The 116,223-nt window shown below is 36.4% G+C and overlaps 6 protein-coding genes across 7 annotated transcripts; 2 read left to right on the top strand and 4 right to left on the bottom strand.

Moving 5' to 3' along the window:
- Positions 1-3,951: 3,951 nt before the first annotated feature.
- Positions 3,952-34,646, bottom strand: LOC137410503 (uroporphyrinogen-III synthase-like). Of its 2 annotated transcripts, XR_010981219.1 has the most exons (8): positions 34,520-34,646; positions 31,836-32,073; positions 23,579-23,656; positions 21,808-21,894; positions 19,395-19,480; positions 13,374-13,466; positions 5,335-5,569; positions 3,952-5,085 (listed from the first exon to the last, which is right to left on the bottom strand). XR_010981219.1 is itself a non-coding variant. In XM_068095930.1 (7 exons), the coding sequence occupies exons 1-7, from the start codon at positions 34,571-34,573 to the stop codon at positions 5,435-5,437; spliced, it is 771 nt and encodes a 256-aa protein (XP_067952031.1). In that variant the 5' UTR covers positions 34,574-34,646; the 3' UTR covers positions 5,182-5,434. The 2 variants fall into 2 exon arrangements, 1 of the variants encoding a protein (XP_067952031.1); XM_068095930.1 differs by lacking the exon at positions 3,952-5,085 and having other exon boundaries at positions 5,182-5,569.
- A 5,166-nt stretch (positions 34,647-39,812) lies between these two features.
- LOC137410502 (protein disulfide-isomerase A6-like) lies at positions 39,813-46,318 on the top strand. The gene is made up of 9 exons (XM_068095929.1): positions 39,813-39,959; positions 40,570-40,763; positions 40,854-40,980; positions 41,286-41,371; positions 41,465-41,656; positions 42,773-42,976; positions 43,223-43,380; positions 44,910-45,068; positions 46,023-46,318. The coding sequence occupies exons 1-9, from the start codon at positions 39,929-39,931 to the stop codon at positions 46,186-46,188; spliced, it is 1,317 nt and encodes a 438-aa protein (XP_067952030.1). The 5' UTR covers positions 39,813-39,928; the 3' UTR covers positions 46,189-46,318.
- A 6,452-nt stretch (positions 46,319-52,770) lies between these two features.
- On the bottom strand, positions 52,771-83,278 carry LOC137389932 (nucleosome-remodeling factor subunit NURF301-like). The gene is made up of 29 exons (XM_068076126.1): positions 83,218-83,278; positions 81,531-81,598; positions 81,299-81,407; positions 81,071-81,179; positions 80,863-80,980; positions 80,360-80,648; positions 79,923-80,009; positions 79,474-79,635; positions 78,420-78,473; positions 77,836-78,006; positions 76,136-76,435; positions 74,289-74,350; positions 72,607-72,807; positions 71,689-71,874; positions 71,264-71,496; positions 70,149-70,360; positions 67,630-67,786; positions 67,148-67,246; positions 66,645-66,890; positions 65,220-65,675; positions 64,308-64,409; positions 63,949-64,174; positions 63,216-63,387; positions 62,726-63,001; positions 59,373-59,455; positions 58,030-58,200; positions 57,753-57,945; positions 57,485-57,569; positions 52,771-53,840 (listed from the first exon to the last, which is right to left on the bottom strand). Exons 3-29 carry the CDS (start codon positions 81,341-81,343, stop codon positions 53,638-53,640), a joined length of 4,698 nt encoding a protein of 1,565 aa, XP_067932227.1. The 5' UTR covers positions 81,344-81,407; positions 81,531-81,598; positions 83,218-83,278; the 3' UTR covers positions 52,771-53,637.
- Positions 81,527-95,747, bottom strand: LOC137387832 (uncharacterized). The gene is made up of 12 exons (XM_068074348.1): positions 94,575-95,747; positions 94,131-94,251; positions 93,719-93,837; positions 92,900-93,105; positions 90,254-90,493; positions 87,173-87,775; positions 86,548-87,011; positions 85,819-85,953; positions 84,767-85,718; positions 83,748-83,858; positions 83,218-83,579; positions 81,527-81,598 (listed from the first exon to the last, which is right to left on the bottom strand). Exons 1-12 carry the CDS (start codon positions 95,693-95,695, stop codon positions 81,527-81,529), a joined length of 4,506 nt encoding a protein of 1,501 aa, XP_067930449.1. The 5' UTR covers positions 95,696-95,747.
- Positions 95,748-96,061: 314 nt separating this feature from the next.
- On the top strand, positions 96,062-101,703 carry LOC137400873 (aminoacyl tRNA synthase complex-interacting multifunctional protein 2-like). Its single transcript, XM_068087218.1, has 5 exons — positions 96,062-96,119; positions 96,741-96,886; positions 99,859-99,999; positions 100,077-100,296; positions 101,324-101,703. Exons 2-5 carry the CDS (start codon positions 96,743-96,745, stop codon positions 101,674-101,676), a joined length of 858 nt encoding a protein of 285 aa, XP_067943319.1. The 5' UTR covers positions 96,062-96,119; positions 96,741-96,742; the 3' UTR covers positions 101,677-101,703.
- LOC137400880 (mitotic spindle assembly checkpoint protein MAD2A-like) lies at positions 101,697-104,728 on the bottom strand. The gene is made up of 5 exons (XM_068087224.1): positions 104,583-104,728; positions 103,001-103,128; positions 102,761-102,912; positions 102,443-102,552; positions 101,697-102,104 (listed from the first exon to the last, which is right to left on the bottom strand). Exons 1-5 carry the CDS (start codon positions 104,656-104,658, stop codon positions 101,941-101,943), a joined length of 630 nt encoding a protein of 209 aa, XP_067943325.1. The 5' UTR covers positions 104,659-104,728; the 3' UTR covers positions 101,697-101,940.
- Positions 104,729-116,223: the final 11,495 nt, after the last annotated feature.

Here is a 116,223-nt window from a genome sequence, read left to right as displayed (position 1 = left end):
TAGTCAGATATTGCCTTGTCTTGACTCGTTAGCCCACCATGGCACAATGATATTGTTTTAGCTCATTCCACAGCTACACTCCAACAGATTTTGAAACATTTTTCGAAGAATTTTAAAAGGAAAATAATTCTTAGATTATTATAACTTGCGATGCAAAAACATGAATGGCACAAATGTGAACACGTCTTTAGAGATGTGAAAGTCTGAAACAGGAGTAGCAAACATGTTGGTAGGGGTCTCCACATTTGAAACGGGGGACCATTGTGATGAGTTTGTATGCCTTAGCACTATTACAATCTAAAAAGCTAGGAAACCAAAACTTGTTATTTGGAGCTGCTATAATCTATAGTACAAAACCTTTTTATGTTAACATAAAAATAATAGATTTGCCACTACATACTGCTGCTACATGTCCAATGTAGATGAAGCTTGTACAAACAAACCTTTCCTTCGGCCCACATTCCCTTTGATATGCTGCTTGCTATTTTCAAAGCCATAAAAAATTCACCATGTCAGATATAAGCCTCAAGCGGATCACGAAATAATCTAATGCATACCCAATGTTGTGACGGCGAACACCAGAAATTACATGCGCAGAAAGTGGCGAAATCTACTGAAAACTAACTTGTGTCAACAGGTTTTGACCCACTCATTCGGGTGAGCCAATACTAATAAACATCGTCATTCATCAAAGGCAGTGCATGGCGTTATGAGCTCTCTTAGATTAGGTGGCTGTAAGCTGTCTGGAACAAAACGATTTTACGTTATTTCTCACAGCAACCGAGTTTAGACTGGTTGCTGTGAGATGAGACCTTTGGGTACAATTAAACAACCTGGCTAATGGCTGTTCGATATTCAATTATAATGATAAACCGTCAATGAGAGGCTGTAATAATTGCTAGAGGGTTGAAAGTTTCTTTTTAATGCGATGTTTAAAATGGAAGCTTCCCACACTTCCGTAGGTAATTAGCTCGACGCACCTCGGCAACAAGGCACCGGCAGCACATCTGCGAGCCGAATGTGCAAAGGTTTTGCTCAATGAAACAGAGAATGTAAGCTTTGAATGAGCTAATAATTCATATAATAAGAAAGGCTTGTTGCAAGCATTTATGCTCATAGATTCAATAAAATCATCAATCGGTGGCTGCCATAGATGCGCTGTCGAACAAGCTGCGGCAGCCCAAGCTGGCATTCAGCCCCATGTGCAGCTGATAAGAGTGCTGAGCTATTAGACAATGCGAGACTATGAACGGAATAATGAAAGACTATGAGGGGATCACTCAATTATCAAACTATACAATAGCTCTCTTTCTCCTTGCCCCTTATTCCGTCTTCAACTCGTTCTTGACATACGTGCACAGGCATAGCCACTTCTAACCCACCAGCTACTACCTTTCACACAAACTTTTATCTCCAGAGCTAAGCAATGGAGAACTGGCATCACTGCATGCCAGACACTTATCAATAGCCAAATGCCAACCAATCATCTCTCTCACCCAGTATGCGATAGCTCTTGCATAAGTATATGTGACATACTTTTGGTTGCGAATTCGAAAGCGAAAAAATTGTGAAAGACCTGCCAATTGTGGAGGTATTAGTTTTTGAAAAGAAATCCAAGTGTTGACAAGGGAAAGATTGTAGCTAATGTAGAAAGGAATGTAATGTATCCGTGTTATGCTCAAGCACACATAGACAGTTTTGTGTCGAAATGCCTATGGCGATGAGCTGTAGTGTCAAACACATCTGACTTTATCGCGTGATATACTCATTTTTTCTGCAATTCCCATCGATTTAGCTGGCACCATAAGAATCTTGCACACACTTTCATGTAACATTTTTCTTCACGTGTTTCAAATCTTGCTGAATACAAAGAACCTGATTGTTCCAAGAAAATCATTTTTGCTGCAAATTATTCATGAGATCGACATGCCAACAGTTTTCAGTAGCACGGGAGAACATGGATGCCTGAAGAGACAATCGCTGAAACTATGTATTGCTCCTCCAATATAATTTTAAGATTATATAAACTTAATTTTCTTTCATCAGTTAAAAGCAAACACCTATTCAATGTTTGCAGAGTGTCACAGAAGTCTGATACCTAATATAAACATCATTCAGCATTCCATGCCATAAAATACCATTTTGTTTTCAGTCAGGACTTTTATAAGAGACAGCCCTGCGTAGATCAAATGTAAGGAAATTTTAGCTAACAAAAGCCAGACTCAGTAGATATCATATTGCATCATAACATATTTTTTACTAGAAATATCGGTTAATTATTCTTTTGGTCCCTCCCTCAATATTATGACAACTGACGTGCTCCAAACCAAACAGTTTACTAGCAGCATACAACCTATATCTACTAAAAATAAAGCTCCATCAAGTAACAAACAAGTTTACTCACATTTTGTTACAAAAAACTTCCCGTGATAGAAAGATAAATGAAAGATGAATAGCTGTAAGTAATGATGGACATCCCGCTGGCAGATATTTATACAATAGAAGACGTTGATAAGAAAAGAGGTGGAGGAGGCGTCTGTTGATATCGAGGATTACTTGGTGATAGGCATAAACTGCGTAATTATGGCAGCCCACATCAAAATCTTGGCCTTATTTTCTCTGCAGATTTAGGAATTTAAACAATAGACATCCTTATCAACATAAGTATAGTATAAGTATTGTATTCTGTGCGATACGACCAGTATTGGGAGCCTAGATACGTGGGAGTACCAACAGATGGCCTTTTTCAAATTACGATTTAAAATTAGCAAATGCCAAAAAATGATTCTTTTACATGAGGTTTTGGTGCTACTATAACGACGCCATGAGCTCGTTATAGTCTTCAGTTTAGTCTTCTTTTTTTTTGGTAATTTTTTTAAATCCAGAATGGTTATGCAAGAGTAACATATTAGAACCATTTTTTTTACAAATTACCCAAACAGCTACACACATATTACCCACATAGCTACACACATATTACCCACATATCTACACACATATTACCCACATATCTACACACATATTACCCACATATCTACACATATATTACCCACATAGCTATACACATATTCCCCACATAGCTACACACAAATAGCAATATTTGTTAGTTGCGTAGATGCGTTGGTAACTTATGACGACTCAATGCTTCAACCTTACGTGTAATGTTTTCAAGTCTTTCTCACTAAATTTACGCAAATGGCCCAACGCTCACTCTAATTTGAATTTACCTCAGCTGCTGAATACGATAGTTGCAGATTATCACCCTTGGGCCTCATAGCCGTTCTTGCTTTTCAAAGGGCAGCATCAAGTTTTACACATGTCAAATGGAAGAGCAGCCACAAAGACTAAACAGGACTAAAGAGATTGCACTTGTGGTCACTCTTCTACGCTCACCGTTAAGGTTGTTATATGAAACACTCATGCAATCAACCAGCAGATTTTTGGTCGAACTAATCTTAAATTTGTAGTACGACATAAGAATAAGAAAGAATTGTTACACCAAATGATGAGCATTGTATGTAGCAAGATGTCTTTACTCACTTTTTATCACAACTAGGTCTAGATATTTTTCCTGTAGGAAACAAGTGTGGTTTATGACTTAATAATTTACAATATTTATGACCTAAGGTTTATTAATTATTTTCCATGATCTCTATTTGAAAGTTAATATGCTGTCAGAAATAGTGATGAAAGCATGTCTTTCTCTCAGTTATTAGTGTCAACTGAAATACTTGAAACAAAAAGAAGATACACACATATTAGAAAGTTGAGAAACTATTTTATGAATAAAAATCTTTAGATGAGATTTTTTTTCGCGCACTGGTGATTATGACAGGTCAAAGGGCATATTTGAGGATGACTCCAATGAACAGCTAGGCGGATACAATCAGATTATAGAGACTCTAAAATCACGAGCAAGCGTCATGATTTTAAAATCCTTGAATTATTTCTTGTGAAAATAGACAATACAAGCTGACATAAAGATATACAACTACAGTTTACAAACATATTGTTTATGATTATAAACGCTTTGCAAACGGTATCCAAACAGTAATTATATATGCATTAGATAATCTCTATAAGGCATCGGAAGAATAAGCTACCTTAGGATTGTTGGAAGCGAGTCACACCTAGTTATTAATCAGCCTATTTCACGATGTGTACGATAGGCGCTGATTCGGAATGAGTAAATAGATATGATGAAGCAGATTTTAGGGTCTTCAATAGCTCCACCGGCGGTCGCACGCTTGAGAGGCTGACAGCAGCTCTAGAGTTCTAATCACAGGTTGCTGACAAGAGAGTAGCCAATAAAATCTGCCAATCAATTTTACTGAAACAACTCAAGCATATATACATGTAGTAAGATATTGTTTTTATGTAATACAGCAAATGTTTTGTTATCATGTAGACATTTGACTACCACATTCAAAAATTCGTATTCTCTGAAAAATAAGTCAAGCATATGATGCAAGCCAGATGTTCATCCAAAAATAAGTCGATACATATCAAACAAAAATGATAGACTATAGATCATGAGATTGTCATTTATATTTTAATAACAAACATTCATAGATAACTATTGTTCTTATTGTGATTTGCGGTTGCTGACATTGTGAAATAGCAACATTGAGCATTTCTCTTCCATTTCCTGGATGCTTTTTTTAGCATGACGACAACGTGACACAGAAGAGGAACTGTTCACTCATCATCATGCCTTGTTTCACCCCTGACTCATACATTTATGAAAGCGCGACCAGTCCTTGCAGCATGAGTAATTAAAGCCCGAGTTTGGAGAATGCAAAATAGTTGATAATATTAGAGCCCATTCAAACATAACTGAAGTCAAATCTGTTAAAATCAAAGTCCTATCTGAAGCTGGTGTAAGATAGTTCAGATCCATCAGAGAGGCTTGTCAAACAACTAGACCCTCTCAGCAACCTCACTTAGGATATTGCTAGCACGAATACCAGTTTATTTCTCAGGTATTCATAGCTTCCATCAGCATGGCCTCAGTTGTCCTTCAGGCTCATCTGAGCTTCAGAGTTATCAGTCAGTTTTACGCCCCATAATGCTTTGCGCTTCTGCCTACAAGTTATATTGTTCTAGAACTTACAGAAATGTTGGCTTGTTTATTCAGTTTGTCTATAGAGTATTTCACATGAAACAACAACATTTGTTCAACTATGTTAGCATTTATTCGAGTGAAACAACTGCCAAGTAGAAATTTTCATGTATAGTCCTACATGTCACTATTTGATCAAATTATATTTGCTGATAATGCTTTCCCTTCCTGTATTAATAAAGTAGAGTCCATCGAGTATAACACAATCTTACACATCGGGTCGGGTCGCTTGTAAGTGTACTAAACTCAACACAGCATAGACTAAGAGACATCCAGCTCTGTTCAGACCAGGAGAATATAGCTCAGCATTGATTAGGAAGGGTGTATAGCGAAGCTTCCTTGAAGACATCGGAGTAGCGACTCTACGTTTGGCTTGTCCATAACGATTTGGTCATCTTTGCCTTTGCTGCTGAGTCGTTGACTGGTGCTGGGACCAACTGCTACAAGCTACATACATACACTAATGAGATATTGCTACAAGTTGTAAAAAGAGCTCGCTACTACATCCTTAGCAAATTATTGTACGGCGAGTAAGTACGACACCTAAAAACATAAGCAAGGTCGAATGGCTATCATTGCATGAAACCAAATCATCTGATTGGACCTCCCCAGACAGCCTACAAAAATGAAGTCAGCTAAATCGATAATCAAAGAATGTATTATTAACAAGATGGAATAAGAATTTGCATTTGAAGATAACATTATACTGAATTACGTGAGATTAAAATATGCTTCACGGGTTGCGAGGAGAAGCTTCCGTTAGATTTCTGATAAGCAATAAGAAATATACAATCAAAGCGCCTTCTTTCATTTCCGGAGGCAGCACCACTGACATAATAGGAAATCTCCAGCATCTTTAATCTATTACCGCTTACCTAGTCTTAGCGAGACAAAAGGAAAGAGATGATAATTGCTGGAAGTTATATAATTACGCCTATAACTAATCCAGTCAGACAGGTGATCGTTTCTAACATTAATATGACCTTTGACCCAGCTGCTCCGAAAGCTCACAATTTAGGAAATGACTTAGAATTGTTTGTGGTCTACTGCCAGAACCGAGGCAACTGACACATGCTCCGTCCAATTACGCTGACTGGAGACAACATTCATCGAGAATAATTGCCTCTGATTACAAGCTCAGCTGTTACCACAGGTTCGCTGACTTACTAACCAAAGAGATTCAAGGTAGCTCCAGACACTTATTGACAGCACGAACAAAAGAGCCCAATTATATAAAATTGCACAGGAATAGTTGAACAAGATACAAAATACATAAACATCTCGAAACACGCTTATACAGCTATATTAACTTGAAGGGATCCCGTCTATAGACCTCCAAAACTTCTTGACAATGTCTGTCCCAACAGGCAGCTGTAATTTAGAGCAGCAGAATCATAATACTTTAGCTTACCGGTTTAATTTAAATTTTCAGACTCCAAAATGGATCAGAAACTACAAACATGCTACAACTTGCAGAGAAAGATCATAACTCCCAGCAAGGCCTCAGAAACCCCAAGTCAACGCATCTTCCATGTATAAAACGGCTCCTTCAGCTAAGTATAATCTGAGATGGGATAAGTCAGTCACATGTTCAGCTGTCCCTTTCTAGTGGTATTGGCATGGCCCTTTAGATTTTGTGAAGTGAATTTGAATTCATAAATGGAAATGTCTTATGACAGCGGCTGACAGGCATTTGGCATGGGAACAAATGCAAAAGGAATAATATTTACTCGAGAGAAGCTTCTAGAGTGAACAAGAAAAGCCACAAATTATCGCCACTTACTATACCGAACCGAAGCAATGAAACCTATATGTTATGATATTCATTTGATTTCAGTCAAATATTAGACAAAATTTTTCTACCCATCTCACACTTAATTTTTTTATTCATAATAGTGATTGGATGAAATGCAATTAAAAACTACAATTTTGAAAAGTACAGTAAATGCATAATAAAATTGCATATCACACATGAGATAGCAGCGAGAGGTCTATTTTGGCTGTAAGCACGCTGTTCTCCCTTCCATTAAATCTAAATGCATTTATTGGTATTTACATGATTAGCAAGTACAGAGTTTAGTTCCTATATACTATAAGTATGACATTGCCAAAATACTAATAATAGTTCTACAATAAAGTATTTATATACACTAAAAATAAAGAATAAAACTATTCACAACTATATAGCAGTCAGAACCATTCCAATTTTTAATCGGAACGGTTGTGACTGCTTCAGAGTTATGACTGCTATATAGTTATGACTGCTATAGAGTTATGGCTGCTATATAGTTATGACTGCTATAGAGTTATGACTGCTATAGAGTTATGACTGCTATTATAGAGTTATGACTGCTACATAGTTATGGCTACTATAGAGTTATGACTACTATAGAGTTATGACTGCTATAGAGTTATGACTGCTATAGAGTTATGACTGCTAAAGAGTTATGACTGCTATTATAGAGTTATGACTGCTATAGAGTTATGACTGCTATAGAGTTATGACTGCTATAGAGTTATGACTGCTATAGAGTTATGACTGCTATAGAGTTATGACTGCTATAGAGTTATGACTGCTATAGAGTTATGACTGCTATAGAGTTATGACTGCTATAGAGTTATGACTGCTATAAAGTTATGACTGCTATAGAGTTATGACTGCTATAGAGTTATGACTGCTATTATAGAGTTATGACTGCTATATAGTTATGACTGCTATAGAGTTATGACTATTATAGAGTTATGACTGCTATAGAGTTATGACTGCTACATAGTTATGACTGCTATAAAGTTATGACCGCTATAGAGTTATGACCGCTATATAGTTATGACCACTATAGAGTTATGCCCCCTATAGAGTTATGACCGCTATAGAGTTATGACCGCTATAGAGTTATGACCGCTATAGAGTTATGACCGCTATAGAGTTATGACCGCTATAGAGTTATGACCGCTATAGAGTTATGACCACTATAGAGTTATGACCGCTATAGGGTTATGACTGCTACATAGTTATGACTGTTATGACTGTTATGACGGTTAAACTTACTTAGGCAGGCAGCAGAATAAAAAATTAACTCTTATCATATCATGTATTGAAATTGTAACGATGCAAACAAACTTTACTGTCATAAATAATATATACTTTTTAATTACGTTTATTTGTTTTGAAACTGTTTCAATTACTATTTTTAAACTGAGTTTTTATAATACGCTATAATACTGCTATGTACAGCATACTTTCATACTGAAAATACGGAGCCCGTCACTGTCCTCAGAATTTTAACCAGCTGTCTACAAGAAGATCACCCAAGGTGACTAACAGCATTGAATGAGTGCGGATGAAGGTATGAAGCTTTCATTACTCATCTGAGCGATGAGAGAAACATGAATTCACCAGACACGCCTGTATGGTCTATTCACCTGTGAGTTTCTAAGGGTGCTACGGAAGGGTCATCGGTATAGAGATGAGTGTCACCGCCCACATTTTGCAATGAAAATGATTTTTGTCTGAGAGATTTGTCAGTTAAAAATCTTTCACACGCAATCCAGCGGAGGAGATTTCTGAAAATCCGTTACAGCTCATGTGATCGCTACGATTACATGATTTCATCAAAGACGAAGCACTTTTATTTCAATTATGATACTCCAGATAAATGAAACTCGAAACAGAATATGACATGTCAGATATCACCCATTTCCTCCTACGGACACAAATACACAAAATTCTTTAAAGGAAAGCAAGCTCCAGCCTTTGAAATAGAGAAGACAACTTCCTATTTCACAATAGCGTGAAAAAAGCTTCTGAACTACGAGTTGCTTCTAGATATAAACTAGAACTAGATTTGTGTAATTTATAGATATTCATACATTGGCTACGGCTGTTTAGACATCAGGTAAGAAAAACTTTTAAGACTTAATACCTAATATGCACGGGGAAAAATCATAGAGCAATATTCAATTAATGAGTTCTAATGATAAATTTTAGAGTGACTATTGCTTTCTATGGATTTGGCAACTTTCAACTATTTTATGAGCAAACATTCAAATTAGCAAATGTAATCAATTTAAAACTAACAAAATCTTAACATTGGAAGATTATGGGTGTCAACAACCGTTAGTTTTTCAACAGCGATTTAATATCTTCGGTCCTTGGTGAAAAGATGACTTTTTCATCTATTCCTGCTTTATACAAATAACTTTTTTAAACAAAAATAATTATACTATGTTGACTTATAACAAAACAGCAATATTATATTTTTACTTTCAACACTAAGCTAGCCGATAAAATGCTATGTTTGAGGCTCAAGTAACAAAACAGTGCGAAAGCTAGTTTCCTGTATGAGAGGGCAGAGAGCTGACCCCTAGCTCTCTGCCCTCTCCTATTACAGCTGATTCGGGCAAAATAAAAAGAAACATTGTAACTGACAAGAAGCACCTTCCCGTAGAGCCTATGACAAAAATATATGGACCTTGCATGAACAGCAGGTTGAACCAAAGTGAAAAAACAGTCACTTTTACTGTGAAAATTACGGTGCAGGACAATAAGCCAGCACCAAAAAAGAGAAACGATATATTCGCTGATGATTGCTATATGGTATAACTGCTACTCTCCGACTACCGTGAAGCTACTACAAGCACTACAATGAATACCTCCATACGCATTGAAACTGTAGATTTCATTCCTCAACACTGAGCTAGGCCTCATTTTCAATGTAAAGTGTAATAATTTATTTACTATATACAGTATATGTATATATATATACAGTGAAACATGGATAACTCACCCTCGGATATATCGAACACACAGTTAACTCGAATGGATTTGCTTGGTCCGTTCCCACGCAATGATAAATGGCTTTATATAACTCGACCTCGGCAGCGTTAACTCGAACAGTTTTTTGCCGAATTCACAAACCTGGTTTCCATTCAATTTATTTCGAAGGAGTTTCCACTAGTCGTGGAGCTGAGACTACTCTGCTTTCTTAACGAAAGCGATTTTTATACGCGTATAGTGTACATATCATTTCCCCCGTACCGTATAATGGAACCGAAAAAGAAATCGTATAAAAATGATTAATAGGGTCGCTAAGACGTTCGCTTAGTTACGGCCAAGCTATAAACGTTAGAAGGTATTAGCGATAAAAATTTAATAAAGATAGACACAGCATGCAAAATACATATTGTAACAGTGATTATATGCCGATACATAAAGATAAAAGGTCACAAATAGGCTCGTGGCTTGGCGTCCGCTACAACAGACATCCGCTTTACGATGGCATCACGAAAGCAAAGAAAAGCGTGGAAACCTTCTGACAAACTTAAAGTACTCGAGGAAATCAAAGCAGGACAAAAGCTATCAGCATTATCAAAAAGAGAAAATCTTCCAAAAAGTACAGTGTCAACATGGATTAAACAAAAAGAAAGAATAAGATCGTTATGTGACCAAAATTCATCAAGGCTAAGAGATCGTTCAACGTCGCACGATGATTTGGATGGTGTATTATTGACTTGGTTTAGACAAGTGCGTAGTGAAGGCGTACTTATCGATGGGCCAATTTTGTTAGAAAAGGCTAACAAGTTTTTAAGGACTATAATAACTGTTTAAAATCTATTTCTACAATAAGTCACACTGTTGATCTTTGTCAAAAAAATACCTTGTCACAGACTACACTCGATAAGTTTTTTAAATGAAACAACTGATCAGATGTAAAGCATGCTTTTTTGCATTGGTCATAAATGTTTACATATGTCCAGTTTTAAAAATTATCAGAAAGAATAGATATTTTTCTATTGGGCTGAGATTTGTTTGCAATTTTAGGTGATGTGACTGACAAGACGTTTTAAGATTAAAATTGGCAAAATTGATCTCGAGTAAAACACTCAGAAGAAAAAATGTCTTCTGAGCGTTTTAACCGCGATTAGGTTTTGCCCATTTTAATCTGAAAAAGTTCTGGCAGTCACATCACCTAAAACAACACACAAATCTCAAGTGTATAAAGATATCTATACTTTCTGATAAATACTTTAAAATTCTACATCAGATGCCCTTTAACTTACAACAAACAACCTATACTTTAGTTTTATATATACATGTAGTTTGTATATGTATCTACTGATAAATACATTCACTTGTGACTGTGCTCTGATAACTTGAACGCTCTGATAACTCAAACACTTTCGCTCGGTCCCGTGAAGTTTGAGTTATAAATGTTTCACTGTAGATATATCTACTACAATACTCACATTTTCTACAAAAATAGTAACTAGTGTATTTAATTTTGTTTTATTAAATTTACTTATAGTTTTGCGGACATATTAAATAACTTCATTAGACCAAATAAAATTCTACAGTTCAATCATCCAAGCCTGGCCAGGAACATTACTTGACAGCACTTGCTGACACTTGCCATACGCTCTTTACCACCACTGGAGCTGACCAGTGTCAAAGGATGGTTAGTCATCACTTACTATTACAAACTAATGAATAATTAGCTTACACCAGAGACTTGACTTGAACCTGACAAAAACACAGTAACTATAAATTTGAAAATGATTTCAAGCAGTTGCAGAATTTAGCTAAAGAAATAGTGACTGCCGAATTAGCCTAATTTTAAAAAGTGTACCAAATGTCCTAACTTTATCATTAAAACTGTCAGAGATCACAGCCCTAACTAGTTCTACTATAAAATAGACTTGGTCTCTAATAGTACAAATCAACAAAGCTTCAAATTGCTGCTCAATTCTTCCCATTTTCATTTTCAGTCGTAATTCAGATAATAGAGTAGAGGCCAAAGTTTCCTTTTGAACGGAGTCGATCTACTGAAAGTTTCTATTTTTACTCAACGAGAGTGTCAGCAACTTTAACAATTTTGCAGTATTTTATGACATAAGTCAAGAGATTTACGCTAGTAAAACTTTCATTTTTATTGTTCACGGTGCTTGTAACAGCTATGCATCTGCTTCTAATCTATTCCGAAATGGATATATCGGTTTTTACAAAGCTTTGTTGTAGTTGTTTTAAATCTAAGAAACAGTTTTTTGTTTAAACAATTTAGAAACTTGATATGTTAAAATAATATTATTTTAAACGTATAGGTACTATATTATTTGCTTTCTGAAGGGTCGAAACATAAGTTGTGATATTGCCTGAGACCTTAGTTTAATTTTTATGAAAAAATTTGCGCCATTTCATTTAATTAATAACTTACTAAAGACAGTACAAACTATGTAATTATCACTTTCTCAACAATAGGTAATGTTTGTTATTTGGTAGGCAGAGTCATCAAATCTATAAATTACAGCTGGTTATGAAGAAAACAGCATTTACCTCTACCAACTGACACTAAGCTGTTAAAATTGTATAAATTCAAGTGCTACTCACCTGAATATGCCAATAAATATTTGTAGAATTCATTCAAACAACACTTTGGCAGTTCAGACACCACATTGACATATTTTTGTAAATAAAAAATGGCAAATATTCTGTTGGTTGGCTTTCAAAAAAGCAGGAAACATAAGAATGAGAGATATTTTTTGATAAAAACATTTTCTCATAGTAAAAGTTCCGTAGGAATCCAAATACGAATTTTAAGAAAATATACAAACATCAAACTTTAAACTGATGCTGTTACTTATCTGATACTATTCAATTGTTTATCATATAAAATGAACTTGTAAAAATGTTTTCATTTTCATAAATTAATAAAAATAGCAATAGCTTGAGTTAGAGTTTTAAGGAAATCCGCTAATTATCAAGATAAACTGTAAGTATTTGAATACTTGAAGATGCTTCTCTTTGATAACAGATTTTTTTTTAACAAAATTCTTACAAAAAGTCTTCAACTGGTTCAAGATGTTCCAGAATAGACTGTTGGTAAATATATTATTACAGTTATAACAGGTTTTATATAAAAATTTTGTTCATCAACCAAGTTTATTCATTTAAAATTTCAATTAAAAACTCCTTAGTTTTTAGTAAGTAAATTTATGAATCAGAGTGAGTTATGGTAAAAGCTGAAATAGTAATTCACTGAAGCTTTGAGACGCTTTTTAGACTACTGGATTTGCTGGTACAACGCGATATAAAAATTGTATATACTCTGCGGCAGCAAGCTACAAAATACTTAGCATCTCTAATGTGCATGCCTGCTCAGCTCACTTTAATATCATTTTTGACCAAACATGACATCGTTGATAAAGATGGTTCTACAGAAATTGATGCCAAGTTGATTTTTACCGTGAGACTTACCTTAGTACGCCCTTCCCAAACCCTGTCGACCTCTTCCAAACAATAATCAACTCCAGACGGAGAGAAAAAAACAACTGCGTCAGGTGGTCCATCCTACAACGACAATTAATGACTGATAAAGTTGGCCCGCAGCCAAAAAGGATGATAAATATACCATAAGTTGGCGGTTGGTTCATTTTTAGATATATTTGAAAAACCTCCCTTCAACACATGTAAAAGGAAAAATGGTGAGTTGTACGTAAGACAAGCAAATAACTAACATGGGTGAGTTTGCTGCTTTCTCACACAATTCAGCTCAAAATGATTAGCCCCTCAGCTTTGTTTACAGATATTCACAGTTTTAGCTGCAATGTGTCTGATAGATATAGATATTTAAGAACTGCAAAACTTATTTGTTAATTGAAAATATTAATTCAGGTATGTATAGGTTTTTATTGGCATATCTAGTAATAAAAAATGATGTTTTTTATTACATGTCAAAACAAAAATGAGAAGACAAACATCAGAAACTATCAGTGAGTTGAACAAAAGTATTTTAAAAGTTGCTAATCTAATAGTATTGATGAGTCGGAATAGTCACTTGTAGGTTATAGTGACAGAAAGTTTATAAACTGAAACATATGATGGTAGATGTTGAATGTCGATGTCACAGGATAGAAAACAAAGTTTGTCATATGCGTGGAAAGATAAATACAAATATTCTGGACACAGATTACTCAGTATTTATGATTGAAGTGAGTGGTTTGAGGATAAAACGAGCAATTAGAGGAATGTTCGTTACTTGCTTCACTATTGTGAATATAAGTTCGTATTTATCATCAGAGATACGAACTCTTGGCTTTGGTTACATTTAGTTCGGTAAAACTTAGTATAGTAAGTATTGCTAGTACATAGTTGAAGAGACTTTCAAAAACATTTGAACAGACTTACGTGTATGGATAATATAAATGTTACATATCTATAGAAATGTTTATTGACGTAAAACCATAGTTAGAAAGACCAAATTCTAGAGCTCAAATGCTAGAGCTAACCTCTGGTATTTCATGTACATGTATGTTTATGTATGAGTATCTATATACAGCCAAACATCAACTTAGCAACGTTAGCAAATACCTGTCTTGACATACAAAGTAATTTTCACTGTACAACTAGAGTTTTTCAAAACATTACAGACTTGTACAATAAACAATGCACAATGTAAACAAATTTAAACATTAACTTTGTACGTCGAGATTTGACTGTATTCACCATTGACTACCAAGGATGTTTCAGCAGCGCTAATTCAGAAACTTCCTTCATCTACTGATTTGATGGTGTACACGTTTGCTACGTATATATATATAATCAGAAACATCAGAATATATATATAATATATATATAAATCTCAGTGTTTGTCTTTTTACTAGACTTTGTGTCTAGTTACAGCAAATAAAATCTAGCGATGAAAAATCTGCAAGGATCCGGATTTGATCTTGGGACCTCTAGATCTAAAGGCGGCAAACTTAACCATTAATCTACACGGAATAAAGTAGTTGCATTGGACAAATAGTCATTACATTGGTTAAGATACTCACGCTTTAAGGACTTGCTTAAGGTTAACAACTAGCAATGTTAACCATTACGCATAACGATTATTAAGTGGCCCAAAACGGGGGTATTACTTTAGTAAAATTTTTTAGTCAAGATCTAGTTTTCCATGTAAGTTACTCAAGTTCATTGGGTAATTATTCTATTGCCCGTGCAATGCCAGGCATGCGGCTAGTATACAATATTTTTGACATTAACAAAGCTCTTTAAAAATCTAAAAATCCAAGTGAAGAGATGTTGAAATTTCCATAAGCAACAGATTTTTATTTTTTCCAGTGTCTTTTTCTTTATTAGTGTCCTTTTGGTCAGAATGTGAGCTACAATAGTAGCTTTGTAGAGTATTGTGTGACAGCCATCACTTTGAATATAAAAATAGGTTTTTTCCATTCAGGTAACTGAAGTGCACAGTAAACATTGTAACAGATTTAGAATCGTTAATAAGCTTGTCTGTTGTATGATATTCAGTCTGATAAAAGTTTGCTCTCTACAGACTCCAAAATAAAACAGTCTTCAGAACTTTATATTTCTCTGATTGATACTGCAAGTTTGCAATGCAGAGATGGTCTTGGCTCAAACTAACTGCATGAAACAATTAACTCTGACAGGTATCGTTTTAAAACTAATAGAAATTCCATATCGTTTACCCGAGTCTTTCATAGAGTATCACACGCATAATCATCAAAAAAATTTTTCAAGTGTCCAACTGAAACAAAAAATATAAACTCGCAACTTTTTTATATATACATGTAGCTTTTTTACCGTAGCCAAGTTTTATTTTGCAATTTACGCTATTTCTTCCTTATGTTAGTGAAGTATAGCTCTAAACCAGTGGTTCCCAACTGGTGGTCCATGGACCCCTAGGGGTCCACAGGAGGTTTTGAAAGGGTCCACAGGAGGTTTTGAAGGGGTCCACAGGCTGGTGCCAGTATTGGTTTTTTAGCTAGTTATTTACAGCTATTTCTGTCTTGTAGTGATTGCATCAATGATATAAAACCCTAAAAGGATAGGTGACGGCTATTATATGGGCAAGGTTTAATGATCGAGCTCTGTTGGGATTGTGCTAGCCTGGGTTTTGGGGCTAATGCGATTCCCGCCGGGTGGTCGCGTTGTCTTGTTAGGTTTTTGGGTCTAAACTTTCATCACTGTGCATCAATCGCTGGATAGTACCTGATTTCCGGTTAGTAGTACAAAAGACAAAACCTCTAACCAGCAAACACATAAGTCCCTCTCCCTCTTCAGTTTCAGCGATATACTAAGATCCATGGAAATTAAAACAATTCAATTTACAATGCACTGTTATAAACACCATATATTATGATGTTTATAAAGGGGTCCGTGGCTTTTAGATAAGGCGCTCAGTGGGTCCATGGCTTCAAGGTAGTTGGAAACCACTGCTCTAAACCCTTCAACATACTTTAAAATGGATTTACAATTTATACCAAAATAATTGGGAAGTTAAGAAGCGATGCAGACTTTCCTCACTCCGTATAAAAAGCTTCAATTAAAATTTTTAACATTGCTTTAGAGAAAAGATCAAAAAGCTAGCAATGGGTGGACCTGCTGACAACTGACATGTTTTGTGTTCATCTGCGCTCAACAGCTCAGTGAGTGGCCCAGTTTCAGTGGTTTTCATAAAGTTTTGCTGTGATCTTTTCAGCACTAATTGGTGATGTCTTGTAGATTTGTGTTTTGTGTACTGAAAGTATTTTCTGTGATTGAAATATATTTTAAGCATATCATTAATTTATTAGTCAGAACTTAGGATGGAGAATTGTGTTTGCTTGCTGTTTATAGATATGTTAGGGTCTATTAAGATGGCTTTTAAAATATACAGCGGCAGTTGTGTGGCAATCTCTAGAAAAGTTGGTTTTTGAGAAAATCTTCCAGTAAATATTGCAACTGAAGCGTGTCACTCTCAAAAAGGCAATGCCACATCTCTCATGCATTTTCTATCAAAAAGTGTATTTTTTGCTTCTAGGCTGTATCTGTTAAAACTATTTAGATTGTTCTTCAAATAGAGACACTTGAGAGCAGGTGCTTCATGTCTAACGTTCAGCAGTGATCTAGTCAACAAGTACTAACTGTGTAGCCAATGTATATTATAACAGTGGGCAGACTAACTTGAGGCAACCAATCTAATAGCCTGAACTACAGCTCTATACAGCTTGTACCAGTCGTCACTAGCTGCACAACATAAGGAGCGGTGAAAGAAAATGTTTTAGTATTTGGCGAATGAGGTTTACTAATGTGGAAACAGTATGGCGGCCTAAATGCAAAACTCTGTCGTAAAGCAAAGAATCAGAAGATGAATGAGCAGTGAGATATATAATGGTACGCGAGAGTATAGTGAGAGTATATAATGCTACGCCATTGGTATAATAGATATAACAGTACCTAGTGATTACAACATAGCCAGTAAAGAAAACGAAAAAGTGGAAAAATATCTCCCACTCGAAGCGGAGATTGAAAAGTGCTGGCATGTAAGAGCAACTGTAGCTTTGGAGGTCCTGGGAGGATCGGATGTAATAACACCGTATATCAAATGGGGCTCAACTAAATACCAGCAACAACCAACACAAGTCCGCTGTAGAAAAGCGTTTTATTAGAAATGCCCAAGATCTTGAGGCGAGTGCTCAAACTCTCAGGTCTCTGGTAGGAGACCCGACCTTGAGTAGACATTTCTACCTGTTTGGGTTAACTGAGATGAGAAAATCATTTTATATATTTTACTAAAATTGCCACTAAAATGCTAACTAAAAAAGAATTTTGGTCGAGTAAAACAATAATACGGGTAAGGAATATAAATAACTAGCTGTGCTACCCGGCGTTGTCCGAGTAATAGAAAAGTCTTTGGACAGAAAATTGATTTGTATTTAACATATAACAACATTTGCCATTCTAATTTTCAAACTACATATCATGAGAAAAATGTTTTGTCTTATAAACAATGAGAAGTAATGAGAGTTGCTTGCTATTAGCCTGGCACTTTGCCAATGAAAAATTTGAGTACGCTTAATAATGTGAGCCAACAGCTTCTCGTGATGTTATGCTATGACCCTGCTTAGTACGCAAAGCCGTTGGGTATTTGCTCTCATATAATGACTTATATCGGCAACCTAGCAACTCAATCTCGTTGGCCTAATGGGTATGGTGTCGGACTGCACACACGTGTGTCTGCGATCAAATCTTCTTCGGTATGGATCTTTTACTCCAAGATTTTAAGATCTATAGCTGGAACGCGTTCAATTATACATACGAAAACAAAAGACAGAAAACATACTTTGAAAAATATATATATATATATATATATAGATTAGCTAGATTTCACTACAAAATTGTTTCGCTCTTGAGGTGACCCCTGTAAAACGAAAAATTTTCTAGCGAAACAATTATTTATATTTCTTACCCATATTACCATATATTTTCTTGTTCAATATATATAAATCTACACGTTTGTCTGTCGTCAATATGTCCAGTTATAGCGATAGTTTTAAAAATGAAAAAACCGCCTCATATTGGAATTGAGCTCTAAAACCCCAGTTCTGCAGACAGGCATGCTATCTACTCTACCACATGGCTTACTTACCATACTATGGAATGATTGGGCACATACTTATTACACCGCCAATCTTTAATGTCGATTAGTTAAAATACACACGCTTCACCTAGCATGCTTGAACTACTAGAAGGAAAATATGCGCCCAGACTTTTTCGAAATGCTATAATTCTATACATATATATCTCAGAGCCTGTCAGGGGGTGTGTCGTGCTATAGCTAGTAAGATTCAGGAAATAAATACCCACTTCGTGCTGGATTTGATCTTGAAACCTCCTGATCGCAAGGTGATAATCTTATCAAGCTATGTGAGATGCAATGATTTCATTAGGTGATATGAGTTGCTATGTCGGTTAAAATACACATAGCACTCTGCGTTATGCAACGTCACGAACGCTTGCTCTCACAGCTCTTAATAGTAAGTTTAGCAATAAGGATAGTAGCTTACTCAAATTAGTCATTGGCCATGTACCAGGCTGATGGCAAGTGGCAGGGAACTGCATTACCTGCCATTGTTTATAAGCTGTTTTTTAACACCTATGCAACGCCAGACATTCGGCTAGTATATGTATATATATAGCACAAACTTGATTAACCTTATAGCTAATACAGAAATAAACATCTTCATTTGAAAATTAGAATGGTAAATGTTGTATATGTTGATTAAAAATGAATTTTCTGTGCAAAAACTTCTTTAATACCCGTGCAATGCCAAGCATTCATCTAGTATATACACATGTAAAAATAACTTATCGTCATCAAAAGGATTCCAGCATGGTACAACTGCTCCTAAAAATGCTGACAACCAGCTGTAGAAACAGAAAACTAGATTTTGGCATGATAAATGAGAAGAGGTAAAGAGGGAAATTTGGACTCACAATAGATTGTGAATATTCGGTGAGGTTATGGGCAAAGTCTGGGTGAGGCAGCGTCTTGTACACCACTAGTTCGTCCAGTTGAATCCCTAGATAAGACGGTAGAGCCTTAATACAAATCAGCAAACAACTATTCCCAAATCTTATCACGGACAATTTAGTACAGTTTCATAAACAGAATAACATGAAAAGAAATCTCAACAGTTCATAGTGCAAGTTGCCAGCAAATGGTTTGACAGGCCAGTAAAACTTAAAATAACTTTCAGGCGATGTGATATGCGAGAAAACTCTGATATTAGACGAAACAGCGAAAAAGGAGCAGGACCACACGCTAGCTTCATGCTCAGAAGCGTCACAGCCGATATTACCAGTATGAAGGTGTCAAAGGTAGTATTACCAGTATGAAGGTGTCAAAGGTAGTATTACCAGTATGAAGGTGTCAAAGGTAATATTACCAGTATGAAGGTGTCAAAGGTAATATTACCCGTATGAAGGTGTCAAAGGTAATATTACCCGTATGAAGGTGTCAAAGGTAATATTACCAGTATGAAGGTGTCAAAGGTAATATTGCCAGTATGAAGGTGTCAAAGGTAATATTACCAGTATGAAGGTGTCAAAGGTAATATTACCAGTATGAAGGTGTCAAAGGTAATATTACCAGTATGAAGGTGTCAAAGGTAATATTACCCGTATGAAGGTGTCAAAGGTAATATTACCAGTATGAAGGTGTCAAAGGTAATATTACCAGTATGAAGGTGTCAAAGGTAATATTACCAGTATGAAGGTGTCAAAGGTAATATTACCAGTATGAAGGTGTCAAAGGTAATATTACCAGTATGAAGGTGTCAAAGGTAATATTACCAGTATGAAGGTGTAAACCGGTCAATAAATATATTTCCTGACGTATTCGAGTAATTTCTTAAACCTGTTGGCTTGACAATTGTCATCTACACGATTGTCAAAGTGCCTCCTACACTTCTAGTACTTTTTATCTTGAGCTTAAAGTTCTAAATAAACGAATCAGAGATGTTTATGTTTAAGCAGTAAACATAAACATCTCTTTGTGCCATACTTTATGGCTTTTATTCTTTTATCAGTTAATTTATGAAAGCTTGTCATTAAATCAATTATTTAGCATAGTCTATAACATGATTATTTATCAACAATAAACAAATAACATAAGCATTACAGAATAATAGGCATAGAGCATAATAATTTGTTACCATGCAATATTTTATTTAAATACTGATTCGCGGGAGTACTTGGTACCACAGACCAATCAACGGGAGCAACTTCTAGAGTTGCACGTAAATATTACATATACTAAAACTTTTGGAATAGATATTCTTACTCTGTTCCAATAGATTTGTCTATAAAGGATACGGAGGCTTTTTAAACAACGAATATGGAATGAAACAACAATGAGCAAGAATGAAAGCAGAAAGGGTACAATAAATGATAAGAAAAGTCATAATGAAAAGGTGATGTCAAGTGATTACCGTTGCTAAGGTTGGTCATGTGATTACTGTTGCTAAGGTTGGTCATCTGACCTACTGTTGCTAAGGCTGGTCATGGGACTACTGTTGCTAAGACTGGTCAAGTGATTACTGTTACTAAGGTTGGTCATGTGACCTACTGTTGCTAAGACTGGTCATGTGATCACTTTTGCTCAAGCTGGTCATGTGATCGCTGAGGTTAAAGAAGGTTATATGACAACTGGTACTATACATTTGCTAGGGCTATGTATTATATTGCATATTATATTATATTGCTATCTATTATATTGCAGTAATTTTTCACATGTAAGCTAAAAACTAAAGATATGAAAAAGCTTTCAACAATGGTGTACTTTCTCATGCCAGTAACTACAAAACTCCTCAATCACCCCTTGATAGAACATGACAACTTTTAAAGGATGTAATATCCACCAAACACCACCATGTGGCTTTTGACTTGAAATAGAAAACTAAAAATTGAAAAATACAATTGAAAACTTTTGACTAAGAAACAAATATTGAAAACTTTTTTATTTAAAAAATGTGTTATAAAAATTTCACGTAAGTGTTAGTCGTTCATTCCTTTGTCTACCCATTTTAGGTTGTTTCCTACAGCAAAATAATACCGCTGAAGCTGATGCATTGCAAGGTACAACACAATTGGAATGTTTGCTTCCTTACAGAGAATAATCCTGAAAATCACACATGGGATCACTACTGCCTGGTGACATCACTGCCTAGTGACATCATTTATAGTCATTATTTTATTTTTTGATAACTCCTAGTAGCGTATCTAAAACTTTCATTTTATGAAACTATTACACTGAATCTAAATATAGTAAAACCCTATCTTTATTGTAAACTAGAGCAACATCTATCAACGAGGAGGGGAAGCTCTGAGAAAAAATGAACGAACTTACCCAGTGTAGCGAGCTGTCCCTTTAGGTCAATTGTCTTGAGGGATGTTTTCGGATAGAGAAAGCTTTGCGTCGCCTCAGGTTTCACATCTATTTAGGGAATAGATAGTCAGATAACAAACAAACAGAGTATAAACTACTACTATACCTGACCTCTCTCTAATATATCTACTAGGCATATAATATGCTGCTCGCATGACTTCAAGCATGCATGTATAGTGTGTGACTCCAATGAGTTTAAGTACGCACACGGTATGTTACTCGCATGAACCAATGCATGTACCCAGTATAGTACGACAAAATAAAGCTAGACATATCCATTTCCCAAAACAAAAATATTAGTGCGCACAAATACAAGCAAAGTAGTTACATGATAAAACTGCTAAATGTGTAATCATTAAAAAGTGATATGTATCAGCCAATAGGTTGCGACATATCGTTTCATGCCAGCGCTGATGGATTGTTGATGTAATACATCTGTGATTTTTGTCAACTTTATAATCACTGTAAAATCTGCCTAAGGAAACTGTAACCTCGGGGATGGGCATAATCTCACCATTTGGAAGTTTTATCATCTTTTCAAAAACCGTTTAGTGAAAAACACGAAATCCAGCTTTACACAACAAGTACGCTTTAGTTTGAGTTCGCTAGTCGCCCATTTCAAACTGAATATCTGTATTTATTCTTCCACACATATAACCAATGTTGTTTTCTATTTTGTGACACCAACATACTACATCCACCTTGGTATGTTTCAGTTTATGAACCTTTTGTTACTACAACCTACAATTAACTATGCCAACTCCTCCACAATATTATAAACTACCAAATTATTAAAAACTTTTGTTCAACTCACTGAATAGTTTCTGATTGTTATCTTTTCATTGTTCAGTTCTTTTTTCTTCCTTTTGGCATGTAACGAAAAACATAATTTTGTTGATGCTACTAAAAACTATTACTAATGCCAATAAAAAGAAAGTTATCCATACATACAAAATTCAAATCACACCAGAAACATTTCCCAAGCTGATTATCTTTGTCATCATTACACTTGTTCTTTGTTACATCAATATAGCAGCAAAAACGGCTTCAGTCACTTTTGGTTGCATCTATAATCTAGACAATGCTGACCTATGAGAAATTAAATAATTCAGCAACAGAAACTCTGGGCTCATCAGCTGAGGGCCCAAAGTTGTACAAATGGAGCAATATTGGCATCCGAAACATTCTATTATCAAAAATTATTTTTCACCGCACGATCTTAAAACTGAAAATTATTTAACATCATAGTAAATTCACTATGACTTGACTGAAAGGGAGCTCAAAAAGGACTGATTTTAGACTCAAAGGAAATCAAAAGAGAAATATTTACAGGCCAATAAATAGAAACCACCTAGAGGAAAACCTTGGTGAAATGTTTGACAGACACTGTCAGAAGCAGGAGTGCAATTGGATGTATGTTTACACGAGTGTGGTTGACAAAACCAGCCTTTCATTGATGAAATTGGACAGCTAACATGTTGTTGAACATAAAAGACATTTTTTTGAAGGTTGTTTACAATAACAAGATAGCTGGCAGTTTGTCAAAAAAATACACGCTAAACGGTTGGATCAAATAATGTGATAGCCGTGTGAGAGGCATTTGAAAGAGCTGATACTATTACAATTAAATAGGATAAAAGATGGTTTATAGACACCCAACAACTAGTGACACGGACTCGGTTGCCTGAAAGAACTGACAACATGAATTCTACTCGAGGAGTCATACATGTACCTAGATGCATTTGTTTTGCCAAGGCAGTTGCCGAGCCGGAGTCCGCCCCTCTGCAGTCCAGGCCAAGCAGCTGATGAGCTAAAAATAAGAACGGAAAAGATTTAAGGCAACTATTTAGTTCGCAAATGACAGTCAATTTTATACTGAGTCGACATTCCGTAGAGTTTCAAATTAGTTATTGGGAATGATGATAGACACTTTATCCTGGACTCCACATATAGTACATACAGCTTTCATAAATGTTTGGACAAATAGCACCCGTTATATAAAAATAAAAAGGTTGTTTATGCATTTAATCACATCATTTTGTTTACAAACATTGGAAAAAGTATCTTGCCTGAGATAGCATTGCTTGAAACTTGTACAAGGAGTGCCAGAATATGATTTTCAATGTTTGACACCATCTGGTATTGATTTTCCAGAAATGAATTTTATCTTCTTTTGTTTTGCGGTTTTACTAGTCTGTGATCATCAAAGAGAGCAATACGGCTAAATACAGAAACATTAGCAGCACATTTTGCTATAGTTTGTAAGTTTCCAAAAATAGCTGTGCCGTCATGCAGTTTCCGGTATCAGTAAACAAGCCTGACATCAGACTATTCTTTTAGCATATTTTGTAATAAAATCAATTAACAAAATGATTTGTAAAAAGAATATAAGCAAGCGAGATCTAATTTAATAAAAAATAAAACATATTTGTTCGTTGCCGTACAATATCAAAGTTAGATGCTAGTTTACACAAATATGTGTCACAACAAACAAATAAGAAATTAATTGTTTTGAAAAGAAATGCATGAGAATTTTGCTAGCTAATTATCAAAAGAAAAATGATTGGCTGATGGAGCACCACAGCCTCGACACAAGTGGCCTTGACAATTTAAAAAAGCTGAAGCCCGATAAAACACTTAAACTGCAACAAGATAAGTTTCAATATCATCAGTAGGACATATTTTAAGAAGGCCTTACATATTGAAAGGAAACATTAGACTAACGTAACACGCAACTGCATCAGCCTGAGTTTGTTAGTGATTTTTGGTGATTTCAGTGATTTCTTGTAACGTATAATTGGTGATTAGTGAACTAATGAACAGCCTCCTATTGACTGTGAATTGATTATCAGCGCATTGAATAGTATCAATGTCATGCATCTAGCACATGACTGTAATTTCAATTAACTAAAATATGCATTCTGCTCAAATAATCTACCCTATATGCGTAATGTAAAATAAATAAAAACAAGTACACCGGATGATTCATTTATTGACTGGCTGTTCAAAGAGAAAGCATTGCATTATTAGCAGCGTGTAGTTTTATATTCTAAGATTGTTTCTAAGAAACAATCTTTTGAGTACTTTTCAAAATGGAATTTCTGAGTATAAAAATCACCCATCATTGCCATGACCCAGGAAAATGGCTTAAAGTTGATTCCTTCACAAAACCAAAATCTTCTACATGGGTTGTTGATTTTACATATATAATTAATCATATATTGAACTAAAACGTTTGAGACAGTTTTACTGATGCATTAGCTCTGTATACGTCCACTTCTGCCAGTTGCATGACTTGCCACTGTCAATTTTCAAGTGGCTACTGACTGAGAGGCTATGAAACTGCCAGTAGAGAAAAAATACAAGACTAAAATACAAGTATTACTGTCTTTGTAACCAGCTTGTATTCCTGCAAAACTATAGACTATTTTATTTTCAGAGTTGCCGTTAACTTGTATTCCCATCACTAGTTAGGAAATATTATTTTATATTTCTATATATAAATATATTTATTAGAAATCGGATTTCTCCAGTAAGTTGTGGATAATTGCTGCAACTTGAGTTTATTTGTCTCCTTTTTAAATAATAGAACGCATTTACGCAATCGTTCTCATTAGTTGTCTCAAATAATTGTCATTTCAACCAGTCAGTACTTAATTATTGGTAATTTTTGTTAAGTTTTGGAGAATGCACTAGGATAGAAAAAACATAACCAGTTCTCTTGACCGCTGTATCAAAGAAACCCTTAAGTATAACATCGAGGAGAGACATATTCAAGAAAGTAGAGGAAATCTTTTTGAGACCTTCAGAATTCAAGCTGCCTATTTTCCCACACTCTTTTGACTCTATTTTATCACGAGTATCTTTTGTTGCGATAATTTGTGAATATCGAATATGCATAGGAAATGCGAACATACACTCAATTCCATAAACAAACATCGGTCAACATATGCCCAGAGTAAAACTGATTATCCCACGACCAAAGCGATTGTTTGGGAGAGTTATGATAAATGCATATGTGCACACAACTCCCGAAAAATTATCCGTTAATGGCCGTGACCAAACCCTTGTACCGCAATCTTTTAAACAAATTTAACCATTTTTGTGTCGTCATTCAAGTATGATAATGATACGAAACACATATAAACTTATTTAAATATGTTACCAAGTATTTTGAAGGTTACCGCAATATCTTAAAACTAACCCATCTGATCGGATTATGCACAAATAGACAGATTAATTTGGCCAAAAATTGCGATAAAAACTTGACAAGCTTTTTCTAATTAAAATTAAGACCGGCCAACGAAACGCCAATAAGGCCGTGCGACAAATAGTACAACTATTAAGTCGTGCGCATTTCACGAGAAAAACGTGCACATTTCACCAGACTATGGCATTGCCTAATTGCCAGAGGTTTCTTTAATTAACGTAAAAGTACAGAAAAGTAATCGTTTCTTTTTTGCCAATTCTACGGGATTCTGACATTTTGGACACTTATACATCTATTTCTATGACAACCAGCTAAAATCTGTTTAGATTTTTAAATTCAGCATAATTCTTTAGATATAAATACAGAAATCTAGATAAATATCACAACTTCTTGATATTGGTTGCTATGACCAATTATATACAGCCCCCATATGTATATTACACAGCAGCTTGCCATTTTACTTCTAATATTGCATTTATCCTATTGCAGGGAGAGATATAAACATATAATCTTTTCCTTTCATTATTGCTGTTTGTTGTATATAATAACACCCAGTATATTACAGCTATCATTGCAGCTACCATTGCAGTTCTCCTATTGCACTGCAGTGCCATTTGACTGCTAATATTGCATTTTTCAACCAGCAGTACCTTTTCTTTTTCCATTATCACTTTGGTCGTGGGCTGTATGACAGGGGAATTTTTAGTCGATAGCATGTTCATTGTGTAAAGAATGCCTCATGGAACTTAGTTATTCTATACAAGAAAAAAAGAATAATATATATTGTTTGACGATTTTTGCAATGACATTTTTCCTCCTCTTCATGATAAGAGCTCACCAGAAAACAACCAGAGTAATTTGATGATACATCGCTCAACCAAATCCTTTGAAGAACCACAGCAAGCCGAAGGAACCATTCTTAGATCCGCTGACTCAGTTCCCAATGACAAAGACATACCATAACTCATGGGAAATTATTGTAGGTGCTTGTAAACTGCATTTCTGTTGGTTTGGCTAGGCATTTGCCAACACTTAGAGTAAGACAAAATATTTGAAATTTGTTGGAAAGTGATCTAAAAAAAGGTTTTATTACAATGATGAACTTTTGACATCGCCAATCAGTGTAGACCGAGATCTAAGTTTGCCTAGGGCTCCGTAGCACAGATATGAACCATAACTTAAAACGAGCTCATTAAGAAACCATTATAAATTGATGAAGAAGAAACAACTAGAATGTTTGGTGCTGCTAGTGAAATGAAGTTCTCGCGCCTCAAGTGTTGGCAATTGCGAAAAGCATAAACATTCCAGATTTGATGTTACTTGACCCAAATGCCAATGACAGCTGAAATCTAAAGCGCACTAAAAATGTCCCTTTCTACACAACTTCACTTGACAGCAAAAAATATGAAGGCTTTCTACATTGATATAAAAGTTTGGACAAAATATGCTGTAAGTTCAACATAAACAAATAGTACATTGAGATCGCTGTTTACAGTCGGAGGAGAAAGCTAATGTGTGTTTCGCTTAAAATAGGTCGCGCTATTAGTTCAAGAGACATCATTCCAATGCTTTATCGCCTACACAGGTCAACCATGAAAGCCGATGACTTCCTCATTATGGTTTAGACACGCTCGCCATTTCTAATAATACTTGAACCAGCAAATATACTGTCCAGTGACTACATTTTTAAGATTAATACGAATGATTTATTTTAATTTTTAGCCACAAAATAAGTGTCACTAGCAAGACCAATGAAAATTTCAGCGTTGTAAATTTTTGTTTCGTTACCACTCTTCAACACAAGCACTAGACAGCTCATGGTAGCCTTTGGTTGACCATAAATAAAGCCGAGAGAAACCCATGTTGACTTTTCCCTCTCATGTTTGCTTCACCGACATGTTTACTTTTACACAAAGTTATTTCACCACCATGTTAACTTTTTTACAGGTTTACCTTTCTGTCATGTATGTTTTCCCATGTTTACCTTTCTGTCATGTATGCTTTTCTCTATGTTTACCTTTCTGCCATGTATGCTTTTACCATGTTTACCTTTCTGCCATGTATGCTTTTTTCCATATTTACCTTTCTGTCATGCTTACTACCTTTCATGCTTTTACACTTGATATCAAGATACAGTTGAAATCAAGATAAAGCAATTCCTTCAGAATAACCGGATATTCTTGGAAGAAATAATTATCACAATAGCAAGCTCATCGTTGCCAGAAACCTTTGCAAATGAAATTAATGTACTCATCAATTTTAGGATTAGCCAACATAAACATGTAGATAAAACTGTGCATAAGCTATGTTGAAATAAGACAATAAGACGATGTGAGCAGACGAAGTGATCGGATGAAGTGGAAGAGGGGCTGTTAGAGATATTAGCTCAGACCACTAATATGGCTACGGAGCCTACATATAGGCAGGAAGATTTGTGAGAGTAATCAGTTCTCTTATGCAAAGCAATCTGGTAAGAAAGACCTTCGCAGGCTTTGTTTCCGATTCGATCAGTCTATTCAAAAAGCTGCTGACATCACATACTTGGTTGGAGACAAGAAAAGCACCTGAAGAGCATAAGCAAACTTAGCAGACATCCACAATTGGCTCATAGATACAATGATAGCCTTATTGAAGGAGAGATGATACAGAGAAAGATATGCAGAGGCCGGAAGAGAGAGAGAGAGAGACAAATGCAGAAACGATCTACTAGTTAGGTGATGAGGGTGTTCATTAGCCTTCTTCTCAGTCCATACATATACTCTATCACAGTCAGAAGCTTGTCACTCTAGATTATCATTTTAGCGTGAGATGTGGACAGTTGTTGTGGGCTATCATGTAAGGCCGACAACACAAACTTGTCATACAGTAGATTTGTTAAGTGCAACATCAGATCCGTGATTCATGGTTTGCAGATGCAGTTCCTTGAACTGTGATAAATGGCATACATACTCTAGTATTGAGGGATGATTCTATAGAGCATGTTAAAATTAATATCAAAGGAATAACTCCAAAAGAAATATCCATGAACCATCACTAAGGAAGCCAAGTAGACCTCAATTCTTCCACCTAGAACATGCAGACACTCGTCATAACTATCTTAATTATAGTGTTAAAAGCGATGACCTCATACAAATTTTATGTTACAAGTGATGACCTCCTGTGTTAACCCTCTTGTGTTAAAAGTGATGGCATCAAAAATCTCTTGTGTTAGAAGCATAGAGTTATCTCCCCCTAGAGTGATAACTGTGCCATCAACAACACGAGAGTTTCCGGTGCCAACAAGGAGCGTTTAGGCCACGCCCCTTTTTTGTGCTAGTCAATCGCAGTGATTGACAGAACGATAACATCAGCCATGAGAATGATCATGAATTTCCACAGTTAAGATAGTAATTATTGCTCATATTAAAAAAATGATGATTATAGTTTATTACTCTAATATATGCTTATTATTTAAAGCAATTCAATACCTACATGACTTGCAAAGGCACTGAATAGATAGTGTTAAGTAAGTGAGTTAATGCAATCAGTTACTCCAATGATATACAGCCCCCACACATGGGGGGCTGTATATCATTGGTTACTCATAGATAAGATGGATAGTCATACTGGGGTTGTATTACATTGGTGTGATGGGAAGCTAATCGACTGCCATCTACTGAAAGTATTGACATTGTATGGTGATAGAGTGATTCATTGACACCACAGTTCACAAACAGCCCTTGCATGTAATATTAGATTTCAACACATATCAATCAAATACATAGAATAGCTTAAAGCAAAGATGTCCACTAGTTAGTAGACATCTTTGCTTGATGTAAGCAAGCAAAAAGTTTGAAAGTTAGAGTGGCAAATGTTGCTATATGTTAGATAAAAATAAATTATACTTAATTATACTAAATTATAATTATTTAAAAATAAAAAAGACTTTTTTATTACTTTATTTATTAAATAATTTTTTATTGTAATCATAGCTAAACAGATTATATTTAGCCATCACTTGCTAATTATTTCACATTTACATTTAAACACATTTGCAGTTTCATTTTTCTTCCTAATTCATTTCAACAAAAAACTTCTTTTATGATATGAAATTTAAAAGTTGTAGTTGTTTGAAAAAGCTTGAAAACCTTTACAGTTGTTTTCTTTTTCCTCTTAATTCATTTGAACTGCTTAAAAATATTTTCTCATGATATGAAACTTAAAAGTTAGAATGGTAAATGTTATATAAAAATAAATTTTCTGTCCAAAGACTTTTTTATTACTCGGGCAACTCGGGTAGTACAGCTCATAGTTGATGGCAGTCGATTAGCTTCCCATCACACCAATGCCATACAACCCCAGTATGACTATCTATCTTATCTATGAGTAACTGATTGCATTAACTCACTTACTTAACACTATCTATTCAGTGCCTTTGCAAGTCAAGTAGGTATCAGGGATTACGTGTATGCCACAATTTCCATTTCCATAATTCATTTCCATAATTTATTTTCATATTAATTCCATTTCCATAACATTTCCATAATTCATTTCTATATTATATCCATTTCCATAAAATTTCCATAATTCATTTACATATTATTTCCATTTCCATAACATTTCCCTACTTCATTTCCATTTTCATAACATTTCCATAATTCATTTCCATATTATTTTCATTTCCATAATTTATTTCCATATTATTTCCATTTCCATAAAATTTCCATAATTCATTTTCATATTATTTCCATTTCCATAAAATTTCCATAATTCATTTCCATATTAATTCCATTTGCATAACATTTCCATAATTCATTTCCATATTATTTCCATTTCCACAACATTTCCCTACTTCATTTCCATATTATTTCCATTTCCATAACATTTCCCTACTTCATTTCCATATTATTTCCATTTCCATATTATTTCCATTTCAATAACATTTCCACATTATTTCCATTTCAATAACATTTCCATATTTCTAATATAAAATTTCCATATCCATCTCCCTAAAATTATGGAAATATTTATGTTTGTGGAAACAATGATATACAGGGGGCTGTATATCATTGGCTGTATATCATTGCTGTATGGGGCTGTGGGGGGCCGCATATCATTGATGGAAATGGATATGAAAAAGTAAACATTTCCATAATATGTTTAGCGATCCTGGTAGGTATTGAATTGCTTTAAATAATAAGCATATGTTAGAGTAATAAACTATAATCATCATTTCTTTAATATGAGCATTAATTACTATCTTAACTGGAAATTCATGATCCTTGTTTAACCCTTCTCATGGCTGATGTTATTGATCTACTAGTCAATCACTACGACTGACTAGCACAAAAAAGGGGCGTGGCCTGAACGCTCCTTGTTGGCACCGGAAACGCTCGTGTAGTTATCACTCTAGGGAGAGATAACTCTATGGTTAGAAGTGATGACATCAAACATCTCTTGAGTTAGAAGTGATGACATCAAACATCTCTTGCGTCGGAAGTGATGACATCAAACATCGCTTACTTTAGCAGTGATGACATCAAACATATCTTGCGTTAGAAGTGATGACATCACTAGAGTTGAAAGTAATCATATCACGTAATCCATTAACTAACGTTGATGATGTCACAGACTCTCGATGATATAAATTATGACATCACACATTAATAGTAAACAAAATGATGACATATATCTGGCAATGCTATCCAAAATAAAACTTGAGCTTGTGCAGCCTTATTATGAACTTTATGACAAGATGATCGCATTTTCATTCTGAATAAATCATGACTATAAAATATACCTGCGAGATGAGTTGCCTCCCCAACAACATAGTTTGTTTTTTCTAGCCAATGAGACAGCACATCCTTTTCACAGGCTTTCTGTGCATTCTGACAGGCTTGCACTGAGTTCTGGCTTGTTAGAACAAGACCTGCATAATTGTGAGGTGATCCCAGTCTCTCTGCCAGATCAGAGATGTTGATATATTCAAAGGAAAGAGCAGGGATACACTCACCATGATGGCCGCTCGCAGCTAAACCCTTCAACAAATTAATCAGCAAGCATGAAAAGACTAGACAGATCGATAAAAACCAGAAGCTATGTGCCTACTAGTTCAATTTGGAATCTTTTAATTTGTATAAAATAACCTGGCTTTAGTTAATAAATTATAGGTTTCTCCCTAAATATGTATATGTACGGTGGTATGCAAAACAAAATACTGAATTAATTTCCAAAAGTTATTTATAACTTGTTGTTCTCATCTCTGTGACTAGTAAACAAACAAATCGCATGTATATATCACTAGATTGAAAATCTCGTTAGAATCTTGGGATGTTAAGATGGGATATTAAAATATTCCATCAAATAATGTATAAGATGCACCCAAATTGGATTACATGCAGTTTTTCGAACCAATTTAGCAAAAACTATTGGATTACAGATCACAAGGTTTTATAAGATGATTTTTTCTTTTCAATATTTATTCATATAATTTCTTTGTTTCCAGAATCTAATCTTGGTCAAACTATACGGCTTGAGATAAGCAAATAATACTGCATGTGTTGTAGTCATGTCTGCACAGTTGTTATTTTCAACCATTAAAATAATGAAATGTTCAGAATTTAGCCTGCATAATATTTCAAAAACATAATTTGACAGATGTTTGGTTTTCATATTTGAAATCAGGACAAAATGAGGATTAATTTAATATATAATTTACGGTTATTGACTAAATTCACAATAAATAACAATGTTGTAGATGAGAGTTTTAGTTTTCCATCAAAGGGATCCGGTTTATTGTGCACACCGCTGTAAATGTACAAGTGAGTACACACCAAATGACCAAAGCATTTACCAAAATAGTTATAAACAATTATATAAATAGTCTTATTAGTTGCTAGCAGTCTTTAGAAGCTATCAATAAAAAAATTTCAAACTAAAACGCCGATGAGAGATTCGTGACTTCATTCCCACCTTCAAATCAATTAATTTTTGGAATTATAGGTTTGGTCAAACATCAGTGCAAGTTTGATGAACAAATATAAACATGACTGTTCAATGCTAGAGTTATCTGCTTATTTCTATGTAAAATAGCTAAACTGGCATTATCAATATATATCGCTCAATCGATTAAAACAAATGCATTATTAACTCTATTACAGTAGACACATTGGCCAATTAACAACTACAGTAGATGCTCACATAATATATACCTCATTTTATGTAAATTCCACATAATGTAAAGAATTTATGTAAAATCTTTGCTTTGTATTACCTAAGAAATCCCATATAAGGTAAAGTGTTAAGTAGATGCAAGCGCTCAAATTCGATTTGAATAACAAGAATTCCATAGTTAAAAATAAAAATATCGTGTTTTCTTTTGCCGCACATGGGAGAAAAATGACATATAGGGGTATCTCTATTATATATTCTAGCACACCTGCAGTCTAGTGTGTAGTGAGAGATCATCAGGTGCCACGATAAAGCGGCGAAAATAAGTGGCTGTACAATAATTCAGAAATACCTAAAGGCAGTCGATAGGTGCATATGTTATAGTGTTGGTCTACTAAGCTAAATGTCACGAGTTGGAGTCTCATTAAAGCAATCTTTTATCCTATCCTCTAATCCTGGCTGTGGATGGAAAGACGGACAGACAGACACCGCTCCTACGATAGTAAAAAAGAAAAAATTTTTTCCTGCATTGACTTTGCTGTGAAGAGAAAAGTTGAAAAAATCGATATGAATTGACATTGAAAGCAGGCGCTTCTACCACTAACTTTATGTAAAATTACTGTATTCTTGAATTCTAACAATGACAAAATAGAGAAAAATTGTTGATACAAAACAATAATACCACTGTTAATAATAATAATTTTAAAGTCAAGTTTAATTTTTCCTATTTGAAGGACCAAATGGCTGAGTTCGGGAAGATCTTGGAATGGATAAGCCCATTAACATGTATAGCATAAATATTCTCGGAACGGGCTATTTATATTGTTGGAGCGTCTACTGTACTAGACATCTCGGTCAAGCAGTGACTTCCAAGTTTATGATCAAGAACTCAGGCTAGCATTTGGGTGACCTTGCTACTATGTGTTGCAATTTGACACTAATATCACATCATTAGCCGTAAGAGAGACTGCTATTATGGTATTCATCTACATATGCATAATACTGCCTCTTTATCATCAAGGCGCTCAGTTCACCATAAATATGCAAGAGAAAAAATGTTTATATAAACACAGCAGATCACGAGATAGCCATGATTATCTAGGCATGTTTTACTCAATGCGCGTCAATTCTTTTATCTGTTTAACATATTACAAAAAAAAGAATTTCCTGAAAACACATAAAACATGTTGCCAAGACTGCTTCAGACTAAATCATTCCAATTACAAGAATCGTGTCACCCTTTCAAAAGCGCCATGGAGACGTGAGAACAAATTCATCTGAAATAAACTGGCAGAATTGCAAATTTGACCGTACCTGCAAAAATGGATCATCAGATTTTGGATTCTTGATGAGCAAGACATTAACCATGGCCGGACCTCAGGAATAAGATTACAGCCTCAACTGCAACTGACTGTTTCTAGACTGAGGGCGAACAACATCCTAGAGAGAGCAAGAAAGTTACGAGAGTTCTCATACTGCTCCTACACTCCGATACAGCCACCCAATGACCTAAGGCTCAGATTGGCAATGTTCCAAATAAGAAAGTGGCCGTTAGATTGAACACAATTCAGCATTAGTTTTGCAACATATTTAAGATATTTTGATGAGGTATTTATGGGCCAGAGCATATAATGAAGATACTACGTGCAGACCACAAATAGCTCGGCATCCCATGTGAAAGACATTAAGGATTCTGTTAGATGACTGCCACGTGTTTATAGCAAAAATCTTATAACCAACATATGCTATGAGTTGGTAATACGTTCCATCGCATAAATATTCTCAAGTGTTGTAATTGCGATAGCTAAAATAGTGTAAATATTGGAATTACACCAAAACAAGCATGACAAATGTTGAAAACACGCACACAACATCGGATTCCCAGACACACACCGATGTAATGGAAAGCTTATGTATGTATACTAATCACCTCATTAGGTTATTCCAAATAACCTGAATACTAAAGTATGATAATGCCCTTTTGACTGAAGCAATGAAGTACAAAGTCGTAAACAAGTCAAACAACATGTAGTGAGAGCTACTTAGCCAAAAGTAACTTCAATCTTACTAAGTTTGTCTGCTGCTAAATGTTTATTAGCTTTAAAAAACTGATAGATGTCTATGTAAGCGTAAGGAGTGGCTTATTGTCCAGCTGTCCACTAAACTTTGAGAATAAAAAATGTTGAATGATATTTTTATTACAGCAAAATATGTATTAACTATATATTTTGTTACACAACCTGCATAACACTTGCTTCAGTTAGGGTCTGGTCTTAATCAGACTACTCAGCCATGGGAAAGTCTCTCTCTTTCTACTCGATGTATTCAAAGGTGAATTAATAGCATAGATTAGGAGTTGCTCACCTTCTAGTTGCAAGTGCTAACAGTAACAGGAACCGAGTGTATTAAACTACAGTTACATACTTATGCGCAGAAACAGAATGACTACTTTGATAGACATACTAACATTTAAAAGTCAAATATACTATAAAACACATCAGGATAATGTTTAAAAAAAGTATGGAGTATTATTAACAGCTGTTGCAGATGTTGCAGGAAAATATTAAAAAGCAAAATTTAAAAATTGCAACATACTTCTCTTCTATTTGGTACTAAAATGTTAAACCACAAAAAAAGAAAAAAAAGGCAAAATTCACGACATAGCCAAACAGTGCTAGCATCAAATTCTGCAAAACAAATTTGACTCTTTTACAGCTGTCAATTGGAGTCACAGCTTAGCTGTAAAACAATCATGCAACTAAAGGATACCGAAAAAAATCTGTTGTTAATCTACTGCAAAGGAATCTGTTCACATCTTCTGTAGAAATATTCTGAATTCTATGGTATATTCTAATCAATGACTTAAAGCAACCCTATGTCCTTCTAAAGAAATATTGCTCATTTAGAGATAGGACAAGTTAATTCTAAAGACAAGTTCCGTGTAATAATTCAATATCATAACAAGACAAGATGAACTAGTAGATCAACTAGTGTGTCTGTGATTAACCAATAGTGAACTCATAGTAGATTGATAGTTATATAACTCGACAATACATTTCACTATTTAAAGTAAATTGTACAAAATGAAAGTGATAAAAAAGTTCGTGCCATTAGAATCACTCCTCGCATATTATTCTAGTCAAATGAATATACCAGTAACAAGACTTGAAATTATTTTATTTGCACTTCTATGTCACACTTTTTTGTAATTACAAATTACTTTTTTTGGTGAAATAGTTGGATAAGAAAAAGTTAAAATTATGGCACAGTGGTCGTTCTGTTCTCATGTCACAATAGTTACCCAGACATGTACAAAGCACCTAGTGTATGTGAATATAAGACAGCATGTGATTAAATTTTCGGAAAAATATTTGTCTAATATAAAATTGAACAGTTTCACTAATAGTAGTGTTCAAAAAATCAATGGACCAAGCAAAAATTCTTACATCATTTTTTGTGATTATGAGCATCGGTGTATTGAAACAAGAATGATGAAATTTATGTGAGTCGTTGTCTCATTAAATTTAAAAAAAAGGCAACTCCAAATTTAGATACATATATAAAAAACGTTATACATATACAGTATAATATATAAAAATATATACAAAAATAAAACTGCACACCAACAATGTAGCAGTACATGTAGATGTGACATACAAAAGAAGTGAACTCTATAGTTTCCCATTACCACAAATAGTATGGAACTACATGGAGTGTGAATTGTAATCTTATTATGTAATACGTTGCTTTACGTAAGTTTTCATTAGCGCAAGTTGCACAAGATAACTCATGTTGGATACCAATTGTTTAAGTTTTAGCAAAGGTTCCAAGTCAAAGGCTTCGCATTCATAAATATTGCAACACCTGCAGTATTCTTTTGTGATAAACTGTATTGAGATCAGCATGGTAGAGAATCTTAACACTACCGACCAAACACAGCCAAATGATTGTTCACACAATCCCTATTCATGGATTATCAATAACTATATTTCCAGAAACTAAGAATTGTATTTGTTTAAAACAATAACAATGTTGTACTTGACGTTAACATACTAGTATGTATACTAACAAATCTGCATAACTGAATTGTGATATACACGTATATGTATAGTCTTGAAGCATTACTTTTGAGTAACAAACAATTTTTTCCAAAATCACAGAGTGTTTTTGGTGTTCTCTACATTAATACTGGGAAAGCAATGATCAAGATTTTACCTGGTAGGCCTACTATTAAAATATCTTATTTGTGTGTTTTCCTTTTTATGGTGCAGTCTTTAACACACCCATTTGTAACCAGAGCACCAAAACTGAATTTTTTTCAGTTCTACTCCAAAAGCATAATAAATTTTTACAACTCTCTACTGTTTATATACATTTATAAATCTGTAGTAGGACAACTCTAGTATGTATAAAACCAGTAGGACAAGCTTGGTAGAGAGAGAGCTGTTACATCTATATATATATTCCTCAAAGTTTGTTGACATTATATATGTCCAGCTATAGATATTAAATCTTGGAATAAAGAATGCGTATCGCAAAAGATTTGGTCTCAGAACCTCCCATTTGCCAGGCGGATAACTCGGCACCACCCTACCAATTTAGCCACACAAGCTTGATAGTTTCGCTAGGCGATATATGTCGTTATATGGGAGCAAATATTCCACGCTTTCAGTCACGACACAAAGTCATGGCGTAACAACATGAGAAACCATAGCTCTTACTAGTAAGATCACTCAACTTATCCATTGGCAATATGCCAGGCTAATAACAAGTGGCAAGCAACTCTCATTACCTCTCAATGATTATAAGCTGAATTTTAATACTCGGGCAGCGCCGGTAGCACAGCTAGTACATGTACAAAAATAGTATTTTTCTATCAGTTGCGGCCAGTTGCGATTGTTTTTAATGTTTGAAGTGATCTGACTGCCAGGATAATTCAATATTAAAATCAACAAAACTTGATTATACTTAAAAAGACAATTACTTACAAAGACTTTATTAGCAGAAGAATGGCTGTCTATTTCTTCTTAGAACTATGGCAAGTCAGAATTTAAATCTACAAAATGAGCGGCCATATTGAAATAAATCAATTAAGATAGCCAGAGTGACTTCTGCCAGAAACACTGTAAAGTGTCGACCATTTAAGCTTTTCATTCAGTAACTTCAACAAGTTGATTTTTCTATCACTTTTAAAATAATGGGTAGAATCTCCATAGACATCTAGCTTGTGTATTTAATTAAACAGCAAATTAAATTTCCCAACAGAAACTATAACTAGTATATGTTATATCCTTAAGAGTTAAAAAAAGCCCAAAAAGCTGCCCTAATCTTCACATAACACCAAAAACGATAGCTGAGAAAAGTCCCAGAAGGTGGAATTAAAGCTGGACTTGACGCTGGTAAAAGAATGCCTGTAGTAGTTTAACAACTCATTCCAAGATAGGCTTGGGCTCAGTTTTAAACGACTAACATCAATTATGAACCCAATGAGACCTGGTGCCTCCTCCATACATGCACTCACAGTCTTGTGAGCATTGCATATGCTTTAGTGTAGACTGGTTATTTGAAGTCTAGTTTTTTTTATAATGGAAGCAAATCTGCTTTTAACTACAGAACATTAAAACTGTGAAATTATCTCACAATGTGGTAGACAGTGGAAATTTGCCAGTATACAAAAACAAAGGATAGCGTGCAGATCATCTCAGCATCTACATGGTATACGTTATGCTATGATAGTTTTAGACCAAAGCAAGTCTTTTACTGAATCTAATTAAGAATTATTCATAAAGGCCTGCTATCTATTACAATGCTAACATGTACTACTCTGAAAATTTTGTATGGCCACGTTGAAAGTACCGTCCAGACTCGTTAATTAATGATATGAAATAAATTTTCGATAGCGTCAATATTGTCTAAATAAACGTCAACTATAAACCATTTTCTTGCGCGGCCGTACCAAGAAGTAGATTAAGCGTAGTCGTTGTTCGCTTTTTAGCCAATAAATGTTTTTGAACCTTTACGATATTTACGATCATGCATGACATGAATAATGCCATCACATGTGGGGCGTAATGTATACCCCCGATATAACTGATCGACGTTGACACTACTGTACATGAAATGTATTAAATGCGTTCGGAATACTAGTTTGTCGCTCTCAACAAATGAAAAGATAACTCTCAGTGTTTGGTTGAATAGTACTGTACATGTAGTACCTATTGTCTAAAATGATGTAGGTACATGTATGATGAAAATGTATATAAATACTATGTAGCGATTCATGGTACTATATATACAGTACTATATACTATTAGAAATATCATACTACTGCAACTTGACCTGCAGAAGCCAAGTATTTCATTCGCTCAAAAAGAAACATAATATATACGCAATAACCAATCGGGCGTTTGCCATGCTTACGCGTAGCAATATTTTGGTAATTGAGCTGCACAATGAATCGCTGTAGAGTATTTAAATGGACACTCGGCTTATGTTAGAGACTAGCAGTAGTCATAAAGTTTTTCGCGACACCTTGCGGCGAAATCAAACACGAAACTTCGCTTTGTAAATTTGCCTGGCCAATAGACGGCAGCCACGAGGGAAACAATATTTTGCACACGTTTTCACTTCCAATCTTGACTTCGGTTTAATCGGAGACTGCTGGGTCACACCAGCATTTCAGACAAGAAATAATTTCACCTCTGTTGAAGCAATTTAGTTGAAATGTTATCATCACGACTGATATTTTTCATCGGTAAGCCTGAAATGTCTTCGGCTGTTATATATTTCCTGAAAGTATCAGTAGGAGCCGGTTTCGTACACCTATAGCTTTACTTGACCGGAGTAGCTATTGGAATGTTTTACTGTTTTTGAAACATTTATTTACGGTGTGGTTCTATTTTGTTTGCTACTACCTCATGTAAAATTTTCTGATGACCAGACCTGTCAACCCAAGAGTGGAGCAATGCGTGAGATTTGGTTTTGGGGCAATTGGTGTATCAATAATAGTATATATAAAATTGTGGAAATTGGGGCAAAAATCTCACGCATTTTCATTTTTTTCTTTGGGGTGATTGCGTGAGTCTCACGCCCAATGCGTGAGAGTTGGCAGGTATGCTGATGACTAAAAGTAAACCGGGAATTCGCGTTACAGCAACATAAAGTGTTAAAATGTTAATAAGGTGCCACTGTTTTTATTTTACAAGTATTCCTTCTGTGCAGTAACTAGAACTGGATAGTTTGTATGGTACGTTTAACAGGTTATTTGTGTGAGCTGTTAACAAAGTAATACTGAAGATTTACCTTCAAGTGTACACTTAGGTTAACTTTACGTGCTTGTTCAACTGATATTCAATCTTTCACAGGTCTCATAGCTTGCGTTCAATTAGCCTCTGGACTGTATAGCTCGTCTGATGACGTGATTCAGCTCACCGAAAATGATTTTAATCGGAAGGTCATCCAGAGTGATGAATTGTGGTTTGTTGAATTTTATGCTCCTTGGTGTGGGCATTGTAAAAACCTAGCCCCAGAGTGGAAAAAGGCTGCTAAGGCGTTAAAGGTCAGTAGTGTTGTTTACTAAATTTTCATGTGAAATATTTTGCGTTGGCCATTTCCGTAATAATCATTTGATGTTTTAAACATGTTTTAGGGAATCGTTAATGTGGCAGCTGTTGATGCCGATGCACATCGCTCAGTTGGTGGTCAGTACGGAGTACAGGGATTTCCAACCATTAAAATCTTTGGAGTGAACAAAAACTCACCTTCAGATTACAATGGTATGCCATTACAATCAGATATCAAGCGGTAGAACTGTTTAGCTACATATAATAACAGTGCATTGTTAGTACAGCTCAGTATAAGTAGACCTTTTCTTGACACTTGGTATTGATAATCATAGATGGACATTTTAATTTTTAATATGTTCAAAGCTGTCGTATATGTGTACAAATTATATTATTAATAAAGGCAATGTATTTAAAAATTGAAGGTCGCTTTTAGTGAATTTTCACATATAATGGCTATCTTGGAATATGGAAAATTGGTTAGAATAGCATATTATTGTTATTAAAAAATTTTTCAGGCGGAAGAACTGCACAAGCAATTGTTGATCAGGCTATGAGTGAGCTTAAGAAGGTTGTTAATGGACGAATGGGAGGAAAGTCTTCAGTATGTTATTCAGCAGTCTGTCTGACTTATATTTAGTTGTTATCACTGATATGTGCGATCGTACAAGTTTATACTGATTACTGGTGCATGTAGGGCGGTGGTTCCAGTGGATCTGGTGGAGCTGGTAATGATAAGGATGTTATTGAACTGACCGACAGCAACTTCAATGATTTGGTTCTGAACAGTGAGGACATGTGGTTGGTTGAGTTCTTCGCTCCCTGGTGTGGTCATTGTAAGAACCTCGCTCCCCACTGGGCTAAGGCAGCAACTGAGCTCAAGGGCAAGGTAGGCCTACCTGAAACTTGCTGCTAACACTTCACACATATAGTTAATTTAGATAGATCTTTCTATTTCAAATGTCATAACCATAAACAAAATGCGATTAGTATTTTATTAAGATTTGAATATAGAACAATTGTCTTCCTTTGTCCAATAAAAAGTATAATTGAAGAGTAGATTGTCATATTTTGGGATGTTAAGGAAATATTCAGTAGTTATTTAGAATATTTGCGTAATGGTTTCTGTTTTACAATACATATAGTTACAGTGGTACGCCCAGAGAGCTCTTGTTGAGCTCCTTTTTTCTTTTCAAGTCAAACATGTTACATTGATAAGTTCAAGGATGCTTGGTCGGATGGGGTTTTCAAGAGAATGGAGTCTAAAAATTTGGTTATTCGCATTCATTGTATTAGTGCTCACTTTTACAGTAGGTATAACACACCATTCACCATTTATTAGATCAAATCATACTAATTTGTAAGGAAAGTCCTAAAATTTTAGTGGTTCGGTTCCGAGGTTTGGTTTGCTGAAGTGTTTCAAGGTTTTGTGTACAATTTATTAAAAAACACATTAGCTTTTGCAAGTGCATTTGACTATATTTGAATATAGCATTGTCGTACAAACTTTAATATCTACAGCAGTCTACTGCATGTTGTAGAAGTTACTGGAATAATTAACAATGGTAAAAGCAGTAAATAAAAACAAACAATTCAGATAATTGTATTATGGCTGCAGTCAGTTATAACTGAATCTCAGTACCGACTTGTTTGAATCACCTACTATTCGTTCACTTTCACAGTTCTAGCAACACGACAGTTTGTAGAACTAGTAAAACCACACCAGTAATCACCAATTGTTTCTTAGTGTTCTTGAAGTTGTTAATATATTTATATACCTTAGAAAAAGATTTAGGCATTCAACAGCAGATTCTCCAAAGACCGAATATTATCTTATTTAATCTACCTAGTTTTATGTTACTGTAATTAAACCAGTGTTATGTTACGCAAACTACAAGAAAAAAATACTGAGGTCATCATTATTTTCACACTTTAGATGTCAGTCGTGCTTGAAATTCACTTCATTACAGTTTCCTACTAAAAACAATTCTGTACTAATTGAAAGGTAAAACTAGGAGCCGTGGATGCTACTGTTCACTCTAGTCTTGCAAGCCGATATGGTGTGCGGGGATATCCCACGATCAAGTATTTTGCTCAAGGTCAGGGAAAACAGGACGAAGAGTACGATGGAGGCAGGACTGCTGACGATATCGTCAATTGGGCTCTCAGCAGGTTCGAGGAGAACCTCCCTGCTCCAGAGGTTTTCCAGGTACAACATTACGCTATGCTTTAAGGCTCTATTTTTGGCATGTTGGCAACTATTGTGCATACATAATGTTTAAATTGTTCCAATGAAACTGGCCTTGCTAAACAAGAAAGTTATAGCGTTATTCTATTATTAGTTTATCCAGTTATACTCAGTAGTAGCGAATCAACACCAGTAGTGTTAACCGGTAGTGTTAAAACGATAGCTGAGTGTTAACCTGGATTTGAGCACGACACTGCCTATTTACAGTTACTCAATGACGAACAACTGAAGACCACATGTGAGGACTCACAGCTTTGTGTCATTGCCTTCCTGCCCCACATTCTTGACTGCCAGTCTGATTGCAGAAATGCCTACGTTTCCATTCTCAAGGCTGAATCGGAAAAATTTAAGAAAGAGAAATGGAGGTATGGTTCAACAGGATTGTCTTCTCTAATGAACTGTTCATAGGAGGACAATATTTAAATCAACCCTTTAAACCCTTTACACCAAAATGGTTATCTTTTTATCAATTTGATGACTATCTTCAACGTAAAACTGATGATATTGTACATATAAAATTGACTAAAAGTCAGCTATAGTGTAATGCGTTTTCTTTTACCTGACCTATTTCTATCAATTTGACTGTTAGACCCGCTTCTACCAACGGTTAAAACTACTTGATAAATTTTTTGACAGGTTCAGGTGTATTTGTGTAAGTTATATATAAAGTGTAATATTACATTATGTATAAGTTTATATAAATTTACTATTACGTTATGTGTAAGTTAATCTATTTTATTTCGCTAAACAGTAGACTTCCTTACTTGAAGCCAATGTATTTATGACCTCATATTAATTTGCGGTTCAAAATATTTAGTGGTTTTATGGGAACTGGTGGCTTTAGAATAAATGGCTGTTTTAAGTAGCTAGGTTGTGTTAAAAATTTGGCTGTTCCTGGCTACTTTTGTTGTCATAAATAATTGATAAATTTTACAGGTTACACAGTAAAATATTGCCTTTATTATTGAATATTGTTCTCTACATTAAGTAGAGTACAACTAAAATTTGGTGATGTGCAGCTATACGTACAAGAAAGTTATTTTTGCTATTTAAAGTTATATGTTGCTTATATGCAATCTTCTCTACAATAGAGCAGTGTCCACTGATATAGACAGGAAATTTATAGAACGAATAGAGAAGCCCATCGCCAAAGCCTTTAATTACACACAGTAGTCAATAGTAGCATCATGAAACTCGGCTACAGCTGCATGCGAAATATCGGCATTGATAAAATATCACAATGAAAAGGTCACAACAAACACAGAGAAGACAATACAAAATACCCCCTACACAAACAAATCCTAAAGCTGTGGTCTATGCTTATCTGAAAAGCTCTATATAGCCGCATTCAAAAAGATTATATGGAACTTTAGATGTGAGCTAGTATCTAAATGCAGGAATGAAAACAAAGTTCACCTTATAAATTTCAATTGTGTTACATGATATCAAGGCCTACAATGTCCTAATACAATGTATCTGTTTAAAATTTGAGCTTATAATCTCATACGCAGTAATAATATGTAGTTTGTACACATTTAGTGTCGTTTATTATTCATTGCCCAAGGATTGCTTTAGCAGCCTGAAACATGAGTAACAAAGCATTTAAGTTGTACATGCATCAAATTTTAAATTTTACTTGTCAAAATATTTCTAGGTAACATGTTGTCAACTTTCTAATGGGTCAAAATTCCTTGCTACTCTTTAGGTTTATAATTATTGTTTATCTCTTACAGGTTCTGAACCCTTTGTGCTAATCATGGTATTTAAAAAGCCCCAAAGCAGTTTTGTTAAAAAAATGGATATTTAAACTGAACCAGAAAATCTTTTTGCTATTGTACATGTACTAGCTACTAGAGCTGTCTACATTTATTCAACAAAGTGACATTTATTGTAGCTGGATGTGGGTTGAAGGTGCTGTGCAGCTAAAGCTTGAAGAAGCCCTCGGTATTGGTGGCTTTGGTTACCCTGCCATGGCTGCAGTCAATTCTAGAAAGATGAAATATGCATTACTCAGGGGAGCCTTCAGTGAGAGTGGAATTCACGAGTTTTTGAGGTATTCAACTGTACAGAAGATACTGTAAAACCTCTTTTTAACCACCACTATTTTTATCTTTACGAACCCATAATAGAAAGTAATCAGTTGAAAAATGTCTCCAAAATAGTGCTAATAATAACTCAGTTACATCAATAACAGTTAATTGTTTTCGTAGTTGCTGTAGTGGCTGCCATGATTTTAGTGATGTGTACCCGAGAAGATCATCAGAACAAAACTCGGATTCAAAGTTATTAAGGTCTAAATCATATCCATTGTTTTCCGATTCATCCACAATGTGGTTTACAATCTCACCTGGAAACTTTAAAACATTTTTGATGAACGATGGGAATATTTATCAGGGACACTGTACAACATAATAGCAGCCATTGTTATGGCGTATTTTTACTTTAAAATATTAAAAATGGCATTAAAAATAAAAAATGTCAATTTTTTAACTCCAAAGCTTTACATTTTTTTAAACCTTGAAATCAACACCATCGGAATGTTTACTAGCAGCACCACGCTATTGTTCTATAATCAAAGTAGTTCTTTGTTTAACTCAGTTGGATACTTCGACGTATATGAATTACGTCGAAGTATCCAACTTACAGTTTAGCAAAAATGCTGAAGCAGTAGGCATTAATGTCGCTCCGCCCGAAGGAGTGTGCAAAATATAGGCAACATTAGCATCGCTTCACCCATTTTGCGTTAGGAATTCATCTTCCCAAAATTCTCATGAGCTAGTCCAAAAATACAGCACCACTCTCTATTTGAATGCCACCTCTAATAAAACGTCACTATCGGAGAAGAGTTAAAAATACAGCGTCATGTCATTCAAATAGAGGCTTAACGATATGCATATTTATATGGTTTTGTTGGTCCCAATTGTCTGCTGCAACATTGGACGTACTTCACATATGCACGCTTGGAATTACCCAATGGCAGATTTAGAGTCATTAGTATCTATTGCAGGGATCTTAAATATGGCAAGGGTAGTACGGCGCCAGTCGGTGGAGCCAAGCTCCCTGATATAACAACAACAGAGCCCTGGGATGGACAGGATGGAGTGCTTCCTGAGGAAGACTATAGTGACCTTGATGATATAGAGTTGGAGCCTTTGGACAAAACAGAGCTGTAGTCAATAAACATATTGAAGCTAGTGTTAATAATCTTAGTTAGCTGTGCAGTTGTACTTATTGTTGAATGAAGATTATATTATAATCAATTTCATTACTGTATAAAATGTCCCTCCAATAAAATAGTGATACATTCATAAAAGTATGCGTATTTTATTCCGTTTTGTTGATTACTGCATGAATAGATAGCTGAAACCTTATTATCGCGTTCATCTTAAAACGATACACATACCGTTGTCGTTTATGTAAACATGTGGGTGTTGGAAGAATCATATTGGAGGATTATTTAAACTACCAACAGACTTGGAGATGCAAATAACATTGGCAATGGCAATAGAAGTTTGAAGTAAAATACCAGTTTCTGTCAAGTCATTTATAGACTCTTCTTAGCTGTGCACCAAGCCATGATGCACGTACTGGTTTGATAGCATGTGCCAAGTCTGTCTAATGATTAGTATAAAAATCTTGTCTTGATTTCTGTCTGTAAAATTTCTTTCAATTCTTAGGAGGGAATTCATCAAGTAAACTTATAATTTTCTCAGAAATACTATTAACCGTTGGAGCTGCTGAAATCATCTCTGCTATTGGTGGTTTTGCTTATTCTCCACAAAACGGGTTTTTGCCCGACACTTTTTCATACCAAATTTTAAATGCACAAATATATAGTAAGGTGTTACATTCTATTTTGAACATATAGTACTTTTGTATACAAAACTTATATTACATTCAATAACCCTTTGAATAAGAGCAACAAAATTGCTCCTCTGTTGTTACTTTCTCACTATTTACACGCCGCTGCTGTTCTCTCAATTTGTGACATTGCTCCCAAATCGTTATTAAAACTTAAATAAAAACCAAGTGATCAACGCCTTTAGGTTTACTGGTATCTTACGCAGGGTAATATCTAGCTGTTACATTAGCACAGTGGTTCCTAACCTTTTTATACTCCTGCACTCCTGAAAATATTTTGCTTTACCTTGCACCCCCTACATTTTATTTTTTTTCAAGGATAAAAGCTGTGGAATTATATAAAGTTTTATCAAAAGAAGATATTTGTTTTACTGAAATATATGTAAAAAAGAAGAGTTTTAGATAAGAAACGTCACAGATTGATATTTGAACAAACTATAAAAATAATTACATATGTTTGAAATGTAAAACAATAAAATTAGGAACTAGCTTTGAAATACTTGGAAAGGAATTTTTTTTAATATAGAAAAAAAATCAAACATGGACTAGAAAGGATATCTCAGATCTACATTTGAATATACCTGACAAAAAATAATTGCTTACTTAAAATATGTAAAATATAATAGAATCAAAAGGCTGACATCCAAAACATTTGCTAATGTATTTCAACTCAATGATTCTTTTGTTTCTGTTTTATGCTTATTAGTCTTTCAAATCATGGAACTATGTTGCTGATTGCAACACATAGGTCTGCCTGTGTATTCAAACAATTTCTGGATTTGTTCTTAATTGACAAAAGGGTGTTAAATCCTGACTCTCATAACCATGTTGTCGTAAATAGAATGAGCACTTCAAGTGCAGCTTCACAAAGCCCTGAAAATGTAACTATAGCCGAGCACCAATACTCTTCCAAAGTTTTACCTTCAAATTGCATTTCAAGAGCACGGTTTGAAACCAGATTTATAAGATCTTCTTTTAGCTGACATTTTATTCAAATCGAAGGCATATGGATTCATAATCCATTCTTCAGAAGATTCCAGCTTCCCAATTCCAAAATATCTATCAAATGACGTCGATAGCACTTCCAAATAAGCCACAATTTCTCCACAAACAGTAGCAATCAAACTTGAAGATTTATTGCCGCCAACTAATTCTTCAAGTGATGAAAAATTTAAAATATTTTCCTTTTTTCCTCTCTGACACCACAGATTTAACTTACCTTTGAATGCATTTAGCTTTTCAATGCAATTCAACATGTTTAAAATTTTTCCTTAAAGTCATAAACTCAGATCATTCATACGGGTGAAAATGTAATTTAAATACGCTAAGATTTGGTTGAATTCTTGCGGTTCTAACTCTTCAAGCAGATCACAGTGGCGCTCCTCTAGAAAGACTTGGATTTCTTCTTGCAGATCGAAGAAGCGGGTTAAAACTCTCCCACAGGTGAGCCAGCAGAGTTCTGTGTGGAAAAATAAAACTGTACATTCACTTCCAAGATCTTCACAAAGGGACTTAAAGAGGCGGTGATTCAGAGCACGCCCTCTAATCCAGTTCATGATCTTTACTGAAGTATCAAGGACTTTCTTCAACTTCGGAGGCAAGGTTTTTGATGCCAAAGCGTGCCAATGAAGGAAACCGTGAGTTCCCTGCAAATGTGGAATCACCTGTTTCATCAGTGCAAAAAAACGGATTTATTTCCCAGCATAGCAGAAGCATCATCGGTACACACAGAGCCAATAATTTGGATATTCAATTCATATGTTTTCAGTACTTCACAGAAAGGAAGTTTTCCTTTATGGCACTATCATGAAAATATCTCGCCAGTGCATTAGGTTGACCGCAATTCGAAATATCAGTAGTTTCGTTCAGATAGAGGCAGATTTTCAAGGGACTAGCTTTCATATGTGAGATACTCCAAAATATCTAAACTTAAATTATCAATTCGGCTTTTAATAACATTATTCGACAGCGGCACTAATTCAAGCTTCTTCTTGCTTCATTTCTGAGAACAGTTGTAGCCATTCCTGATACACATGGTTTGATAAGCTCTTCTGCAATAGTATGAGGTTTCTTTGTCTTTGTTACTTAAATACCTCTTGGTGTGAAGCATCAGCAGTGGTTTGTCAACAGATAAAAACCCTAATTTTGGAAGGGTTGCTCGAGAATCAAAGCGGTCTCTTTTACCTTGCAACCACTTAACATCATGGCCAGCAACACTGGCCCCACCATGCCTGTTGTTGAAACGTACTTGCAGCTTAGATGGCTTCAAGTTTGCTTTGGAGAAAACAGTTGCACAGATAATGCACTGGGGCTTTTGCAAATCCTCAATCTTTCCGTTGCAGGTGAAGCCAAAACGAACGTAGTCATCGTTCCATTTATTTTTCTTTGACATGATGAAGGGTTATGATGGTATTCTGAAATAAAGATATGGGAATATAGATAATTACAAAAAATAATCTTTACTTCAATACAGTAATCATAAAATTATTACAGTAAAATAGCAAACACGTTCTTTATCACAGCAATATTTGTTGGTTTCGACAGACACATTTCACAACTTAATCTAGAGTTGACTAAAATGCTGAAAGCAAGTCAGTATATGAACATTTATGAAAAAATATTAGGCTGACAACTTACCTAGCCTAACTTAATTTCATTTGTATTATCTGGCCTAACCTAAAGTGGCTAGCTAATATTTTTCCTAAATAACATGGCTACCCATGCATTCTTTTTTTATCCCAAAAGTTTTTTTGCTATTGGATAATAATTTGTGGGATAAGCATTTACACATTAGGAACTAGTGATGGCTATATTCAAGTCCTATCTTGGGATTGATGTCTTTATTTTATTGCTCAAGCTGTGAAACCTTTTGCTTTTAATAATGCAAAGCCATACTCTTATTTCAACAAAAGTAACTTAATTCCTACTTACACAAATTGAATAAATGTATTCATTTCTCTGATTCGACTATGCAGGTTTGCAAATGAAAAGTAGGGTTACCAAAATGTTTGATAACCAAACCGTGGATACACTATAAATCCACAATGAGACAGAAAACAATACTGCTGCCTCTCATCCAATTTTGGGCTATTTATACAGACTAGCTGTGCTACCTGGTGTTGCCTGGGTAATGAAAAGCCTTTGGACAGAAAATTGATTCGTAGTTAACATATATAACTACATTTGCCATTCTAACTTTCAAACTACATATCATGAGAGAAGTGTTTTGTGTAGTTGAAATAAATCAGGAGAGAGAATAAAACAACTATAAAGGTTTTCAAACTTTGTCAAACAACTGTAACTTTCAAACTTCATATCATGAGGAAATGATTTTGTGCCGGAGAGGATCTTTTCTCTGGAGGCATTATATATTGTGTAACATCTGAGAATACACGTATCTAACAGATTAATAATAAAAAATATGACAGAATATGGTGGTAATTTCTAGTTGAATTTTTATTAGAACTGCCTGCCAAAAATAGGGTTGAATGAAAAATTAATATGAATAATAAAGAATGCAAACTAACTAAGTAATAATGCAGTGATAGGGAAATGAATAATGTTTAAACATCAAGCAAGATACTCAAATTATAGTTAAAAAATGCAAGTTTTATGTTGCAACGATAATGTTGCAACGATAATGCAACAAACTTTAAAAACTTACATGTATATTATAAACTTCAAAAGTTAAACGAAGTGTATAAATGTAATAAAAGAATGTAAATTTATACGTATATTTCTCAAAGCATGTAAGTGTATGTAAATTTAAAAGAGTGAGGAATAACTGATACTTGTAATCTTACACGATAAGTCTTACAAATAATCTTACAGATAATCTTACAGTAATCTTACAAATGTTTGTTGTAAAATGTGAAATTAATTACGAATTACTAAAAGCTGATACAGAAAGCGAGCATTGATAAGAACATACAAACAAAGATGTTTTAATTTGAACTAAAAGAAATAACATAAAAAGATTTTTTAAATGAACAAAATCTTTGTTCGTATTTAATGATTGTGGAGCAAAAGGTACCAACTAACAATCCAAAAATCATAATGTAGCTGCAAAAAAGCAGCTGAAATAAATTAGTAGCACACTAAATGTAGATGTAAAGTAAATAGCGAGTATATCAAGTACGAAATGTTGATGCAATGTATATATTTTGATAACGTATATAATCAGTACAAAAATCACCAAATTTTAAGTTCGAGATAAACTCTTAGTTTTAACGAACAAAAAAAGAAGCATCGTGTTGCATATACTTGAGTTCCAAAATATTTCAATGTAATTGTTCACGCGAGAAGAAATAGCCTTGACCCTAGATATATTATTTGAACCTTACAAAAAATGATTCTTAATAGGTGGCCGCATCAGTAAAATAATAAGCGTGCGCTATAATAGCTATACCTTTAGCTGGACGCACGCAACAACACTTAAAAAAATATATATATAGATCATAGGATGAAATTTTGTATGTTTGGCAGTATCGCACTTACACGCAGAAAAGTCGTTCAGCAAGAACTCAAAGAAGTAACATCTCGGGAATCCTTTTTTCTGTTTAGTGCCACGACGTTCTTAACCGATTATAATCCATTCATCATCAATGTACATATGAAAGAATCAAGAATAAAAAAACTATGAACTTGAGATTTCTAGGGCGTTATTGACCTAGGTTTTTGAAAACTTTCTTAGAATTTCTTCAAAAGATATCATATCCTTTGAAGCGCAAAACAATTAATTAGGCTAAACTATGGAATTTCTTAGAAGTTGCAGCCCTGCTTCTCGAACCCCCCTGGAATGATGTCTCGCACTCTTGGTTGGGAACCACTGCATTAGCATAAGGCAGACTTACTTTTGTAGTAAGTAGGTCAGTCTGAGGCTGTTATGCATACTGAATTCACTTTCAATTGTTTATTGCTGTTCTACTAGTTTGAGTGAGGTAAGTTCTGCACTTCTTTGTGAAATGAGAAAGGCACCTCCAATGTTCCGTAGTTTTTAGTGTCCAACACAATTTTTGAAGTTCAGTAATTTGTCATTCAGTTTTTATTTGTTTGTTCAAAGCCTCCACATAGAAGAGAATATTTGCAAAAAATATCGCCTCCTCGTTTACGTATTAATTCACAAGGCAGTCATTAAGATTACTGCTGCATATAAAAGTGTGTCATCTTTGCTGTTGAGGTGCATAACAATAGTATATACCAATAAAAACTGAATGCCAAAATTTTCATAAATTCAGCTTTTACCTGAATAGCTTTACATACTGCCAAGTTTGAACAGGCAAAAATGTTTATACTGGCTGTACAAAGAAAACCTTTAGTTAGAATAATTCTCGTTATCAGCATTATTAACGACGATAATTCTTATATTATTTTCACATCTACACCAACTGAAAATGATCCCTCAAATTGCTTAGTGGCTTCACGTTTGGGTGTATCTCACAATAGATCAAAGACAAGGTAAACATTAAAACTACAACATGCAGCTACTAACAAGAGGTGTTGATAATGCTAGATGAGGACTAGCCTGACAACCAAGTCACGGTAAAGACAAACGGCAATAAATACATATTTTCTGCTAACCTAAAACTGAATTTTGAAAGACTCTTCTATTCATATATGTACATGTTAATTCCTAAAATAGAACTTACAAATAAAAGTCTAAATGGGATAAGTTGCAGATGCAGTTCAAGTTATGGATAAACTGCGTTTCAAAATCAGATAATGAAGCTATACATTGCTGATACATTCAGGAGCTGCTTTTGGTTCCGACATTTTGTGTGGGAGGGTTAAAGCAAGAGCAGTCAGTCCCAACCTGGTGCAAGCATTTTTAAAAGTATTGGCTTTTAAACTAGTTCAGTCAGCTAGTAAACATCTTTATTACTGATAATGGTGCATCAGTATTAACAAGTAACATCGAAGTCATAGCTGGTATAAGTTAGCTATTAATAGGTGTGCCCTTGCGATAGCGCTGGATGGCACTACTAGCTTGCCATAGCTGTTTTATAGTCTGACCGACATAAAATAAAAACTCTTAGGGACTACAGCTACTTCTTGAGCCCATTGAACAAGCTAAATGAAGCATTAGGATGGATTGCTTACAGGTCATACATTTCTACGCATGCGAAGATAGTAGAGTGTTGCTGTAGTAACTATAAAACACAGCCAAACCTGGACTCGGCAGTTTCTGTCATCAATATTTCTTAAAATCAAAAGGGAGCTAACATTCTGGAACACAACAGTGTTAGATAGAAATCGGAATCATCAAGAAATGATGATGCAATAAGCTGACCAACAAGCCACTGTTAATGGAAACAAACTTAATTGAAAAAAGACACGACATGTGAAAATCTGCTATAATAATTTTAAGAGCAAACTTGCATTTACTGATCATTGAAGTGTTTGTTTAAAAATATTAATTATAATAAACCCAATAACAAACATATGATATACATGTAGGATAAAGGGATGGAACAAAAACAACACGGAGTCAAATCTTTAACACACTGTTCAATAATTATATTGATGATTAGCATAGCTAGAAGACACTATGTACATTGCAACAGCCATGCTACAGCTAGCAACACACAGTAGCCATAAGGATAGCAAAATATACAAATATATGTACAAAAACCTATACAGATTTATAAGAAGCATAGCTGAAAATGCAATGTACAATATACAAATCTGAGTACTTGGCTTCAATGATTTCATCAAAATTGAACTTAATTCCAAAATCAGGTTATCTGGCTGACAGTAATGTATCAGGATTTTTTTGTGTTAGAGAGCTTCAAGTCCTTCAGCTGTTGAACAAAAAACTTCTCCAACTTCTCAGCACATAAAAAGATGGGAGAGTCTGCAGAGTTGTAGTACCTAGCATTGTTGAATATCTTGGTGGCATCTTTAACAAAATCACCAACAGTTTTATAGTTATCGGTGCGCAGTTTGTTGAAAAGAGTAGCCAAGTCTACAATATATACCACAGGAGTTGACACCAGCCAACATGCTCTTTATACATAAAAAGTCTACTTACACATCAAAATTTGAATAACAGACCTCGTCACTCTTATTTATTGATACTAAAGAACAAGACAAATCAGCTGATTTACACATAGTTGACAAATCAAGCAATCTGTCAGTCATGCAAATATATCTCATCAACCAGCTGTAGCATCCTGACAGAATTTAGAAAAAAAACAGCAATTAACTATTTAAATGTGACAGAACAGTTGGTGGTATACATACAACAGATCACAATATTGTACAAATGTAACAGGGTAGTTCGAACAAACTTTGCAAATTATGAATTTATAAAATATTGTGATAACTAGAGTTACGTTGTATTCGTTCTTCCATGCTATCGTAACCATTTCCAATCCTGCTGTGACAGCTAAATCAAAATACTTTATAATAAGCGGTGATGTTATTTTCAGTGACTGGTTATTCTTAGATGAAAACTTGCAACAGAATATGCTCTGTATTAGTTCCAGAAATGCACAATGTGGATAATGTTAATCACAGATAATAATGCAAACAATAATTAACTTCTAAATAATCAATTACAGTAGCTAAGACAAAGTCCTAAAAAGAAATGTGTGAATGTTTTGGATAAACCTTTATGGCAACAACCATTTGTACTGAAAGAAAGGTAAGAGGGCAAAAGTAGTTCGGACTTGAAGTGGGCATACATGACCTATTAAAAATTATGCGACCATATAGGTGAAAACACATTAGGCGATACTTAGAGCGATATCGCACTGCGTGGCGCTAATCTGCGCTAGAATTCACTCAGCGAGCTTATGCAGAGCGATAACGCTAGACTTTCTCTACACAACTTTATCGCTAGTGAGATGCATTTCGATTGGTTGGTTTTTACCAGAATGCAATTTTATGGCGGGTAATTATTTCTTATCGATGTTCACCAACGTACAGCAGAGACAATTGGCTATTTTGTTACCACGATTGAAACATCTTCAGAACGAACACTGAACTGTTCATAAATTTAATAATAGCACTCTTAGTCCTGTGCACCATAACAAATAAAAATTACAAAAAATCCGAGTTGAAAACCAACATTTGGAGTCAATTGTTGCGCAGGTTGACCATCTTGAGAACGGTAAATATTTAATTAAGTGTATATTAAGTATAAAAACCACTACAAAATAAAATATGTATAAAAATAGTAAAAAATATTACAGTTAAAATACAATAACCGTTTTTTCTTACGTCTTCTTGTAGTGTAAGCAGTGTACAATCCGTGAAAGTGAAATAGGCTTAATAACAAATGCGTAAGTTGTTTACGTTGTCGCCTAGACGGCGCCATATTAACTAACCTAAATTTATTAACAACTCCGAAGAAACTAATGATACGGACTTTTATTGGCAGTTTGTGGGCGTGCCCATTATATCGTTTGCTAGTGAATCGCTCAAGTGTGTTTAGGCACATGCAAGCGATATCTCCGCCTTCCTCATGACGCACACGATAAAACCGCCTAGTGTGTTTGGACTAGTGCTGGGCACGAGTACTTCTTGGTCAACGGGTTTAGACCTGCCCCCTTCTGTTCGGGTTTTTCGAGTATCGGGTAGCTAGTAGTGCTAGGCTCGGGTATTTCTTTGCCTACGGGTTTTTCGGGTATCGGGTTTGTTGATATGGATTTTATGTTTAAATTTTCTAAACAGATATATTTTCAAATTTACAAAGCAATTATATTTCTTTTCAATTTATTTATCATTTTTCAGTTTTTATCGACTGACATTCGTACTCGCAGCGTTAACAGGCGGATTGTTAAACAGTCAAGATAGTCTGGGGCCACAGGGAATTTTCGTGTCAACAGGTGGCAGAAGATAGGGTCTATGGTAGCTTAATGTTCTATGGACCTCTGATTTTTTGTAGATGGTGCTCCATATCTCATAAACAACTTTACATTATCGGCTTTTTCCGTTAGTAAAGCTTGTTGGCTTAGTAAAACTTGGTTATATGTAATGAATTATGTAATCCATAATAGCTAGCTGTGGTAATCAATTTAAACAGAGTTATTAAATTTTCACAGCTACTACCGCGAAGCTGATGGCAGTTTCTAACAAGGCGATAGCGGAAACAGACTAAGGACCTATGTGTTATCGGTGGAAGCAAACACGCGCCGTATTAAAAAAAGGCATAGATTTGTTTACGAAGCCGATTTGGCTAATTGCGCAAATAAAATTTGATTTAAGTATTTCTACTCACCTTTTAATGACAAGTAATCACTGCTTGACTACAATATCTCCGGTAGGTATGGTAAATAAGGTATGAGATGCTTTATTCTATCTATTAAATTAAAGACTCGTTATACCCCATTGTCGTGCCTCCTTAGCAAAAATGACACAGAAATGCCCTGTGGGCCCAGACTAAGAGCGCAGGGTGCAATAGACCAAGTTTTTGTTCACACTACCCGACGGATCCGTGTACCAAAACTCGAAAGTCAAAACCCGAAACAGAAAGACCGGAATACCCGAAATCTCTATTACCCGATACTCGAGAGAAGATAAACCGGCGAGTTCAACGAGTATTACTACCCACGCCCAGCACTAGTTTGGACCTTAAAGGTTTACTTGCAACAAAATTCACATTACAGTTATTTGATATGAAAAGATTCACCAAGTCTTACTCTGCTGTGTTGTAGGTGCTAAATATGTGGAAAGGTGAGTACAAGCTCTTAAAAGCTAAAAAACGAACAGAAAATCGCAGCCACACGAGATCGCCGTAGTTTGGATTCCCTTTCCAAAACGGCTCAAATGTGATGTAGTTGTGAGAGATGGTTTCTGTTTACACTTTCTTGCAATCTTATTCGTCAAAATATTTTCACAAATATACTTCACGCATTCAATAAAACTATGTCTATTGTTCTTACGCATCAGTTTTATCGTCATCGTAATGTTGTCACTTTTAGCAGTGATATCTTATAACTTACCGTAAAAATTCATTAAACATTTTAACCTTACCTCGAAGGAGTACATATCATTGTCTGATAATCATGATGAGCCTGTTGGTCACCTGTGATAATCGAAAAGTGCTGCAAAAATTATTTTCGAAGTATTGGGTCACATGATCAGATTGCGACTTGCCAATTAGACCAGGCCGAAACAAAACTGTAAAGTAGCGACTATCTATATTTGATACGGGGTCTTCGGTAAAACCCGAAGTGTTTGTCATAAACTAGTACTACGATAAGTTTTATATTGAGCTTTGTATTGGCCTTTCAATTCACGTGAGAACATACGTGACAAGGCGATAACCAAATTTCGTGGTTACGTCATCGAGATAAAGAGATTCGAATCTACGACGGCTTTTCGTTTTTGAGCTTTTAAGAGCTTGCAATCACATTTCCACATATTTGGCACTTACAACACAACAGAGTAAGACATGGTGAATCTTTTGATACCAAATAACTGTAATGTGAATTTTGTTGCAAGTCAACCTTTAAGAAAACATTACACCTTGTTAGGAGGATATAAAGGTTAATATTCACCATGCTAAAATTTAATATGCAAACCCTTAACTGCTGTCAATATATCATGAATGAAGGTTACAAGAAATAAGTGAAATGAGACTCAAATAAATATGGAACATACCCATGGGCTCCCTCACCACTTGATAATAATCTGGAACCTTGGCCGGGTCAACTGCCTTGAGAAAAGGCCATGCCATTTCATGTGTCTAACAAGAACGAGATCTAATTCAGCAGGTGACCAAACAGTACAAAAAAGCGGTAAGGTACACTAACAACATAACTTGCAAATTTATTTAAAATGTTAATGTACATTATAATTTGCAAGTATATAATATACAGCGGTGCATATTGTATAGTCAATGGCTAGACAAAACCTTAAAATACTCTACCTGAAGGGATTTGATGACGCGTTTGAGAGAAGAAACATGACCTCTCATGGAAATTTCATACATGGAAGTCGCTGAGCCCTTAGACTTGCACGTAGGGCAGACATACGTGTCAGTCGATTCGGCCTCATCCTTTGTTATACCGACGCAACTAGGATGGAACCAGCCTTCACATTGGTCACACCCCACATAAAACCTGTCATAAGAATAATAATGAACCATTACCACTCTTTCTAAGAGTATACCAATAGAATAAGAAGTATTGAAAGGCAGAACTTACTGCGCATCATTATAGGGCTTGTTACAAAGGCAGTAGAGCTCTTCTGAGCTCTTCTGTTGATGCTGTTTGCACTGATCACAAGTGAAAGAATTGATGGTTCTGTCATACTCTGATATGCCCACGCAGGAACCATGAAACCATTGGGCGCAGATATCACAGCCAACATAGAACCTAGAAACACCAGAACCAACATGAATAGCCTAGACAAACCAGTTTTGTGTAAATGAACAACCAACTAAAATAAAGTATAACCTTTAGGGATGTTACACGACATGCCTCGTAATGATGGCCCCGTAATGATGGCCCCGTAATGATGGCCCCCCTAATGATGGCCCTCAAACGAGTTCTCTGTGTAAAGCTCGATTCTAAGCAGTAACACAACATCTGATCTGCACCATACATGTACACCCCTTCCTTTTCTTCACAGTATGCGCACCAGTAACTACAGTGCAATGAGCTCCACGCAGCCATGACACTCAAGTATTATTACACATACATCATAGATCAGCAGTAAAAACCTTTTTTGTAGAACTTTGTGTGCATTAGCTAATATTTTGCCATTATATTTCGGCACCAATCAATTTTTCCCTGAATGGCTACTTCAGATGATCGTACAACATACACTTTTAGGCACGATGTCCTTTCAGTCATTCTTAGCGGTTATAAGAAGTGCACACAACATACGATCTCGTTAGAGAAATTAGGAGGACATCGCTTCTAAACTTCTGATGATAGCAGTATCACAGACAACTTTGTACTTCTGCAGTGGTCTGTTGTTGATATGCCAAGTTTTGCATGAAGGTTTATAAGTAGACGTGTTCAACATAACTTAACTTGGCGTTCTACACTTGACAAACAGTATTACGCCTGTCAGATCAGTAAAAAGTGGAGCCAAACGATGCGCTGTTTTAACAAAGGAAAAAACTACTCTTGATGCTGTAGCTTTTTCTGATTGATTGCTCCAACATATCATTGATGCAACCAAATTGTTCAACAAGTTTCTTATCAGCAAATATTGAAAACTTTTCTCGGTTGATCAGACGATTGAATATTTATCAACATCTTGTCAATCCGTCAGATAGCTCAGCTTTGTAAATTTACTTTAGTAGCCTGAAGCAATTGGCTCTCATGCTAACATACCCCATAGTGACGACATGAACAAACAGTACCAATTGTTTAATTGGTATTGCAGCAGATGGATATGCTGTGCATGTCATATGAAAACTACAGACAAGAATTACAAAAAGGAACGAGGGACAACAAGAAAGGTAGTTAATATTACAAGAGAAACGGTCTATCAACTATGACAGCGACTGACATACTGATAGCTTTGCATTGCTCACCTTGACTTGTCCAACGGTGTCTGACAGACACAGTAAAGTTTATTCTGGAGGCTCTTTGGTTTAGTTATTGTTGCTTTAGCGACCTAGAAGGAAAACCAGCGTGAATCAAAGGTTGTACTAGTCAACAACGTGAGAGATATCTTTAAACATTGTAATATTTACCAAATAAAACTTATATTTTATTAGGGCTGGGTTACCTGTATGTATAGAGACCTGTTAATGTTTCTTAAATACAAGAACATGGCAGGCTAGGTCTTCGATACTCAATTTTTAATCAGGATGTGCATCGCAAACCAATGATGACATACCGAAGTATTGTTTGCTGAATGTGAATAAATGTTTAGAATTGCTTTTCTATGGCACTATTTTTAAATGAAAGTGTCTGTATTTATATCATACGATGATTATGAGTCAGTCTATATTACATGCAACATCGTAAGTTACTTTTTATCTTTAGCCATTTGGCTGAGGTTTATTCGTTGGGCCAGGTGCTACGGAGCCACATTTTTTTCACTGAAAAACACAGCATTTTGTTTAGGCTCTTGCTGTATTATTACTTTGTCTATTTAGTCCAAATTAACAGTACATCATGAAAACCTTTTAAACAACAGAATATGAGCAATAGTACATGCCTTGAGTGACCTTAGAGCAAACCAGATGATGCTGAATACAAAAATACTCGTTTTTGAAATAAAAAACCGTCAGGGCTCTAGTTCATATTTCATAAATGCTAACCGTTTTATTTGGCTGCTAGAAGTGTTAAGATGACATGAAAATAATTTGGACAAACTATAATAAATTAATGCAGAGCTATATAATGTAATAATAATAATGTAATACGAATAAAAAACAAACAAGGTATGGATCTCGAAAAAACTGACTAAATAAATTTGTCTCATTCAGAATACGATTATAGATACCAGAAACTTTCTAAAATTAAATACAATGAGTGCTGCAACAAAGGTTTGGAGTTTACTGTAAAACCTTTAATAGAGCGCCAGCCTTTAATTGAACGAAACCTCCATTTGACTGCCGCTTTGACATTCTTTGATCTTTATGAACCAATAATAGAAAATGATCAGTAGAAAAGCATCCACAAAATCGTATCAATAATGACTCGGTTACATCAATAACAATTAATTTCTTCGTTTGTTTCTGTTCGTATTAAAGTCTGTTTTCAACTCCAAAGCTTTTTTTTCGTTAAAACTTTGTAAGCAAGACCACAGCAATCATTAATAAGTGTATCAGGCTAATAGTAGTTCCTTGTTTAACGTGCCCTGGATACTTTGACGCATGGTGTACATTTATGACGGTATATGAACGATTAGTTTTAAGCTAAAAAAAGTGCTTAGCACCCATGTGGCTACAAGTTTATTATTATTTGAGCGAAATGCAAAGCGTAAAAGTTTTGCTCTGCTAAAAAAAGTGTTTGGAGGCTAGTATCGACTAGTTCAGCAGTGCAGAAGAAGACTTGAGGTCAGAAGACATTGTGGAAGGCATTAAACAGTCAGAAGACGAAATAATTTTAAACAAAAGCCATAATTAAAACGCAACTGGCCGAGCAAACGATGCAAATATTTTTATTACAAAAATATTAATTTTTGTTTTTGCATGTATGGTTTATTTATGTCACTTGTTCTTGAATATATATTTGTAGCCTTTAATAGATTATTATATAACATATAAATTTGCAGATTTATAGCATATTGTTTGATAAGCATCCTAAGCATTATTTTAACTCGGCTTACAATGAATCTACGCTCATAATTCCTCTTCTATTGCACATAGAAAGCTAGTTTTGGCTACAAACTGTAGCAAACATATCAATAAGTTAAATGGGCTATTATGCAACATTATTAACTATAGACATGAAATAAAAATAAGCCTTAAAATTTAGAATGAAAGAAAAAATTGAAAGCTCCAACAAATTGCAAAGCAGGGCACAGGGTATAATATCGCCATAGGCTAATTGCAAACAATAGATATATCTGGTAGAGATATTTCTCGGCTTCCCAATGCATATATATTTCGAGATTTACAAGTTGGAACTAAGTTAGCAAATTTCTTGTATCTTAAATAATTAATGTTACCTGCCAAAAAAAAAGCAAAATATAGGCAACATTCGCTTCGCCCGTAAAAGGGTTAAATATATCTTCCCAAAACTCTGACAAGCTATTTTAAAAATACCACGCTGGCCTCTATTTGAATAACACCTCCATTTGACCACACCTATAGGGAGAAGGGTTGAAAAATAGAGCCCAATGATATTCAATTAGAGGTTTTCCGGTAACCTAAAAGACATTCTAACAACGCTCTACAAAACAGACAAACGTACGTCTTTGTTATAGAAACGAAAGTTCTCTGATCATTGATTTTGCAAAACACCATTTTTTCTATTGGTGAGGAAAGCAATTATTAAGCAAAATAGTATTTCCTTTAATATTTCGTAGATGTATAGAGGTTCATATTGTGTTAAAACTTGGGCTAAGAAAGCTGTCAAAACATTTTAAGTGTTAATAAATTTTTAAAAAGCGTTTTCAACATCGCAATTAAATGGGTACCATTTCGCTATTATCCATTTCTTTTAGCACTATAAATTAAATACTCGTCCTAACTCTAAAACTGCTTCAAAGATAATTTAAATATATTTTTACTGCGAATATATCAAATTTGTAAATATTTTGTAAACATATTATGCTCATTTACCCGTCGTTAACTCTCATCGAATCTGAGCCACTGCAGATTCACAAAAATGCGAAATTGGCACTCGGGTCATTTAAGCGTTTGTGCCGAATTGCAAAAATGGCACTGAATAGGTTAAAAACTCTAATCCGCATCTATACTATGAATGTGAAAGTAGGATCAGTTACCCTTCAAAGTTGTGCCACTTGACAATGGAATACACTTAGACGATAGAGACAGAATGTGGATCAATTAGGCTGCGTAATCTATATAAACTCTGCTTGTCTCAGAAAAAACAGCAATAGTTCTACACGACCGGTTTCCAAACAGATTCAGTTATTGAAATATTCTCAATGTTTTTAAGATTGTCGCTGAATGAACAATTAAAAAAAAACACAATGCAGGAAGTTAAGCAAGATAATTTGTTGATGAATGTGAAAATCTTATCTAACCCTTGAGAACACAAAATTTTGGGCTATTGATCACAGGCATACATGGCCTAGACATCTATGCTTACTACCTGCCTGTGCATGCCAGAAACTCACTGGTGCCAAAAAGGACTACTGGCATTCAAAAACACAGAAAGCTGCAATGACTAAAAACAAACCCATTTCAAACTGACACTTTCCAAACAACAATGCAAATATGCACTTTGTATGATCTTTCCTTACCTTACTAGGCATTGTGGGAGATATTGGCTCGGAGGACACACATAGTTTGCGTTTTTTGGCGTACTGGCTGGTACTGGGTCGAGCTGAACGAATTGGTATAGGTGTGGTTGAAGGCGTGCTTGACTTTGAGCTGCTTTCATTGGAATTAGATATTTTGGACTCAATGATTGTTCGTTTCATTTGCACAATGGGTATTCGAGGAGTGCCCATTCTAAAAATTGCTGGATCATGAGGATCCATGTCTATAACAGCTCCTGTAGCGGTGAATATTTCATCCTGAAAGCAAACTTTCCTGATATAATTTCAAGCTCGATAATCAGATGAACAAACTATTTATCTACTCCCATTAATAACAGGAAACAAGTTTCCGTGTTCTAAGAGACACATTTAGTCGAGAACCAAATAAAAGTAATGAATAGTTCTAACATAGAAGGAATAAAATAACTTCACAAAGGCATAAGCCAATCATGTCTACAGTAAGGCAACTTACTCGGATTTCCTTACGCACTTTATGTTTTAACACTTCCTGCCTTGCTTTTATGTCCTTTTTTAACAGAGCTTTCTGCTTCTCCAACAAACCCACCAGCTTCTTAAGTCGATCTTTTGCCTTTCTCTTTTTGTACTCTTCCTTGTTCTTTAGTTTCCTCTGTCTCGCCATCTCCCTTCACAATAATAATACCATTTGCCTGTAGTTTAAGCTAATAATAAAGGTATCTATAGCTGGCTTGGCAATCACTGCGTTGCCATGTTTTGAAAGGGTTCGGAGTTGCTTCCACTCTCAATCATAGAAAGAGTAAAATCTAAATGCGTTTGACACTATTTCCCTAAGCTAAATTTGCGTGAAGGCATTCACTGTCAGAGTACTTCGACATCCTAGAACTATCATTGCTGATGGATCTGAATCGATAATACTCGGCTAAGCTCTCCCCAGTGGAGCTGAAAAATTTTCAGCATTGCCATCAGACATTCTGGCTTAGTTAGCGCAACTAGTTGACTACTAAATGGATTAAAAAGTGACCTTGACCCGAAAGCGAGTCTACTTTAACAAGTTTTGTTTTGAGAGAGACATCTCGAATCTTGAAAAGATTTATATAGTGCATCTTCAAATCTTTGAAATGCTAGTATGCGAATTAGTTGGTAGTGGACAACTCCGAGCCCATTCGAGGCATGAAAACGCAATAACAGGAGATGGCATCTAAGAAAGTCAACATTACACAACTCACAGTTCCTCCTGAGTTGGCACTTTGGGCTCAAACATGGTCTTGCTAACTGGCTTCGCGAGTTTGCTCTTCATCTCCTCGTGGTACTCGGAGACAAGCCGCTCCGGAGATTTGGGTTTCTGCTTACTCACTGTTATTATTCCTTGGACAGTAGCCAGCTTCCTTTGCATTTCCTGAAGTCGGCTCTGTATCTCGGGAGCTTGTGTACTTGAAAGGGCCCTGGCAACCACTGTAAGCAAATCCACTTCTCATCACTACTAGTGTAGCCTAGCACAACACAGAGGCGACAACATAGAAAAATAGACATTTTATGAGAGAGAAGTGCTGTAGAAGAGTCAGCGAATGAGAGAAGCAATAGGCACCTTGTTGCACAACATCCGTGCTCAGAGTTGTGTCCTCATCATCAGCACTGCCGACATCCTCAGCCTGACTATTAGTCCCTTGTGTAGTCCCACTCTCTTGGACTGTAACACGTGTGCCAGGGAGAACATAAGCTAGAACAAAAGCTGGTAGACAAGTGCATCAAGAGACCCCTTTAACGAAGGGCAGTCGCAAGAAGTTCAACCAACATTCACGTTAAATAGATTTGTACAATCGCTGTTCAACTTGTCAGCGATAGTATATCACTGCCGTTATAGCTCAAAAATCAGCATCATGGGTTATTATTTACTTTTTTATTTTGCATCTATCCAACTTATTTCAACAGCGCACTTAACTCTCCCATTCCGGCTGCATGAAAGAAGCTCAATTTTTCAAATTTGTTGCAATATATGCATCAACGAAGTATTGCTTATGCTTACTCAGTAGGTTGCAATATATGCATCTACGAAGTATTGCTTATGCTTACTCAGTAGGTTGCAATATATGCATCTACGAAGTATTTCTTATGCTTACTCAGTAGGTTGCAATATATGCATCTACGAAGTATTGCTTATGCTTACTCAGTAGGTTGCAATATATGCATCTACGAAGTATTGCTTATGCTTACTCAGTAGTCACAACGCGAAGTAGTCATCATTTCAACAACCTATTGAAGGGCAGACCAAGGGAAACAAATCGATAATTAGCTTTGCCACAAATCCATCAAGAAAAAGTTATTACGATAACAAGGTTGTAAAAATTATTGTGACACGCCTTCTTTGATAAATTAAGTGAGTAAACACAATAGATGTGACATTCTGCAATACGGTAATCATTTTTCCTGTAAGAAGTCTGATCTAACCACAGCTTCAGGTTAGTACACAAACTAAACAACAACTTGGCTCCTGACTTACCATCCACATGATCTTGTTTCAGATCTACGTTCTGCTTGGCAGATGAGAGAGCGGCAGCAGGGGTAATGACAGGGGGTGAAGCCGGACTCTGAGCTGACAAGCTGAGTACCTGAGCCTGCACAAGACTGGCTCTAATGTTGGATGGAGTCAGAGGTTTCATGTCACTATCAGAGCTTGCGACTTTAGCAGCAGGTGCTGCCAAAGTGACCACACAAGGTGCTGATGATGCGACTATAGAAGGCGCTGCCAAGGTGACTACAGAGGGTGCTGGTGTAGACACCGCAGAAGGTGATGTTGAAACAATTGTGGGAGTTGCCAGGGTAACAACAGAGGGAGCTGCCAAAGTGACTACAGAGGGAGCTGTCAGGGTGACCACAGAGGGTGCTGACGAAACGACTAGAGAGGGAGCTGAAGGCGTGACTAGAGAAGGTGTTGACAAAGCACCCGCCGCTCCAGCTACAAAGTATTCCAATTATTAGAGCTTTTCATATCGTTACGTATTAATGATGAAACAAGCAATGTCAATAATGGAAAACAAATTTGAGCTAGAATTATTGCAGCAATGATCTAAGGGTCGCAAAAATATTTCTTGACCAAGCGAAAATATACTGATTTTTACCTCTGAAGCAAAGAAAAATAGTCATTTGTATGAATTATACCAGTTTTTAAAACAAATTTCTAAAAAGGGACACAACTGTAACACTTGATACAAAAAAAACCAAAAAATGCATTAGCCAGCATATCAATTATTGCATCAACATTATTGCATAGCAACAATTGATTGCATTAGTTATTATGGCTAATGCAACAGTTATGATGGCTAATGCATTAGTCAGCAAACCAAACAAATGAAAAAGCCTGCACCGTCCTGAAAACCACCATTGGCATTAAAGTCTGCGCGCTAAGGTCATCTTTGACATAACATAGTTCAACATACGGCATATGTTTAGTACAATTTTAGAATTTGACAGGGACTACGCACTGTGTAAGAAACATACGAAATCCCAATATAAAATACGATCTTGTATTTAAATAATGCTACCACTATGAGCACTATGTACTAATACTCTTGAAGGCAAGACAACTCCAGTAGGAATCACTGATGCAGCCGAACACAAGAACAGTAACTTCACTCAACTTACGCTCATAGGAGAAAACCAACACAACAACATAGTTTCAATTCCCTTTAGGCACACATAAAAAGATGTTTATAAAATAATTTATTCGCAAAATGGCCTTGGTTAAATTTTAATTAACATCCAAATGAGTACATATATGAAGAACAGAGCAATTGCAGCAAACTATGTACCAATGGCAGCAAACAACCGTGTCAAGCACGGCCTGTGTAAGCAGCAAGAAGTACACCATGTAAAATTGGCTTACTGAAGTTTATGGTTGACAAACTCTTAAGACTAAATGCATTACCTGTAGATGCTTGAGCAACAGTTACAACAGAACTGGTGAGAGCAGACGTTGTAACTGAGGATAACACTCCTGTTGTACCTGGTGCTGATAGGCTGACCACAGCCGGCGCAGGAGTGATGCTAATAGGCGCAGAAGAACGAGGTGTCGACAACTCCCCGGCAATGGTTCCAGACTTTTTTAAAGTTGAAAGAGTCTCTTTTGTCATGATGGTGTACTTTCCATTAGGCAATCGCAGTAACTGCTGACCTGAACGTGATATAAAACCACAGCAGTTAGCCATATGAATACTCTAGATAGCCGTACTTAAAGAACATGTTAAAATTGCCTCCACAACTAAAGGACATACACTGTTATTAACCTATTAACCGTTATCAACACCTTACAGGGGTAAACAAAATAAACAGTAAACAGAAACTCATGATTCTCTCCAAGACAAACATTATTAATTGCAATGTCTAGATGATTTATTCAGCTATCTGACAGCTTTCACAGGAAGCAAGTACCTGGCGCCATGCCTTTCAATTGCATCTCCTTTCCATCCGACCCCTTTATGGTGATAATAGAGCCAGGCGGGGTAGGCACAGGCTCCAATTTGACATTATCTACAGAATAGAGAGGTGGATGAGATGGGATGAGATAGGACAAGCCATTAAAACACCTCATGAGTTTAAAATGTGTGTCCATATAGGATAAGATGGAAAAGAGTGCTCACAATACTATACCTATCTTCAAACTTTGGCTATATCGCTGTCAACCATGAAGTAAATGTACACGATGCTGAATTATTAATTCAACCCGCTTCACAACATCGCTTCACCCTGTTGCGTAACTATTAGGCACAACACTTCCGATCACAACCTTCCATACGCGATTCATATGACAAGCAATATGTGCCATCGCGACAGTAGAAGGCTATGGCAATATTTGCAAGGTTAGCAACACTGGCCAGATATAAGATTACAACCTTCGTTTAATAGAAATATACCTGCGGGTTTTAAACCGAGTCTTTGAGCCTGCGCGGCAGCTCGCTGCAGTTTTAATTGCTCCTCTAATTGAGCCTTGACCTTACTTAATTCTTCAGGGTCCTTAGGCTTTTGCAGAGTAGTGAGGGCACCTGTGCTGCCAACCCCAAACTGAGGAACCTGCGACAAAGTTCAAATACTGCTATTTATCATTGACTAATAAGCGCAGACCTACTAGAACAGTCCATCTTGAACACAGTTCAGTAATAAAATATACAGTTCTGCATAATATGTTATAATTATATATTTAGCATAAGGGTTGCAAGAAGGGAAGGCCAAGGTATACATAATGATGGTGTGAAAAAAGAAAATGCAAAAAAAAAGTGCACGCTGCGAGCGAGTGAACCAATCTCAAGCTAAAACACTGCCGACTCAATAAGAGCAGTGTTGACAATATTGACAGCACACTTTACACAAATATTTAACAATTAAATGGGAGCATCACGGACAGGTTCAGAGATTAGAAGAAAGTAGTGAAAGCGAGAGACACTGTTGTTGCATCGCATATTTAAAAGTGAGCCTGACAGCCACAAACTCCAGAGTGTACCGTGTGGCCTTCTGGCTAGCGCCTGAACGAGCACAAGACTAGAAGGCCACTCCATGAGAAAAATGACGAGTAGCATACGTGCTCTTCAGTTTAGAAGGCAGTTATATTCCTGAACGCATGCCATTTTCGCCCATAACCGCAATCGACAAACCAAATTTCAGCTGCCAAAAATCGTAAAAACAATGACGGTATACCAGAAAAAACTAAAAAGACATCCATCGGCAACGCTTAAAGCCTACAGTAAGAATAGCTTAACTTCATTCAAACAGCTCATTTAAAATATTAATAGTGGTATGCACCACAAGTGCACCACAAGTAATAATGATAAAAATGGGTGAGAGAGAGACAAAAGAGTTTCAAACCCCAGTCTTCCAAGTCTAAACATAGTAAATATACGGTCTTCCAAGTCTAAACATAGTAAATATACGGTCATCTGGATCATCTAGCAACAGGCTAAGCGCTAGCAAAGCAATTATTTTGAAGATAACCAACTTTTTAGGCCGATCTATTTTCATACATGCATATATATTTCACATATTTCCTGTGGCAGTTTCAGCTTCGATGCTTTAGAACCTAAATGCAAGAAGAACAAGACTAAAATCTATCGGCAAAGAATTAAAGTGGAAAGGCATTTAAGTTATGTTGACATTGCCTTTCCACTTTTAGTGGAAAGGCAATGTCAACATAACAAATTTAAGAGAGCACATCTACAAACACACATTAAACAAGTGTCCAGTAGGTGATAGTATTTTTGTTCCAACCTTTTCTAACATTAAAATAGCCGATACAGTGATAGCGATAGGTGATAAAGTGATTTGATCAAATGACCTCACCTCAGCATGCTTACAGACGGAAAGCAAATGACCTTGCCTCAGCATGCTTACAGACCGAAAGCAAATGACCCGCCTCAGCATGCTTACAGACGGAAAGCAAATGACCCTGCCTCAGCATGCTTACAGACGGAAAGCAAATGACCCTGCCTCAGCATGCTTACAGAAGGAAAGCAAATGACCCTGTTTCAGCATGCTTACAGACGGAAAGCAAATGACCCTGCCTCAGCATGCTTACAGACGGAAAACAAATGACCCCGCCTTAGCATGCTTACAGATGGAAAGCAAATGACCTTGCCTTAGCATGCTTACAGACGGAAAGCAAATGACCCTGCCTCAGCATGCTTACAGACGAAAAGCAAATGACCCCGCCTTAGCATGCTTACAGACGGAAAGCAAATGACCCTGCCTTAGCATGCTTACAGACGGAAAGCAAATGACCCTGCCTCAGCATGTTTACAGAAGAAAAGCAAATGACCCTGCCTCAGCATGCTTACAGACGGAAAGCAAATGACCCTGCCTCAGCATGCTTACAGACGGAAAACAAATGACCCCGCCTTAGCATGCTTACAGATGGAAAGCAAATGACCTTGCCTTAGCATGCTTACAGATGGAAAGCAAATGACCCTGCCTCAGCATGCTTACAGAAGGAAAGTAAATGACCCTGCCTCAGCATGCTTACAGACGGAAAGCAAATGACCCTGCCTCAGCATGCTTACAGATGGAAAACAAATGACCCCGCCTTAGCATGCTTACAGATGGAAAGCAAATGACCTTGCCTTAGCATGCTTACAGACGGAAAGCAAATGACCCTGGCTCAGCATGCTTACAGACGGAAAGCAAATGACCCCGCCTTAGCATGCTTACAGACGGAAAGCAAATGACCCTGCCTTAGCATGCTTACAGACGGAAAGCAAATGACCCTGCCTTAGCATGCTTACAGACCGAAAGCAAATGACCTCGCCTTGGCATGCTTACAGATGGAAAACAAATGACCTCGCCTTGGCATGCTTACAGATGTAAAGCAAATGACCTCGCCTTGGCATGCTTACAGATGGAAAGCAAATGACCTGCTACAACAGCTGCAATAAAGATCAAGGATTACCTTGGTGAATGACTTGTCAAACTTCTTAGATTTCTTGGGTTTGTCGTGCCTCTCTATCTTACTCAGAGCTGCCTTTTCTGAGAAGGAAGTTATCTCCCACAACTCAAGTTGCTCTTCAGGCAGCCAGGCGACTGAAGTAGATGGCTGAGCAGGCTGCTTCATCTGGTGCTTCTTCCTCTTCCGTAGGCCCTCTCTGATTGGCTCATTTGAGTCTACATCATGATCATGTAACGCTTGAAATTGCACACATGACATACTTCATTTCGCATAGTGTCCAACAACTGACCTTGAACACAGTACAGTTATACCTCGACATACGAGTGCCTGAACACAAAAAAATTTGCGATATGAGCAAATCTTTGCCTTGAGATACGAGACAAATTTGAGATAGCATACGAGATGGTTCTCGATGCGGCCGCTAGGTGGTGGAGAATGCGAGAGGTCGCTAACGAGAACGGCATCGCTAGGTCTTTTCAGCGAATCCGATTGAAAAAAGTTTAAAAAAGGACAGCTAATGGTGAATGTGAGTCAAAAAACGAGGCAAAAAAGCATAGCCAGAAGAAAATAGAGAATTTAAATTAATTTTAGTGTAAGATAAAAACTAACTTTCAAGTGTTCGTTTAGTAAGCTAAATTCTGTGAAGTTGAATTTAGAGTTCCCTTAGAGTCACAAAATTGAAGCATACCGAACGTGTTACCATCAAGTATTCCTCATACCGCCGTTAACCACTTCTGTCTGTCTGCAAGGTAAGAACTACCTACTGTACCGTATATAATGTCACATTTTATTCCAGATGATAACCACTAGATGTTAGTGGTTATCATCTGTTACTTTGTGAGTGTAGGTGATGAACTAGAACAATTAAAAGCACATTTTCACATAATGATATCTTATTTTAGGTAGTTTTTCAGAGAGTGGGGAGCGGATTAGTTTGTATATAGTTATTTTATATAGGAAAATTACTTAGAGAGACGAAAGAAGTGACATACGAGCTCAGTCCTGGAACGCATTCAGCTTGATGCCACGGTGTGACTGAATTTCAAATAAGGAAATGCATTATCAGCATATTTATGCCATCGTATAAGACATGGAAACACAGACCGGCAATAACCTACCTATTCGTGTTGGTTGCTCCATAAAGTTGAAAGGAATTACGATAGTCCTCACTCTGTACAAGGATTGAAGTTTCGTTGGTCCCACGTCTTTCTTCTCTAGAATCTCTCGAGTTGTAATATCAGAGTCATTAGTTGAAACATTTGAACCACCGGCAGGAGGTTTTGTGTTCATGTCGTCCCACCTCACGCATGCCCACAGCACTCGCAGCTGATTAGCTACTCCATGAATAGACCTGGCAAAGTGTAACACACAACAGTTGACGTCTCTGGTTACTCATGACCCCAGAGCATGAACATTCTGATTATCAAAGCCTCCACGCTCAATATACATGTAGAAGTTTGTTGGGAGTTAGAATAAATAAACCTATGCAGAGATCATGCCACAATTCACAAACTCGTTCTTAACTTGAAACCTTACGACTTACGAGATACAGTTGTTGAGCCTGTACTCCCAGCCCATCTTAAACCTTGGTCGAGGGCATGGATACGGCCAGAAGCCTGGAGCATTTTTACAAGAGTAATTAAAGTTTGCCACATCCATCTTGCCGCCTTTACGAGCGAGTGCTTTAAGTTCCTCCCTCACCAGAACAAATGGACAGGATTTTCCACTCCTACAATACGGCACTCTGATATTAAACTTCCAACAGGACGAGTGCAGAAACCTCCCGATGCTCATTTTCTTCAGTGATTCAGCAGAACTACACTCCATATAGCAAGCTGGCTAAGGCCTACGAAAGCATCCTAGCTATACTGTACTGCCCCAACACCCCTCTTAGCTGTTTGTATTATGTGTGCTAAACGCACAAGCATAAAAGGTTGGCGCGTAATTAATTCGCAGAAGCTGACCTAATGGAGAAACAATATCTATGATGTCAAGATTTTTCTCAGAATTGTCTGCTTAATTTTTTGTTTAAACTGACACAATGTATGAACATGCACAGATAACTGATTTTCTCAGTTTTTGGGGTATTTTTTAATTCGTTATGTGCAAGGGTACGTATACGACATTCAAATTTCAATCGTGCAATGCTCACACTTAAAGAGGATGTATAGCAGTTTTGTGATGATGGGATATGCGAAAACCAGTTAGGATAGGCCACGTTAACATTGGTAAGTGTATGGCTCTAAATACATTATTTTAAATGTTGGCAAAAGCGCAAGAAACTATAGCTCTATACATCCTGATCATATGGTGACGTTCACAAAACCAACATTTTATGACTCTACCAAATGTACATAATGAAAATCAAAGATTCACCTCTTTGCTTTAAAAAATCACAGGTTTAAGTAATCTGAGAGTGGAGAGAGTGAAACAGGAGACCACAGTAAATACTACCACATACCTTGTGCGATACTTGTGTGGTCGACATACAACTGGCCTTTCTGATTTTGATTTTTTACCAGCAACCTTTCTTGCAGCCTCGAAGACAGGAAAGAGGTCTATCCTTTCCTTAGTGCGAGTGACCACAGGGTCGCTGATTTCTTTATCGAAGGAATCAGGCGATGTCCCAGTCTGTCTATTGAGAGAGACTGCGTTAGCCTCACTGTAATGGATCACCAGAGACTCAACTATAGTTTGGTATGTAGAAGAAATAAGACAGTACAATGAGTACTATTACCACCAACTAACTGTCAAGGAGCACAACATTCAAAGTACTGTAAAACCTCCAATTGAACGCCACTTCTATTTAAACGCCACTCTATTTGACCGCCACATCGACTATCTTTGATCTTTATCAACCCATATTATCAAGTGATCAGTAGAAAAGTGTCCACAAAATCGTATGAATAATGAATCGTTTAATTTGATAACAATTAACTATCTCGTTGTCCAACTCTAAAACTTTTTAATTTTTTTCTTAATAACTTCGAAAGCAATGCCATAGAAATAATTACCCACTGTCGCAGGCTAATAGTAGTTTTTTGTTTAACACAGTCTTAATACTTCGAAGAACATGCATAAGAAAACGGTTTGCAAGTTTTGGGCCAAAGGTTGCGTTTAGTGAGCAAGCTTTGACTCGTTGCGTTTGTGCTAAATGGAGTACATAAAAGTTTTGCTCGGCCAAAAACTGTTTTGACGCTCATATCGACTAGTTCAGCAGTGCAGAAGAAGAGTTGAGGCCAGAAGATATTGTGGAAGATATTGGAAGACTAGAAGATGTTCATTCCATAGAAAGCAACAATCAGAACAAAGCTATCCGAGCGAACGATGAAAATATTTTTGTTTTAAAAATGTAAATTTTTTTTCTGCATGTAATATAAGTATGGTTCGTTTATGTCACTTGTTTATGAATATATATTTGTATTATTTGATAGATTATCATTATATAATTTTTAAATATGCAGATTTATAGCATGTTATTTAATAGCATCCTTGTGGCTATCTTAACACGCCTAAATGGATCGACGCTCATAACTCCACTTCTATTGCACATAAAAAGCTAGTTTTGGCTGCAAACTGTAGCAAACACATCAGTGAGTGCAATGAGCTTTCATGCAACATTGTTAAATATAGACATAATATAAAAATATGTTTTCAAATTCAAAACGAAATAAAATTGAAAATGACAAAAAAATTGCAATGAAGGAAACAGGCTATAATATTATTGCAGGTAAATTTCCAGCAATAGACATCAACTGGTAGAAATAATTCTCAGCTTCCGATGCACTTTTATGAAGAGATCTTTGACAACTCGGAGGTAAGTTAGCAGTTTTATTGCATCCAAATAATTAAATATCGCTGCACCGGAAGTTTAGAGCAAAATAGGCAACATTCGCTTCGCCCGTAATAGGGCTAAATTTATCGTCCGAAAGTTCTTGAGGAGCAACGTGAAAAATACACAGCCAACCTCTATTTAAACACTGCCTCCAATTGATCGCCACCAGAGAAGGTTGAAAAATAGAGCGACATGGCATTCAATTACAGGTTTTACGGTATATAAAGACTGGATGTTGATTGCAGTAATTATGGTTTTCAATGACATTATAGGACAAATTGCAACCTGCAACAAAAACTGACACTCACCCGTGTGGAACAGGTTGGATGGGTGTAGAGATCTTTACTTGAGAGGTATGTTGAAATTTGAGCTGTAAAATGCGAGAGTGATAAGACAAGAACACCCAAGCACCATGATTCTAATGTAATGCAACAGAAAGAAAATAGTATTACAGGATTATGGTATTCCCATAAGCTATTCCGTTATGTTACCAGTGTTATGTAAACCAATTGATAACAACATAGTGAGAAAACTATCACCAACACAATCTGGAACTCATTGGATGGCGGTCAGTTTCCTAGTGCTCAGCAGTAAACACATTATAGCAGTCGCCACCTTCGGCTCCAGCAATAGAATTTTCATAAAACATTGCGTATGATTGTCCCTTTCTCTGTCACTAAAGCAAACGCACTCACTTTCCTGTTTGACCATGTTCAGGAGAAAAAATATGTTAACACCACATTGTTAAACAAAATCTTTTATTTACAGTCACTAAATTTCAAGTCATTTGAAGCAACAGTTCTCTTGCAATTGACTAAAATATACATGCATATTTGGTCATGGTTAAAATATACATGTATATTTGGCAATGGCTAAAAATAACCAGTTTCACCCAGTCATTTGAGAAAGAACATTATACAAAAGAATTGCGCATTGTTTATAGTAGTCCAAGTTACTAAATACATGATCCAATCACAATCTATTTTGAGAGTAAAGATTTTTACTTGGGGTAAGTGCAAAACATTCCAATGGTACGTACATTCACAATATACCCATATAACGTTCAGCGGAACCAGCAATAGATTTGACCTTGAATAATAAACTCCGTCTACACCTCGCTAAACTATTTCACTTTTTCTAACTCTACAAACTCTTCGAAAGACTATTATCAAAGATGATCAAAGGAGGATCAAAGTCCATCATCTGCCTCCGTAATGATTTAGCTTTATTCAATAGAGTGATTCAGACGTATGCCTCTGTATGATTGTTCTGCATATACGTAAGGTCTAAACATAGTTCATAGGCTATCTCCTCCGAGAATTAACATTCTAATCTTTAGATATGTCATCAACTGACTGGTCAACACCCTAGTTGTTTTTTGAGCTGTGGCCGAATATACATTTTCATTTTAGACAATTACAAGAAAACTGATGCTTCCTTGCAATGGCCTGAAATTTGGTGATTCTACATAAAAAACTACTCAACAACATAGTGTTGACAGTGTTTCACGATCACTGAAGTGTGGGCTTGTGAGCAGATACTATGAAAAAAGCATTAAATTAAAAAACAACATGTTATTCGAGAAGAGAATCCTAGCGATGACAATTTGAATGATGAAGAATGAAACTTTGTGTTTGCTCCATCTCATGTTGAGTAAGATTACTAGTATTTCACTATTATATAAATAAATACCTACATATATACCATTATATATCATATCATGTCATTTTGATTTGTGATGGTTTTATGAAGTTGAACTTTACTAGAATTTGGTGTCATGAAAAAACATGACTGCTGTATAAGTCGAGAATAGATTTTTAAGCTTGAAAATCTGTGTGAATTTTCGACTTGTATGCCGTAATTTTCTGTATGATATATGTATATTAATGTTAGCTAAATTTAGCTATTTTCTTATTACTGTTCATCTTAATATTTTGCTAAGAAGATTCTCTCATCTCCTTATATGACATGCATTTTTACTCTCTAGAATGCATATATCTATGCATATATAAATAATATCTATATATTCAAAAGAAAAAAAGGCATGTCATACAATGATATGAGAGAGAAGCTCTATAGCTAACGTTTAAGATACGCAGTACACAAAATAATAGAAGACAATAGAAGAATGTTGAAGTAAACATCCTTTCCTCACCTTAGATGGACAGAGAGTAGAATAGCATTTGCTGCTGGACTTGGAAGCCATGCATGTTGGCGAGTAACACTGCTGGTAAAAACATTTTGCGCCTTTGTCAGCGACATCATGAGTAGAATTATTTTGGGCATGACCGGTCTTAGAGCTGTTAGGTTTTGTGCTGGAATCTGTGGAAGGGGCAGTTCCTGTGTCCATAGGCTCCACCTTGACTTGAACAGTTCCTGTGTCCATAGGATCCACCTTAACTTGCTTTATTTCTTGCTGGTCTTCAACTTTGGCCGCAGTCTTCTGGGCTGCCGCCTTGAAAATGATAGAGATGATCAGAAAATTATGAAAGACTCACTGCACCTATGTATCTAATTTATACAGACTAAACTGACTGCACCTACGTATCTACTTTATACAGACTAGACTGAATACACCTACGTATCTACTTTATACAGACGAGACTGACTACACCTACGTATCTTCTTTATACAGACTAGACTGACTACACTTACATATTTACTTTATACAGACTAAACTGACTACACCTACGTATCTACTTTATACAGATTAGACTGAATAGTGACTACACCTACGTATCTACTTTATGCAGACTAGACTGACTACACCTACGTATCTACTTTATACAGACTAAACTGAATACGCCTACGTATTTACTTTATACAGATTAGACTGAATAGTGACTACAACTACGTATCTACTTTATACAGACTAGACTGACTACACCTACGTATCTACTTTATACAGACTAAACTGAATACACCTACGTATCTACTTTATACAGACTAGACTGAATACACCTACGTATCTACTTTATACAGACTAGACTGAATAGTGACTACAACTACGTATCTACTTTATACAGACTAGACTGACTACACCTACGTATCTACTTTATACAGACTAAACTGAATACACCTACGTATCTACTTTATACAGACTAGACTGAATAGTGACTACACCTACGTATCTACTTTATACAGACTAGACTGACTACACCTACGTATCTACTTTATACAGACTAAACTGAATACACCTACGTATCTACTTTATACAGATTAGACTGAATAGTGACTACACCTACGTATCTACTTTATACAGACTAGACTGACTACACCTACGTATCTACTTTATACAGACTAAACTGAATACACCTACGTATTTACTTTATACAGATTAGACTGAATAGTGACTACAACTACGTATCTACTTTATACAGACTAGACTGACTACACCTACGTATCTACTTTATACAGACTAAACTGAATACACCTACGTATCTACTTTATACAGACTAGACTGAATACACCTACGTATCTACTTTATACAGACTAGACTGAATAGTGACTACAACTACGTATCTACTTTATACAGACTAGACTGACTACACCTACGTATCTACTTTATACAGACTAAACTGACTACACCTACGTATCTACTTTATACAGACTAGACTGAATACACCTACGTATCTACTTTATACAGACTAGACTCAAGAAACTTAAAACCTGCAGTCCTCTTCAGGTAGACATATTACATGTAGTTAATGCACAAACAGCAAAACAACACGTCAACACATGTCAACACATGTCAACACATGTCAACACATGTCTCAAAGTTTATGCAGGCTGAGCAGGCAGTGAGTGAGTGTATTGCTATGAGACTTGCTATGAGACGGATAATAGCCAATGAACCTTTTTTAGCTTCTGATGAATGATCTTCTCGAGCAGAAGCCGATGCCGCAGTAGAGAATTCACTTTGGCTGGTGTGATAGCAAGGTTGGGGTACATAGAGTTGCGAGACAACAATTCTGCGCTCACATCTACCAGTTCACACGTTTTTCCTCTGTACAAATCAAAATCGATCTGAAACAAAAAAGTAACATGTTATCTTCATTCAAAGACAACTATTCTCAATTAAAAATGCATAAATTATATCGCAACAGCTGTTCGCTAATGATACATCGATCATCCAAAATTGAGTACATCCGCTATACATATTTTCCAGGAATAAAACAGCGTTTTGTTATGTCAAACAGAAGCTCAGGCTTACAAACAGCATGGGCATAAATCATCAAATAACCTATGAGTGACCCACACAGTTGCTTGCAATCACAATTAAACTTGTTTATAACAAACATGAGATAGAATTTGGAAAACTTGAAATATGGACATGCAGTAAGATGTTAAGGCTGTCACCTTAAAAAAGATGCCAAGTAATATTGTAACGATGTGCTAAAGGAGAATTGCAATTAGTCAAATGAATTTTCTCCACTTACCATATTTGATGGCGGAGAAACATCCATAGCAGTATTTTCTTTACTGTCCACCTTCTAAAAGTTCAACAGTCAGAACATTAGCCAAATGCTGCAGACATACATCAGAGCAGTGATAACACCCAAAGACAAGGAGGGGTAAGAGAGCATAACTACAGACATACATCAGAGCAGTGATATCACCCACAAACAAAGAGTAAGAGAGAATAACTACAGACGTACATCAGAGCACTGATAGCCCCTAAAGACAAGGAGTAAGAGAGCATAACTACCGACAAATATGAGAACACCGATAAGCATCCAAAGACAAGGAGTAAGAGAGGACAACTACAGACATACATCAGAGTGTTGACAGCACCCAAAGACAAGGAGTAAGAGAGGATAACTACAGACATAAATCAGAGCAGTGATAACACCCAAAGACAAGGAGTAAAATAGCATAGCATTCCGACCAATCAGACATGTAAAATCATGCTAAAGCGGGATACTACCCTCCACTCATTTGAAAAAGGAACAACTCAAAGCTAATCAGTGGGCATAAAAAACAACGAAACGATAAAATGTCAAGTAATGAACGCATCTGTAGCAAGACCTACATTGACAACCCCCGCGCATATTATGAGTCCTATGCTGGAAAGAAGTTGCAGCGTCGACAAACACTCTAGGATAGGAACATGTTATATGGACATATACTTCTCCGGCAAACTAGACTAAGTTCACTGGCACGCATTTAGTCTAGCAACAGCCAAATTATCTGACTAGAAAAGAGCAGAAACTGATATAAGAAGATGAAGTTTACTCTAATAACATACAATATACTGAAGAATTTAATCTACCATAAAATATGTTGTCTATTCCATAAATAAGGATTATCAGCAAAGAACTACAGATGCTAAACCAATAGGAATACGAAATTAATTGATAGTGTGATGAATGACCATGGCGACCTGTGAAGTCGTCACCCAGTACCTAGCAACAAAATAACGTCATGGTACAAACTAGGTTAAATCCCGCCTACATTAACAAATATCCTCCCCATAAACTTGTGCTTGCCAACCTTCTTCCATTCAGAAAACTGGTTCCTTTTCTCCCTCAAGTGCTTTCCGTGTCCAAAGTGATCTGCTGGCATTGACTTGAGCCTCCGTGACGCTTTCAGCCAAATCCAACCTGTACCATTTACATCTGAGATCCTGTACTCCTCTCCTTTGAGTTTGTAGAGCTATAAGAACAGCCATATTGATCGTCAGACACGAGCAATAATATACTCGCTAAAATCCTCCATGAGCTCTACCGGTAGACTAGTAAAGAGAAGCTCTAATGCACGAACTAACGAATTACCTTTTTAGTTTTTGATTATAACTTTATGAGTAAACTTTGTTAGTGACAACTTCATACCTAGCTGACTCAAAATGGTTGTCCTCCAGTCTCTGAATTTGAAAGTGAGTGAAAATTGATTTTTCTGAAAAGTATGCAGACCGAGTTAATTCTGACTGGCGTTCGAATTACCTGGTGCTTCACCCTTTTGCTATACTTGACAGCGCTAATACGAAGCTGCTGAAGCGGATTCTGTTCCAGCAAATCTTGCTGCCGTTTCTCCAACTTCTCTTTCCTTCTGATGTCCTCCTTGTCCTTGGCTGTCTGGCGAAACACAGACAGGTGACCTACAACCAGCAGCGTACGTAGACAGACAATAACACACTTTAAATACAACCAGGGTCCCAACGACTAGTAGCATACATAGAAAAAAATTAGTACATTCTGGGCATAGCATGAGAAAAACATTCTACAAGTGATGTCAGGTGCTATTTGACATCTGCCAACAATATCAACAGGCACTTGACAGCGACAAGTAACTGATCACAAATACCTTGCAAATGATGCTTAGGTAGCTGCTTCAAGACGGGATAAATTTTCTACCACGAGTCTTACAAGAATTTAGCTACACGTAAACTAGAGCCATGATTACCTAGTGAGTCGCTCCAAACGGCATTAAAGAGAACAGGCTTTATGTTACATTGAAAGAGGCCAAGAACTGTGACAAATCTGTCAGTTGTATGACAGCAGTTGAGAGCCTTGATCCAAAAGGAACGGAGGGTCGACCAATGAGGATGCATGAAACACAGCGGTATTGCCTCCTCGAATTGGATCATGGTTTCTTTAAGTGTATCCATGATGTTAGTGGGAGTTCCATATACACGGCCCTGCCATTTAAACTCACTCGCAGATGTTAAGCTACAATATAAAAGGCATTCAAAGACAACGCAATCTTTCATTGTTTGATAAAATTGCTTGATATTGGAACTCACATATCCAACACTGGCTCATTAAAGAACATGAACATTTACAGTGATTTATGAAAAAAATTCTTTGCTCACCATATGGTGGGTCAATGGATAACATACAGAGAAAAGAGAGAGTAATGAGTGCTGTTGACAGCGAATCACACCTGAACTTGTAAGAAAGATGCCGTTTCTTGTCTCTCTCTTCCTGCTGCTGGTTCTTAGAGAGCGCGTGAGGATTCTCAGTATACTGATTGATATAGTTCTTGTAGCCCGAGTCCATTCCTGACAAGAGGAGTGGACGTGATAACCGATGCAAACAACGAGTGCGCCGTGGGAAACAAAGCTAGTCTGATATTAAATCCAGCGGCTTACCAAGTTTGAAAGGGCCAGCAGGAACTACAGGTTCTGATTTGATGATATCTACTTCCTCATCATCATCCTTGGAAGCAGCCAGCACCTTGGCTATCTTCATCTCTAGCTTCTGTAACAAAACAAATCCTGTTTATGTAAAACTAACAGATTTGGGTACGAAATAGCATGATCAAAGTGATCTGGAAAGGGGCACCAGCAAACATCTTCAGACGAATGGCATGATCTTACCTGACGGTTTTGAGCTAGCTCCTGTCGAGCTTTGAGAGAAGCCATAGTTCTGAGAGCTGGTGATTTGTCTGACGAGTCTATAGTATGAGGAATGAGCGGTTTTTGAACTCTGCAAATATACCAAGTGATCGAATGTACGAACAAATATTCAGAGAAGAAATGGTGTCAGGAACAAATTTGGATGAAACAGGTGACCGGAATTATGAAAATTGTCAAGTCATATAAAACTTACGAAGGGATGACCTTGGCCTTGTCATTGACGATGCGCAGTGAGACGAGTTCATCAGCAGAACCTTTTTTCTGTAAAGCAAGATTTTGCTAGGTAAACGAAAATTACAAGGAAAATAAGGCAAAACGTTTTTGCCAAGTTTACAAAAAGATGGGTAATGATTATACATGTGAACCAGATGGTATGCTAGCTCCAGTTATGAAGTACACCGCTGCTACTGAACTAAATATATATGTATTGCCATATCCACAGCTGGCATTCCATTTGCTAGAATTTGTAAAATTCTATAAACTGCAAGGAATCTTTAAATAAAACACAGAAAGGCCACAGCTGACCATTCGCACCATGTCCACTGCAGTGTATTAGTTTCCTTTTAAGCATATTCACATTCAATTTAAATTATTAGTAGTTTTTAGATGAATGGCAAATTATTCAAATGTACATTTAGATTAGTTTTTGCTGGCCATTACATAATCTAAAATACCACTGCTAAGAATTATGGGAATGTTCAAAGGCATTATCAATGAAAAAAGAAGCATCTAGATGCTCGAGACTCCACATTTAACTATGTTGTTTTTAAGAACTCGATATAATGCAGTGCACCTTCAGAGTCCTAGAAGCTAGTCATCTAGCAGTTGTCTAGCCTTCAAGCCTATATCACAGTTATAGAAAACGAGATAGATTCTTTCGAAATTTAACAAAAACAATTTTTTTCGGATTTGCTTTGAAACTAAATTTAGAATTGTTTTTCTTTGTCTGCCTTCTAAGGGGTGATACACTTGAACCTTGCCAACTACTCATTTTTACTACCAACTAAACATTTTTACTGTTACTTACATACAACTGACGTAAAAGCGCGCTATACAGCCTACAGGGCAGTGATTCATTCCCAAAGCAAAGCTAAAATTGTTGCCTTGGATGGCCTTGAAAGATACGCGATAACGATATTCTACCAACAAATAATTAAATCGAATTAGTTTATCAGTAAAACTGGTTGTATACTAGCAAATGAAGTACATATTCAAAAGATTCGTTTCAATAATTTTCTGTATTTTTATTAAACAAAACAAATATGCTTATGGCAGACCTTTTGATAAGTTTGCAATCAGATAAAACTATGCGCGACGCTAACAGAATTAGAAAGTGGCAGAAATGATGACAATGCTATGCGCTCAAAATCCAACATGTCAAGCCTTGTACTGCTACCATTAAACAACGTAAGCCAAACGCATCAATGCCTGCAATTGTCACCAAGTTTTAAACTATTTAATAAAAATTTTAAAAATCTAATTAGTATTTACAGAACAGCTAAAATTGGAAAGTCAACATTTTTGTCTAAGTAAAAATTTAAAAAGTTTAACAAATGATAAAAACATGATGAATTGTTGGTTAAGTTGATATCCAAAATCCTTAAAATGCTGCAATAAAGCTAAAATTTGCAATTATTGTTACAAAGCATTATAAATTTTAATCATTCGATTTATGCAACGAAAGAAAGTTAGTCGAGTTCGTGATATTTAGCAACCATAGAGAAAACACAGGATACGAAAAATAGCATGACTCTTTGTGTGCTTGTATGTCAGATCATAAAATATATAAAATATATTATTCGCCAAATGCATAATTTTGAATTAAAACGAGGTTATGTAAAAAAGTTGGTCAATATTGAGCTTTGCGATGCTCAGCGTACCTGTATTGTGGTGAGTGTAGTATGTGCATCATTTCTCAAGGTCCGGGCATCAACTGTAACAGTCGATCGTTTACCGTCCTTATCAACAAGAACAACGGTCTGCGGAACAATTCCGCCGGTTAAATTCTCATCTTTACGAGGCCGAATCATCCTTGGCTGACCACCTTGCGTGAAAATTTGTGGTTTCACTTGTTTGCTGATCAGTGGCGTTGGCTGCACAAGCCGCTTAGGTAAAGTCGGCTGCACAAGACGTTGAATTGGCGCACTTATGATGGGTCTGATAATGCTGGCTGAAGTCACAGATGCGCCGGTCTTGTTCACCAATTTCATAGCGAATTGACTTTGAGAGCCAGGAAATGAACCTAGCAATAAATAGCAAGTACAAGCATGACTTGAGGGTAAATAGAAATAGAGCTGTCAAGCAAGAAAAATTTTTGCAAATGTCTACCCAGTTGGTAACATCAACCATGGTTAAGGTAAAAGAGCCAGAGAAAAACTGACCAACGAATCCCAAACATTCGTGACAGTACCTGGTGTCTGACCAGAGAGATTGATGACCTTAGCTTCCCCAGTTTGGGTCTTGAGTACAGTTGCACCGTCACTTGCAGTACCAATAAGAATCTTCTGCGGCGTAGACTTAACTGTGGTAACGGGAGAAAGAAGGCAATACTTAGACGTGGCAGGGACACCAACGCTAGTCACTGTGCTAGTGGTGGTGGAAGTGTTTGAGCTAACCACTCTGTTCACAATAGATGACACTTCTGCCAACAGAATATATACTGTATTTATGACCAGTGTAAAGGAGTACATCAGATTCCTCAACATTACAATATTGGCTTGCACTACAAGTTACATTTTAACATTTTCAAAAACATCGCACGATACGTTAGCTTTATCTTTGCCACATGATCCGAACATCTGTCCTGCATTTTAATGCACTCTATACCCACTATCCAAATATTCACTTGCTGTAACACACTGGCCAATAAGTGAGCCTGTGCTCACTTCATATGCGTACAGCCAAACGGCATGATTGTAGAAAACACATTGAAATCCACACCCCATCGTGTAGTATGACATTGCAAAACATTTTACAAACCCAATAAAAATTTGGATCTAAAATTGGTAACGATGAAGATGAGATGCAAGATGATGCAAATGAAGGACCAATAAGAATGCAGAATCTATGAGGATGCATATGGAGGACCAGTAAGGATGTAGACGCAGATATAATTAGAATTCAGATGAAACCAAAAAGATGAAGAGAGACTCTTTATGAGATGAATAAACCATGACAACTATATGTAACATTTGAATATAAATAAACTGGTCAATCCCTAACAGAAATGGTTGTAGAGGTGATATTTTCAGATTTGGAAATGAGGTCAATAAAGGTAGGGGATAAAGTGCAGACAAGTTTTGGTAAAATCTATGTGGCAGACAGACGTGCTGATCTACTAAGAGGTATAAGGCTAAGAAGGGCTTATCCAATCTAGCTATCCATTGAGTTATCCATCCACTCAGCTAGCAAAAGAAAAATAAAAATCACCTGAAGTAGACAGTTTGCCAGACTTGTCTGATATGATCCTCATAATCCCACCATGGCTGCTGACAGACGGAGAACCTTGTTGAATCTTTTGGACTACCTTGGTAAATGGAGGCTTCGTGCCGTCATTGCTTGACACAACGACTGTGCCTACAGCACCTGTTGAGTTGGTTCCTCTCAACAGTTTAATGGGCATTCCAGCTGAGTTTCTTATTACCTCAATGTTAGTAGCCAGTTTACCCTGGTTTGGCAGGGTCACTATTTGATTAGTTCCAAGCACTTTCTGGTTTGAAACGACAACCTTATGATTCGATGCAGACAATTTCTGGTTTCCCACGGAAACCATTTGGCTGGGTATAGTAACTATCTGGTTGGCTGACGAAGGCGTAACAAGAGTAACAGACTTATTACCAGTCTGAGGTGACACATTCAGTACCTGTAACGTAGGTTTAGCATTAGCAGACGTCTGAGCATTGGTAGAAAGTGTGATTGACTTTGGAGAAGCGATTGTGGTGAGTAGAGTCTGAGGCGTAACGACTGTCGTAGTGACTGTATTCAGAAGACCAGCCGCCTCACTCGACGGCTGTGTTGATGGATGCTCCGACTTATATTGGTCTACTGTCGCTGTCACAGGAACAGTGATAACAGCAGGCTTTTTGCCGTAAGTCTTTAAAACGTGGGCAGGACCAGCCTGACTCCCTGTCACTTTACTTACAATTGTCTGTTTGATAGCTGCAGTTGCATTCTTACCCCAACCAACTATGTTACCAAACTTGTCAAGGTTTACAATTCCTTGGGTCGGCGTTTTAACAAGCTTAGTCTGAGGGACAGCGAGAACTTTCACCGCATGAGTGCCACTGGAAGCTGTAGATACATCGTCAGCCTGGCCGAGCTTTTGTACAGGACCAGAAACTTCTGCTTTATAATTACCATTCGCTCCGCTGGAAACATTCACCTGAAAAAAAGGAAACAAATATAAGGGAGACCAGAATGAGACACCAAACAAGCCTCACCGCAGGTTGAAGAATAACAGTTTTAGATTGCTAGCAACCTACCAACTTGATGCTTTGGCACCCAGAAGCAGTTTTGATGATGATGGGCGTGTCTTTAGGTTGACCTATATTACTCGCTGATGTGCTTATGATAATCTGTTGCTGAGTTGATGCTGCTACGGTATTTTTGTCACTCACCTGTAAAGAAAATGATCATACTCTTGTACTCAAATGTTGCACACGTCCTTTATTGACAATGGACGGGTGTGAAGCAAAGATGTTATGGCACAAGGGTGTTTTCTTCGTTTGTAACAGTCTAAGACAAGACTGGTGACAAAATGAATGAATTTTTTAGCCTATTTAACTAATCTGAAAATACTGTTAGATCCTCATACTATGCCTCCTTGACAGTTTAGGTAAACAAACCTCTGTTGTGGTCGGCAATGTTAAAATACAATTAATAACTCAACCAAGATTAAAAAATATGCTAAGCCTGACGTTGTATTGAGCAATGCGCTTCTCTCTTGTTGTTGTCAAAAAAGGCAGTATTAACACATCCGAGAGAGTACAACAGTGCAACGGCAGCCACGAGAAAAATCAGTGACCAACTCCATTTTGCTGTCAAAAGGGAGCAATTCGAGTCCATATGCAGTTACTGCCCCAACACACAACACAAATTGTAACCTCAACCCGTTGTGAATTGTAACCTCGACCGGTGGTGAGCAGGTTAGGCGCTCAGACCCCTACACGATGATGCACAAACTTGAAAACAAGCTCATGTAGATGTCTTACTTCAGAATCAACAGTTCCATCCAGCTGGTCCTCATATCCAAGAGCGCTGTTTTCATCGTCAACACGAGAAAGCTCGTCCATATCGTCTAGGCTATCCGATGTCTCACCAGCCTCCTCATCTGTGTCCATCACCTGTCCATCATCGCTAGCCCCCAGATCACCATCGCTTCCTTCCATTTCACTATCACTCCACACTCTCCCCTCTTCATCCTCTTCACCAATTTCACCAGATTCAAGACTGCCAAGCTCGTCGTCTCCACTCATTTCTGCACTACTGTTCATCTCATCGATCACATTCACCAAACCATTATCGAAATAGTCAACATCGGATGGAATGTCTTCTTCGCTGTCACTTGATTCACCAGAGAACTCGTCTAACCCCTCATCCATGAAATCCTCACAGCCATCTGCATCATTTCCACCAATGATTACCTGAGTCTTCTCGTCAGAGACACCGTCAGCTGCTGTTTAACAAAATGATGCCATCTTGTACCTCAAGATAATGGCAATTCAATAAATGATACACTGCCAAGCAAGAGACATAGCAACCATATATAGGAGATTTTAAATATAAAATACTTTCAAGTAGACTAAGTAATATGAAGTAATATTGATATAGGCTTACCTATGCCACTAGCGGTGACTTCCCCCAACACAACAGTCTGGCCGAGGTTTGCTTCAACATCCTCTACTTCATCTAAAGCAAGCCCTTCCTGTAAATCTAGAGCTTCGTTGTCCAAATCTTGACCTTCATATAATTGTGTCTCTTCCATCAGATCTCTAGCGTTTGATTCGTTGCTAGCTGCCTGATCAATGAGTTCTTTGACAACATCAGTCTCGGCAGCGATATCAGTAGTGACAACGGACTCCTCAGCGACTACAAACTCTTCAGTGATCACTGCCTCCTCTGTAGCCACTTCCTCTACCAGTAGATGCTCAGGAACCGGCTCAGATGTTGATATGTCGCTTTGCAGCATTTCTATGTCTAGATACTCAGGGTCAGTGCCTTGAGACTTGTCAATTTCAATATCAGCCAAAGTTTTTGCTATGGGCTCATTGTCAGCCACGCTTTGTAGCTGCCCTTGCGTGGACAAAGTGGGCTCCGAGTCTTGATTTTCGATTGTCGTTGTTGATTTGTCATCTGGGTTTGGTAAAAGACGTGAAAGTTTTGCTGTCTGATTGCCAACAAAGTCAGAGAGCTCCAAGGTTATAGGAGTAACAGCTGTTTCTACAAAAAGTAATATACATGTATAATCCATTATATAGTCAGACTACAGCAAATATTTAACATGAAAGCTGCCGTACATCACGCAAGAGCTTGGCTATACGTTCAATTCAGATCAAATAGCGCATGAATTTTCTTAAAAAATTAACATAGTTTATATATTTTGATATACAATCAAACACGGATAACTCGCCCACAGATAGCTCGAACGGATTTGTTCGGTCCGTTTCCATGCAATGATAAATAATATTGCTTTAGATAATTCGAACTTAACATCAAGTTGAACAGTTTTTTGCCAAACAGCTACCAAAACGGTTGTTATCACTTTAGAATATCACTTCATTCCAAGCCATAGAGATAAACACAAACTTTTAGTAGTTCTTAGGCGTCATTATTACCACCATCGACAAAATATTTTCTTTAAAGGTTGACTTGCAACAAAATTCACATTACAGTTATTTGGTATCAAAAGATTCACCTGTCTTACTCTGTTGCGTTGTAGGTGCAAAATATGTGGGAATGTGATTACAAGCTCTTAAAAGCTAAAAAACGAACAGTTAATCGCAGCCACACGAGACTGCCGTAGTTTGGATTCTCTTTCCAAAACGGCTCAAATGGGACGTAGATGTACAAGATGGTTTCTGTTTACACTTTCATGCAACCTCATTCGTCGAAATATTTTCACAAATATACTTCCCGCATTTAGTAAAACCACGTCTATTATTCTTACGAGTCTGTTTTATCGTCATTGTAATGCTGTCACTTTTAGCACTGATATCTTATAACTTACCGTAAAAATTTGTTTAATTTTTTAACCTAAGCTCGAAGGAGTACATATCATTATCAGATAATCATGACGAGCCTGTTGACCACCTGTGATAATCGAAAAGTGTTGCAGAAATTATTTGCGAAGTATTGGGTCACATGATCAGATTAGAGCAAGCCGAAACAAAACTGTAAAGTAGCGAGCATCTATACTTGATACGGGGTCTTCGCTAGAAAACCCGAAGTATTTGTCATAGTGCTACGATATGTTTTATATTGAGCTTTTTATCGGCCTTTCAATTCACGTGAGAACATCAGGTGACAAAACAATAACAAAATGTAATGACAACATCAGAGAAATAAACTGATTCCAATCTACGACGGCTTTTCATTTTTGAGCTTTTAAGAGCTTGTAATCACATTTCCAGATATTTTGCACCTACAACACAGCAGAGTAAGACATGGTGAATCTTTTGATATCAAATAACTGTAAAGTGAATTTTGTTGCAAGTCAACCTTTAATGACCTTTCTACATGTTGGCAGAAGGTAAAACTTTACCAAACATACGCTTTGCGGTGGCCCATGGAAAGCAAGGGAAAGCGTGAAAACCTTGGAATAAACTTAAAGTAAAATCGGCAAAATTGATCTTGGTTAAAACGCTCAGAAGAAAAAGATGTCTTTTTTCTGAGCGTTTTAACCGCGATCAAGTTTTGCCAATTTTAATCTGAAAACGTCCTGGCAGACATATCACCTAAATCAATAAACAAATCTTAAGTAATAGAAAAATAATTATACTTTCTGATAAAAAATATGAAAACTTTACATGAAAGGCCTTCTAACTTGCAACAAGCAATTTATGCTTTTGATTTATATAACTTGTATATGTACATGTATCTACTGATAAGTACATGCACTTGTGACAGTGCTCTGATAACTTGAACACTTCGCTCGGTCCCGTGAAGTTTGAGTTATCCATGTTTGACTGTATATATAAACTTATATTGATTATATATTGATATATTTACATATAGTCTTTCAATTGAATATTAACAATTTGAAATTTCATAATGGTGAAATGCTCAACTGACAGTCTTCCTGCTATGTGTACAGCAGATAGGCACACCTAATGTTGTAATGTTAAGTCATTGACACTTGGTATATAATGTCAAGTTGTCTACACCTGAAAGATCAAGTTGTCTACACTTGCCAGATCAAGTTGTCTACACCCGAGTTCAAATTGTCTACACCTGCCAGATCAAGTTTTCTACACCTGAGAGAACAAGTTGTGTACCACTGAGAGCTCAAATTGTCTACACCTGCCAGATCAAACAAGTCACGTAGTTGTTAAAGTTAAAAAACCTTTAGTGACAAATTTTTTCAACTACGGACCTTAGTGTGAAACAAAAATTCTGGTTCTAACTCCATAAGCTGAATTACATAGCTGTACTGTGCTGCCCTGACAGTAGGTTTTTACATGGGCATAACGTTATGTTATTTTCACATTACAAGACAACATACACACCTATATACTATAATATGTTTATGCAAAGTGTCGGTGTAGTAAGAAGAATGCAAGATGCTCTATATATCCAACTCTAGTAGTAACAAGACCACTATAAAATGTTATTTACACACTTCAAGGTACATCATTCTAAGTATGAATTCAACAGCGCAACAATTTAAGAAAACAATGTCAGACTACGGAATGCACTCACTGATTGTAACACTCGCTCCACCATCACCCACTGGCTGAGAGCCAGGTACGGTAGTGGCAACTTTCATGCTTGCTTTCTGATCGTCATCTGCTGAGACACCAGCCTTTTCCACTGAATTGTGTTTGCCTACAACATCTGATGTGTCTGGCTTGTTATTTATCTCACTATTCCTGGCATTCACAGCATCCTTGGTATCTCTGGTTTCTTTCAAGTCCTCTTCCTGCAGTTTTTCTAGCTCGACTGCAACATATATCCACAAAGTATCGGAATTGATGGCACCAGCGGTTGTCAAGGCTAGATGCAGTTACAGCAGCAACATTGTTGAACTACGCTTTGGTGGGCCTTTGCATGAAATGAGTTGCCCAAGTAAATAATAGATTAAACAGCGCAAAGAGGGAGAAGATTAGTAGAAGATTTGAGAAGCCTGCGTTTTGTTCAACCTTATGTGCACGCATTACATACAGAGGACATGTACTAACATGACTTGGCAGTCCATGCACAATGATGAGAATAAAACTAATAACCTCAATACTCACTTTCATCAAGTTTGTCTGCTTTCTTTTGTATTTACCAAGTGCTACCGGACTTCAATATAATGAATTTTGTTAAAACAAATTACACAAAGCAGTTTAGTAAAACAAAAACCCTACCAAAAACAAACCATTTACATTTAATATGCTCGGCCAAACAACAGCCATATTTTATTAAAAGTCAAAGATTACATGGGGGACGATTGAATGAGGCTGAATAAATACTACTTTCGAAAATTTACACTAAAGATATGTCAATAAGTAGTGAAGGAATAACTGAATTAGTTCAATAACTAGCCTAGCTATTCTATTAGACATATTCATAATAGAAGTGTGAGCAAAACTAAGCAATTCTACAGACTCTTAATGTCTATGTAAAGACTAGCTTAACAACCATAACATGAAAAATGTTAACATCACGTGTAGCAAGTGATAGAGTATACACATGATGTGCCTACAACAAAAGCAGTTAGTGAAAAACTTATTTTGATCAAATAATATTATCCAAATAATATTTCATTATCAAAATAATAAATACTATTTTGATGCTATTATAAGGCTAAATTTCTAAATAAGGCTAAAATAAAACTTTCAGATACAACAATGAGTGACGTAGCACTCGTAACTGAAATATAAGACCGTTCCATAGCAAATGCTGTTAGAGGTGTTAGCCTAGATGTTAAGTCCGAGATGCGTTAAGTGTGGTTATTTTATATGTGGTACAACCTTCCCTTTTTGACAAATCTGTTACTTTTCATTAGTTGGTATTTGGTGAAATGAGTAAGACCATAGCTTCCAGCAGATTTTATAGACATAAGAAATAAGTCTACGATAAGATAGTTTTTTCTACAGTTTAAAGGATCACACTGAAAATGATGTTGGTAAAGAATCAAAATTTTCTGCATCATGTCCTAATACAATGAAGACTGAAAGTTTGTACTGGTTTTTTCTCACTAAAATGCATGGTTGAAAAATCGAGGAGCGATTGTCAAATAGGCAACCAAATACTGGGCTACATATTAGGTCACATTTAATACCACGAGTAGAGCCGACAACTTGGAAGTTAAGAATAAATATCTCCTCTAACTTTCTTTGTATTAAACAATCACGTTTCGCTGAGTCTTGCTGGTTAAAAACTAGCCCAAACCAGTCCAGCTCAAAATTTAGCTTTGTGACACCACAATGAACAAGCTCGTTCTTGACACAGTTGCGTTTAATCTGCTTTTATTGGCTTTTAAACCGATTTTGTAAAGCTTTAGTTTACCTCATTCAAGTGAGTAACCCATTCTTTGTGATTGGCAGTACACACCCAAGACATATAGCCACTATTTCCTGCATTTCCACGCTTCAAATGGTTTCGAAGATTCTTCGACTCCAAATCATAGACACAGTAAAATCCGAATGGATTCGACACCATTTCGCTTCGCAAATTTTGTGTGAAAGCATTCACAGTGAGACTACTATTCGATGAAACAGAAACTTTCACCGCCAATTTATTCGAATCGATAATACACAGTTAAGCTCTTCCCAGTAGAAGTAAAAAAACTCAGCACTTTCATCACACAACCACACGGGTATATTCTAGCTACTATTGTCAATGATAGGTTGGTCGTACGACAATTATGTGATATATACCTTTTTATTTACTTTATTACCTTATTCATTAAATAACTGAACTTACCAATTGTACAGATTCCCACTGCACTGGTGCCGACCTCTGCCTAAGCGTAACTCTTCTAATATAAAAAATGGTTTTTCACTAAAAGGGTTTGTCTTCTTGCGAGCTTTAAAGTAATTATGTAGCAAGTAGTAAATTCTGTTAGTACAACAAACGTACGAGGCGTTAATTGAAAAGTGACCATGACCTGAATGCGAGTCTACTTTAGCAAGTTGTTTTGAGGAGTGCATCGCTAATCTTGGAAAAAACAATAAAGTGCAACTCTGAATTGTTGAAATGGTAGAGTTTGAATTCGTAGGCAGGGGTCAACTCCGAACCCATTCAAAGCAGTGATTTTTAAAATTGAACATGGAAGGGAACTAAATGTTTCATTATCCATCTCGCTGCCAAGTTGTTCTACCTTGTGAAAGTCAAGGACGAATTTATGAAGAAACCTACTGTCTTCCTTGGTCAGATAAGACTGGCGCTGTCCACGTCTCTCCTCTGTTAGATGCACAGTGATGGCCATGTGCTCAAGGATCTCTTCGCGTCGCTGCCGAAGAACAGACACTAGCTGCCGCTCCCACTTCTCATCAAGGCATTCGAGGAGCCTGTCAAACTGCTTGGCAGTGCTGACATATGTCACGTCGCCATTAGAGTCCTCTCTGTAAAACAACAAAATTAAGCAAAAGCCTATCCTATGGGATGCATATTTAGGAGATGAATGGTAACATACACATAAGAGGTACAAAGTTATAATAGAATGACTGAACTTTTATAGGACAGTGTAGGAGCCTGTTATTATCTTTGTTAATACATTCAGGCAACTGAACGTAAGATTGTGTCATTAGCAATGCTAAAAGTATTCTACTATCTTGATTGTAACAGAAAACAGCTTTGCAAAGAGCTTGTACCCAATTTAGTGAAATTAATCAAACGAATTTTCAGGTAGATGCAAGGTGAAGATTCAGTAACAGCAGAACAAACGTACTACTTATTAAATAATTTTTAAACAAACCATGCAGTAACAATTCGATAAAATTGACGATCAGCTCTGTTTCCCACTCTGATAGTTATACGATCACTTGACAATGCTTGCTTTTGACAAATGTAAAGTTCTAAGAAAATCTTTATCAACCTATATTTTAGAATGACCATGAGCCTAATGAAGACAAATAAAACTTGTTTTGGGATACATTACTATAATAGCACAGAAAGAACTCAGTGCTGATTTATAACAGTGCTCTATTCCTCTGCATAAAAAATGACTCTACTAACATGATGATTCTTCTGACAAGAAACCAGTATTTTCGCCAGTGCCTGTCAAAGCCGAGTGGATCATTCCGGTTCATTGAACGCTTCTCCGTCGAGTTTATGCAGTCGGTAACACCTGGAACCTAAAATGAAAGGAAATTAATATGAAGAATCAATGTGTCAAGGTATCTGTAGTTCAAAGCATTAATAATCTCCATTCATAAGTTCATAGTTATGCATAGATGGATAGTATATTATGGATAGTATATTACTCAAAACTACAGTTCCCATATAATGTACTTTTGTTTTATTTTTAGATGCACATACAGAAAGAATGATAAATCAGTTCAGTATGTATCTAGAAACAATTCATCCATACCTGTCCAAACTTCAGTTTTAAAAAGTTACCATCTAGTCCAAAAAAGCAATAGCCTACCTCACTGTCCGAGCATACATTACATGCCCAGTCACCTTCTGGCAGCTGGTCCAAGGGTGGATCCAGACAGTACAGATGGTATACACCAGAACACTTGTCACAGCATAACACATCTCCAGTCCTAGAATATTAATTTGAATTTATTTAATGAACAAGTTTGTACTTTACCAGATTTGCACAATGAATAACCTGTCTCTTTCAAAAACTTGCAGCAATAACAAACTAATAGTTCAATAAAAAGCATAACACATTATCAAAAACATTTGGAGACATGTCAAGATAAGATGGAATACAACGACATAACAAAAGTGCAGTTAATAATTATAATATATAGTAATAGATGCAAAAATAACAAATCTCCAAGCAATAAAAAATCAAAGGAAATAGTAAATATGAAATGATTAAAACCATCCTATTTTTTCAAATTGTGACTAAGCTACTTACTTTTGACAAACTCGGCAATGATCTTCATATTTTATGAAACCATCAGCGCTAAGTTCTTCTCGTATGCTGTTTGATGAAAGGATAAGATTGCACAATACTTCTAGAACATTTAGCTTTTTCTCAACAGCACCATTCAAATAGTCAGGCTCCGAAATGTAACCCAAAGCTAGTTGGAATTCTTTGTCACTATCGCTGCGAAGGTATTCTCTAATAACATGAGGATATGTCATGGCATCATTGAAAAAGAACAAACTATTCATACTATCTTTCAAATCAACAGGACCAAATGAGGTTTGATTGTTGTCTTCTTCTCGTAAAAGCGTCTTTATCAAACAGCTGTGCACTTCATGGATTAATGGATTGTATTCAAATTCTAACACATCTGTCATCGAAGCAATGAATTCTTCAAAGATGAAGGGTGAAAGGCGAAGGATTTGTCCATAAACACGCAATATTTCGTAGACTCCGGCAGCTCTCAATACATACTCTTTAGCTATGAGAAGATCGTCAGAACTCGGGGGAAGTTTAAGAGTAGGCATATCATCTGGTAAAAACTCCGGCATTGGAGCATAAACCGAACTCGATGACAACGGCTCACTAGTTGCAGCATCTTGAGAAAAATTTGCACTAGAGTCATGAGTTGAATCTAAGTCTCCATCTACACCAACATCATTGCTTACAGTTTTCTCCCCATTAGTCAAAACAGAATCATCATTCAATATTGAATCATCGTTGTCACTGTCAGAGTATTGGTCTACATTGACACCAATAGTATTTTCTTCATTTGACAGAGAATCTTTAATTGCCATTTTGAGTTCTATGTCTGATGATTGATCATCGTCTTCGCATTCTTCTGATTCCAGGTCGGACTCTGAGGCCTTGTCATATTCTAAAACTTGTCTAATGAAATCTCGACTAGTCATAGAACTGTTACGCGACTTGCCATTGTTATCGTAACATGATGGCGTGTTAGAGCGAGAACCATCAGGGGTTTCCCTCGATTCAAATTTCAATGAGGATTTCCACGGTTTGTCCTCCGCCTTTTTCTTCTTAGTTGAGCTACCGCGCGGTTTTTTGACAACTTTCTTCGGTTGTGTGCGTTTCTTCTTTTTAGGAGGCATCGTTTAACACCAGAATCAGCACATTAAACGCACGCATTAACGAATAAAATAATTTTTCGAGCTTAAGAGGGGTTACACATTTCAGATCGCATATAAAGGCTTAAATTAAAGCGGTGAAAATACGACGGCGGCCATCTGTAGAACAATACCACGTGACCTTTCATAACAACGTCATCTTAGCTTTTTAGCGATTCGGTTATAGCTTCAGTTCTACAAAAAGAACGTTGGAGCTCCTGGCCGAAACTCATCAGACATCCTTTAGCGGGATCCGTAAACTTGCCAACATAAAATTACCTATTCCAAGTTTTTATCAATATTTTTACGCTATAAAAATTAATTGTTGTATTGAGATTCGGTTTCATATTGTAGCAGCTTTATGGCTTTCAGTGACATGTAAACATTGGCTGCCAAAGTCATACAGAGTGTAAATTGCAGTTATTTGTTCGTTTCTTATAAAAATCATTCTGCCATACTGTGAATGTTATTATCTCCTGCTATTCTCACAATTCTTGAAATATTGCAGTAGTTCTCATATTTATCTAGCTGTCTCCAATGAAACCTTGTGATTTGTCAGTAGGTTGTTATTTCTAGTAATCATCACATGATGTAGAAACACACGACTAAAACATGTCTCTTGTAACACGTACATGTATGTATTATGAGAAACAGTTTTTGTTATTTATTCGCGAAATCGCATTGTGTTTTCATTTCAACAGAACAAAGAAATTTACGTAAAATTATTTTACCATTCACGTTCGTGGTATCACTTCTGTATTCAATGAAACTGTTTTCATGGCATACAGTATCACTTACAGTCGTAATTTTGCAAATATTGTCTGTGCTTAAATTCTTCGTGTGCGAGTTGATTTTTATTATTTTTATGTAGGTAGATTGAAGCATCACATTCTTGAATAGTGTATCACTGCAAATAGAAGAGGAATAAACTTAAATTTCAGGGATTTTTTGATTAAAATGTTGGCAGTATTTTGACAAAATGTTTGACAAGCTGTGAATCTAGTGTACATATATTCATGATATTTTACAGCTATGAGTACGGCTATGTATCATGTGAAACCTCTTCATGGAACTACACATGTTCAAGACTTGCCAACATGCATGTATCACATGAAGAATCAATCTGGACCTGATGTTGTAAATAAAGGCACTAGCCATTTTGCTTCACCAGTATCGGTGGGTTTTGCTTGTGTTAGATACTACTCATACTAGTTATTTGAAAAGATCTTTATCGTATTTGGCTTTAGGGCTTATGGTTGATGGCGTTTGAACAACACAGACCTTGATACATTTCAAAATAACACTCCTAAATTGTGGTTTCACGCTGGAAGTTTCTCTACAATCTATGGCGCCTTACAGTGACTCGAGTTTGCAACTCATTGATAAGCCGAGTTATATTTACAAACTCGAGTTTGTAAAAATAAGGTGCAATATATTGGTATTACAGTAGCATAACTGTAGATCTGGTTATATTAACAATGGTACATCAATAGGCACCCGTTAACTAATAGAAATTAAACTATGTATGTACTGTAAAACTAGAACTAATGGTGAATTAGAGTGTCCCGAGTTTGCAACTCGAGTTGATAAACCGAGTTATATTTACAAACTGGACTTTGTAAATATAACTCGCGTTACACAACTCAAGTTCATCAAAAACACAGGCCGAGTTTTTTCAACAGCAACTCGAGTTCAACAACTCGGCTTGAGAACATGGAGCGCGAGGCGAGGCACTGTAAGGCGCCATACTAAACAACTCATCATTTCATTTTCTCTAGCTATATTTTTTATATGGAATTTTTTTGTGCATCATTAAACGTCGTTGACATAATTTCTATGTTTGTTCATTTCCGGTGTGCATTCAGTTTCTTGTCAGGTTCTAGAAAGAGAACTCTTTTTTTCATTTCAAAAAGAAGTGGCTCAGCCCCCACATAGATTGTTTTTTAGTTTGCTTTTTACATTCTGCAATTGTTTGTGTCTCTTTATATCTATATAAATAAATATGCGCAAATATCGCCAATATATATAATTTAAACATGTATATATATATATATTTAAATTATTATTAATCAATTATTAAATTTTATATAATATGAACAAATGCGGTTCTGTAAATGAGACACCCCAATTATTCACTTTGCTTTTTTTTTACAAATCCGGATTAGTTTTGCGTAACACAAATCAAGTTCATCAAAAACCCAGGCCGAGTTCTTTGAACAGCAACTCGAGTTCAGCAACTCGAGTTGAGAACACAGAACGCGAGGCACTGTAAGGCGCCATAACAATCACTGTTCATTTTATTTTTACCTTTTAAGGCAAAAGTGAACAGTTTTAACAAGATCCACGAGCCTACCAAGCATTCACTAGTTTCTATCCTTCAACCTTGTTTTTTTTGTAGATTAGTTTAGGAAACCCTTGAATGTATAATGTTTTAGTTTGATCCTAACGGTACATGTAGTTTGTTTATCTGAAAACCATGTAGAAGACCTGTATACATATTAACCAATTTTTATCTCTAGACATTTCATGCGTCTATATTTGCGTCTTTAGAATGTTTGTAATGCACTGTGCTTACTAGATTTTTAAATTAAATAATGTAATGTAAGTAATGTTTTAAATTAAATTTTTATGATTTTTAAATTAAATTGTAATGTTTGGAATTCTCATGTATGAAGGGGGTTGCTTTGATATATATCGCTTGATATATATCATCGATATATATCGCTAATAGATATGATATTTTTGGGTCCAAAAAAATCGATATTTTTGAAAATATCCATTTTATAATACCGTTTTGACCTTACAACTATTGTTAACAGTCTAAAAATGCTAAATAACACCTAAAATCCTCAAATACTTGCGTAGGGGCCTATTAGGCTTACCCAACACAGAAAAACAAAGACAGCCAGACTAAGTAGGTAACATTGGCTAGACCAATTAATTAGTGTATGAGTTGAGAAGAGTTTTTCAGATCTAAATTGTATTCCTTCATCCCTATACTATCTCACTGATCTGATTATCTCATGTTAAACTGTTATATTTTATTGCCTTATTGAAAGACCAGCCTGTTAAAAACCCTTTGAACTTCATAATTCATGATTTTGAATTGAACAGTCTGACACCCAGAGACAGAATTGTAAGCACATTACACTGACTCACTGAGATGACAGAGTAACTCATCTCATCATTTTCTGTCAAAATCTTTCAATGAATAGCTTCGAAGAATTCTGGCTCAGTATAAAATCTATAAATGGGATGACATAACTCTGAATGCTAGTGTTGAGTGTGTGTTTTCATCATGTGGACTGGTTCACAGCAAGTTGGGAAATCGTCTCGAGGAGGTGAAGGCTGGCAAGCGGGTGTTTGTTTACAAATACCTAAACTAGGCAAGATTCGGACATTAGAACATGCTTGGACTATCATATTGTGTATTTACTAGTTCCACTATTTTGTTAGCACTCTGCATTCTTGTCATGATTTCCAATCCAGTGTTTGACGAATATTTTTATATTTTTAAATATTATTATTATACTAGACCTACAATAAATCAAGTGTTTGGTATTAAACATTGCTGAGTGGCCCCATACAACTTAATTGAACCTATAAAATACATCAATCATAATGTAAACACCATACAAGTTCAACCTAGCTTCAAATTTGTTTCAAAATATTCATTTGTTTAAAAAATACCATAAATATAAAAATCAAAAATATCAATAAATATCATGATATATATCAGCGATACGATATTTTTAAAAATATCGATATTTTTGCCAACCCTGGTATGAAGCTGTCTTTATGCTGCTCTTCAATTGCTAATCGCAGTCAACAAAACATAAAAGTATGAAATCTACTGGTCTGATTGGCTGACATTAGGTAGTTTTGTTTATAACGCGCTCTTAGCTAGCCTTGTATTGTTACAATTTGTATATTTGTCTCTGCTGTATGTATCACAATTGACCAGATTTTTTCTTGATTCAACATTGTAAATATTATGTAATGTTAACTCGTCTAGTGTTATGGGTAACATTGCATAACTCCTGTTAGGTAGAGCAAATCAACAAGCTTTGCTTCATCGTAAATGTGAACACAGGAGTTAACATCATCCTTTGATTCTTTGAGTTTCTTTTACTCTTCACCTGTTTCAGGAACTGGTCAAGCGACAGGAGTGTATCATTGAAAAATTAGAAGCCCTCCAGTCAAGAATTTCCTCTTTGACCTCTGCAGCTTCCCAACATCATGAATCAAAAGCAGATCTGAAAGATTCTAGAGATATCAATTGTTTTAAGGTATACATTCTATACATTACACAATTGTAATGATTTTCTTACATAGCACCTTGTTTCGATCACTTTTTAAATTGTAGGATGTGGTGATAGCCTGTAGTCCTACATTGCACCCGAGGGCAATTTTGAATTTGTTAACTAAGCTAGCTACACGTCACAGCATTCTCTTAACCTACTACGTGCACAGCTCAGCCACATCTAAACCGTGCCATGACTTGTCCCGGAATGGCTTTGAGATGAATCTGGTCGGATCCTGTCGTACTGACAAGTGGATGGTTATCACCTGGATCTGGAAGGAATGTATGTCACTGAACTCTGATAATTATCCAGGACTCATAGTCTTCATTCTAGCGGTATTTTTTATTGGGTATGGCATACCGCTTTAGTTACTACGCCTCAAATGGTTGCTCAAATAAGACATGACTGCGCCAAAAGCCCTCTGCTTGCACAAGCTGTTGCGGGTAGATTACTGCACTATCGGTCAAAGCAATTTGCACACAAACATGTTTTAAATATGCCTGTCTAGTCATGCACTAATACTCAGCTCTAGTTTTTATAGAGAAGGTTCTGATGAAATCACATCTATGAACACTAGTTTTAGTCATTTCTAAAATTGATCAGTTTACAAGTGCTTTTCTAATCTAGCCAAATTAAGATGTGTAAATATTTTCAGTCTAATACTTGTGCTTGACATGTTGTGAACCATGGTGTCCTTTCAAGTCACTTGACATTTACTCATTGAACATCTTATCAGATTTACTAAGTTTTGCTGTTAATATATTAATATACAGGTACAAGTGCACACGCTTCAAGTGTATCAAAATGCAGCTTCCTTTGTCTAAGTTTAACCCAGATAAGCAGTCATACTTACTGACATAAAAACAATTATGTTAAATCAGCTCTGAAATTGTAATTGAAATCTAAATTAATTTCTCTGTTGAAATATTTCTTGAGAATACATATAACCGAGTTTTGCAGTTGTGAATTTAGTGAAATCTTTTCATTAACTTTTTACTATTAGAAACAGTGAAACAATTGTGAATTACGACTCTTAACCATTTCAGATTGCTGAAGGTGAAATAATAATTGATAAGGTTTTTCATAATGATAAAGCCTAAAATTGTTGTGCTGCCTCACTTTCAATTTACCAAGAATATGTGATTTGTACAAAAGATTCCTCGAAAGCAAACATTAAATGATGCAACGTAGGCTGCGTTTCCTAGTTGTTTATTTACACAGGTTGTAAGCTATTATTCCTGTACACATCATTGATTACCTACTATGTGCTTCGTTTCATGTATAATTCATACAGCTTTTTTCCTTGCAGGCAATGAATGTGAGATGATAGTTTCTCCCGTAAGACAAACAAAAATAGTCGGTGAAGTCAATATCTGTAGATACTTGACACGACTGCTAGGAGAGTATCCAGAGTCTCCCGTAGCGGCAACTGTTCTGGACCAGTGGCTAGATAATGCCAGTATCATTGCCCGGGGCTCCAACACAAAGCAAAATGAAGCATTGAGCAAACTGGCCCAAAGGCTATCCATGTCGAGATATATTGCAGGCAACACCGCTGGAATAGAGGATCTTGTCAACTTTTCCGCTGTCTCAAACAGTGGTTTGTCCGACAAGTGGAAGAATAACAAGCATATTAAACAATGGTGCACATTGATGAGCTAGCGTAAATCAATCTGTGCAAGTAATCAACGTAGTACTGTTTATTTTCTGTCCATGTGGAGTGATAAAATAAACAATATTACAAAGTGAACACTTCATGTACATCCTATTAAATGGGTTAGAAATAAAATTGCTCAAACATGTTGGTAAAATTGATTAATGCTAGGAGATGGCAGAGTTCTTACAAAAAGACATAAGACAATACCAACGTAAAATATATAAAATATGAAAATGATGTGAGAAAAAGGTACTAGTGCAAGGATCATCTCACTGGGGCTTGTATGCCACCATCGTGTCTACTTTATGAATCATAGTGTTGAAGGATCGAAGCTTAACCTCCTCAGAATTAGCAATGAATTGTGGTCCAGACTCTCCCCAAGTGGATGGAACATCTATGTCCTTATCAGTATAGACTAGCAGGTCAAACTCGCCTAGCAAGATATAAGTTGCACTACATTAAAGCATTTAGTGCAATCTTGCAAGGATTATTAAGAAAGCCAAAACTAGAAAAATTTGGTGACACCAACACCATGACACGTTATAAATGTTGACGATTACTATCTGCAAGGGAGCAACTGAATAGTATATTGATTCTGAATGGGAAGATAGAATAAAAGTTATTCCAAGTTCGTGCGAAAAGGTGCAAGGAACTCATCCAAAGGCTAGCTAAATGTCTGATCACTTGAATATTTTAGTTACTTCCGAAAGCTTCCCAAAACAAAAACTCTAAAAACATGTTATGACACTAAAGACATCAAGGCAGACTCACACGCTGTGTCAATAAGAGGAAGAAAGGTAACGGTAGCTGTTATCTGACGGATCACTGCCTTTATCTCACCATTGATCTCTTTCTCAGACTTAACCTTTCTAGCAGTGCTTCTATTGAAACAAAAGATAAGAAATGCATTTGCTATCACTACTCATGCAAACCACCTACAAACTTGACAAAAGCCAAAAATGTACACATTTTATGAAACTTCTGACAATAAGCATTAGGTGCGATGCGGGCAAACAGACAGTTACCACGACATTATTCTTTAGTAACATCACGCGTAGCTATAACCATAGATGATAGCTAAAAACTTACCTGTCACCTTCTTTACTCTCAACATAACTTTTATCACACTGAACGTTGAACTGCCATCGCTCTAGTACTTCATTTGTTTCGACACTCTTAATAATCACTACCAACTTCTGGACTGTCAGCGATGTCAGCCAATGTTTGACTTGTGTTAAGACCTACATTATTAAATGACATGATAACAGCACTAGTCCAAACCATATAAAGCAGCATTCAAGTTCTGATATATTTATTTATAATACCAACTTCACTTAAATACGCATTCAGTTTGTCATCGGATGTCACCAACAATGTGAGTCCATATTTCTGTTGCCGCGTGAATGACTCTTCTGGATAGATTCCTCGTTGGTATAAGATACTGTTGACTCCATAATCTGAGAGAGTAGAAACAAAGTCTCTCACTAAAAACTCAGATCAGTATAGTTAAGATTGAAAATCCACTCTTATCACACCCATTTTCTTGGTTTTATAACGGGATCATACAACTAAAGGTTAACTTGCAGTACAGCAACAAAATGTACCCATCGTTGCAGTAAATATTGCAAAGTAGAGTTTTAAAATATTTTACGTAACTGATTGAATATTGGGTGTGTTATAGAAAATTTTAACTTGAAATTTAGCAGCAGTTCTTCAAATATTATCATGAAATTTTCATACCTTCTTTGCTAGTGCAAATGCATTCGTGCAAATGAATGATTTGCGCGTTTCAGATTTGTAATAGACCTACTGACAATTTTCAACATGTTTCTAATGCATTTTGCTCTATGTTCAGATATCAAAGTAAAGCAGGTCGAAGGTTGGCTTTTATGGCATCTGAATTGGTTGCCAAAGTCGAATAGTTTTATTGCGACTTAAAATGGTTGATATAAAGTATTTAGATGGAGTTTTGTTTTGTCACATCACATGTTCCACGAGCCAGATATATGTATGCAATAGTCTTTATCCTCGTATACCAACTGAGCTTTAAAATAAAATACTATCACAGAATTGTTATACACTTAATCGATCAGTAAATGTCACAATGGCTTCAGTTTATCTGAAGCATTAAAAATGAAGGCTGTGAAGCAACAGAAAATGAATTTGTTTATTTCTACCAATAATTGCTCAAAAAAATTGCTCTTTGAATATTTTCTGTCTGGCATTATTTGTTACCACAATGTAGTGTTTAGGTTACAGTGAGTTCAGAGTAATTGTAATTATATTCTACACGACTTTGCACAAACACAGGCAATAATCAACTACCTTACAGAAACTTGTAGGAGTGATTAATCCGTTTATCAGCCAACGTTTTAGCATTGCACAAAAAGATCATGCTTAAAAAATAATCAGCACAACAAGGTCATGAGGAACTATAAGAAAGCTTTTACTGCAGAGTAATTTAGTCGTTCATTGTACATTAACTAGATAGTTCGAAAATGTTCGTCTTGCTTTGGGTTTATCGTGTGTGAAACAATAAAATAATGTGATCTTTATCCTGTAATATTATGTTATTGATGCTTTAATACCTTTTAACCTCATTGTTTTTGCGTTTGATTTTTGGAGGTACAATGATGGGAACTGAATTTGCTGACTTTGCAGTTTTCCATAGCGTAAGCTAACATTCTTAAAATGTGATGCTGTACTAAGACATTTCAGATCATTACAATATAAATATACGTTTATAGCAAATATTTGTTGAGCCAGACTTGTGAATGGTGGTGACTTGTTTGCTACTTCACAGTTCACAACACTACAGCTCACTGTTGTGACTCTTCAACACACAATTTTGGAGTGTTATCTAAAATTACACTAAGATTAGAAAACTGAATTTAAATAGTAGTCTACTTACTAAAGAACTCTGCCACTATATCCGTCGATCCTTTCAATGTAATGGCGTGTTTTTGGTCTTGTGCTGCAGCTGTCATCGTATCACAAGTAGTATTTATTTTAAGTTTCGCTCAATTCGTAAGATAGGCCAATTAAATTATGTGGTGAAATTTAATCAGTGCAGTTATCAACTGAGATGGGCGGAGATTAATTGTTCATTTGACGCGAAAACTATGGCTAACTGACTGCCAATCACCGCCCATAAGTATAAACTGCTTTATTCGCTATACTTTGCCGCTAAAACTCCGCACACGCTTTGCTATTTACATCACAATATATTTCGTAAATTGGTTATTTGGTAAAGGAAATTAATATAAATATTTGTAACACATAATAAATTATAATGTGTCACCATAGAGCAGTTCTGATATAGCCTACCAATGTTTTTTACAATATAAATCAAGATGGGACAAATCTCAACGATGGTACATAAATATATTTTGCATCGCATATTTTGCATGCAAGATGATTCTTAATTTCTTCGTTCTTACTACGTATATAGGGCGTATATATTGTCGAGTGCACCCTATTTATCGGTAATATCTGATCAATAAAACACACTTAAAAACAGATGTAGAGACAAAGCCATAATGAAATAATGCACAACCACATCCAACAATATATATATAAAGTATAATTAGGAATTTTTTCTGTCTAATATACAGACCCCAGTGGGGGCTGTATATCCCCAGAGCCGATACTCCTCCCTAAAAGGCCCATTAGGTTCGGCCCAAAATCACGTTTTAGGGGGGTTTAAGACCATGGGGCACTGTCAGTGAATTTGCTACTTTAGGGGGGTTTCCACAACCAAGCCAGTAAAAGGGCCCATGCTCATTAAGATTTTACTCAGCCAAAGTAATACCGAGAAATTGCACCGAAATTCCAGTCTTCATTTTAATGCAGGTTGCTGCTGCTTGCTTGCTGATGGGAAAGTAAGGGAAAAGAGACAGTCGAAACTGCATCCATACCTGCCAACTCTCACGCATTGGGCGTGAGACTCACACAATCACCCCAAAGAAAAAATGTGTGAGAAATGTGTGAGATTTTTGGCCAATTTCCACAATTTTATATATACTGTCATTGATATATCAATTGCCCCAAAACCAAATCTCACGCATTGCCCTACTCTTGGGTTGGCAGGTCTGACTGCATCATCTTAGCAACCCTTTAGCAATATACTCAGAATGAATGATATATTTATTTCATTGATATTCATGTTTTCCTTTGTAAATGAAAATGATGATCTGATGGTTGATGTTTGGAGTCAGTTTTATTAACCCTTTTGCAGGCATGGCGACATTTTGTTGTTTTGCGATACTGACGTTAGTGGTCACGTATTTAAATAAAACAAATTTGGTTTGTAGCTCTTTACTGCTTTATTAATGCATGAATCATATTGGATGTTTAGCGGGGCGTGGAACCTGGGCGTCCTCTAGGGAACTCTCAGTGTTTAGGGGGTGTATTTCAAATTGAGCAACCAGGTGATTGGGGGTACAATATCCAAATTCAAATTGACCAACCAGGTGATTGGGGGTACAATATCCAAGTATGGGCCTATCCAGGTGGGTGTTTCTTTCAGATTATCAGACCTGGGTGTATATCATTGCTTAAATGATGTTTGTAAAAACATATCAGTTTCTTTAATGGCTAGCAAAACCAGACTGACTAGGGTGAGTGCAGGTAAAATATATATATATATAAATTGTTTCCCCACCCTGGTTAACCCATATGGGTGGTAATTTCTGCTCTAACTCGGGTCTCCTACCAGAGACCTGGGAATTTGAGCACTCGCCTCAAGTTCTTAACTGTTCCCAATAGCGCACTTGTCTGCAACTCGCCTGAGTTGATTGCTGTTGGTATTTGAGCAAGCCACATTTTATGCGCCGGTGTTATTGCGCCCAGTGCCCCAATGACTACTGGGATTACAGTTGTTCTTACATCCCAGCATTTTTCAATCTCTTCTCCAAGGAGATATTTCTCTACCTTTCCTTTTTCTTTGCTGGCTATATTGTAGTCATTGGGTACTGCTATATCCATTATAGTAGCCCTCTTGTTCTCCTTGTCCACCACCACTATATCTGGTTGGTTTGCTAGGACATGCTTGTCAGTCCGGATGTAGAAGTCCTAGAGGATCTTAGAGCGGTCATTTTCATTGACCTTACCAGGAGCTTCCCACCAGAGTTGTGGTTTATTAAGGCCATACTCATCACATAAACTTCTATACACAACACCTGCGACATGATTATGCCGCTTAGTGTATGCATTTCCTGCTAGCTGTTTGCATTTACTGATGATGTGTTGGATGGTCTCAGGTGCATCTTTGCACAGCCTGCATCTAGGATCGTCTCTAGTGTGATAGATTTTTGTTTGGAGTTGCCTTGTTGGGAGCATTTGTTCTTGGGCTGCCATGATTAGCGACTCTGTATTGGCCGTTAGGTTTCCTTTGTTCAGTCACATATATGTCTGGTGAAGATCGCCAACCTTAGATATTTGTCGGTGGTAAGCACCATGAAAAGGTTTTATGTGCCAGTCAATTTCTTCATCATCCGAGCAAAGCTTCATTGTAAGAGCAGCCGATTGAAATTCAGCTAGCAACTTATCTGAAGTGGCCATAGAGGCTGCATAGGCTTTGATGCTTTGTTCTTCTTCTTTCACTGTCTGCTGTACACTTTTGAGTCTCATACCGCTATCTTTCCTATTGAGATACAATCTAGTAGTATCAGATTTTGGGTGGAGTGCTTCATGCATGGTCAGCAGTTTACGAGTTGCTATATCTGTTTCCTTGATGGCTTCCTCAGCCCACTTTATTATGCCTGCTGGATATCTTATTACTGGCAGTGCGTAGGTATTTATTGCCATGACTTGGTTCTTGGCATTGAGCTGGCGCCATAGGGCCTGCCGAAGGCGTTTCTTGTATTTGGTAATGGCTTTGCGCCGTACCTCCGCTTCGTGGTTGATGTTGTTTTGCATAATTTTCAAGTACTTGTACCCTTCTTCTATATCTTTGATGGTACCATTTGGCATTCTTAGGCCATCTGTGAGCATAGAATGGTCTTTCTTAAGAATTAGCCTTCTACATTTCTCAATACCGAAGGTCATTCCGATGTCCTTGCTGTATACCTGAGTGAGGTGTATTAGCGAATCAATGTCTCTTTCTTTGTTAGCGTACAGCTTGATGTCATCCATGTAGAAGAGGTGGTTTTTCTTGGTGCCACTCTTAAACTGGTACCTATATTGAGTCTTTTCCAGCATATTTCTTAGAGGGTTTAGGCATATGCAGAAGAGCAGTGGTAATAAGAAGTCACCTTGATAGATGCCTCGCTTAATTTTTACACTCGCCAGCTTTTTGCCATTAGCCTCCAGTTCCGTCTTCCATTTGGTCATTGACATTTTGATGAATGCCAAAAGAGCAGGGTGAACATTGCACATACTGAGGCACTCAAGTATCCAACTATGGAAAATTGAGTCATAGGCCTTTTTGTAGTCAATCTAAGTCATGGCAAGATTGGTATGTCTTCTCCTGTTATTTTGACAGACCGTCCGATCCACCAGTGACTGATGTTTGGTTCCTCGGGTGTTGCGCCCAATTCCTTTCTGAGCACTGGTCATATAGTGACTCATGTGCTCTTCCAGTTTGTCTGCAACTATTCCTGAGAGCAGTTTCCAGGTGGTGGGCAAGCACATTATTGGTCGATAGTTTTTGGGAATCAGACCCTGCTTTGGATCTTTTATCAGAAGTACAGTTCGTCCTTTGGTCAGCCACTCTGGATGGTGACCTTGTTCTATTAGGTGTTCCATCTGCTTAGCCATTCTAGTGTGAAGTGATGTCAATTTCTTCAACCAGAAGGCTTGAATCATGTCATGGCCAGGTGCTGCCCAGTTTTTCATACGCTGCACTCTGCACTTGATGTCCACTTCGCTGATGGTGAGTCTTGCTGAGCCACAGTGTATTGATGGCTCTCTCTTTAAGCTTCTTCAGCCAATTTGCAGTGGTGTTATGAGTAGTCTCTTTTTCCCAGATGTCTTTACAGAACTTTAAAGTGCTGGATTGGGGAGGATCTGACATTGGCCTCTGCAGTTCACCTTTGAACTGGGAATACACTCTAGATGGATTATTGATGAACAGTTTGTTCATTCTCTTGTTATCCCGCTCTTCGGTGTACCGCTTCAGTCATGCCGAGAGTGCTACTAGCTGCTGGTTGGCTGATTCTAGAGCTTCTATTGTGACTTCCCTTTTTGGATGCTCCAAACTGTGGTTAGATCTCTCACTGAGCTTACTAACTTTCTTGCGCAAGTCCTTGATCTTATTTTGTAGCCTCAGCTGCCAGGATGAAACGGCTTGAAGCCTTGTTGGCAGGGGCTTAATACTCATCTCCTCCAAGATGACGGCTGCTGTACTGTAGATTAGGGCATTAGTCTCACTGATCGATCCGGTTGAGATCAACTCCAGTGCCAAATTTATGTCTTCTAACAGCTTCTTATGTATGACCTTGCTAACTCTTCGTAGTGGTACCCTGCTTCCATAATCATTAGCAGCTGGCATCTTGTTGATGATATATTCCGCAAGCTTTTTCACCACTTGGGTCAAGTGCATGTTTTCTTCAACCCGTGAGTCAATACAAAATTTTGTATGTGTGACAGTGTGTGTTGATATGCACGCCTCATTGGTCAAGGTTACTTGGATGTTCACTAATTTCATCTACCTCAAGTTCCGATATGAGGTGCCGCTTGATTATGTTACTCATCTGAGCTACAAGTTGCTTAGCGGTTAGTGGCAATTCAGGGTGCATGTTTATCCACTGTTGACGCATCCTTCCCATGTAGCCCCACTTTTGAGGTTCACTCATAAAGTAGCACTGCACGAGGTCCTTGTTATCAGTTCGAGTCCATTTCATCTGTTTTGAATCAGTAGCCCATTTTTCACTGCCTTGTCCTGGTTCAGCTAAAGGCAGCGCGGACCTTGTTTGACAAGGCGACATCCGAGCCGGCATGGCTTTGGTTAATGCACTCATCATAGAGGTTGTAGATGTTATACAAGTAAGGGTCTTGTCTAAGGACCACCAGAAAGGTGCAGTTGTTGGGGTTTGAACCTAGGACCTACTGATCACTGTCCCAATACCTTACCAACTGTGCTATCTGTCCTATATATATATATATATATATATATATATATATATATATATATAGGGCAAAACAAATATATTTATTCAGTTGTTACTCTTCTACTGGTCCCACCAGACTTGGAACCATACTCCGGCTCAATGACAGTATAGGCAACCCGGAAGAAACGTGACAATAACGAGGTCAGCAACAATAAAATGTGAGCTCAGCAAGGCAGCTTTAGTGTAAACAACAGGAAATTGGTTTCACCACCACATAATTATGTGCTGAGGTGACCATACAAACGGATGAAATCATTTCTTTGTCAGGTAAATGTTTCAATGAGTGAGTCTACAATTGTCTTAAAAGTATACAAATCTTCACACCCTAAAATCACTGAACCACAAAATCGGCTAACCAAAAGAGTCGGTTAACAACCCTGAAAAGACAGGCTAGAACAGGGTTAGCAGCATTGCTTTTATTGTTGATAAAAGGGCATAATCAACTTTTTGAGCACCACTAGCGCATAGTCTACTGTTGTTGTAGTCTGTTGTTCTTTTTGCCCCTCCACCAGGTCTTATATTTTTCATGTTGTCTAATTTTATCACTGTGTTAAAACTAAGTCAATAACTTCCCTGTTTTTTTCCAAATTATAGCACATCAGTAAATTGCCTAGTTTCACATTTGCTTGGTCTCCAATCTCATAAGGATTTAGCAAAACCTTTCATTTTGTTGACCTTGTATGTTCTGGTTTTTGTGTTTGGCTAGTTCACAGTTCTATGCACGGACAAATAGTTATAGTGTTTGATGAACTTTTGCATCAGAACAACATATTTTTAACAGACCTTCCAGAGCCAGTTAACCTTTTTTGATCATATGATGATTTTATTCAGTTCCATCATTACCTAAAACTTTATAAATGGGCCTATCTGGTTTTCACCCCGTTTTTCAGCATAATTTTTTAAGCTTTAAAACACAGTCATTGTGTGGTAGCATCTCACTGGGTGGCACCGTTTTTGAACATGTGTGGTCCAGATGTTTTCAAACCACTGAGACAGCATTATATTTATCTCGTGTCTCATTCCTTGAAAGCCCACAGACAGTGACAGTAAGATACGATATTCTTTTAGTTATAGCCATAGTTCATCTATGCCAGTTACTTTTCACATCTATTATATGTCTCATCTCTTAATGTACTGGAGCAGAGTCGACCCACTTACATAGATGATATTCTTTCACTAACTTTTTAATCATCTTATCAAAATATGCCTCTTACTTAGACATGGTCAGATAGGTAAGTTTTACAACAACTATGTGATGTAAGTCATCCTGAATACACAACATGTTGATGGGATCATCTGACACAAGTGAAGAAGAATGCTGATATTTGTCCTGTCATTTATAAAAAACTCGTAGGAGGCCATTCGCTTTGTCTAGCTCTGATTTTATTCATTATAGTTCATTTTTCTCACATTATCTTGTATAGTATTGTCCTAGTTGTATGAGTTCACTTCGCATGTTATATAACTGCATGTTCCTCTAAGCCACCTTGCCAAAAGATAATCTTCAACGTACTTCCTTTAAAGAGAAAATAACTGTCACACTATCTCCGCTCCGGTCAAGTGAATCTGATGTAGAATTTTTTACTCTCAGACCTTAAACTTATGCAATGTTGTTTCATTTTTCAGGCTCCATTAATGTCAAGCTATACATTTGAAAATGTCGTTTTACCCGTTTAACCTGTGACACAGGCGCATTGATTTATTTGGCAACATGCCATCAATACAATAATCAGTTCCACTACTCACAGCCTAACCGAGTTACAAAACTTTGGCCAAGATCTTTCTCATAATCTTGAGAGCAGAGTTTTGTCTGAAACTCGTAAGTGTCATCATATAAAGCCTGTAGTTGAAGCATACAACTTGAAATATCTGCAGTGTGACATCTACTTAAAGTCGCAAACAGACTCTTTGAAGGTCTAGTTAACAAATGTTGTCACATTGTTTCCTCCATTTTTGAACTTTTCTGGTCCACTGCCACACCACTACCAGAATTGCTAAATACATTTAAATTGAACTCATGACCATAGTTTACGACAGGCCTTTCTTCCCTTGGTAGACTGAACCCTTACCCTAAATGGAAGTATGCCACTTGATTTTCATGTATTTACTCACCACGCGACTTCAACCAGCCAAGATCAATCCATCTTTCAATTTCACCATCGAATTGTTCCCTATATAGTCCTTCTTTACCGCATATTCTCTTTTTAGCACAGGTTCTTGACTTCCATTTCTATTTAAATGCCCGCCTACAAAAGTTGCTGTGGAGTCGCTATCATCAATTGCTACATTCTTTCCATCTACCGAATTATCTCCAGTTGCAACTACTGTGCTAGGTACATAGCCCAAAGCCTAATTGGTTATTCTAACTAATCAACACACCACTACATTTATGTATTCCATCTATTCCAAAAATCAATCCACAATCACAGGTCGACCACAAACATACAACAAAGTTGCACACTCTCTCAATGCTCCATCATTTACGTCCAGTACGTCCTCTGTACACCATGTAGAGTTGCCATTTATAATTTTCACAATTCTAGTTCAATTAGTCATCAGTAATCCTTATTTGTGTGTTAAGTCCCTTGTTATTACTGATTGGTCACATGCTCTATTGATGAGGGTTTTTCACAACTCTCTGTAGATGACTATAGTTAGAGCTCCTTATAGTTGCCTTAATTAGCCAGTTATTTTTGGGCGAATATTTGATGCACACACTTTCTCATTCTTGTACCCATTTTCTTGTTTTAACAATGCTCACTAATATGACCCATAACGTTACAAGAATAACAATAAATTGGTTGCTGGTTAAGTGATGCCAACTTTTTCTATTAAGACATTTCCATGTAGCAATGTCCAAATCCAAAAGAGGTGTTACGCTAAATTTTTATCGTACTTTTTCTTTTTGAGTAGCTGCGTTGCAAATTGAATGTGCTGGTGGAGCTTTTGAGGAAAGAAGAGTTCTAGAATGAGCTACAATTTTTTTGGAATTCCATATTTTCTACTACATCAAATGCTTTTGGTTTTTGACTTCAGGTGATAAGCCATAAGAAATGCATACTTGTGCAGTGAATTGGAATAGATTTGCCCTATAGCACCAGTCGCCATTGATAAATGAGCTAGATAAATTTCCATTGTTTCACTATCACGTTGCATATGCTCATATGAGTATTCATACTCAGTATTATAGTAATCAATGCTAAATGCAGTCAGCAGCTGTTTCTGTAGTTGCTGGCACTCACTATTGATCTTCTCAAAAAGCTGCTCATAAAATGAAATAACTGGTCTGTTCAGAAACAGTGGTACAATTAGAAAGATGACTTCATCTCAGTCATACTTTGCAACTAGTTTGAATTTGTTTTACCGCGTTTTAGATTGTTTATTTTTGATGCTATTCTCACAACTTTTACTGTCATACCGGTAGTTGCTATTGGACTGACTATCAATAACAGCTGCTCTCTAACGCATTTTTATATTATAAAAAAACAGATGTGGAAAAGAAGCAGAATCTGATGAGAATAAGCAGAAATAAGAAGAGAATAGAATAAGAATAAGAAGAAAATAGTGGTAGTTATTCTTTCTATTTAAACAACAAAATGATGCAAATAAAATTAACTCAAATAATTAACTTGCCAAACAAAGTATAGCATAGAAGCAAACTAGTGGTTGTGATGAAAGAAAGTCTGTGCAGTTGAGTGAGGGTCATTCTCACAAAGATGCTCTCATGATGTGAAATAATCTTTTGTCATTTTCATGGTGTCGCAACTCTATGTTTGTCAGAATTATGAACCTCTGCTTTTGCTTGAGTCATGCACAAGATTAGATGAAATAATTCACCCTAACCCTGTGAACCCTAGGCAAAGGGTTTACAGAAAACTTTAGTCTAGTGTTTTTTTAGATTTGCATTAATCTTTTACTTTAGAAACGCAAAAAGTAGCTGGCTTTTTATCATAAAAATAAAACATTACGATACTCCTTAATTGCAATTATATTAGTCGTACCTTTCAAGTGCCGGTAATGCAGCTAACTCTACTTTGAAGTTCATTGCATGCAAAAGACTCACCAAAAAGCCACATAAAGCAAAACTATAGACTTTGTGGACACGAGTGCTTCTCAAAGACGCAGCTGGAGGATAACCTACAATCAGGCAAAGCCAGGCTATATTCTCTTCAGACTTGAAACAACTGATGCCAACCAAGCACAAAAAATAATGAATACGCGCAGTCAATCCGTAGCCCATGCCACAATCCAAAAATTTACTCAGCGAACATGGGCGTTGCTGTCCACTGTACAATAGACAAATAAAAGGTACTGACACAGTTGCCTAGAGTATATATCTTAGGACTTTTAGGAAATAAAATAGGAAATAGGAAATGCTTATGTTATGGCTAATAGCAGGGGTGAAATGCATCAGCAGGGCTGATGTAAGCTGTGTGTCAGCTTAGCTGGTAAAATTGTGTCAGCAGAGCTGATGTGAATTGTGTCAGGATAGCTGATGTGAATTGTATCAGGATAGCTGATGTGAGTTGTATCAACATAGGTGGTATGCAATGTGTCACTATAGCTGCTGTAAAATGTTTCGCTATAGCTAGCGTTAGGCACGTTTCAGCAGAGCCGACGTAAAATGCATCAGACTCTCACAACAATGTCATAAATAATGCTGTAAAACTACATGACTGAGATTGCTAGTATCTGTTGTTAAAATATTTTATTACAATTGAAATTGTTGCCAATAAAGTAATATTTAGGTTATATATCTTATATCTGTAAATCTCAGTGTTTGTCTGTTCATCGTGTGCCCAGTTATAACGATAAAGTTTTAAGAATAAAAAATTTACTTCGCACTGGATTTGAACTTCGCACCTCCAGTTCTGCAGATAGGCAAGCTAACCTACTAAGCCACACGGCCTGCTTGAGATGCAATAGAATAATTGTACACATACTTATTACATAGGTTAAAATACACATAATGACGTTGTGTGACATGTAATGTCAGGCGAGCTGGCTTCACAGCTCTTACTATAGCAAGTTTAGCAATATAAACAAGCTTAAGTTACTAGCTCAAGTTACTTAAATTCATTGGGTAGTTATTTTATTACATGTGCAACACCAGACATTAGGCTAGTATATCTATATAGTCAAAAAATATTGCATCAACTAGTAGATTATCAAGAACACCGTATAAAACTATTTGCTCATTTCTCTTTAAAAAGTGCCTCTTTTAGTTACTTGATAATATTGTGCAACTTTAAAAAGGAAGTTCTGCAGGGATTAGTAGCAGTCATTAATGGGCTAATGACTCATTTTAATCAATATGCAAAACAATGTCATGGTATACATTGTAACCGGTTCTATCATTACTGTATGTAGTTGTCTCCTCATCTTAGGTTTCCCAGCCAAGATATCTAACGAGAAGAAACTTCTAAAAAGCAAACTGAAAGCACTTATTGCCTAAGCAGTTTGCTTTTGAAGTCTACCACTCCAGAAGTGTGATTGGAGAATCATTAATAATCTATCGAGTAGTAAGTCAATATGTAGCATTAATAGACAGCGTTGGCCTTTTATATTTAAGATTACTTGAGTTATATACGTGGTGCTGAGAGAAACTGCATCAACTCACTTTTTTGTCCCTTTTCAATATTCTGTGCAGCTTTTTTTCACAGCATCAAAATGTAAGCTACCTAAACTCTTCCTTTTTTGTTTGCAGTAAATATTGTTTCCATGATCAACAAAATACGATCTCGCTTGCTTTAACAGTTTACCTACTGTATCTATACCTACCTCATCAGACTGAATGACTAGCCATTCAATCCCTTCCATTACCCTTCTAATTTGTAGCTTAGCTTCATGTCATAAGCATTAACTTGGGAGCAATTTTTTTCGTGATTTTCATAGCCGCCCAGCATGGGTGACCTGGCATGATATCCACTGATCTCTTCATCTTTCTACCACTATTTGAAAACCACTTCATTTTAAAATTGGGTTGACAAATAATGCTACTGAGTTCCTACTACTGAATTCTTAGCTGTACCCAAAAATTATGAATATATAAAGCATACGTAACCTGTTCCTAATCCAGTATAGACACATCATTTTGTGTTACTTTTTCAACTCATTCCTCAGAAACAGAAGCTGGATCACCTTGTTTTTATTCAAAGACTGTATTATTAATTCTTTTACACTGCAATATTATTATAATAAAGTGAGTTTTGGCTATCAGACCGTTACTGGCAACGAATATACAGTATGAGAATGTTCCCTATGATGTGTTTCAGGTATAGAACTGTTACACATATTGAGTTTTGGATATACAACTATTAACTGTTACAAGTTGCATGTATAAGACGGTCAGCTATAATGAGTCTCAGGTGTAAGGCTGTCTATCTGCAACAAGTCTCAGGTAGCAGACTACCGCTTGGAGTAAGGCTACAGTGAAAACTT

Source organism: Watersipora subatra, chromosome 1 (assembly GCF_963576615.1).
Source record: "Watersipora subatra chromosome 1, tzWatSuba1.1, whole genome shotgun sequence".
Lineage (NCBI taxonomy): Eukaryota > Metazoa > Bryozoa > Gymnolaemata > Cheilostomatida > Watersiporidae > Watersipora > Watersipora subatra.
This window is presented reverse-complemented; position numbering and strand designations above follow the sequence as displayed.

What these genes read in the sequence shown, in the direction of transcription:
- LOC137410503 (XM_068095930.1), bottom strand. Translation starts at nt 34,573, where the DNA reads ATGGTTAATGTCTTGCTCATCAAGAATCCAAAATCTGATGATCCATTT. An exon ending in GGGACAGCTCGCTACACTGG is followed by an intron (nt 19,481 to 21,807) that starts GTAAGTTCGTTC and finishes CGTCTTATCTAG; the next exon opens with GGATTCAACTGGACGAACTA. An exon ending in TTTGGGAAGGGCGTACTAAG is followed by an intron (nt 5,570 to 13,373) that starts GTAAGTCTCACG and finishes GTATGTATGTAG; the next exon opens with CTTGTAGCAGTTGGTCCCAG.
- LOC137410502 (XM_068095929.1), top strand. Translation starts at nt 39,929, where the DNA reads ATGTTATCATCACGACTGATATTTTTCATCG. An exon ending in AGGCTGCTAAGGCGTTAAAG is followed by an intron (nt 40,764 to 40,853) that starts GTCAGTAGTGTT and finishes AACATGTTTTAG; the next exon opens with GGAATCGTTAATGTGGCAGC. An exon ending in GAATGGGAGGAAAGTCTTCA is followed by an intron (nt 41,372 to 41,464) that starts GTATGTTATTCA and finishes TGGTGCATGTAG; the next exon opens with GGCGGTGGTTCCAGTGGATC.
- LOC137389932 (XM_068076126.1), bottom strand. Translation starts at nt 81,343, where the DNA reads ATGGCTTCTCTCAAAGCTCGACAGGAGCTAGCTCAAAACCGTCAG. An exon ending in AGTTTTCTGAATGGAAGAAG is followed by an intron (nt 78,474 to 79,473) that starts GTTGGCAAGCAC and finishes TTGAACTTTTAG; the next exon opens with AAGGTGGACAGTAAAGAAAA. An exon ending in ACTCGGTTTAAAACCCGCAG is followed by an intron (nt 67,247 to 67,629) that starts GTATATTTCTAT and finishes TCTATTCTGTAG; the next exon opens with ATAATGTCAAATTGGAGCCT.
- LOC137387832 (XM_068074348.1), bottom strand. Translation starts at nt 95,695, where the DNA reads ATGCCTCCTAAAAAGAAGAAACGCACACAACCGAAGAAAGTTGTCAAA. An exon ending in GGTGCCAAAGCATCAAGTTG is followed by an intron (nt 85,719 to 85,818) that starts GTAGGTTGCTAG and finishes CCTTTTTTTCAG; the next exon opens with GTGAATGTTTCCAGCGGAGC. An exon ending in CTACACTCACCACAATACAG is followed by an intron (nt 81,599 to 83,217) that starts GTACGCTGAGCA and finishes CTTGCTTTACAG; the next exon opens with AAAAAAGGTTCTGCTGATGA.
- LOC137400873 (XM_068087218.1), top strand. Translation starts at nt 96,743, where the DNA reads ATGAGTACGGCTATGTATCATGTGAAACCTCTTCATGGAACTACACAT. An exon ending in GAGATATCAATTGTTTTAAG is followed by an intron (nt 100,000 to 100,076) that starts GTATACATTCTA and finishes TTTAAATTGTAG; the next exon opens with GATGTGGTGATAGCCTGTAG. An exon ending in CACCTGGATCTGGAAGGAAT is followed by an intron (nt 100,297 to 101,323) that starts GTATGTCACTGA and finishes TTTTCCTTGCAG; the next exon opens with GCAATGAATGTGAGATGATA.
- LOC137400880 (XM_068087224.1), bottom strand. Translation starts at nt 104,658, where the DNA reads ATGACAGCTGCAGCACAAGACCAAAAACACGCCATTACATTGAAAGGA. An exon ending in TATAGTGGCAGAGTTCTTTA is followed by an intron (nt 103,129 to 104,582) that starts GTAAGTAGACTA and finishes CTACTCTCTCAG; the next exon opens with ATTATGGAGTCAACAGTATC. An exon ending in GAGAGTAAAGAAGGTGACAG is followed by an intron (nt 102,553 to 102,760) that starts GTAAGTTTTTAG and finishes TTGTTTCAATAG; the next exon opens with AAGCACTGCTAGAAAGGTTA.